General features: G+C 45.6%; 5 protein-coding genes across 12 annotated transcripts; 2 read left to right on the forward strand and 3 right to left on the reverse strand.

Moving 5' to 3' along the window:
• Positions 1-24,538: 24,538 nt before the first annotated feature.
• Positions 24,539-28,906, reverse strand: xrcc3 (X-ray repair complementing defective repair in Chinese hamster cells 3). Its single transcript, XM_012824699.3, has 7 exons — positions 28,729-28,906; positions 28,337-28,474; positions 28,029-28,241; positions 27,684-27,838; positions 27,138-27,350; positions 26,194-26,240; positions 24,539-25,875 (listed from the first exon to the last, which is right to left on the reverse strand). The coding sequence occupies exons 1-7, from the start codon at positions 28,781-28,783 to the stop codon at positions 25,569-25,571; spliced, it is 1,128 nt and encodes a 375-aa protein (XP_012680153.2). The 5' UTR covers positions 28,784-28,906; the 3' UTR covers positions 24,539-25,568.
• Positions 28,907-29,156: 250 nt separating this feature from the next.
• LOC122133542 (SUN domain-containing protein 2-like) lies at positions 29,157-33,119 on the forward strand. 4 transcript variants are annotated; one of them, XM_042709960.1, is made up of 13 exons: positions 29,157-29,236; positions 29,427-29,528; positions 29,626-30,039; positions 30,294-30,399; positions 30,574-30,635; positions 30,752-30,834; positions 30,969-31,061; positions 31,152-31,175; positions 31,419-31,565; positions 31,765-31,849; positions 31,962-32,050; positions 32,360-32,527; positions 32,681-33,119. In XM_042709960.1, the coding sequence occupies exons 3-13, from the start codon at positions 29,628-29,630 to the stop codon at positions 32,834-32,836; spliced, it is 1,425 nt and encodes a 474-aa protein (XP_042565894.1). In that variant the 5' UTR covers positions 29,157-29,236; positions 29,427-29,528; positions 29,626-29,627; the 3' UTR covers positions 32,837-33,119. The 4 variants fall into 4 exon arrangements, with proteins under 4 accessions (XP_042565894.1, XP_042565893.1, XP_042565892.1 ...); XM_042709959.1 differs by having other exon boundaries at positions 29,427-30,039; XM_042709958.1 differs by lacking the exon at positions 29,157-29,236 and having other exon boundaries at positions 29,247-29,528.
• On the reverse strand, positions 31,169-43,684 carry LOC105897785. Its single transcript, XM_012824757.3, has 20 exons — positions 43,438-43,684; positions 43,247-43,305; positions 43,044-43,133; positions 42,598-42,725; positions 42,235-42,378; positions 41,961-42,038; positions 41,379-41,549; positions 39,919-40,015; positions 39,420-39,643; positions 39,141-39,306; positions 38,822-39,030; positions 38,195-38,312; positions 37,891-38,096; positions 37,651-37,768; positions 37,375-37,544; positions 37,182-37,279; positions 36,978-37,099; positions 35,396-36,886; positions 34,786-34,828; positions 31,169-31,610 (listed from the first exon to the last, which is right to left on the reverse strand). Exons 1-19 carry the CDS (start codon positions 43,464-43,466, stop codon positions 34,824-34,826), a joined length of 3,723 nt encoding a protein of 1,240 aa, XP_012680211.2. The 5' UTR covers positions 43,467-43,684; the 3' UTR covers positions 31,169-31,610; positions 34,786-34,823.
• Positions 33,536-109,644, forward strand: brf1b (BRF1 RNA polymerase III transcription initiation factor subunit b). 2 transcript variants are annotated; one of them, XM_031582224.1, is made up of 19 exons: positions 33,536-33,725; positions 34,237-34,451; positions 44,841-44,921; positions 52,307-52,480; positions 54,842-54,873; positions 56,731-56,803; positions 64,018-64,167; positions 65,463-65,556; positions 65,758-65,884; positions 66,283-66,322; positions 66,590-66,682; positions 68,203-68,529; positions 83,809-83,870; positions 84,158-84,239; positions 87,380-87,432; positions 88,442-88,725; positions 104,069-104,120; positions 107,231-107,435; positions 107,944-109,644. In XM_031582224.1, the coding sequence occupies exons 2-19, from the start codon at positions 34,268-34,270 to the stop codon at positions 107,979-107,981; spliced, it is 2,151 nt and encodes a 716-aa protein (XP_031438084.1). In that variant the 5' UTR covers positions 33,536-33,725; positions 34,237-34,267; the 3' UTR covers positions 107,982-109,644. The 2 variants fall into 2 exon arrangements, with proteins under 2 accessions (XP_031438084.1, XP_031438085.1); XM_031582225.2 differs by having other exon boundaries at positions 33,537-33,670.
• btbd6b (BTB (POZ) domain containing 6b) lies at positions 58,065-62,132 on the reverse strand. Of its 4 annotated transcripts, none has more exons than XM_012824760.3 (5): positions 61,934-62,132; positions 60,184-60,478; positions 60,004-60,094; positions 59,786-59,904; positions 58,065-59,564 (listed from the first exon to the last, which is right to left on the reverse strand). In XM_012824760.3, exons 2-5 carry the CDS (start codon positions 60,387-60,389, stop codon positions 58,532-58,534), a joined length of 1,449 nt encoding a protein of 482 aa, XP_012680214.1. In that variant the 5' UTR covers positions 60,390-60,478; positions 61,934-62,132; the 3' UTR covers positions 58,065-58,531. The 4 variants fall into 4 exon arrangements, with proteins under 4 accessions (XP_012680214.1, XP_012680213.1, XP_031438086.1 ...); XM_012824759.3 differs by lacking the exon at positions 61,934-62,132 and adding an exon at positions 60,717-61,382; XM_031582226.2 differs by lacking the exon at positions 61,934-62,132 and adding an exon at positions 60,647-61,381.
• Positions 109,645-138,299: the final 28,655 nt, after the last annotated feature.

Genomic DNA, 138,299 nt, shown 5'->3' on the forward strand with positions numbered 1-138,299 from the left:
AGGGGGGTGTATGTGAGTGTGTGTGTGGAGGGGAGTGTGTGAGTGTGAGTGTGTGTTTGAGACAGCCCTCCCTTCCCCTCTGTCTCTGCAGTGAAAGCTGTTCCCCGTGTCCGTCTGTCTCTGTGGGCCTGCGGGACCTTCAGGAAGATGAGGAGGGAGACGGCAGCAAAATATTTTTCCTTCAAGGAGAGGAAGTGTTTCAGCAATAAGCAGCAATTGGCTGAGCAAGAGAGAGAGAGAGAGAGAGAGTACGCTTTTAGAGGGGGTGTTGAGGGGTGGGTAACTTAATGGACTTCCACTGTGAATGGGGTGGGTCAAGAAAGGACATACACACTCACACACATAGACACACACACTCACACACACACACACACACACACATGGTCATATTTACTTCAGTTTGCAACATACACTGAAGTGAACACACACAAAACACACACAACCCCTCAGACTTGGAGGTGTACTTTGGCCCACCCCGCTGGTCCCCCCCCCTCCCCCCTTCCCCTTACTCCTTTGTGTCCATCTGGCCCTTGTTTTTAAGGCCTGTGCGGTCTGACCCCACCCCACCCTGTGCCTCCACTTCCAAACAGACCCCATCCGCCCCCTCCAATCCGCCCGGCTGCCCCCACCCAGATCACCTTACCCCATGTCTTCAGCCACCGCCACTCTCACAGATACGATGTGTGTGTGTGTGTGTGTATGTGTGAGTGCGAGAGAGAGTTTTTGTGTGTGCTGATAGGAGCTTGCGTTGATGGCGAAACAGTACATTTGTGTCGTGTGTAATCTTATTTGGAACCCGGTGTGGTGTACAGTTTGCTTGAGTTCATGTGAATTCCCATGTATGTTTGGATGTGTGTGTGTGTGTGTGTGTGTGTGTTTGTGTATTTACGACCCTCTATGTGTGGTTGCAAACTGAGGCTTTTCATTGTGATCATATGTGAGTTAGTGTGTGTGTCTGTCAGTGAATAGTTGCGAGGTATCTGAAAATGATTATTTGTGTGTGAGATAGACTGTGTGTGTGTGTGTTTTGTCTGAAAGCTCTTTGCTGCTATCAGACACTGAGTGCCAGGACAGCGCATACAGACGTCAGCATCACTGATATCCCCCATTCCCAGCAGCTGGCTAAATGACTCCAGCTAAGCTGCTTCTGTGCCTGCTCAGATTCTACGTATGCATATCACTTTTTCATTCGCATTGTCTTTGCACGAAAAACTGCAAAGTCAACGCACACACACATACATTCAGACACGCGCATACACACACACACACACACACACGCACACACATACACACACCTACACACACTCACACACATCCACACTCACACATACACATTCACTCTCACACACATACTCATACACAGAAACACAGAGAGAGAGAGAGAGAGAGAGAGAAAGAAAGAGAGAGAGAGAGTCACAAAGTCACTAACTCCTCAATTCTAAGAAGGAGCGACTCAGGTCTGTCCTGTTACGTAACCACAGACTGACGGCAGTGGACAAGAAGAGCTCTCTGTGCAACAATAAGCTACATTTTACCCTGTTTGCCAGCAGCTCTCCAAAACAAGCTAAAGCACTCAGTCCAGCCCTGTGAGCCATGTGAACCAGTCCCAATTTGAGTTCCAGCTCCTCCATTACTTTGGGAACCAGCACTCCTTGGGAACCCTACACCAAAGAACCCTGGGCTGGTATTAGAGTCTCGGGACACAATATGCACTACAGAAATCTGTTGTGATTAGTCCGGGTGGTACCTGAGAGAGACTCTCGAAGCCAGTCTTCTCCTTAAGGGTCTCCAGGGAATCGGCCAATCAAATGAACCCTATTCGGTGTTTGACCGAGGCAGGAATGATGCCAAGGCGAGGGCTCATTATCAGTGTGTGAATTGCCTTGAGAAGGGAAGAGTTGAAAAGGTGAAGCTTGGGGAAAGATGGTGCTGAGAGCATTTGTCTTGAATTATTCATACACATCGTTTTTTTTTTTCAGTTCCTAACAGGTAAACTGTACAGTGGAGCATGTAATAAGCGCATTGTGTTACCTCCTGGTATGAAATGCGGCGTATACAAAAAGTTTGATTTGATTTGATAAGTTGAAATGTGTGTGTGTGCGTCTTGCACTCTCTCTCTTGCTCTCTCTGTCTCTCTCTCTCTATCTCTCTCTCTCTCTCGCTCTCTGTGTTTCTCCCACTCTACCTCTCTCACCCATTCGCTCTTGTTTTTCTTTCCCTCTCTCTCTTGCTCAATCTGTTTCTCTCCCCCCCCTGGGTTTGTAACTCTTAATCCTGATGAAATGTGTTGCTGTAGAAAATAAACCTCTGATCAGATTAGCGCTCCAGAGGGGTGGAGGGGAGGCTGTGTGGCCTGTGGCCTTGGCAGGAGTGGTGGTGGTGGTGGCGGAGCTCCTCCTGGGCTAAAGCCCTCTTACACAATCACCTCCCCTGGGAGTTTGGGTGGATGCCCGCTCGCCCGCCCGCCTGGACTTCTGTGGTATGGACACAAACCGCGAGTATTAACACGCACACACACAGACACACACACACACACTCATACACAGACAAAGAGTCGCACACATACACACACACACACACACACACAGACAAATAGTCGCACACACACAAAAACAAATCCTCAGTGATTTGTACAAAACTCCTGGGATGAGGTCTTCCCTCAGACCATTTTAATGAAAGTGTCTCACAAATTCATGGTGCACTTTAGCTAACCCGTCACATTCCTATGTGTTCCCTCCCATATTTCAAGGTGTGTGTGTGTGTGTGTGTGTGTGTGTGTGTGTGTGTGTGTGTGTGTGTGTGTGTGTGTGTGTGTGTGTGTGTGTGTGTGTGTGTGTGTGTGTGTGTGTGTGTGTGTGTGTGTGTGTTACTTGTTATGCAACCATTTGGTAATATACCGTAGGTAAATAGTTAATGGCACCCGGCCACACTTTACATCACCTAGGGCGCCATGTCATTGGTGACCTAAGTGCTTTGCTTGGACAGCCAGGAGAGGATTGCCGTCTGTGTCCCAACCGCAAATCTTCAGCAGCTCGACTCCTCACACCGTGCCACAGCTCCACTTAATGTGACCACACACATTCATGCACGCCAGGGGCTCGAATTAAATACAGTCCAGACAAAACATCTGTCCCTCGTCAGACAGATTCAGATCAGAGCATACACTCCATCAACACATACACATTTAGCAAGTGAAATCATTCTCCAGTCTCCAATTCTGTCCTCCCATCTGTCTGCCTGTCTGTCTATCTATAATCCAGCCATCCATCCATCCATCTTTCTATCTTTCTATCTATCTATCTATCTATCTATCTATCTATCATCCACCCCTCTCTCTGGCCTCTGTCTGTCTCTCTCAAACTCTCTCTTTTTTTGCTTCTCTCTCTCTCTCTTTTATCTCTCTGTTTGTCTCTCTCTGTCTGTCTCTCTCAAACACTCTTTCTTTGCTGTTCTCTGTCTTTCTCTCTCTGTCTGTCTCTCTCAAATTCTCTCTTTCTTTGCTGTTCTCTCTCTTTCTCTCTCTCTGTTTGTCTCTCTCCCTCCCACTCAGCCTCTTCAGGCCCTCCCTCCCTCCCTCATGCCCCCCGACCCTCTTCAGACACCCCTTCTCCACTCCAGACACAAAGGCCCATCTCTGTGGCCGCCTGTGAGCCTGTATGCCTGTATGCCTGTATGCCGGCTCCTCTCCACTTCACTCCTCTTTGCTGTGCTGTGCTTTGCTGTGCTGTGCAGTAGTTGGAGACAGAGAGAGAGAGAGAGAGAGAGAGAGAGAGAGAGAGAGAGAGAGAGAGAGAGAGAGAGGGAGAGAGAGAGAGAGGGGAAGAGAGATAGGAAGAGAGATAGGAAGAGAGAGAAAGCCTGAGAGGGAGAAGGAAAGAGAGAGAGACAGAGAAAGGAAGAGAGAGGAAGAGAGAGATAGAGAGAGGGAGATAAAGCCTGAGAGGGAAAAAAAGAAGAGAAAGAGAGAGAAATGAAGAGAGAGGTAGAGAGGAAGAGAGAGAGAGAGAGAGAGAGGGAGAGATAGCCTGAGAGGGGGTGGATTGTGGCCAGATGGAGCCTTGTGATGCTCCCTGACCATCAATGGCCTCACACACTGGATCAGAAACACGTCTGAAAGGGACTCCTCTGTGTGCCTCTGCAGATGTGGGCTATTTATGTGTGTGTTCATGTGAGCATGTGTGTGTGTGTCTCTGAGGGGGTACGTGTTTGTGTGTGTTCATGTGTGTGTTCGTAGGGGAATTTCTTCACATCACAAGACTACACCGTGATTACATTTGCTCGAGCTTTCGCTCACCTCCAACAACTCTCACAGTATTCACTTTAAAAAGATAGGGCAGTCCTTCTAGCAAATACTTTTAACATTTGGATTTACTATCCAATACGAATGTCAGTATTTCATGTGCATGAAAAAACCCATCAGAATCCACTACAGTTCCCATCCGGCACATCCAGGACAGCTATGTCTCAGCGCTTTCATTGAACAGCAAGGACCATTGACGTTGCATCACTGCCAGTAAAGTGGGGACGCTGTGTTGTCCTTGCACCCCTCGTCCCTGCCCAAAATGTCTTATTGATTTGTCCTATAATGGTCTACCAGTTGCTTATTATCTCTCTCTGTCATGGGACACAGCAGGCAGAGGAGGACACCCTCAGGCTGCAATCAGTCACACACACACACACACGCACACGCACACGCACACGCACACACACACACACACACACACGCACACGCACACGCACACGCACACGCACACGCACACGCACACACACACACACACACACACACAAACACACAAACACACACATCAGCACTAGCAGCAACTACCTGCGCCTGAGTGATTATAACACAGCCTCCTCACACAGAGACTCCAAACACAAAAACAGCCGGTGGCCATAATTCTCCATGTTGGGTTAGTATGGTGTTTGAATGTGGCATGAATGTGATGGAAAGTGTGAACAAAGACAAAGAGTTGTGCACTGACACCATGCAATGCTTTTAATTAATGTGTTGACTACCGGATACTGCAGCCGTTTTGTTATGCAAGCTAAATTTCTCTCTCTCTCTCTCTCTCTCTCTCTCTCTCTCTCTCTGTGTCTCTGTGTCTGTAGTGATTTTTCCTTGTCATAATTAGAAGTGTAGTTATGTCATTGAGGGAACTGCGTAGCATTCACATGCAGCCCGCGATGCCAGAGCACATTTCCCATTAAATGCTACTCATCTGTGTAACACGCAACCTCTCTCTCCATCTCTCTCTCTCTCTCTCTCTCTCTCTCTCTCTCTCTGTCTGTCCCTCTCTCATTCACACACATGCACAGTTACACACAAACTCACACACTCACATACTGAAATGACACAGTCACTTAACCCGAGGCTATTTCACTGACACGCATCATGGAAAAACATGCATTCTGTTACCATTTCTTAAAGCGCTTATTTGTCATGCCTAAACTCCCTGACTCTCCTTCTGGATGTTCACTATGACACAATATGGAAGAGCAATCGCACGGAAATACTATAGCCTAGCCACTAGGAAGAACAAGTCACCTTTTTGAGAAACCATCACTTTGGTATGTGTAGTGTCACCTCCAGGACTGTAGGGGGAGTAGGGGATATGACTACAGGGTCCACAGCATCATGTGGCTTTAGCAGGATGATGGTATCTTTCCCCACTGCTATCAGGGATCTGATTCAGGCTGGGAGGTTAGAGTTTCGAGCTGATTAAGAGCTTTAAATATTTCTGTTTCTGGTGGTAATGCAATGCGGGTGCTGGGTCACGTCTTTCAGGCCTTTCACCCAGAGGTCCGTCACACAGCCAGGTAGATCTTTAACTAAGCACAGCGTACGCATGGCATCTGCTGAGGCACTCACAGATACACACACAGGCACACACACACACACACACACAGACAAACAAAACACAAACAAAACATCACATATGTGCACACATAAACACATTTACAAATCAGCACAAACACATACAAAAAACTCCTCACACAGATTCACACACCCAAAATACACACACATGGACATGTTTGAATGCACACACACACACTCGCTTTCTCAACACACACACACACACACATTCTGCAATGTTATTGATTCTTTCTCATGCAGCTCACTATGTTCAGCTTGGACTTGCTCAGGCTCCATACCTCATCACCATGCTAGTGGGAAGCGCTCTAAAAACATGTGAAATGTGACTCTTTCCACTTTCCACTTGCGTGAAGATTACCTGCCAGCGGGAAAAAAAGGCCAATACTCTGCAACTGGCGGCTGATGGAACACAAGCTGCAGAGAAGTGATTGATTGATTCGAATCAAGAGGAGATCGATAGGTTTTAGGCCGAATGGGAGTGTACCAGGCAAAAATGCATCTCTTCGATCGAATCTCTCCCCCCTCTCTCTGCCTGAACATGGAAATGCATGATGTTTGTTCATAGACCTGTGTGTATTTGTATGTAGACCTGTGTGTGTTTGTGTGTAGACCTGTGTGTGTTTGTGTGTAGACCTGTGTGTGTTTGTGTGTAGACCTGCGTGGTGTTTGTGTGTAGACCTGTGTGGTGTTTGTGTGTAGACCTGTGTGTGTTTGTGTGTAGACCTGCGTGTGTTTGTATGTTGACCTGTGTGTGTTTGTGTGTAGACCTGTGTGTGTTTGTGTGTAGACCTGTGTGTGTTTGTGTCTAGACCTGTGTGTGTTTGTGTGTAGACCTGGGGGGTATTTGTCGTAGCTCGCTAAACGGTTTAGCGAGCAAATTTTCAGGCTAAGATAAAAAACGCCCCTCTTTTTGGTTCGTGGAAGCAACTTTTGATAAATCACCATAGTTACATATCGATTAGCACTAACCTGCTCCAGGGCAGGCTAACTTAAGTGTAGCTGGATAAGCTTGCCACACCCCCGGAAAAAGGAGGGATCCCATTGACCAAGGACTGATATTAGAGTTAGATTAGCGGAGGGAGAGAGTTCTTTGCGATCGCCTAGATCCATTATTCTTGTATGAGCGCTACCGATTCAGCCGACAAGGAATCATTAATTTACAAGACCTTCTTGCAAACACCACATTGACTGTCTTGCGCTTTTTTGCGAGTGGTACATTTCTGTAATGTCGGTGATGCGGAGAACAAAGCACTCATAATTATATGAGTGTTATTAGTACACCATAGCATATCATTATTGTAGAAAATGATTACGGTGGACTCATGATAAGAATAGAGAGAAATACAGACAATTTATTTTCACTGCTTCAATTTATTGCATTTGTTATTAATACATTTAGTCATTTAACAGACGCTTTTATTCAAAGCGACTTCCAAGGAAATGTAAAACTACATCGAGGAAGGAGGTGAGGGGATTTGAACTAGCAACCATGCAGATTCAAACCGGTAGAGGTAACCTCTGTACCAGCTGACACTTACCGTCAGGTATTCATACATAGATATCACCCTATAAACATCCCAACACACCTTGCTCTCACAGCGGTGGTGGTGTTGAATTTTGCCATGATTATGGTCTTGTATTCTTCATAAGCGTTCATGTTCATCTCCTACTCGCCAGCGGAGAAAAAAAGAGCCCTTTTCTTTGAGTTTAGAACCATTATACCGTTAGAAAATCATGGTTTTGGCGATCGACCTTTCCTGCCTTTTGAAGTAGGACGTGGACGCGCAAATGCCATGATAACTTTAGCCTGGTTGAAATTAACCACATGATTAGGATGCGGATCAGCCGTTAACGAACCGATATTTGCTGTTCTCAATCAGCTCGCTAATCTTAACGGGCTAAAAGGCCAATTGATTAATTTAGCTTCAATCCTACGACGAACGTACCCCTGTGTGTGTTTGTGTGTAGATCTGCGTGGTGTTTGTATGTAGACCTGTGTGTGTTTGTATGTAGACCTGTGTGTGTTTGTGTGTAGACCTGTGTGTGTTTGTGTGTAGACCTGTGTGTGTTTGTGTGTAGACCTGCATGGTGTTTGTGTGTAGACCTGTGTGGTGTTTGTGTGTAGAACTGCGTGTGTGTTTGTGTGTAGACCTGTGTGTGTTTGTGTGTAGACATGCGTGTGTTTGTGTGTAGACCTGCGTGTTATGTTTGCTGGAATAGAAGCACTGGGTTAAGTGGCGAGATGAGATCAAAGATCAACACCAACTGTAGCATCTTTCAATTACTTACACTCGCATTTGTTATTTGTTTATTTTTCTTTATTTCAATCTATCTATCTTGTATTTAATGCTTTTGTCACTTATTGTGACATTTGTAAGAAAAGACTCCAGCTGGGCTTGGCTGCTTAGTGCACACTTTTCTTCTTGGTGTAACCATAACACACGCACACACACACACACACACACACACACACACACACACACACACACACACACACAGGCACATTCATTTTATTCTGAGAACACTCTGGCTTCCCAGATGGCCTCTGCTTGGGGCGAATAACTGCAGAAACAGCGGAGGGTCACTGTAAGAGATCACTGTAAGAGCTCACTGTAAAAGCTCACTGTAAGATATCACTATAAGAGATCACTGTAAGAGATCACTGTAAGAGATCACTGTAAGATATCACTATAAGAGATCACTGTAAGAGCTCACTGTAAAAGCTCACTGTAAGATATCACTATAAGAGATCACTGTAAGAGATCACTGTAAGAGATCACTATAAGAAATCACTATTAGAAATCACTGTAAGAGATCACTGTAAGAAATCACTGTAAGAGATCACTCCGGACAGAGATGAGGAACCAGCCCAGACATAAATGCTACAGCACTCACAGTAGCAAGCAGCAGCTGCAGGCACAGAGGGAGCGTCCTCCAAGGTTATCCAGCCCAGTTCAATTACTGTAAAACCTAACCTTTTCCCAACCCCCCCTGCACCTCTTCACAGAGCCACACTGCAATCAATCACAGGCAGGGGGATGAAGAGTCACTGCGCTAGTGGTTGTGAAATAAAAACATCGTCACATGGGGCCATTCTCAGGGTTAGCTCGCCCCGGAGGAGAGGAGAGGCGAGCGTGAGAATGCCACCACTGGCCACTGGTATCGGCTGGTTGCGTAAGCCGGCAGGATTTGGTATTTAGATGGACAGGAGAGAGCGAGAGAGAGAGAGAGAGAGAGAGAGAGAGACGTGAGTGTTCGATGACGACATCAGACAGTTGAATCGTTCGATGAAAAAGGGGAGATGGAGATCCAGTGTTCAAAGAGGACGGATGAAGCAGGCGAAAATTCCACTTGATGATAATGATGATGATGATGATAATGATGACGACAGAAATCTACAGAATCTGAACAAATGCTCTGACTGCATCTGCTTCCTTTTCACTCATTCATTATCGCTGTCATTTCCTTTCTACTTTCATCTTTGTCTTTTTATGGCACATTTGTTGTAAATAACCGTTCCCCCTATTAAACTAAACAGAGGAAGAAGATGATGAAAGAATTTTTGCACAGTCACACGCTCCTCTTCACTCATTCATTAACTCTGTCATTCCTTTTTAACGCTAAGCTCTTGTGTGGTAAATAAACAGTTTCTCCCGCTAAAGAAAAAGATAGCAGTGATGAGAGTTAAGCAAATCGACAATTGCATATCTGATGAGATACCTTCCAGCAGTCCAAGGTTATTCTCAACGTACTGAAACTTGGTGGTATTACAAAGTGGGGAGATCACATGACAATGCAAGTGCGGACCGAATGACCTGTCCAGGTTCCTTGTGAAATATTCATGAGCCCTACATCATTAATGTTGCAAACCTCTATAAAGTATGTGCACCTTTCACAGGCTTTTTTGATACATTATGCAATGTTTGTTTAGTTGTCTCTAAGTAGTGTGTTTCTGCGAGCTCAGATCGACTGTTCACTTTTCTGTGCTATTGACCTCTCTGATTAGCAACACTGTGTGTGTGTGTTCATGTGTGTGTGTCGGTGGGGGCAGAGAGTGTTATCCCTGTTATTCTATGGCGCTGGAGGCAAAGTCATAGCAATGCGTTGGTCGAACTCGGCGGGAGTTAAGCCTTGTGAAAACCACGTGCCCACTCTATATGAAGAGCAGCACAGACACACACACTCATACACAAACAAAGAGTCACACACATCTTCACACACACAAAAACAAATCCCCAGTGATTTGGACAAAACTTTTGTTATGAGGTCTTCCCTCAGACCATTTTAATGAAAGTGTCTCACAAATGAATGGATAATGTGAAGTGCTGGAGTATGTCGGACTCTGAGATGGTTTGTGGACTAAATATAGGACGTGAACCATGGGGACGGCAGTTGGCAGTAACTCTGTGTGTGTGTGTGTGTGTGTGTGTGTGTGTGTGTGTGTGTGTGTGTGTGTGTGTGTGTATGTGTGTGCGTGCGTGCGTGTGTGTGTGCCACAACATCACTATCTGCTGCCATCTGTGTTCATGTTAACCCAGTAAACACTAAGATACAGGAATGCATTACACATTTACAGATGAGTGCATTTTATACATACTGCAGCACTTGCATGCGTGCAAGCACTCTGCAATACACCCTGCTTGTGGCTACAGAGCTCTGTTTTTCCTCTGAATAGATAATTGCCTGACAGGAAGCTGAATATCCTTCAGATCTTTTTTAGTGCTGTTGACTGGTGAATATTCCCTCCATAATGAATTTAAGACTTAAGAATTAAGAAATTACGCTCAGCGTTCCAATTTAGGGTGACATCGCCAACAAAATCCTTGTGATTCATCCTTAAACTTGCATTAACTTTCTTCAGTAAGTCAAGCAAAGGTTAAAGGGAATAAACCTCTAATCTAAGAGACTGGAGAGACCATTCGGCCAACATTTTGGTCTACCATCTAGCAGGTGTCACAGAGATATGTATTCTTAAGTCTGAAAGGCGCTTAACATGTCCTGTTTTGTGTGCAGGAAGCTGGAGTTGGATGTTGCTGAGCTGCTCTATTGGTATGCCTCTGTATGAGCTGATGGAGAGCTGTGTCTTGGTATGCCTCTGTGTTAGCTGATGGAGAGCCGTGTCCCTGGAGCCGGGAATGGAGATGGAGGAGGGCGGGGGTGGGGGGGGGAGGAGGAGAGGCTGACGGGGTTGTGCTGCTGCAGGCAGAGAATGCTGATGAGACTGGGGGAAGGGTGGTGCGTGTGTGTGAATGCCTGTGTGTGAATGTGTGTGTGTGTGTGTGTGTGTGTGTGTGTGTGTGTGTGTGTGTCTGCTAAGGTGGATGGGGGTTCTTGATAAGATACGCACAGGCAGTGATCACTAGTGGGGGCATCGCAACGATAAGACCCCCTCCCCTTCACACACACACACACACACAGACACACACATGCACACTCAAGGAAAGTTAATGGGGGAGGGGAATTTTTTTAACTAAGCCGGGTATTGAAACACTTGCTCATTCATGTATACACTATCTTGCTCACTCTCTTTCTCTCTCTCTCTCTCTCTCTCTCTCTCTCTCTCTCTCTCTCTCTTACACACACACCAACCGAACACATGATACATGCACAGCATCATGGCACATGACAGCTGGTGTTGGTGTCGTGTAATTGACATACAGAGCTAGTACTGGTTTCTAAGGGATGAAACTGAAATGCTGCTCTGTGCACACTCTGAGGTGAGACGGCCGTGGCCCCTGGGTGAACTGGCCAGAGTAGGGTGTGGGTTTAGAGAGGGATTAGTCATGTAGGAAAAGGGAAAAGGAATGGAAGGTCAATAAGAATATCAGAAATCAAATTTCCTTGGTGAAGTCATGGTCCTGTGTGTGTGTGTGTGCGTGTGTGTGTGTGAGGTGTGCAAGAATGTATGAATATGGGCTTACTGTAGGTTTCATATTTTTGTACCGCAATATGTCACAACTATCATGGTATCATGGATATATATATATATATATCCTCTCTATATATTATCTTCCTCTGCTGATTCCATTCATGGTGCATAGAAATACATTTAAACTTCTGCAGCAGCTGATCTCTTTGACCTCATGACCTTGACCGGCTTTTTAAGTATTTTGGTCTTGATGATACTGACTGTATAAAATAAAAAGCCTCCATTCCACAGTAAATGAAAATGCTAGATGTTTAAGAAGCTTAATGTCTTTTTAACCTATGCTGGTCTATTTATGGTTTCCAAAAAGCCCTGATTACAAACTCAGGGCTGTTTTACAGTCTCTGGCAGTGAAGGGATGTTGGCAGACTCGGCAAAATGAATCCATCTTCAGATATTTTAATGTACTGGAATAAATAAAGTCATACTTGACAGACAGAAATTGGCGCTCAAATATGCCACAACTGCACAGTCCTGAAGGAGCTGAAGAGGAGTGTCATTCTCTCACCCCACCCATCTAATCCTGACTGTATCACTGCTGTTACCAAAAACACAAATCTACCCCAGGAAGGAAGCACAGACTGTAGGTCTGACAAAGCTGTTTGCATCATAGCGATAGCATACCGATGTAGCATAACAACTTTCCCAACAGTGATTTTTTTTTATACGATGTCCCCATGAAAGAGTTAAAGGCTTGATGGTCAAATCATTTTGACATGACTGCATCGTTCCAGTCATCATATGTCATCAGTTCTGTTCTGCTGTGGCGTAAGGTTGGCCATGATTGTGGAGAGCGTGTGCGGTGACATCTAATGTATTGAAAAACATAGCACACACAGCCTCACTCCAAGGGCAATCTTGTCGTCAGTGTTTTGTGTACAACCAATCTCCGATGGCCATACTCTAGCATCTTGTTTGTACCTTCAGTCTCCGTGACCGGTTCCTTGAGATGTGCATGTGGGATTATGCGTGAGCCTGCAGTAGAGGTCAAACTGGTCATGTCACGTCAGTGTGTCCGGTGCCTGTGTGGAGAGATGACCTCTGAGGTGTGATCTATGGGGACAGTGTTAGGATGGGTCAGGCTTTAGCTAATTATTTAGCACGCATGCAGCTTCCAGGAGCTTTTGTCGCACCTAACTCATTATTAGATTTCCTTTGACTGTTTCTCATGCTCATGCACACACACACATACACACAAACACACACACACATACAAAGACTCTCATACATACACACACACACACACATACATGCACAAACTCTCATAAGCTCTCTCTTTCTTTCTCTCTGTCTCACACACACCGAAACGTGCACACACATTGAAGTGATCTCACTCATTGTGCCCCTGTACGGCTTCACTGGCTGTCTCCATGGAGACCTGTCCTCGCCACAATGCTTTTGGCTCATTAGCGATTCTTCCAAAAACATTTTGGAAACGCCGCCCTGTCTGGCTCAGCTCACTGATGACTCGCTGTGTTTGAGAAAGAGGGCAAGACAGACAGCGAAAGAAAGACAGAGACAGAGAGAGAGAGAGAGAGAGAGAGAGAGAGAAAGAAAGAGAGAAAGAAGAATAGAAAGTCTGATGGATTCAGATACCTGCATGTAGCTTTAACCTTGAGGAGGTCACAGTCAGCTGTGAATGCACACAGGATGCCCTGGTCCTTTACAGTTCCCCCACTGACTGAGACCTGTCAGTATCCCATCAGCACCACACACACAGACACACAAACACAGACACACACAGACACACACACACACACACACACACACACACATCAGCACCACACACACAGACACACAAACACAGACACACACACACACACACACACACAGACACACACACACACACACACACAGACAGAGGAGGATTGCGTCATGCCCCCTGTAGTCTCGCCCTCGCTGAACTTGCTTGAGGGAAGTAGGGTGGGGGCACTGGTGGTGGTGTGTGTGTGTGTGTGTGGGGGGGGGGGGGATGGGCACTTAGGGGAGAGAGTGATGCTGCTGGTGGCCCCAGGAGTCCTTTCACCATTGGCTGGACTCATCCATGAGGGAGGTGTCATGGAGTCTCCGCTTCCTCTGTGTTTGCGGTTGTTGCCGCGTCTGAGCTGAATGCCCCTACTGTGCCTGTGCTGTTGTCTGCTCATGGCCGCTTGGAATCCGAGACTGTACAATAACCCTTCAGTTCACAGCTTCAGGGAGGCCCTTACACCACCCCCCCCACCCCCTCCCTAACCCTACCCTGCCCTCCATGCACTTCCTCAGACCAACACAAATCCTCTCGGATGACAGGGTGTCAGGGCTGGTAGGGTGCATCTGAGGGGAGAGGGGTTTGCGGCACACACACGCCCCCCTTCCTCTTTTTGGGGGAAAGGAGGGGGAGAGGGTACTGTCTGAGATGGAAGCAGACGGCGGGGTGGGGAGAGGTGCCGAGAGGCTGAAAATCATGTCTGGGTGCATGTGTTATTTTTACTCCACTTTCCTTCTAGTGCCTCCTTATTTATCTGGCAGATGACAATACCTGAAGATGCATTTCCAAACAGCCTAGCTCTAATGTAGTCTCTCCTTTTTTAATCTGGCAGATGACATTACCGAAAGATAAGAAAAACAATCAGCCTTGTTTTAAGATGCAAAGTGATGCAGCAGGTGCTCTATCTAGACTCTGGTCGCTGTGGACATTCTATTCCGACGAACTGCTCTGTGCCGTTAGCAGATGAAGGGCAAACTCCCCTCTAGTGAGAGTTTTTTGTGAAGCAAAGATGAAATCAAAGGAACCATGTAAAAGAGTGGTGTGTGGGCAGTGGCTAGTCTAGAGGGAGAGGTGTGTGTTGTTGTCGTGGTTGTATGTGTGTGTGTGTGTGTGTGTGTGTGTGTGTGTCTCTCTCCCTCTTTGTCTTCCTTCCTCTTCTGCACTTACTGCACCCCCTCTGGCAAGGCCCCGCCACTGCGCCTTGATGCATCACCTCAGATGACATCATCAGCACCCCCCTCCCCAACCCCACCCTCCAATCCTCGGTCGTCCTTCGTTTCTTGTTATTTATTTAGGTTTTTTTGTCCTGTCATCTCTTTTCCATCAGAGAGCAGCCCCTAATCGCAGCTGGGGGCCCTTTCATAGACACACAGACACAAATACAACAGAGCAGAACCAAAAAAAGAAAATCAATTGATTGCGTCTCCCTATTTTTGCTCCTTGGCTATCGACTCCAGAGAGCGAGTCGGAGTGGAAACAAAAACCCTTGACCCTGGTGGCATATTGACATGATGCTAAAAGCATCCCTAGCTCAGTGTTCATGCGCACACACAAACCCAAATGCCAAGCCACGGCCGCAGACATCAACGTAACAAAGCATCGCTATGATCCAAGATGATTTTGTTTTTCTTTGTTTGCTTGCTTGTTTTATGGAAGAGGTAGGACAACATCAATTCTATTGTTATTTATTTGCCAGGAGTGTACCTCGCTTTTGATAAAAGTCTCTGCCAAATGCCTAAACATAAAGGACATTTTAGGGGGTTTACCTGATGCCCCAACATCCAGCAGCACCGCGGTTAAATCAACACAGAGAGCTGGCCGATGGCGAAGCCCAGGGCCAGTTGGAGCAGGACTAATCCCCATTGTCATAGTAACCAACCAGCTGCTGCCAGTTTAAGGAGACGAAAGGCTCTTTTGGTGATTTTGTTTTGTTTTTTAGCCCGTTTCACCGTTTCCATGCCCTCTGGTGGTGCACGAAAGACTGAAATACGTCTGAAGGCGTCTCAAGAAAAGGGCTCTGAGGGTTTAGATTTCTTATTCTTGACACCAGGAGATCTTCAGGAAGAGCCAAATTCTGTCTGAGCCGGGATGCACCTACCTGACCCTGAGGAAGTGAATGACGGGCCTAAAGAGAGGAGAGAGGCCAAAGGCAAAATGATTCTAGGCCTCCTCCTGTGTGTGATATGCAGATGAACATAGACCTGAATATTTCACCAGCACAGCCCAGCAATGTCACAACCTTGTGTTTTTGACAGACAGACAATTCATTTATAAAGGTAACCCTCTCCAGATACGCTTGTCAAAAATGTATGTACACTCATAAATATGCATTTGTAAATGTACAGTATATGTATATGTCGGCCCTCAGCCTCACTGATGCAGGGCTCTGTGTGAGTGTGTGTGAGTGAGTGTGTGAGTGAGTGTGAGTGTGAGTGTGTGAGTGAGTGAGTGTGTGAGTGAGTGTGTGTGTGTGAGTGAGTGTGTGAGTGTGTGTGAGGCTGGCCACTCGTACTGTGAAGCCCAGCGCCCTCGCCCACTCATCCTTTCATCCTTGCACTCCCCTACCCTCCGCCTCCCATCCTCAGCAACAAAGGAATCCATTTTCACCTCCTTCCTGTGGGCTGCCTCCTCTAGAGTTAGTCCTCTCTCCCTCCCTCTCTCTTTCTCTCTCTCTCACACTCTCTCTGTATTCTCTCTATTTCCCCATCTCTCTGCTGAAGTGAGACTTTATAGACCCCTTAAGAACCAAAAAAGCCAGTTGCCCTCTCTCTGCTCCTCTACCCTTTTCTCTCTTCCCTCCCTTTCCTGCCCCTCTCCTCTCTTCTCTTCTCTTCTCTTCTCTTCTCTGCCCCTCAGCTGAGTGATGGTGATGGAGGAGAGGACGAGAGGGGCATGCTAAGAGCTTGTCTGGCCTTTCTGCCTCCGCGGCGCTGTTAGCCGTCCCACACACACCTCCACACCGTCTCTCATCGGAGAAGCACCCAGTGAAGCACTCTCTCTTCCTCTTCCTCATCCTGCTCCACCGACACAGATGCAGACAGCCATAATTGAAAAAACTGCGGAAGGGATATTTTTAATCACCTGCCTTTAGCTGGCAGGCATTTTGATGCCAACATGAGTTGTGCAGTACATAGAGAGAGAGAAAGAGGGAGAGAGAGAGCGAGAGAGAGTTTCTTTGTCTGTGCATGGAGGAAGGGGCATTACATAACAGGCTTTTTTTCCTCTCAGCACAACAGTAAACAGCTGAACAGAGAAGTGTGTGTGTGTGTGTGTGTTAATGTGTATGTGTATGGCAAGGGGGTCGGTGGGGGGGAGGAAGGGGGCGGGGTTTGCAGTGCGATGGAGTGCGGTTCGCCGAGAGTGGGGGTGGGTGAAATAATCTGGGACAGCCGACCCATGTGATCGTTGTCATGGAGACAGAAAGAGAGAGAGAGAGAGAGAGAGAAGGAGCTCACAGCAAGCGTATATATGTGAAGGTATGTTTGCCCCTCTCGCCTCAGATGTCTTCATGAGTGGATGCGCTGGTTCCCCTTGGCAACAGCCTCCATCTGACATGCGATCAGAGGAGCCCACTCTGAGAGTCCACATGTGTCTCGTGCCTATAATAAGGACCTCTACAAGACCTCTGGCTGTCCTCTCAAACCCCCACATGCTAGTGTTGTGCTGTTCGACCTACATGTAGACTGCTAGGGAGCTTTTCTTCTAGGGGAATCAGACCCTGGTGGTGCCTGGATGTGGGTGGTGGGGGCAATAACAGGGATTGATCCTAAAACAACAGGCCCCTGGGCCTGGGAGTACCTTCAACACACTGTGGGGCTCATACTGTAAGTGTTTCTAATACACGGGAAATGGGGCCTCCTTAATGAGGCTGTACTGACATTAGATGACCTTGGCAGTGACAGCATATGGATCATTATTGGAATGTTTTCTAAGGATTCATTTTATGATTTTCCATTTTGACATACGATAAATAGGTGTAGAAAGTGTGGCCAATTTGCCTCCAGTCGAAAGGTCATTGGTTATAAAGGTCAGACACATATGCCATTAAGAATACATAACATACAGTGGGGAAAATAAGTATTTGAACCCCTACCGATTTCGCAAGTTTGGCCACTTGCAAAGAAATGTGTGATCTATAATTGTAATAGTAGGTGTATTTTAACAGTGAGAAACAGAATATCAACAAAAAAATCCAGAAAACTGCATTTTATAACATTTATGACTTAATTTGCATTTGATGCAGAAAATAAGTATTTGAACCCCTAGCAAAACATGACTTAGTACTTGGTGGAATAACCCTTGTTGTCAAGCACAGACGTCAGACTTTTCTTGTAGTTGGTCACCAGGTTTACACACATCTCAGGAGGGATTTTGGTCCACTCCTCTTTGCAGATCCTCTCCAAATCCTTAAGGTTGCGTTTTCAATGGGAGGGAATGAGGGAATGAGGTTCAAGCCCAATATTCCACATTACATGGCCCCATCCATAGTCCCCTCGATGCAGTGGAGTCGTCCTGTACCCTTGGCAGAGAAACAGCCCCAAAGCATAATGTTTCCACCTCCATGCTTGACGGTGGGGATGGTGTCATATTCAGCATTCTTCCCCCTCCAAACGCAGCAAGTCGAGTTGATGCGAAAGAGCTTGATTTTGGTCTCATCTGACCACATCCTGTCTCCCAATCCTCCTTAGAATCATTTAAGTGTTCATTGGCAAACTTCAGACGGCCCTGTACATGTGCTTCCTTGAGCAGGGGGACCTTGCGAGTTCTGCAGTACTTCAAACCATTACGGCGTAGTGTGTTGCCAATGGTTTTCTTGGTGACTGTGGTCCCAGCTGCCTTGAGATCATTCACAAGCTCCCCCTGTGTAGTTCTGGGGTTATTCTGCACCTTTCGGATGATCACCGATACCGCACGAGGGGATATCTTGCATGGAGCCCCAGACCTAGAGCGATGGACAGTTGTTTGGTGTTGCTTCCATTTACGAATAATCACACCAATAGTTGTCTGCTTCTCACCAAGCTGCTTGCCGATGGTTTTGTAACCCATTCCAGCCTTGTGCAGGTCTACAATCTTATCTCTGACGTCCTTGGTCAACTCTTTGGTCTTGCCCATGGTGGTGAGGTTGAAGGTGTGAAGTATGATTCTTTGGACAGGTTTCTTTTATACACGTCACCAGTTGAGATAAGGTGTACCTTGTTAGGCCTAATGAGGACTAATCTGTGTGCTTCTTAGGCACATAACTGGTTATTGGGAGCCAGAATTCTTGCTGTTTGCTTGGGGGTTCAAATACTTATTTTCTGCATCAAATACAAATAAAGTCATAAATGTTATAAAATGCAGTTTTCTGGATTTGTTTGTTGATATTCTATTTCTCACTGTTAAAATACACCTACCATTAAAATTATAGATCACACATTTCTTTGCAAGTGGCCAAACTTGCGAAATCGGCAGGGGTTCAAATACTTATTTTCCCCACTGTATATTAGCTTACTGTTATGCTCACTTACAGTTTTTCACAGTTGTTAACACACAAACAGCGAAAATTCGGCACAATTTGCACAACCTTCACGTCATGTACCAATCGCTCGACCCAATTTGGCACTACTTCACACTCCCTTATCTGCGTTAGACTCTGATTTTCCTTGTTTACACTCTGATGTCAATTACACATCACCTTGTTGTCAAAACACTACACACAATGTTCAGTTGTTGCACACACTTCTCAAGTAAAATCTCAAAGCATCAACCTACAACACACAAATAGTCAAATCTCTAAACATTCAGGTCGGTTGAGCAATTTGCAATGAATAAAAGTGGATAAAAGTGCCTTGAGCCTCTGTTTTGTTTGGTAAACAATGGAGAACTTTGAAGAGATCAACAACCAGAGAAGGAGAGGGGTAAGAGTGAGAGGAGGAGGAAGAGGAGGACAAGAAGGATGGGGACAAGGGGGAGGAGTAGGAGGACAAGGAGGAGGAGGACAAGGAGGAGGAAGAGGATGAGAAGGACAAGGAGAAGAAGGAAGAGGAGGAGGAGAAAGAAGAAGGAGAATGGTCATCTCTAATGAGATTTGGGCCGCTGTGGTAGACCATGTGCTCAACAATGGTTTGAGCATGAGGGAGGCTGGCCAGAGTGTCCAACCAAATCTCAGCCGCTTCACAGTTGCTGCCATCATTAGAAACTTCAGGAGGGAGAACCATGTACGAAATCTATTTGCCTTGTGTACTGTAATACTGCATATCAATAGAATACATTGTGCTCACAGTATTTGTATTTTGCAGGACTGAAAGTGAACCACACCGTGGAGGAAGAACACACACTTTCAACAGGAGACTGAAATTGTAAATATGGTTTGTGAGAACAACGCTATCACACGGTTTACAGTACTGTACAGTACTGTTCTCTGTGTGTACCGAAATAAAACTTTTTTTGCTGCATATTTGTGTGCTGTTTTATGTTTGACTATGAAAAAAGTAGGCCTACATTGAGACATTTTACAAAAGGAGAAATGGCTCATTATCCAGAGTCATTGTCATTCATATGATGTGTTCCATTACGATGATTGTGTTTTCAATTTTGCACTGCAGTGTGCTCTAAATGCTTGACAGTGTGCAGCAAATGCTTAGTTGTGTGTACTCAATGAATGTATGTGTGTGTCTTTTGAAAATATGGCTGTGTGTACCAAATGAAAACACGAGTTCCATTTTGTGAACAGTTAAGAGATTTGATGGCAAAGAGTCATCTTGCAAAGGGAGTGTCAGGTTTAGCATTTTGTGTGAGGTTTTCAGTTTTCTGTGTGCAGTTTTGAGAAAGCCGTTATTGTTTTGAAAAAACGTGTTAACAATTGTGAAAAACTGTAGGATGCAGTCATATTTGACACACACAGACACACACACACACACACACATATATATTCTATTTCTCTGAAATTCAGTTTTGTACTGGAAATGCTTTTGCAGTTTTTGCTCACGCAGACACGCACACACTCAAACTTAACTTCTGATTGAGTTAGATGACTCAGGACTCTGCAAAGCCCTGTAATGTATTTTGGGTCACAGCTTTGGGTCAATACTCCGATAATCCTCCGTGTGACTTGCACATTGATCCCCCCTGGCTGGTGCCGCTACCCACTGCTACCGCAGCAGCGAAAGCACCCTAACACAGGCTCCACAAATAGGGCTGGTCTTATCTCCCGTGAATGGCAATATAAGCTACAAAACTTGTTTTGTGGAAGATTACCATCCTGTGTGCTTTCATACCCTTATGTTACCCTAGCACATACAAACCGTGCACAGCCATGTGCTTACGGTCACGATTTTGTACATTAATCAAATCAAATCAAATCAAACTTTATTTGTACGGCGCATTTCATACAAGGAAGTAACACAATGCGCCTCACAGTAGGAAAGAAAAGGGGGGGGGGGGGGGGGGGGATTTACAAACACTTGTAAAAAAAATAAAAAAATAAAAAAAAACACACAGATTTTCAAGAGATAAATGAATAAAATAAAATAAACGTACTAACCGCACTGGCACCGTAAAGGACTACTCAGCACGGTCATCGTCAAACTAAGCTGCTGGGGGGGGGTTACAAACACTTGTAAAGAGACACAGATAAGTAAATAAATAAATAAATGTTACATTAATGTTAAATAAATACATTTTACAAGTTACAAAACACTTATAAAAAGACACAGATTTTGCCAGAGATAAATGAACAGGAAATTACGTACTAACCGCACTGGCACCATAAAGGACTGCTCAGCACAGTTATCGTCAAACTAAGAGACAGCTGCTGGGGGGGGGGGGGTACAAATACTTGAAAAGAGACAGAAATAAGTAAATAAATAAATGTTCCATAAATGTTAAATACATTTTACAGTGAGTGATAAGCGAGATCAAAGAGGTATGTCTTAAGTGCATGTTTAAAGGTTTCAACCGTTTCGGCCATTCTTAGGTATTCTGGCAGAGTGTTCCAAAGGTTGGGGGCATAGAAACTAAAAGCTGCTTCCCCATGTCTCTTTGTCCTGGCTTTTGGAACTGTTAGAAGTTCAGTGCCGGAGGACCTCAGGGATCTACTGGGTGTGTACCTTGAGAGCATGTCTGTTATATATTCAGGTGCATGACTATGGAGTGATTTATAGACTAGTAGGAGAACCTTGAAATCTATTCTAAAACTAACAGGTAGCCAGTGCAGTGATTTTAATACTGGTGTGATGTGCGCTCTCCGTCTTGTTTTAGTGAGGACTCGCGCTGCTGCATTCTGTATTGTTTGTAGTTGACTAATGGCTTTTTTTGGTAGACCAGACAAAAGCGAGTTACAGTAGTCTAGCCTGCTCGTGATAAACGCGTGCATCAGTCTTTCGGTGTCAGCCTGAGCGAGAAACGGTTGCACCTTAGCAATGTTTCTTAAGTGATAAAAAGATGTTTTAATTATATTTTTGATATGGGTTTCAAAATTGAGATCTGAGTCAAGTATGACGCCTAGGTTTCTGGCTTGGTGCTTGGTGTTAAGTGCTAGTGTTTTTAAGTGTGCAGTTAGTTTCTCTCTCTCGTTTTTTTCACCAATGACTAATACCTCTGTTTTATCTTGGTTTAGCTGGATAAAGTTTTGTGACATCCATACATTTATATCAGAAATGCAATTTACCAAACAATCAATAGAGCTGTAGTTGTTGGGTGTTACAGAAATATAGAGCTGGGTGTCATCTGCATAGCTATGATAGTCGATGTTGTGCCTCCTAATTACACTACCAAGGGGTAGCATGTATAGACTGAAAAGTAAGGGCCCTAAAATGGATCCTTGAGGGACCCCACAGGTCATACAAATGTTTTTTGAGCTGTGGTCTCCAAGGGCGACAAAGTATTCCCGGCCAGTTAGATAGGTCCTAAACCAGTTTAGGACCGGACCAGTGAGGCCAACCCAATTTTCAAGTCTATCAATAAGGATATTGTGATCAACAGTATCAAAGGCTGCGCTCAGATCCAGAAGGGACAAGACAGATAGTTTTTTGGAGTCAGCATTAATCCTGAGATCATTTACAACCTTGACTAATGCCGTTTCTGTGCTATGATTGGAGCGAAAACCAGATTGGAAGGTGTCAAATGCACAGTTAGCATCTAGGAAATTATTTAACTGTTTAAAGACAATTTTTTCCAGGATTTTGCTTAGAAAGGGAAGGTTAGAGATGGGTCTAAAATTGTTTAGAACTGAAGAGTCTAAATTGCTTTTCTTCAGGAGGGGTCTCACCAGGGCAGTTTTAAGTTCTGATGGGAAAATACCTGTAAGCAGGGAACAGTTTATAATGGCTAGAATGTCCTTAGACACAGAGTCAAAGATGGTCTTAAAAAATTTGGTGGGAAGGGGATCAAGAGGGCATGTAGACGGCTTCAGTTGTGACACTACTTTGCTCAGCATTTCTATATCAGCCAGTGCAAAAAAGCTCATACTGTTACAGCATGGTGGAAGGGGATCAGAAAACAAGACATTTGGAATTTCTTGAGCAATATTTTTCCTAATGTTCGTTATCTTATCTCTGAAGAATGCTGCAAATTCCTCACATTTGGAGGTGGAAAAGAGACTATCATCTACTTTAGGTGCAGGATTTATAAGGCTGTCTATTGTTGAAAAGAGGACCCTGGAATTGTTAGAATTTGTAGATATCAAATTAGAGAAATGATCCTTCCTAGCATTTCTTATTGCTTTATTAAAGACTGAAAGTTTATCCTTAAAGATATCAAGGTGGACCTGTAGCTTGGTCTTTCTCCATGTACGCTCAGACCTTCTGCAGGATCTCTTAAGTTTAATAATTTCCTCATTTCTCCATGGAGCTTTTTGTTTGGCTAAAACCTTTTTTTGTTTCAATGGTGCTACAGAGTCAAGTGCTGTCCTTAATTTTGTATTTAGAGTAGTTACTAGATCATTAACACATGATGGCCCCGTATCTGGGTTTTTTGCACTAGTTATGTTCATCATTACTTTGAAATTCTCAGCTGCTGCAGAGTTAAGATAGCGTTTCTTAATAAAACATTCAGCACTATTTCTAACTTTAGGTACCAGTGCTGTAAAGAAAATACAAAAGTGGTCAGAAAGAGCAAGGTCACAGATAGACGATATAACAGTTGTAAGACCCTTTGTAATAACTAGATCAAGGGTGTGGCCACGGTTGTGAGTGGGTTCAGTGATGTGTTGTGTAAAGTCCATGGAATTCAAGAGATTCATAAAATCCCGGGCCTTTGAGTCGTTCCCATTATCAACATGTATGTTAAAATCACCAGTGATAATAATCTTATCGTAGTTTGTGTGTATAATGGAGAGTAGTTCTGAAAAGTCTGTTAGAAAAGTGGGACATTGCTTGGGTGGCCTATACACAGTTACTGTCAGAACAGGAGGCTGGCACTTTAGAACTATGGCATGATATTCAAATGAGGCAAAATCATCGAAGGAGATGCTCCTGCAGCACATTAAATCTCCTTCCTCCTTCAAACACTCAGATAGAGATGATTAAAATCTTACACACGTACAGTAGAATGCATAGTCATTCACATGTGCAGAGTACGAGGCTAGCGTTTGGAAAAAAGAAAAAAATACCTTCTTTCAAGCGCTTACCCTGGCTTACCCCTGGTCCATGGTCTGACTAGTACTAGGGCCATGTCTGGTGTCTGTGTCCCCGGGGCCGAAATCCAACCCCCCCACCACCACCACCACCACCAATGTGAAGTTCAGAACCGGATGACTGGTGTGCCCCCCCTTAATATTAGCAGCTGCCAGAGCTGTCCTTTCCTTTTAACACTAAAGCAGAGCCAGTCAGATGGAAATAGCCTTGCAGTGTCTATAGTCTGTGGTCCTGATGGCAGCTCTGTGGGCTCATAACAGGTCATGCCATCCACTGCAGGGGGGTTGGAGTCTCTAGCGCCCTCTGCTGGTTCATTTGTAACGATCAAGATTGAGGTCAAATTTTACAATTAGTGCAAGTTGTTTTGAGATTTAAGACTTTAAATCTCAAAACAAGACATCTAAAGGTTACAAATAATGAAAGAATAAATACAACCAATCAGTTTTTTCTTATTCAACTTTCAGTATGAGCTGCACTGTGCACTCCATCCTACTGCTGGAATCCTAGAAATGGAACTATTAAAGTCAAGGGTGAAAGATTAGCATGTTTTCTATAGAGATGCCTCATCTCTGTGACACTTGGTTTTGGGGGGTTTTGCAAGAACCTTTTGTATTTTGTCATGAAGTAGCACTTAAAGAATTAACACTTAAAGACTTAAAGAAACACATTTTATTCAATGCACGAATGCTCCTAATATGGCACGCGGGAACAACTTGAATACTTTGACAATAAAATAACTACTTTAAACTACACTAGCCAATAAAAACAACTACCTTTCACAACTTTACAAATGGGTAAAATGAGAGGGCCACCATTATCTGCACCATTACTCTTAAAAATGGAAACTTCTCCCCATCTCAAAATGGGAACCTATTTCCCTGTCAGTGTTTCCACCAGCCTTTATAGATACAAGTGAGCTTACTCATCATAGGGACTTACGGTCCTTAAAGTGCAATTTGCATGAATTTCATTATGCCCTCTGTCTCTGAGGATGAGTTCAGGCGAGTACTCTGGCCTCATGGGGATTTGAATAGCCATAATTTATCAGCGACTACTTTCCAGCTGAGGAGAATTCCTTTGCTTCAAATCAGCTTTAATATTTATGCAATTAACAACACCTCTCCTCGACTCATCATATCTTCCAAGGAAACCGTATTGATTCTTCCTGTCTACACTGTTGCCAGTGACTGAGGGAACAGCTAACACAGCTATCTGCTATCTCAGAGCCTGGCTGGGGTCAAAGCTAACACAGCTATCTGCTATCTCAGAGCCTGGCTGGGGAGAAAGCTAACACAGCTATCTGCTATCTCAGAGCCTGGCTGGGGAGAAAGCTAACTTTACAGTAAGCTGAGTGCCTGGGACAGCAGAAGTTACGTTGGACCTCTTGGTTCTATAAAGGCCTGGTTTTCACGTGCCTCCTGCTCCCTCTGGTGCTGTCCCAGGTCCATGGGCGGTTCTCGCGGTTCCTGAAAGGGCCTGCTGTGGTGGCTCTCCAGAGTCCTCCATGGCAATACCCCTTATCCCCTCCAGCCAGACCCCACACAGGCAGCTCACCCGGGGCAGGTGGGGGGCAAAGACCACTTCCAGGCGGCGGGGGACGCAGCTCTGCTCGCCGGCCGTCACACACCCCCCCAGACGGCGCAGCATGAGCCGCACCATCACCTGATTGGCCCAGGCCAAGCCCAGAGCAGGAAGAACCCGGCTCTCCACCAGACTGAGGAAGAACATGAATAACATTACGCCAAAGTCATAGCTTATAGCTGTGTCATACTGAATATTAATGACAATATACTAATAGTAAGATAAGTAAACATTACAAGACACCAAACACCAGACATTATTGCCTTCCCTGATAGAGCAATCAAATAATGATATTAATATTACGGCTCATATTAATATTAATATTAATAATAATACAAAGTATTAGGCTGGGTTTCAGTAATGGGCTGAATTTGGCAGCTCTTGTTTTTGTTCCAAACATTAATTCTGAGTTCTAAGCAAGACTGTGAAGAACCAGAAGGAGGGTACTCACCCAAAATTACACCTTCCAGGATTTGGACCATCGACAACATCTGTGACCTACAAAATACGTGTAGACATGGCTAAATTCACCTTTTTATGTTCTGCACAGATCATCAGTCAAATGATACCTTCTATCTACAGCAAATACATGTAACATGTGATGGCGATTAATCGTGACTGAAGCTTTTAATAATGGATATTCAAATATAAAATCACAGAATTAATGTAGAATATACATAAAGGAAGTATAATTAAATTTAAATGATATCGTTCAATAGCATCTTTTTAATCTTGTATAAAGAGTCTTTCCTGTGAATTTTGTTGTGAGAACAACAAGAGGATAAACAGCAAAGACATATTTTTTTATAGCCTGTTTTGCTCATATTCACTAGGGGTGCCAATAATTGTGGAGGGCACTTCCCGTTCTTCCCGGCTGCAGTTGGCCTTATTAACAAGGCCCGGGACCCCCACCTGACCTGGACTCTTATCCCACCCCCACACACTAAGTCTGTGTTACATTAACACACATTACATTGCACATTGCTCATCCACATTGCACTCCTGTTTTGCTTTTTGCACTCTACTTTTTTATATTCATTGTTTATATATTTGTATCGTATATATTGTGTTTTTTTGGTTCTTATGTGTAGTACTTTTCTTATGTGTAGTACTTATTTGTGATTTTATGTTATGTGTAGTACTTATTGTGTTTCTATGTTTTTATGTTTTATGTTTACTGTATGCACCTTCACACCAGAAAAAATTCAATAAATCCCATTCTGATTCTGATTCTACATCAGAGCTCAAAACATGCATAATGTTACAAAGCTGTACTATTCTGTGTAAAATTTGTACTATGAACTATGTATGAACTGTTGAAATGTACTAACTATGGCACCACTCAGATTTATGCTGTCAGCATGTGTTCCTCTACTCTAAGTACTGTAACCATACCTGGTTGATGCAGAGAACAGGTGTGTGGTAGGTGTGGCTGAGGCGGTGGAGGGTACTGGAGAAAGCCAGCAGGTGGCGTGTTCTCTCCACCGTCTCGTCCGCCTGAAACTCGTTCCGGAACAGCCCGGCCACAGAGTCCACCACCACCAGACGCACCGATCCCCGAGACAGCAGCACCGGCACTCTCTGAGTGATACAGGTCTGCAGTGCACTCTGCATGAGTACAGCAACAGTGATATAGTATATAGTGAACTATTTACCGCCTTTAACTGCAAATATCACTGCATCTACACCTACAATGACTTTACTCTTCTGAAGGAATGATTATAAATTATATTCCTGTGTATATTCCTGGGTATTCCTGGGTTTTGTTACTTAGTTTCAGACAATTGGATGCAATGTTTACCTTTTCCATATCACCAAGTGTGTTGTCAAAAATAAATGTCAGCCCAACTGCATAATTCAAACTGAATCCTAACTATACAAGGGACTGTACAGTGTTGCAGAGTTGTTACAACTCTGTTGTATAGGATGAAAATTCCTCACCAGGTCTGCAGCGTGTTCTATGTAGATGTTGTCACTGAAGCGAATGCTGCGCACCAGAGCCTTTGGGAGGTCCTGTCTGAGGTGAGACTGCTGGACTATGAGCTGACGGAGCCGCTTGATAGGAAAGGAGTCCTCCGTGCAAATGAATACAGCTCCTAACCACACAGACATTAATTTATGTGAAGACCCACGCCCAACAAAAAAAAAAGGTATGCAAACGACAACACACACACTTACCCACCATACACATAATTTACACACACTCACATAAACACACACACTAGTTAAACGGATTCAAAAAGCGACAAAACCACTCGTCTTTTCATGCTTATTTGCACATCTCACCAGAGCCAAGCCCGCCATGCTCGACTGGATACTGAACGGAGAGGCTGAGCTGCAGTCCAAACTGAGTCTTTCCAGCGCCACTCTCCCCTGCCAACTCCGTTATGCCACACAGTGGGATGCCTCCGCGCAAGAGCGCATCCAGGACAGCACAGCCAAAAGAGAGTCTGTGCCCTGGTTCTAAAGAAGGGCATTCTCCACGCAGCAACTGTAGAGCTGCGTAAAATTAAAGATTTTTGGTCATAGTTATCATTTAAAGCCGTACAACTAAACAAGAATGAAAGTGAATCCACAAAAAAAATCACGGGTACCTGTGACAAGTGGGCGTTTGCAGTAAGCTTGAGCAACAGCAGTATGTAAGTGGTGCACATCAGTCTTTGACAGCTGCGTGAGTCTCTGTAGATCAGAACCCGAGAGGCTCAGAATCTCTTTTGCCGATTTGACATTAGCTGAAAGAATTACAGTGGCCAACAAATGTTTTTTTTTTTAAACTTGCTTGAGATATCAGTGTATAGCCTGGCTGAGATAAGACTGAGTCTGACACGACCATATCAGATATAAGTCGGTTACATTAATCAGACCAAAAACAACATTTTTACATAGGTTTATGGCTGACATAATTAGCTTTACATGATCATCATATTGTCGGTTGCTGGGATTGCAATACTGGCTAGTTAAAAAGCTAGCTAATACTAGGAGTTACCTCTCTTCACAGCTGCTATAATTCGTGGATTTAGGTCAAGCTGTTCCCAGTTCATGTTTTTTTGCAGATATCCATTACAATTGGTAGCTCGTAGTATGTTAAAGTAAGTGTGATTCGCTAAACGATAACTTCATCTCAGCTAGAGCAACAGTAAACATTTTTTTATTTTCCCGGTGAAATTCCGTTTCTTCTTCTTCTTCTTCTATTCAGAGCGGGCACCTACTGCCACCCCCTGGATTGGAGACCCTGAAAACAACCGGGCGTGAGTAAACTATTTCATTTTCATTGAGTGTTCTCTTCCACCTGTTAGCTTACACTTTTTTTATAAACACCGCAAAGACTTCAGTCCCAAAGATCTATCTCTGTGACATCATAAAAGGTTAGTAATAATAACGCGCGCATTGAAGATTCGATTTCTTTATTCTCAAAATAGTAGTCTGCTGGCTCTGCAAAGCCTCCTGCAATGAAGCCCTCGGTGCAACTAGCTTAATTCCTCAATTAGAGTACGGTATGATAAATTGACGATTTCATTGCATATCGAATTTTTTTAAATCTTTTTAGTTTAGTGATTAATGTAAATTACCTTTAACCCCTTGTTTTTTTTTTTACATTCAACGTCTTACCATTGGCTACCACCAGGAGTCATACTCGTGATGAATGGTCATAGTCGCTTTATTCAACTGATCTGTATTTTCTAGGAGCCAAGCTCCTTCTATCCCTTCAGAAATGCCACGTTGCAGAAAGAAGCCATCAGATCATGATGTCAGGTGTGGACATGACATAAGCCAAAGTCCTGTCAGGTAAGGGGAGAAAGAGAGAGAGTGCAATGTGGAGTGAAATATAAATATGAGCACGATTTCAGCAAAAAATCCCTGTCCTTTGCGTGTCATCCATCAGGAATGGTGCTGAGACTAGAAAGCATCAACAGCCACGGACACACACCTATCCATCTCTCACCTCAACTTATCTCCACCCTCCAACCTCTGACTTTGAGGAGCCAACAGCTGGCCCCTCGGGTACATAATCTTACCTCTAAAGAGGAAAGTCACTATAATGCAACATCCTCATTTCACCCCCCCCCCCCCAAACACATTTCCAAAGACCATCCTGTTAATGTACTGATCCTACTGTTTTGTCCAGGTTTGTCAGTATCCAGAAGACACAGTCACTGCTGTCCCCCTTCACACTGTTCTACCTCCTCCAGTTCCAGCAGCAGAAGTGACTATGCAGGCCCTGACTCAGACTGCTCCTCGTTTGATGGCAGTGGCTACCCTCCTTACAGAGACACCTGTTACACACCAGCTCCGAAAGGTAAGAAGCCATGAGGACAACATAGAGGAGAACAAAAATGTAGACTTATGACAGTACCTTGACTAGTTTGTTCTGACTCAGAAGAACAGAAAACATGAGAATTCTGAATGAAAGGAGCCATTGTTTGAGTTTAGAAAATCGCACACTTTAAGTAAGAAAAGATAGATGGATACTTTATCCAGAGGGAAATTTAATATGATTTGGCATTGTACGTCTATCTGAACATCTTGGCTCTGCTGGCTTTGTTTTCTTAGTTTATTGGCTGGTTGGAGTGCACAGGAGATTCATAGGCTTTGCTGTTGACCTCAGAAGATACCTGTGCTCCTTGTGGTTGCCACCGGACATGCTTCTATTCCGAGGGTGAGTCTGACAGCATGCATTTAAATCCAAGATGTTTTATTCAGTTATTTATGCAGTGGCAGAAAGATGTCTGGGCAGATTAGATGTGAGGTAGGCTATCCGAGTTGTGTATGTGTATGTGTATGTGTGATGTACATCAGACTTGTAAAACTCAATGTTCATGTTGGTGCCTAGGGACTATCAGCCCCTGAGAAGAAAGGCTTTGATGGTTGCTGGTCTAACACTTTTGGGATTAGGTAAGAAACACAATAATTGCACTGTATTTTTGCGTAAAAAAAAAAAGAGAACCTGGACATATGCATGTATGTTTGTATGTATGTATGCATGTCTGTCTACTGATTTGTATGTTCAGGTTTTTGGTTCGGGATCCCCCTCCTTTTTCGACAACTCTCATCTGGATCAGTAAATACTGGAAGTGGCACAAACCTGGCCAAGGTTAGATAAGCCAGAATGGAAATCACGATTCTGTTCGCTTTTGTGATCACATGTGTCATTACACCGTCCTGAAACTATTCTTTTTCACTCACTGGTGTTTCTACGCTGTATATCTTAACATGTGCCTTTTAAAGATCCAGGAACAATTGACGGATATCCAAAAGCAGCTTGCAGAGAAAGAGGCCAGGTGGAAAGAAACCCTACTGAAAGAAATCGGAAGTTTACAGGTGAAACTCTTTGAATATGCATCAGGATGATAAAGAGGGAGGAGTGACAGTAACATTGACTGACACTGTTGTTATTTATTCCCACTTTAGAGTGAAGAGAAAATTACATCAGGTGTAAGTCCCCTCTGAAAACACATCTTTATTTATTGAATACATATGTATGTGATAATGCCAGAAAGACAAACACTTGTGAAAGTGCAGCCCAAATCATATGACAACCACATTATTTTATGATAGCACGACAACAATATAGTACCATTACTGTTGTCATTACAACAGTGATGTCGTGTTTTTTCTTTTTACAGCAGTTGTGACAAACATCTCCTCTTGTACTCCACATCTTCTCACTTGTCACAGCTTAAGATGGAATTGTCCAACTGGCTGCAGGAGTACCTGTTTACAGGTTCTAGTTCTAGTGCAGAGGGTGTAGTTCTCTGGCCTGAACTGAAGGTGGTGCTGGAGAGTATGGAGAAGAGGCTGGTGCAGCAGCTAGCAACTTCTCAGGTGTCCTGGGACTAGCGTTCATTTTAAGAGTTATCAAAGGGATTGCTGAGGAGAGAAGATTAATTTGTATTTATGTAAACACATAAATAATACTAAAACCAGATTTTTATCACATGAGTAGGATGCAGTATTTGTATAGCTGAAAATGGATCCAAAAGGGATCAGTAGGTGACAACTGCACTTTTTGTGCCCAAATCAGGATGTCCGAAAGACCGTACAGGAAGCACTCAGTCGATACAACGCTGATGGAATTGGCATGACAGACTACGCGCTCAAATTTTCTGGTATTTTCTGAATGGACATTTATACATTTATTAATAACACGTTAATAATGTATTTTACTTTTTTCATGGAATAACATTCAGTATCCCTTTACTTGTGTATGTACTTGACAAGGAGGCAAAGTGATCACATCTCAGTACACTAAACCATACTGTCCACAGTCACTTCAACTCTGCTCAGAAGGACCTAGTGCTGTAATAGAGGTGATTTTTCTGTCATAGATGCCAACAGACAAATTTGTATCTATTGAAAGTAGGCTTAAAACGTAGGCTACCTAGCCAAGGATATACCACAAAAAAAATGTCAACAATCGTAGTCCATTTCATTGTATGCCGCAAAAATACTATTTCCTGAGGTGGCTGAAAATGAATGTAAACGAATAATTTGGGTTTACACCAGACTTACAATCAGTGCCTTTAGTTCTCCATTTTTTTAATTACTACTGAGTAATAACTAAGGACTGCATCACCACTTGGTGGTCCCGTCTCTGTTCTTACCCTTTGCCTACGAAGCCAGAGGTCTACCCAGGAAAGTGCTGGGCCTTCCGGGGAAGCTACGGCTCGGTCACCATCGCTCTATCCCAGTCAGTGAGAATCACACATGTGACTATGGAGCACCTACCCAAGAGTCTGTCTCCAACTGGTCAGATTGATAGCGCTCCACAAGACTTCGCCGTATATGTCAGTTTCTTGACCTCACCACTAACTAGTAAAACATTTTTTTTTATTAGAACTGAATGACAAAACTAACTTGTAGTTACAGTAAATATATAAAATAGCAACATTTTAGTGCAATTATCTTTTCAACAGTACTCTCCCACTCACTCACCCTAGGGAATTCATCACGTTGCCCAGAAACAAGAGGGGGTTTTTCTTGGAAAATTTGCCTACAGCCAAGATGGAGACCCTATCCAAACCTTTGAATTAAAGGCAAGATATCTGGTCTACAGCCAAACAATATTATGTCTATATTTGTTTACAGGCTGGTAACATGATGTGTTGACCTATTTCTTACCCTCAGGACCCTGTTAAGAATGTCTATCCTGTGGTGGAGCTGAGGATCCTGACCAACTGGGGTAACCCAGTGTACACATGTCTGTATCGATTCCGTGTGCATGGCCAGGCCAAGAATGCATAGGAGCATTGCACTCATACTACTTCAAGAAAAAGAGCGCATCTGAAAATATTACTTTAGTGACCAGCACAAATACCGTGGCAAGTGAATAAATAAAAAAAATACTGAAAGTAGAATTCTGTCTCTCACTCACAAATGTTTCTCCGATTAATATATTTATATTAATTATTGCACAGGCATATGCAGGCAACACTTCTGTACTTCTGTTCATTTATAAAACAGGGCTGAATATAGTATTAGGTCCACATTAGATTTCTAGTGGTCTTTAACTCCACCCCACTATCTACGCTCCATCCAGAAGGGAAAAGGCGCGCAGTCTAACGTCAAGAGCGCGGTCAGTAGGAAATGCATTCAGACAAAAGTATTTTCCAACTCAGGGGTGGTAGAACAGTTAGAAATCCAAACATTCATCTACAAAATTAGTAGAGCAGTATATGTGGCAAACCCGATATAAGTATTCGTACTTATATCCTTTTGTAGCGTTTTACTGTCGTCTATGAAAACAATGCGCTAAAATTCATGTCATATTTTCTTTACCCTCCCCTACGGAAGCCACCTTGATCCTAGTAGATCATCCCGGTGGTTCATGCCTATGAGTACCAAAACACTGGCTATCCTAATAGACAGACATGGATATATTATCACTTTGATTATTTTGTCCCTGGCAACTCAAGCATTTCTTTAAAGAGGTAGGGGTCACATTTAATTTCAGGCTGCGGAAGTTAAGCTTGCTACAAAACCGCTGTAAGTTTCTTCACTCATCCGATAAAGTTAGTTAGCTAGCTAGCGGAGTTAGCGAGACGTAGGTAGCCCGTCCTAGCTACTGAAAGGCTCATTAAAAGGGAACCTACTGACCCACCGCGTTTAATGTCACTAAGCGCAACTTACATTTAACTACGTTTTCCTTGCATGCACTAATGAGGCAAGCATAACAAGTTAGCATGCTTAGAATCTATATAAGAGGAGCTAGCTGGTAAGTTAACATGTCTTTGTATTAACAGTTAGAGCTAGCTAGCTAACCTCATGATATAACCGTTGATAATGCAATAGAAAAGAGAGTCAGATAAAGGGAACTTGTAAGTGATGCTGTTTTTACTTAAGTGACGTGATAATTCAGTAGTAAGTCATGCGTTTAAATTTGTATGAATGCATAACGCTAATTCTTTAATGTCACTGTTAGTAAGCACGCGAGTTAATTTATTGGTTATGAATGGATGGTGCCTAATTAGAGTGCCCATTCTTCCCCCATCTCTAGATTTATTTCGTAGCCTACTCCTACCGGCATCATGAGTTCACGGGTATGCAAGACTTGTGGATGCTCAGACATCGATGTTGACCAAGCCCGCGGCAGTGCTGTGTGCATGAGCTGCGGGTCTGTCCTGGAAGACAACATCATTGTGTCTGAGGTCCAGTTCGTGGAAAACAGCGGAGGGGGTTCGTCAGCTATCGGCCAGTTCGTCTCAGCTGATGGTGAGTCCAGCCTTATGCGGTGCCAACACTGAATGTCTATTGCTTTGTTGTGGTTTAGTTGAAAATAAGTCAGTATAACCTGCAACAGTGTGCTATTTAAACAGTCAATAGAATGCCGTAAAGTTTTGGGTGATGTGCACGATGTGGACTGTTGCACTTAAATGCATTGTTAATGAAGTCATTTTTTTTCTTAGCTTTATTGAAACTGAGAACTTTACTGTGAATTAGAAACATGTTTCAAGTTGAAATTGGTCCAAATCCCAGAGTACAGTTTGTGGTCAGGTAGTTTATCACCTTTGCTGTAGGTTTGAGTTAAAAAGCAGTCTCAACTCACCTACAGTGATTATCCAAATCAAGTGATCAGAAGTCCGATCAACCTGGTGTGAGAAAAGGCGCAGTACTTAATGTGGCAATCATGAAGTTATATTTCATAAAGATTAGACATAGACCAATAGAATTTAAAAGGAGAGTACGGTTTTAGGGGACCAGGTTAGGTGTTGTGATAATGCTCAGGCATTATAGTTAATAGTTCAAGTGTAACTTCACCCCCAGCTCTGAGCCCAACAAAATAAAATAATAATAATATAAAAAAGATAGATAACTGGGCAAGGGGCCGAGAAGGATTAGGTTCTAAACACCTGTGAAATATGAGTCTCGATCAGCAAATGAAAATGAGACCTACACCTCACGGGTGAGGTTTGAAAGAGGTGGGCCGCCCATTTCATGTTGTGGATATGAACCACAGATGACATGTTGAGCTAATTTCAACCCATGAAATGCATGCAACTTTTATAAAAAAAATGGGAATTTTGTCAATATTAACACTAGCATTAATGCGTCATCACAGTTCAGTCAGATCATTTAGTTTACCGCTCAAAAGACACTTCAGGATGGAGTTACACTTTAATTTCATGGTTCAAGCATTTCATGAAGGTCACTCTTACCTCTCTCAATGCCTTTATGCACACTAGGTCCCAATTGGCGTCTGGTGCTGCGAATGTCAGTTGAGCTTGGTGCTGGTTGTGATGGTCTAGGTTTGGCACGTGCACTCACACTCACAATCAAATCCTTTAAGCCGGTTTGAAGATATGATTGTGCGTCTGTTACTTGATTAGCTCCATAGTCAGGTGAAGGTTGGTAGTCTGTCGTCACAGGCTTTGTGTTGGGAGTTTGTTTATCATCATTGCTGTGTTGAGTCAAGTCACGATGCAAGTAAGCAGTGATGAACTCGCTGTGTTCTTGTGGGTCGTGAGCCGACTGTCCTTCAGGGTGATGCGTCAAGGATAGGTTTGAAATTTCCTGGACGTTTCCTTCATTGGGGTTGGAATTTTGAAGTGATGTGTCTTGGTGGGGAGGAGCAAAATGTGTGGGAACAAAATTCTGAAGCATGTTTCTGACTTTATGAGTCATACCATCTAGAAAATGACGCGAAGCCAATCGAAATGCTCCGACACTTCTTGGAGCATGTTGAACGGTGCTGTTGGTCTCTTCCAATTTAGGCCAACTATGACTCCGTAAGGAATCATGGTGGACTTCACCATCCTGGGCTTCTCCTAAGCTACTTTGTTGATGTCCATGAAGGATCTCGTCAACCCTTCTCACTGGAGGAGTAGATCCGTGCTGGCTTAGAGATTGAGCATTCAAATGTTGGCCAGTTGAAAGGTCACTGAGGCCGTCAATGTGAGACTCAAAGGAGCCATCAGATTTGGCAGTACTTGTCCATGAATGATTTTGAACAAGTTCCATCAAGCCGCTGCTTCTGTGTCCAAGGCTTGTAGTGTTTTTTGCCTCACTTGATGCCAGCGTTGCACTGCTACCACCACTGCTAGCGGCATAAACAGGCATAGGGCTAGAAGGGGTGAGGGAATCAAGGGTACTATAGTCAGGAGATGGATTGTCAACAAGGGCTTCATTAGGATGGGATTTCATATCATGGAAAATGTCATTTTCTTTGTCCTTGGGGATACTGACCAAATCTTTATACAAAACATTACCCAAACTGTTAGCATTCAGATCTTGGACAGAGTTATAGCTATGATAGATGGGAGTGCTCTTTTTCCAAGGAGCCCAATCCAAATTAGCACTGGCAGGTGATGGAACCTTGTTGGAAGGATGCTGCTTTGCAGGTAGCTGATAGGCATCAAGTAGGTCACTGTAGGTTTTGTCAGTTGAAAAGCCAGGGTTGGTTCCTTCTGCGTCCTCCTTTGGTAGCACATCTAGTTCACTGGACAGTGAGCCACGTTCAGAGTATCGGTCAGCACTCCGAAAGAGAGGCCATGTTGGCGTTAGAAGAGAATCCCTGGCTGGGTGAATACCGCCATAAGGGAGAGACTCTGTGCTAGTTATGTCATTTGTAGACTCTAAAACAGTATTGCCTGGACTTTCAGAATCAGCTGAAGTTTTGTCACCACAGCTAACTCCATTCACTGTCCCTTCTGCAGACAAAAAGGTAATGGTCAGTAATCAGTAGCAATCTCAGAGTAAAGCCAAATAATTTAGTGAATAAATAAAGCAGTTATTCCTTACCATTTACAGAAGGGTTCTTTTTAACATGAATTGAACCAAAGCCAGGTTCATCTGACAGAAATATCCCCTCCACAAATAAACTTTTTACAGAGGTTAGTGGATAGAAACACTGCACGGTCAGCCTGTAAGGAGAATGAGGTGTTATGATTCATCTAATGGACTAGTTTTCCAGATGCCATTGAATAAAAATGCTATAGTGATTACCTGAATTTAGAGTCCCTTGTAATGACTGGGTCGCTCTTTGGAATGTACTGTTTAGCAGATACAATCTCATTTTCATAGACAACATAAGAGTCTCCAACCTGAAGGACATTAGACAGACACAACAGAACATTTGTGAAAGCTCATCGGTCAGAACAGTTGTACATTGAAGGCAAATCGGTTCATAAAATAGTACCATGAATTTAGTTCCACATGTGTTTAAGCCGAAAGAGAACAGGATTCTGGTGTCATGAGCTTCTTGTGGTTTACAGTTTGTATCTGTTAATGTTATTCGTCTTGTTGGTACTGTGGGCCAGGTGGAGGTGGTTTTCGTGACGAGAGTCATGACTCCCTCCGTTGAACACACTGCAGGGACATCATAAGTGTTTCACCACCATTTTGAAGTACAGTTCAAATGGAGTGCATACAGCATTGCAGAGACATACATTTATGTGAATGTGTCAATACTTACCAATTAGCTCATCAGTTTGGAAAGTACAGTATTTTGTTGTGACGCTCTGAATATCCAACGTTTTTGTATCTCTTGCTATTACTTCAAAGATGCCAATAAACTGCTTCAGGGTAATCTTCTAGAAAGACGTGAACAAAGTACAACATCTTTAGGACAGGAACATGCAGTAATACTCAGTATGCTATACAACCAGCCCCCTCTTCCCCAGTATCACAAAGTCGACATAAATATTAATGTTACCTCATATGTGTAGCCACGGGTAAAAACGGGCACTTCTAGGATCATGCCCTGAGTGTCATTTCTCAGTATGTATCCACGTCGCCTTGCAAGCTCCGTTGTCAGTAGATCATGGCCTATGCCAACCTCCCAGAGGTAATCCGGGGTGGGCATGCTAATTTGAAAGATGATGCTGCTTTCTCTGCAGGTGGCAGTGATGTCAGGAGGAACTGAATGGTGTGATAAAGCAAGATAATAAACCAATTAATTCTGGGTGGATTCTGATAATTCCCCCATCATGCATTCTGAAAGCCTAAATAGTTCTTACAGGCATTGTGGAATTGTGCCACAACTGAGGCCAGGTGATAGAATGGTTCTTCTTGTGGTAGAACATATAGGGTGTAGTTGATGTTCAAAGAATATTGCAGCAGTCCAGCGCCTAAATACTGTTAGAGAGATTAGTACTGGCACATCAGACAAAGTGGTTGTATATCAAATTCACCTGATGCCCCATGTTATGTGGAACGAAAATCATCAGTTTACTGGAAAACTGTTGAGGAGGCTATTGAGGTTGTCAGGAGACCTTGGAGACACTGCCAACATACCAATAATGACAACTACAACGATATGAGCATTCACACTGACTGATTATAAGGAAATGTTTTAAAATCTGATGGATTCTGGTTGTCAGTGTTTTTATCGTTCACACAATCGCTCTGAAAGTGACGCCCAGCGATATCGTTCTACTTGTTATGGTCATAGTGTGTGGTGGACATGCTATTGTTATATGCTAGAGTGATATTTAAAACTATAGTATTTACAGTTATTGTTATCAGTATCTTTGGCTGTGTGGACAGGCCTTTAACCCCTGGTGAAAGCCATTAAAGATGACCACACAAATGCAATTTATGCAAACTTCGGTCCACATCCTAGATATTTTTACTTCGATACTTACGGCCTGATGCACTACAGGATCATCAAATGGGACCTCCAGAACATAGCCGTGGGTGCCATTCATATTGGAGAGGGTCATCACAGAGTAGCCACGCTGAAAAGCTTCAGGTATGGTCAGGAAGATGCCATTAAGCTTCAGGGACACCAGCTCAGCGTCCGAGGGGAAGTGTCCTAGCATGACAGTAAACTTGCGCTCATCAAGGACCGTCTCTGTTGGAAACAAGACAGAAAATATGGCTTTCAGACACCATGCAATAACTGATGTACCAGTAGTAGTGTGGTTTGTGACATTGTGCTGCCTTGGGTGTCAGGAGGCTTACCATCTGTGGTAAATGGGTTTCGGTAGATCAAGGGAGTCCGCAGCAGTCTCATCATCCTGTGCCTGGTGTGTTCAGTGGTATTGTTGGCATACACCCGCGAGAACATGTGCTCGTAGTACATGAAAATGGCATAGAGTTCGTGGTAGACATTATCCAGCACAAAGCTCTGTAAATGCAAACAAAGATGCCATTTCTCTGTTCATGAGGGCAAGCCCTTTAATTTCTATGCCATGCTTCAGTGTGCCCATTTTATGCCCGAGTGCACGGTAGAGCTCTGACCTTTCTGTACCCGCCTCGAGCTCCGAAAGGAACGCTGATGTTTATCATCAGCCCCGTGTCCTCCAAGCTGTGGTCCCAGGCTCTCCAGGCTGTCTCCTCCATGAGCTGACCGTCAATCCCCATGCTTATCTGGTTGCTCGCAAATGAGGAAGTGTCCGGCACCAGTGGAGTCAACACACGGGGAACGGCCCAGTGCAGCTTCTCCCTGTCAAAAGTGCCAGGGTCTGAAACGGGTGGAGCGATGGAAAAACAGATTACTGCAGTCACAAGTCAAAAGACATTTTCGATCACATTAAGTGGAGCGATGGCAAGACGAATGACAATCATCCAGAAGCCAAGGACATTTTAAATGGCATTACCCAGCTGTGCAACTATGTAATGATTAGTAAAAGTCTAAATCAAAGGTCACGTCGTTTTAATCACAGAATGATAATCTGTTGGCACATTCCATTGAGGACATCTATGCGTATGCAAATAACTCCAGATTAAGATGACTCACTGATCGTGCAGGCTGCTGACATGTCAAGCATCACAACCGCCCATTTCTGCCTGTAGTACACAGTGGCATTGATGACCTCTGTGGCAACTCCATTAACCTGACAAAGAAAGCTCAAGGCACTTGAATTGAGAAACATGATTGATTTCAAAACCCCAAAGGATTCCTTTATTATTAAGCCGAGTTTTAGTGTCCTTACAAGTATAAAGTCTTACATTTTGTTTAAAAATAGACCAAATCAAGATATTAGATACAAAACTTGGGAGTTGTTAACAATGGAACTCATCACTTAGGCCAGGGGTACTCAATAGGCGGACCCCGGTCCAGATCCGGACCCAGACGCAATCAAATGTGGACCGAAGCCAAAATCAAAATTTTTATTTAAATCATGATCCAAGCGAGTTTTCATTGTTGCGTGATTTCGTGCTATATATTTTTGTCCTATTCTATCTGGTTTCTATCTTCCGTGTCCAATCCAGAGGTCCAATCAGGAGCTGTAATAACAACATCACTATGACAACTCACTCACTCAATGTTGGCCGCAAGCTCTGTGGGTCACGCAGGTTGTGTGTGTCAATGGCAACAACGCGGGCAGATAGATTTGTGAACGGTATCTGTTTATCAGCGAACGTAAATTTTGGCGTGCTCTAAACCCGACAAAAAACTTTACGAATTTAAGAGAGTGGACTGACAAGTAGCCTATGCATTTGTGCTGCCTGTGGGGAGCACAACACCGATGTGTTTAATCTGCAACGAGACGGTTGCCCTTGTCAAAAGTGGTAACGTGAAACGTAACTATGAAACAAAGCATGCACACTTTGAACAAAATTACCCCCAGAACTCTGAGGTAAGGGCCAGAAAAATAAACCAACTGCAATCCTCATACCAAGCAACATGCAATGCAATAGTTAGATCAGCCACACAACAGCGTGCATGCATACCTCAACATACTGTTGTCAGTCTGCCTTATCAACCATGAATATGGTGCAAAACAAATACAGGAGCACACTCACTAATGAACACTTACATCAGTGCCTCCGCCTGGCCCTCACATCTTTAATGCCCAAGTTTAACGCACAAAAAGGTGTCACCTTTCACACAAATAAGGCCAGACCACATCACCTTTTGTGCATAGTTCAAACTTTTTTGTTGGAGTTATGTTTTTGGATTTTGACCGTCACTGTTCCGGACCCTGACCTGAATGGAAATTTGGCGAGTGGACCTTTTGGGTTTCTAATTGAGTACCCCTGACTTAGGCTATCACGTGTTCATAAATGTCACAGCTAGGCTGAACAGACTAGGCATGGACCACATAATTTTACACAGACCAAGTTTAATTTGACCAAGATGTTGGCTGCACCTTTACAATCATACCTTTGTGTCAACATCACCACATCTTAAATCAGGCCAATATCTGACTTAAAGTGTCCATGTAAACACATAATAGATGTAGTACTACTCACCAAAACGATCTCGGAATGAGGCTGTTTGTAGGTGGTGCGGAACACTACCCTGGTTGGGCTGGTGTCCAGCACATAGCCCTGGGTGTAGGCATCGTTGAAAGACATGGTCACCATGGTATGCTGATCCTTCATGAGCATCACTTGCCAGGTGTCACTGGCAGTCCAGCGAGCCTAAGTAGTTGGTAGTGAAGATAGCCACTCACTGCAGATCTCCACAAGGTTATAACTTAAGATGACAAATGCATATATCCATCAAGAAAGCTGGTCATTTCACTTAATACACATTTTTACATAAACTTTACAGTTTTACAACTTCACAATTATACATAGCCTTAAGAATTGGCCTTTTGTCAGTATGTGACAAAACAGACCTCAGTAAATCCTACAAGTCTCTATATACATGGTAGAAAGGTGAAACCAGTGCATCCTACAAGTCTCTTTATACATGGTAGAAAGGTGAAACCTTTGGTCTTACATTGTATGCATCCTTTTGCAAAATACAGCAGAAAAATCAAATTTTGCAAATGCTTACAGATATATGCCCTGATGACCCACGGACATCTTAAAACAAGGGGTTCTTACTGTACTTAAGGCAGCGTTCCAGGACTCCTTGGACATTCTCTCATTGGCTTTGCAGGATCCATGCTTTTCCACTGTGACCTGCAGCAGGAAAGTAGGGTGTCTTAGCGAGATCACAGTTACTAACACCTATCATTAATTATTCAGTTATACGAATTCATATAGTGGCAACAACAATTAAGATTCTCAACTTCAGGTGTAATTTGATTGGCTGTTAAGCTCAAATATCAACAACCTTCCGCCAGAATTTCCAACTGTATCTTTCAGTTAGTGGTACCTCCATATAGTTCTCCTCACAGAGGACCTCCCTGCTGGACCAGGCCAAGGGCAGTCTGCAGGTCTCATCCATCCAGTACCTCGTCTCTTTGTCCTCTTTGTCCGTTACAATGATATTGAACAGGAATCGAAACTCCTCATCGTTCTACAAGATGTGTTTTTAGTTCATCGGTCAGTAGTGCACAGCATGATTCAGATTGATTTCAGTCAGGCCTTGTGTCCTGGTAATATTTCGGTTCACAACGAGTATGCACTTAAGACATCAAGACATAGGCTACTGTATTGCTAGATGTGTGTGATTTAATCCATTTAAGTCTATATGAAGGTTTATCTAGCATATTATTCAAATCCATAGATATGATACCTGATTCTGCGTATAGCAGGAAAAATAAGAAGCTCTGAGGGTAAGACGGCCGTTCATGTTGACGTTGCTGATGGTATAGCCACACCTTGCCGCCTGGTCGTCATCCACTGGATGTACACCATACTTATCTGAAGATAAATGCAATTTGAGTAAACTAAGGCACATAAAATGGCTGGGTTGTTTGCAAAGTGTTCTGTTGGCCATAAATGGAAGTGGGGATGGCCCACTGTCAATCCTAATCTCATTACTTGCGCTTGCAACCTCAAAGCACATTTGAAGGCATCACATCAGTATAAGGGTGAGAAATTGGAGGGGGAAATGACTGGAAGCGGACGGGTAAACAACCCTCCCCTAACTTGTCCACCTTTCTACCACGTCTCGAAAGTGTTCCTCTAAAGTGCACTTTAGGAGTGCAAGTTCGAGTAATGGGATTAGGCATCACTCACCCACGGCTTGTAGTTTGGGTGCGGCACCAGCGAAAGCCTCGTCTATAGACAGCCACAGGTATCGATCCCGGCACTCTGTCTTAATGGCACCTGTGTGAAATAGAACTAGAGGTTGAGTTTTGCCGTCATAACCTGAATTCCACTAGTTTGAAGGACAGTTGCACAATGCTGACTTGCACATTGTGTGTGCTGGACAAATATACCTTTCGGAGCCAAGTCGATGGCGTTTGCTCCAAATGATTTTGAGCAAAGCAGTGAAAGTCTGTAGTGGTGAAATTGGTTGTTTGTCATTCACTTTGATTTACATCTAAAAGGGTCTGCATGTATCAAACACAAAAAAACACAAACATCCACAAGTTCAAAACTCAGTTCATAGGAGGTATTTTAAACTTACCCAATGTAAAAGCTAAGCCCCACTGCCATTGTCTAATTAAAGTTACAGTACCACAAGCTGGACAATCAGTAAAAGTCAGCTATAGCTAGCAGCACGAGAGAGCAATTTAGAGGTCAGTGTAGTTTTGACTTTCAGTCCAAACAGCCTCTGGAGCTTTCAGCAACACACCAATTGATCAAACAAGGACTTGGCAGGTGCAGGAAGGAGACAGGTGCCACTAATTAAGGGAGTGCATTTGAATAGGAGGACCTGCAATGCTCATTTCGAATTAAATATCTTCTGGCATCTTGATACTAATCCAAAGTCTGTCTGAACTGATGAATATTTTTGAGCAGCTCTGTGCAAAGTGTCTTAAACTGCAGAAAGGCTGTTTGGACTGGTGGCTGAGTAATTGTACTTTTGGGTGTATTACCACTAGATGGCGATGCTGTGTCACGTTCTTAATTCCTATCTGAATTTGTGCTTGTTTTAATTTTGAAGCTAATTTTGATTTATTGACCAAATTAGGCCAAAGTGCCCCATAATGTCCATCATCAGGCCCTATTAACTTATCAATCCCCAGTTGAATTTACCTAGATTGAGATCTTCAGATGGGAGTAATCAGTCACTTACCTGGTGCAGTACATGTAGCTTACTGATATCATTTTAATGTGGCAATGAGCCTTTAATGAAATGCATAATGAAAGGTAATTGTAAGGTGTTCTTACTCCGGATCATGTATTATGTAATGAGAAGAGCATGCAAGGGGTGTACGGTCGTGCTAGTTGTCCTCATTCCTGTGAAGTATTCTCACAGGACACAGCTCAGACCAGTGTGGTGTGTTTGCATCATGTGTTAGAAGCCACAGCCATTGAAGCTGGGAGTATTTTTGGAACGGTTTGGGATTTACACCCTGTGCACTGGAGGCCCCTCTCTAAATTCATCAGGTCTCCAACCCCCCACCCACACCCCAACCCTCACCCTCGCCCTACGGATGAAAGAGGCAGTAGCCCTACCCCCACCCCCACCCCGATCCCCAAATCAGTATTCCGGTCTTGAGCGTGCCAGAGACGGCCCCGGTTGGAATGCGGTGGGGCCGGGCCGAGTCGTTTCCCAGAGTCCTGCCTGATCAGAATAATGTAATTAAGGCCACAGCAGGGAGCACATGATCAGTCTCTTTTGTCTCTTCTGCACATTCCTCTTCTCCTTCTCTCCCTCCCTTTCTCTATCCCACTTTCCCCCTTTCTCTCCCTCTCTACCCTCTCCTACACCCTATCTCCCTCCCTCACTCCCACCCTCTCTCTCTCCCTCTCTACCTCCCTCTCTACCTCCCTCTCCTCCACCCTCCCTCTCTCTCCCTCTCCTCCACTCTCTCCCTTCTCTCTCTCTCTCTCCCCCTTTCTCTCCCCTCTGTCCCTCTGCAGGCCCAGCGAAGGCCCCTGTCCTTGGGAGCGGCTTCCATACCAGCCTGGGAAAGGAGTCCCGCGCTCAGACGCTGTCGAACGGTAAGTTTCAGCACACACACACAATCACAATCATAATCACAATCACATAGTCTCTCTCTTACGCACACACACACACACACACACACACACACACACACACACACACACACACACACACCACACACATACAGATAATCCCCCTCCCCCCCACACACACACATTGAAACACCCATACACACAGAGTTACACATACACTATACACTCACACAGACAGTAGGGCCAATGATTTTCTGTTTCAAAAAAATGCATTTTCCGTTTCACATTTGGTGAATTCTGTTTTTTTTCCGTTTCAGCTCATTTTGTTCACCCTGAGGTATATTGATGGCTTAAAATGAGTGAATAATATGTGCCCTTCTTAGATTGTTGTTTGCCAGCATTAACAGAACAGAAGACTAAACATTTTTTGTTTTAAATGCGATTGGGAAGACGAGCAAGTGAATGTGACTGAATGTGGATTTAGCGGACGTGTGTGGGTCAACCGTTAAAAAGGGGGCGTGGCCGGAGCAGAGTTCAGCGCAGACGTAACATTTTCTCAGTGGTTTTGTTCTTTAATTAATGTTTGTTCATTGCTGCAATCGTTGTTGTGTTTATTTGAAAGAAATATAGCCTTGCAGCCCAAAATACAGGGGAATTTGGGCGATTTGTATGCACAAAATGATGTTTCCGTTTCAAAGTTGCAATTCCATTTCAAAGTGTTCATTCCGCGAATTCCGTCTGTTTTCCGTTATCGCGGAAATCATTGGCCCTAAGACAGCAGTCATTAACACACACACACAAAAAAGAAGGCCTTGACTCCGTAACAGTCACAGCCAGGAGCCAGAATAAAGGATGGCGCGGGCGTGTGAACCAGGCTGACTGCCCCACTTGCACCCCTAACTGCCAACCCAGGCCAAATGTGGCAAGCCTCAACAGGCACCCTCCATCAAAGAGCTGCCCCACCTTCACCCGCCCCTTAATAGCTACGCCCGTATGTATGTGTAAAGCTCCGCCTTATTTATGTGTGAAGGCTTAGAAAGGGATCAGCACCCCTCTTAGTTTAAATTGCCATTGCGAGATTATCATTTATAATATGGGTGCACTGTGTGATTTATCACAAATAACACAGTAGCCAATCCTCATGGCAAATTCACTTTGGGAGGATTTTGTGTGTTAATATATTTATCATGTGGGGTGTGTAGACACATCAGTTTGTCTTTGCACAAACAGTCCTTTCCTCTATCTAGGAGTGTGTTGGATATGTTGGTTCAGTGTGTGTGTGTGTGTGTGTGTGTGTGTGTGTGTGTGTGTGTGTGTGTGTGTGTGTGTGTCTGTGTGTGTGTGTGTGTGCATTTACATTTAGTCATTTAGCAGACGCTTTTGTCCAAAGCGACGTACAAGGGAGAGAACAGTCAAGCTAAGAGCAATAAAAAGCATGGTGTAACAATAAATACTACTTTACATGAGAATTAGAAAACAACGACCTAGAAAAAAGGAAAAAGAAGGGCAGGAATGTAACTGCTGAAGTGCAAGTTAAGCGCTGGTCAGGTGCCAGTTAGGAAGGGAGGTGCTCTCTGAAGAGTTGGGTCTTCAAAAGCTTCTTGAAGGTAGAGAGGGACGCCCCTGCTCTGGTAGTACTAGGCAGTTCGTTCCACCAACGTGGAACTTCAAATGAGAATAGTCTGGATTGCCGTGCTTGCACAGACGGCAGTGCCAAACGACGCTCACTAGACGAGCGCAGCGTCCTGGGTGTAACATTTGCCCTTACAAGAGCATTTAGGTAGGTGGGAGCAGAACCAGCAAGCACTGTGTGTGTGTGTGTGTGTGTGTGTGTGTGTGTGTGTCAAGGTTATTATAGTTAACGAAAACTAACGAAAAAACGAAAACGAGGTGTGATTTTTCTTTTCGTTAACTGAAATAAAAATAAAAACGAGGCTTTATAAAAAAACGATAACTAACTGAAACTGTATTGTGTCTTTACAAAACTAACTAAAATAAAATAGAATTATAGAGAAAATGTCCTTAGTTTTCGTCTTTGTCAATGTATTTCATAGATGTCAATTGATTTCATACATAGCGTCTATCTTCCGCCGTACCACTTTTACTACACGCCCCTCACCTGGTATTATGGCGGCAAAAGTCGGGAGAAAGCGACAGAGTCCTATTTGGGATTACCTGGAACAGTAACGTGCGGTGAGGTTCGTGGCTGGTGAGGCACTGACTCTTTCAGAGTCAGATTTACAAATATATAAACCCAATACAGTATCTTAAATCACCATTCAATTGGCAGCTTGCACATTGACTACTGGTTGTTTTTCATATCAGCATTCTAACATAGGTAAGGTGGCTACATACAGTTGGCAGCTGCTAGCTTGTGATGAACTCGTGTTAATATGTGTGATTATGTACAACTTTAGCTGCAATTTAAGTTTAATTTCTCAAAATCAGCTCACCAAAGTGATCACAACCACTTGTTTGATGTTAAATGGCTTTACATAGACATTAAACAATCCTAAGAGAACGGGAAATTAACGGAGCAAGGGCTTTCTCTGATATCAATGTAATGTTAGCGAATGAGGGGTGAGATACCCCCCTGCTAATATTTAGTCTCCGCTGTACGTCCAAAACCAAATCTATTCTTGAGGTTCAAAATATTTTCAAAACATTTTGGCTTTGGATGTGAGAAGTCGATCGAGTTATCTTCTGTCCCGTCGTTTCAAGCATTCATTTTAGCTACGGCATTGGTCTCCCATTATTGATCAATTCACGTTTTGATTGAAAGTCCAGTTATGAGAAATGTTTTAGCTTAGCTATAGAATCTTCCATTTTCGTAGTCAATGTCAAATATAAGAAGAGTAACGGCAGAACAAGAATAAACCCGACCGGTGGGCTCTCGCATGCTCCCTTTATTGAAGCAGAGGTACTATTTGCCTCCTCTCCGTGCTTTTTCACTGCGGCTTTACGTCAGATCAGCAAAACTAAATAGGTTCTACGCATGCGCTCAACCTAGTTTGTGAGGGATTGCGCAATCTGAGATGAGGCACAGCTCGTCGCTGCCTCACCGTCTCGCTGTCTCCTGTCTGTTTTAACAGGACATGCGCAAATTCTGTTTTTATTACATATTATTTATTATAGCTTGTATCTTCTATTCATTTTGAGCATTTTGTTTTGACTGCCCCCCCCCCTTGGTTTCTTGCATTCCGCGGTAAAGACTAAAACTAATACTGAAACTAATAAAAACTAAACTCAAACTAAGCATTTTCAAAAAATAGAAACTAAACTAAACTAGCAAACCCGCTTTAAAAACTAATTAAAACTAAACTGAAATTGAAAACAAAAAGTCAAAACGAAATAAAAATAAAAACTAGTGAAAAACGCAAAACTATAATAACCTTGGTGTGTGTATGCCATCTGCTGCCAGTGTTGAGCCACAGCTGTCTGATGGAAAATCTGTGGGATTTATGCTGTCTGCTGATTGCTGTGAACAGGCACATCCCTGTGAGAAAACCGCTTGGGCTGGGAGGACTCACCACACCTGGACTATGTCAATGCACATACACACCTAGGGCTCTGTCTCACACACACACACACACACACACACACACACACTCACAAACTCATACCGGTGGGTGTACACAAGTCCTCTCTCTCTCACACACTCAGGCACACACACACACACACACACACACACACACACACACACTCACACTTTCACTCTGTCTCTGTCTCTCACTGTTGTAGATCCCAGCCCAGACCAGATACATCTCTCACTCCCAAACTCATCTACACAAACACTCTCTCTCTCTCACACAATAAGCTCCTAGTCCATACAAGATACACACACACACACACACACTCCCAAACTCATGCACAAGTCCTCTCTCTCTCACACACACATACTCGCTCACGTCCACCTTTGCAGCTCCCAGCCGAGCCCAAGCCAGCTGCGCACGTACACATCTCACACACATACACACACACACACACACACACACACACACACACACACACACACACAGTGCAATGCGTCATACTCTGAAAACCACGCCTACTTGAGAGGACAACAATGCGTGCAATTTATTTATTTATGGCCAAAATAGAACAAGATATAGAGGGAAGTTGGGGTCCAGTTGATGATTCAATTCATTTTTATATATATAGCGCCAAAACAATAGAATTGTCTCAAAGGTGCTTTACAGAACCCAGGGCCTGGATCCCCTTAGAGCAGGTACATAAGGGGGGGCCCATCTAACTAAAATGGGACAAGTCAGCTGTCAGAAAGCTAATGATAGCTTTGCTTAAACAAGCTACTATTGTTAACTAAAGGACTTGCAATAATAATTACGTTATGGCATAGCTTTTTGATTCATCCACACTCCGCTACAACTCAAGATGCATACTGTCAAAACGCTTTAGCTCAACTTACAGAAATATAGTAGCCTACAACTGACCTTTGGAGATTTGACTGTCGGGACTAAATGCCTTCTGCACACATAGGCAGACTGAGTGTCAGGATCCCATTCTTCCCACTGATGTCTCCCTCTTAAAGGCTCAGTTTTCCAGCTCATAAAAATGTAGCTGTGGATTCTTGAAGCTGTGGGTTGGTACTGCATCCCACCTCACAGCAGCATTTTCAGGCATTTAAAAAATGTTTTATGCTAGCAGACGAAAGTGACAGGGAGGCACCTTCACACAATACAAAGTCAATGGAGAGCGATAAATTGGTTTCCAATTCAAACGTAATTGTGCGCTGTCTCGATGCTGTCGCACTCACAGCAAAAAAAGAGATGTTTTTATTTGAGCTTGCCTTCACCACTGTTTGCATATGTCACGCTGGACAAATACGAATCTAAAGTGACCCACGCAACTCATTAGTTAAAGCAGCGATAGCAGCGTTGGGCCAGATACAGTTGCTGATATATTCTCATTTGATCACCAGCCGTTCCCTTATGAAATGCACTGAGCAAATCCTGAAATGATATCAGGAAAGCCGTATGACGTTAGCCTTTATGGTTTTGTCTGACAGAGGTGTGTGTGTTTGTACCTGTGTGTGCACGTGTGCCTGCGCGTGTGTGTGTGTGTATGTGTGTGTGTGTGTGTGTGTGTGTGTGTGTGCCTGTGTGTGTGTGTGTGCACGTGTGTGTGTGTGTGTGTGTGTGTGTGTGAACGTGTGTGTGTGTGTGTGTGTGAACGTGTGTGAACGTGTGTGTGTGTGTGTGTGTGTGTTTGTGTGTGTGCTTGTGCGTCCATGAGTACCTTGGCACTGTGCCTCTCCTCTGTATTGCTGCTGAGCTCTAGCCTCAGCTAAGAGAGGTGGTGTTTCACAGACAAGGTTACATAATCCCAGCCGACACACACACACACACACACACACACACTCACGCATGCATGAGGGTCAGCGTAGACCTGTCGGGTAATCCAGTGCTTTGCTCAGAGTGTGGCAGCACACAGGGATTAGTGTGGCCCAATGTGTGTATGTGTGTGTGCCTGTGTTAAGAGAATGAGCAGGCACACAGTGGCTCCAGAATAGAGGGATTACGCCCTTAATTGCTTTTTTTCCTCACTCTCCCTCTCTCTCATTTTCCCTCTCGTTCTCTAGTTTTCGGCCTGTTTATTTTTGGCATCGGCACACCAACGCGCCAACTCCCACAGACGCCTCTAATTCGCACCCTGGGGAGATGGTGCCAGCCCACACAGTCACTCCTACCTTGGCTTCCGCCTTCGGTTTAGTTTAGTTTAGTTTAGTTTAGTTTAGTTTAGTTTAGGTCGTCTGGTCTGGTCTGGTCTGGTCTGGTCTGCTGCGTACAGAGTAGGGGGGTGCTAGTCTGCAGTATAAGCCAGTTGATGATATTCTAGTGTAGGCTGTGATATACAGTATTTGAATAGCACTGATTATTAAATAACACACACATAATACATTGGGACTCTGTAATGTATGAGTTTGTCAAGTGTGTGTGTGCGTGTGCGCGTGCGCGTGTGTGTGTGTATGTGTGTGTGTGTGAGTGAGTGAATGAGAGTGAGAAGTTGCACAGAGCACTCGAGCAGAGCAGTATTCGGGGACTCAAGCAGGTACATCAATTCCCCAGTTTCTACATTAACATCGAGTACTCATTAATCACGAGATGCGAGATCTCGCGCACACTCAGTTTCCAGTAAGAGCCCTTGGTAGGATGGCCAAGGATGGCATGCCGCAGCAAAAATGGAGAAATCAATTGTTTGAAAGTTCTTTGATAAAATAGAAAATGGCAAATTTTCTTTCCCAGCTGTCGTGATGAAATAAATATGCAACTATTGTGAGTTACGGACTAATTTCTCAACGATGGCTCTAACGTTGTGTCTGTCATATACAGTAATAGACTAGGTTTCTACATGCGGCTAAACAAATGAATGTTTTTATAGAATAGAATAACTGCAAACAAATATGACTAATTTCATTTTTTAATCGGTTGGGCTTACCAATGATGACCAGGTTTCACCGAATTTACAGAAAAAAACAGACGCATTATGTAAACACAATAAACAAATAATACTTATTGAAGAAAAAAAAATACTTTGTTGACGGAACTATCCATTCTAGGCTACTGTAGAATGTTTGTAACTTACGTTAAAATATCGTCTGTATCATCCACACTTCACCATTGCGTAAAGTAGATGCTATGCTCTATGCTCTAACTCCATGCTTTACTGTATGTGCTGAGACCAGCCCCATCATAGCTGCAAAGGCTTTGAATTGATGCAAGACACCACCTGCACAAACTCCACCACCCCACTCTCTCTGCCTTCCCAAGTACTCAATTTGTAAAATTACACACTCATGCAACCCCTAGTGTGTGAGTGTGTGTGTGTGTGTGTGTGTGTGTGTGTGTGTGTGTGTGTGTGTGTGTGTGTGAGTGTAAGTGTAAGTGTGAGTGAGTGAGTGAGTGAGTGTGTGTGTGTGTGTGTGTGTGTGTGTGTGTGTGTGTGTGTGTGTGTGTGTGTGTGTGTGTGTGTGTGTGTGTGTGAGAGTGTCTGTCTGTGTGTGTGTGTGTGTTCAAGTGCAAGGGTTTGCAGATGGTCTCTCACTGGGGAGCAAAACAGCTGAGTCTGGCAGGCCAGAGAGCCTGGGACGCTGTTCCAGGACTGGATAAGAGCCTGTCTGCATGGGACGGGTTTCTCATGACATCACCGCTACTTGCTACTGGAAAACCAAACACCTGTGTGTGAAGTCATGCACACGTGTCTGAGTGTGTGCGTGTGTGTGTGTGTCTGTCTGCACGTGTATTTTGTGTGTGCGTGTTTGTTGTGTGTGTGTGGGTGAGTGTATGTCTAAGGATCTGTTTCGGTGTTTTTTCGGCGTGTGTCTGTGTCCCTAAGAGAGACTGTGTGTGTGCGGGTCTCGTGTTTACTTAATGGTGTGCGGTTGTCTCTAGGGAAACGGCAGATCCACAACCTAGGCAGCCAACTGCAGCTGAACCAACACTGCCTGGACACGGCCTTCAACTTCTTCAAGATGGTGGTCAGCAAGCACCTGACCCGCGGGCGCAAGATGACCCACGTCATCGCCGCCTGCCTTTACCTGGTCTGTCGCACAGAGGGCACGCCCCGTATCCTTGGCAATGTGTGATCCATCCGGGCACCCATAGGCAACTCCAGTGGGCAGTTACAGATATGGGAGAGGAAGGGAGAACTCATACCAAGAACACGTGCCTGTAGAATAAGTCCCCTGTGGATGAATACCATAAGTCACGAAGGATAAATATACCATAAGTCACTTTGGAGAAACATCTGCTAAACATCTGTTAAATAAATACATATAAATGTACTTGTATGTCAAATCTACATTCAGGAAAGGTTTTTTATCCCACTCTAACTGTTTCAGTCCCCAAATATTTGTCAGTATCCCAGACGCTCTCTAACACGTTCCATATTCAGCACATGGCCTAGTGACGAAAGAAATAGACTTTACATTATCTCAATGATCCAGTCTTCTCTAAACAACAAACTGCCAGATTAATTATATTGTGTTGGTAGCTGATCAATTTTAAGACAATAAATCACATTTAGGAAATGATCATAACAGCCAGCCCATAAATCTACATTTGAGGATTTGTATGAGCTGTCACATAGTGTGATTATCAGTGGCGTATGTGGGAGAGATGTTCTGCGTTCGCCACCTCTCGAAAAACCGAAATGGATAATCAGCAGAGAACTCATTACAGAAAAATGCTGCACAGGTGCACCATGGGACTCCAAGATGCCTCGACATGAATTTTACAGAAACTCAATACAGGCCTGAAATCTGAGTGCTGGAAGTGAAACAAATGGAATAAGCAGGTAGGTGTCAGAGAAGACGACTGGCTGACGAGGGAGGAGAAGATGCCATCAATCATCTGACGTGACACTAAACCACCACTCCTTCTCCCTTCTCGTCTCTCACTGGGTATTTTTTTATTTTTTTTTCATGGTGCCGTGTCGGTGAGGCCACGTCGCCGCCACGTTCAGGCCTCCACCGCACTGCAAACCCCGGCCACAGGGGAGTAGTTTGTCAGCGATAGTGTGAGCACACGCAGGAATGTTTTTTTTTTTTTTGACAGCGCTGAGGTGGGGGTCGCCCGGCATGTCGTGAAATAATAAACATCATCTGGATCGTCTCCGCGCCAGGCCGCACCGCGCCACCTCTCTGTCTCGCCTCCCCTGGCGGCTGTCACACTTACAGTACAGCTCCACGAGAACTAGAATCCGGTTTTGGCTCGATAGGAAGGCAGTTGGATATACTCAACATACAGCTTTTCCTTCACTTGTTTATGGGGGAAGTGATGGCAGACATGGCCATGTTCAGGTACTTAACATTCACCTGCTCATGCGGATTTTCTGCACTCCAGTTTTGGCTCAAACAAAAGGCATAACTATGTATACACCAGGTCTCTACACTAGTTAAGTGTTACCTCGGCTGCCTTACTGGAAAAGTGTACAATCAATGCAAAGTCATGGCAATGTATTGGACATGAGACTTGGACAGTGATATTCATCTGCTTTCACACACCTTTCACCAAGAGTGATTTATTGATCGATCAATACAACGGAACCCATTGACCAATAACGCATCATTCAGATAACGTAATGTCTAAATGAGTTATATATAATGTTATAATCTCTTCCAAGCCCACTAGCCCATATGGTGCTGTTAAGTGACATCCACAGGCTGGCAGGCTGGCAGACTGGCTGTGGCCGCCCTGCCGTGGGAGGATATTGTAGTCCACCTGTCCTCTGCTCTTCACCAGCAGCGGCAGCATTCAGTGAGCATGCCGCACAGGAAGCTGCGTGGCTGTTTGCCGAAGCCATGATTGATCCCCATCTTCCCCACACACACACACACACACACACACACACACACACACACACACACACACACACACACACACTCTCTCTCTCTCCTCCCCACACACACACACCTACACCCTCTCCTCCCCACTCACTCACACACTCACTCACACACACACACACACATACCCTCTGCGGTGGTGGCGACCGAAGTGCCTGGTGTTCCCGTACTCACTCCTGCAGATCCTCGGGGGTAATTAACTGAGACTGATTGCCCCGAGGCTGATTGTCAGTGTTATCTGCCGATAAACACGGGATCATCCTTTTTTCTTTCAGAGGCGCTAAGCTCTCCCTGTGTGCACAGCGTGCTTATAAGGGGCATTTATCGCCATGGAGACACGTGCGTCGGTCAGGTGTTTAGTGGTCAGGTGTGGTCAGGTGCGTAGAGACAGATGGTTGTGTGTGTGTGTGTGTGTGTGTCCTATTGAGGCCTTTGTGATGGGGCTCTGATGGGAATGCTATGCAAATAATTAAACCGTTCCTCACTGTAAAACAATCAGTTTTCTTATTCATTGTGTTTATTTGTTGTTGTTGTTGTTGTTGTTGTTGTTGCTTGTTTTGTTTGTTCCTTAACTGGCCCTCAGACATGCTCCTGGACCTAAGTGACCTCCTCCAGGTTGGTGTGCATATAACACTTTAATTAGTACGGCACCAGAGCTAATTTAGTGTGCCTCTTGACCCTTCCTCTGTGTCACCAGACACCATTCACAAAGCAGTAAACGCCTCCTTAGCAGAGGGTAATATGAGAATCAATACACAGCTTGTTAGAATGTGTAGTACAGGGAGGGGTTCAGATCACCCCAGACACTTAATACATTCCCTCTAGCACATTCTGCCATTTCGGAGGAAGTGTTAGACGTTGCATCGTGAATCAAGATGGTAGGAGAAACACAAGCTGCTCTTCCTGGATAGATTTTAGTGTCATACCACATTCTCTCCTAATTATTTTACGCCGAGATGACGGTGTTTTCAGTCATTCTGCTGTTTCTGGCTTTTGGCAGCAGCACCAAGCTTTACTTAAATGGGGCTTTTTTAGATTTTCCCATTACTGGGGATGTGAATACGAGTCGTTGGTTGAGTCGACACACATAACACACTGCCTATATGTTGATTTTAAAGTAACACTATGCAACAATTTGACACGTTTTGAGGTATGGTTTTATAGGCATCTAGTTTTGGTACCATCCTCAAATTCATTTTGATAGCATATGGTCATGTGAAGGACAGATAAACACCTGTGTCTTCCCCATTAGCCATTCAGGATATGCCCTATGTAGTTCTGTGTACCGGGCTTTCACACGCATTAAATTGCCAGCTATACCGCCAAAAGACACCAAGCTTCTATCAGTGTCAGCTGGGCTGTTGGTGGTGTTTGCAAGGTTTTTGCATACCTTTTAGGTAGTTAGCTTACTAGTTTTGGAATAGAACTCCGTATTGCTGCTTTAACTGCCAGTGTTGCCCATCTGAGGTAATCAACATGTGTGTTCCCATGACGGCATAGCTAATTGTAATGTGAATGAAGTAACTGGAGTAAAATGACATGCCATGCTTACTATTTGTCACCTTTCTGTTCATGTCAACCAAATTGTATTCTGTATACTGTAACAGTCCTTTAACCACAAAGTGTCACCTTTAAAGGCAGAGGAGGATACACCGTTCATATTCAGCCATGACATATATGCAGTCTACATGGGTGGGCTGATTTGATTAACTACAAATACACTTTTGTTAAAATACACATTTTGGCAGCACAATCCAGGAGAGAGAAGACAAATCATAAAAGTCAGTTTGAATGGCCTCCGTCTCTCTCTCTCCCTCCCTCTTGCTCTCCTCCTCTCCTGTGGAACATGGATGGTTCCAGAGGGAGGCATTTTAGGGAGACACAGCTGGTGCAGCCTTTATTTATAGTCCCCCAGCTGTCAGGGGTGAGGCCTGGCCTACTCAACCCCGTCTGGTATTAGTGGGGGTGGGTTAGGGGGTTGGCAGCCCAAGGTGTAGCCGAGATGAGAAAAATATGCCACGAATCCGAGCAAGTGCAACCACACCCCGCGGCCGACACCACTCCCCCCGTGCCTGTCACTTATAAGCACCCCCTCCGTCAAAGTGGATCCCTGGTGCTAAGGTCATGACCCCAGTTTTCCATTAGGGGGCCTAATTGCTGTCAAGTCAAGGAGACGGACAGGGAGGGGTCAAAGGTGACTCGGCAGGCTCTGAGGGACAGTGTTTTATGGAGAGTGACCTCCACTTGACTACTATTTTTAATGCTTTGCTTCAAAAATCAATAGTTCAGGGATAGTGGGTGGTGAATATATGAGATGTTTTCATGGCAGAAAATTAAGAACTCAAGGAGCTCCTTTTCCCTTGACACTTTGGCCAGAAGTTGTTCATTTTGAAAGTTTTAAAAGGTAGTTTGGCCAGCTGGTATTTTCTCCTTTCCTAACCCTGACCACCGTCTCTGTCCGCTATTATGTAGGTGAATGTGTACATCTTGGGGAAGACCTTCCTGTTGCTGGCTAGAGAGCTCTGCATCAACGCTCCTGCCGTTGGTAAGTCTCACCTCCATGTCATCCCATTCATTTTCCACTCCGCTGTAGTAACTGTAATTGGCTTTGCCTATCTTGACCTTGGTGCTGGAAAAGGTACGGCAAGTCACTCATGCAGTGTCATTTATCTCACTCAAACATGTCAAAGTCATGAAACGGCCTCGAGACCTGCAACAATGTAATCAGAGTTGTTTTTTTTTGCATAACGCAGTATTCCTATTCACCCCTGGTAACCTGAGTGTTTCTTAAAGTGTTATTTTAAAGCGTTTGTTTATATTTCTCTGGGCCTGAGACAAATCTATAGATTGTCTATAGATAACAGCTCAGGGGAGCTTCTTTATCTGTTGACCTAAATGCTGCATGCTTAACAGTACCCACTCATTTCAGCAATTTAGACCTCAATGTTTATAAACACAGAATGTATTGTAAGGTGCAGTCAGTGTCAGCCCACTCAGAAGACACTGCCTTATTTAAACTCTCCCTCATTGCATTTTCCCACAGAGAAAGTGAACATATCTGTTGCCTCAGTAGTACTATGCCACCCAGTAAATATTTTCGACATAAACACCATAGAGTGATATTTTCCCACATAGACATCATAGGGGGATATGATTGGGCACTTTTTTGTGATGGGTAATCCCTCTAAGGGGACAGATGAGGAGATTTCCTTTCCTTCTGCAGTGACTTTCTCCTCTCAGCTGCCTTCCTTGCAGGGGAAATCTGTCATTTCACAGGCTGCCAGGTGCTTTGTGTTGGCTAAGAAAGCAGACATCAGAAGGCAGCCGGCAACACTGCGGCATGTCTGATGCTGCTGCTACTGTATTCAAACAGTCATATCCAGTGACACTAGAGGCTGCTGTACCAGGAAGTCATTAAAATGTCATAATTAGTGAAAAACTCTTTCAGTGGAGTTCACAAATCATACCCCCCCCCCCCCCCATGTTGTCTAACTTCTGCCATACATCAAATCAAACCAACTTCTGCCTTACATCAAACCAACGTTATGAGGGAGGGTTGGTAGATAGGAATAGCTTTAACCAATGGCAAAACCAGTATAAAAAGGTTACGGCTATGTATCCTGTACATTTCGGTTACATCCAGTTAGACCATCATGAAGCATACTATATGGGTTGGAATACTGTGTTCATTACCATACAGTGTTGGCTGGTTTCACTGTTTATCTATGGCGGATGTGGTGCAGTCAGCAAAAGTACCAGTTGTTCTGTCAAACTATTTGTCAAGAAAGAACCATTTGCAAGATAAATCAGTTTGAGTCACAAAAAAAACTTTTATGATCTGCAGTTTGTGAAGCTGCGCACTAATACAAGACATTTCAATTGTCAATCAGCCTCAAGCTGTAAACAAGTCAGCCTCAACTTATGTACAAAACACAACACACTAGTGGTTGTTGTCCACTAGAAGTGCATTACATCTAATTCCTTGTTTGTATATATATTTATATATATATATAAAGTCTGCATGATGCAGCATCAATAATTAAGTCAAATATATACTTATTTTTTAAATAAATAAAACTGAAGCACACTCCTTCACTCAAAAATTGTCAAGACAGCAGTCTTTCAACAGACTAAACAACTTCCTGGAAATGGTCTTCCACTGCTACATTGTAAAAGAAGGCAGGAACCCTCACAGGTCCCACATTACGCAATATTTCAGGGCTGGAATGCACTTTTGAATGAATATCGGCCTGCCACTTCTCGCACCCCCTTCTCACGCATAGAAGATTAGTTCTGGAATCTGCCCCCCCTGCACACCTGTCCCATTGGTACTGTCCGAGGAGCACTGGAACTGGATAGTCACTTTCCCTAACTGCACCTCTGTCATGCCCTCCTGTCCAAAGTAGCTGAGCTCACTTCCGTCCAGCACGGCGCTCACCGTGTAGAAGGTGTCCTGTTCCACCTGGACCGGGTGCTCGAACCACACCGTGAAGGTGCTGCTGGACCCGTCCGACACGAACTTGGTCAGGTTCTGCGCCAGGACCATGCCCTGGCGCTTGAGTTCGATCTTGACGCTATACTCGGCCTTGCCTCCGCTCGAGCCGTACAGGCCCAGGCCGGCGATGAAGACGCGCTTGTCCACGGCAAACTGGATGCTGTCGCAGCGCCCGCGGTAGCGCCACTGATTGCTGCGGTACGCCGACGACTGGAAGCGGTGGCACCGTTGAGGGGCCAACCCTTTCCTCTGCACCAGCGGGAACTCCAGCTTGGGCTTGGTGGCCGCCGTGTACCACAGGAAGATGTCGTGCGTCTCCTCGAGCGTCAGCACGTCCGACTGCGCGGCGCCGTCGGCAAACTCCTCCAGTGTCATGGTGGGGATGCGCACCAGGTACAGGGCCTTGCCCAGCACCGCCCTCTTGTTGCGGGAGGTCGGGCCCAGCCCCTGGCGCTTGCACTCCGCCACCGCCCACTCCAGCACGGCCTGGAAGACCACGGCCTCGCGCGTGTTCAACGTCTCGCGCCGCAGGATGATCTCCAGCGTCGGCAGGTCGATCTCGCAGAAGCCCTCCGAAAGCAGGGACAGCTCAGCCTGGGCGTCGATGACCTCCCAGCATCGCTGCGTCAGCTCGGGCTCCTCGAAAAGGCGGCTCTGGGACAGCAGCACGCAGGCGTTCTTGGCCTCCAGGCTCGTCTCTAGGAAGGTGACGCAGGCCTTGGCCAGGGCAGGCACTATATACTTTTTGGCGGCGTACAGAGTGGCCAGCACGGTGTCCGCATCCAGTTCAATCTCATCACTGTACATGTACCTACAGAAGACATGCCAGTTACCACTTTTCCATACAGATATAAATGATGTATGTATAAAAGCAAGAATACGGTCACCTGAAGTGCTGATAACTGAACATACTCAAGCGTGTTTGTCTATCGTCATATTACAGTGATAGTATTTTTGGCTTGTTTACAAGAAGTACATCAATGGTGCTTGCAGTAGCCTAATATCTGGGCCAAGAAGAGATGAGTAACTTACTTTAACAGGATTAAAAAAGCAGCAGGCTCCACATCTGGGATATGGATTTCGGCTTCCCCCTCAGCCAGGTCGCCATAGAACATGGCACCGAAAACAGAGCTGCCCACCGCCAAAACATACTGAAATTACAAGAGGAAACGCATGGGGGTTAGCAAAGGTTTCTGTTTTCCGAAGCCAAAACGGGCGCATAGTCAGGAAAACGGACAGGATGCGCTCACCTTGTGCGCTGGAACTCGCTGTGATTCACCAAGAGGACCAACAATAAAATGAACATCTGCCATGAGTTCGTTGTTGAACATCAAAGCATTCCTGAAAATATCAACAGAATTAAAAATACAATTGGCATCTTTTGGAATCGGTTTAGTCAACGCAATTTCAGAAATAAAATCAATATTTACCTTTCTCGCAGTGTGGGGTGAGTTGACTGCCAGCGTGCTGTCTCGACGTTGTTGTTGGTGATATTCTGTTGAGCGGTGGTGGTGGTCGGTGTGGTTACCGTCTCGGTCACTTCAACTATAGTCTTCTTACTGGCAGCAGTCACTGCGGTGCCGTTACTGTTCGGGAGGTTGGTGTTTATGCTTGCAGGATACAGTTCTGCAGCCATCTTCTTCTTCAAGGACAAAGTCACGATCTCATAGCATACTGGCAGCTTTCCCGACTGTTTACCACTCTTTCTAGTCCTTTTTAGGGTCTCTGGAAGTAAAAGGAAAAACGTCAGAAACTTCATGATCCGGCCATACAGGCAATCTGGAGCTGCTGGCATCAGCAAATATATCCAAAAAGTTCGTCAAATAGATCGGCTTGCCGGGCTGATGTAGGATATTTCAACTTAATGTAAAATCCTCTCTTAAATATACATACGCATAAACTGCTCCTTCCCGCATTTGTGAGGATGTTAAGCTTTCAACCATACACCAACGCATCTACTAACCCCGGACAAATGCACAGAGCACCATTTATCCTTTTGAATTATTCCAAAACGATTAGTAGGCCTATGTCTCCGTTTTCAGAGCATCCTTTCTGGATACGAATCCGATTTTCTCCGAGGCTCCTCATCGCCAACCAAATGTAGCCTACCAGCGGAACATCCTTTTAATTCCCAGAGCGATGTCCTGATTACTGACTACAATTTCTCGTTCTGCGCTGTCGCAAATAACAATAATAAACTGAAGATATCCGTGCTTAAAATCACACTGCTGTCATCCTGTGTGTACGTGAACCATCCTCGTCCAACGGGTCCGATGTATTTCGTATCAATTTACTGATGCGTTGGTTTTGTATATAGCAAGCGGACGCCCTATTCTGTGTTGACTAATCAGATACACAGATGCCTTTCACGTCAGTTGCCCCGAGGCGCCTCCCACAGCCGAACTGCCTGCCCTCCCTCGCCATAATATTCCACTGGACTGATCCAGGCAGTGGTTTAACCCTTGCCGTATTGTTGACAATAAACGTTCACGTCACCACTTCCACGGAATCGGGTGGAAAGAAACTAGAAATAAGGTTAAATTCAAACGCGTTTCCACCAATAGCATCCTATTACCAGTGTTACATGTAGTATATTGCCGTGATAAATATCAGCATTAATGAACTGAGTGTACAGTTTGCAGAAACGCCATAGGATAGCTCACGAAGTTAGTTTTCGTAGGGGTTCAACCATTGTTTCAGACTTTAATTAAACCATTTATAACGATTGGTTTTGTAAACGCAAGTATTGTAGCCTACGACTTGACCCACCGTGTTGCAGTTTGTTTAATATCATCAATTTGCTAGATGCGTTAAGGTCTCGCCATTCGACAAGCGGACTCCGTTTTTAATTTTGTTCATCAGGGTAAACATCTGCAACGAAGTGCAAGCTTCGCGGCGACCGTTCAGATCCAAACGGCATTTTAACCTGTTCATGCACAGCGTTAACTGTATTCTGAAGCACGCACAGATGTATCGAAATATCTGAAGGCATCGTTGTCAATGCAAAATCGGTATGTTATAACCGATATAAAGTAGCAAGCATGCTGAATGGCTCCGCGGACGACTTCTTCACCGAAACCAGCATTAGCTAGAGACGAAGTAACATCACCCATCGCTCTGGAATCAACATAATTCAAAAGTGACGGCAAAGGCAAGACGGTATAGTGCTGAAATCTTTACCTTTTGACGCTGACGAAGGGCTAACTGAGTGTAAGAAACATTCAGGTTTGATTTCTGGACGCTCGATCGCAGCCAGGAGCCATGTTAAATCCGGAGACTGGTATGAGGGAGGGGGTTGGGCTTGCTGTGTCCTGTTACAAGACCGGTTTTCCGGCTTTCCAATAGAGGGCCCCGGCGTTACAAAATGGATCGTTTGGAAAGGTTTAGGGTCGGACGACTCGCATTAAGCGGATTATACATCACAGCATAAGATATTCGTGGCCAACTGTACCTCTCACCGGGTGAGGAGAACAGAAAGTTTAGTTCACCAGAGTTATTTATGTGACATATTGATGTGTCAGAGATTTGTTTCTGCAAAGTTTTAGGTTTAGATCTAGATCTTGTATTTGGAAAACCGATTATGTAATTATGTAAATAGGTCAGAATAGGCAACGCTGCAATAAGCCTCGGCATAACCCATTGAGAACAAAAATAGATACAAAAAAGAAACCGTTTGTCTGCACACCAGTTCAGTATAGTAGGCTATATCATCCGGATCTGGGATACACCGTGCATTAATCACCACATAACTAAACCTACCAGATACAGGCTACTGTTCAGTGGCCAGTCCTTCAAAGTAGGTCTCTCTCACAAGCATGAACTGAGGATCTGTGTCCTGACCAATATCACCCAGGGCTTAGGCGCAAACCTCATTTGAGAGACGAAACCCATCGGACGGGGCTGTCCTGCATTTATATACTCTTCTACCGTTGGAGAAATGATGCTTACTCCACCCACCCAAGACATGAAACAGAGAACCAGTGAAGCATTGAGAATAGACCCGGAGAAAGAGACTGCAGGTTTCTGTAGGCCACAGTCTTTATGAAGATCAGCAGTTTGTGATTTGCATATCAAAAGAATTTTAATACACTGTAGGGGTGGTTTAATTTAACAATATGTATTTGTTTTTGCTCAGGTAGACACGAATAAAAGACTACATCTCTTTCCGAGTTGTTCCATTTTGGTGCTCACGGTCCTCGTCAGTGCATCCAGTTACCAACAAGGACAAGTGGAAGAAAGGAATTTTTTTTAAATGTTTGCACTTATTTCTGAGAACAATGGAGCCCATTCATTCAGACAACGTCTCTGATAAATGTACAGTGTTGTTCAAAGAGGAATGTGTAATGTAGTCTGGAGATTGGTGTCGTTTCCTGAAACGCTAGTTCGTGTCTGTGTCGTGTGTCCTTACTGGGTTGGATCAGGGTGGCCTGTGTGATCTTGGCAGCATCTCGTTTGGCACTCGGCTGCCTGGGAAATTCACAGTGTGCCGTGATTGTTTGAACCCACTCCCTCTCCACCTCCTGACATTCATCAACTATTTAATCAAACTTTGACAGGCACACAGACACGCACACGCACACACACCCACTTACACACACCCACTCACACACATACAAATCAGATAACACCCATGGCTGGAGTGAATCAGAGTCTCAGAAATCAATTTCTATTTTGAGTGGTACTGCGCCGGAGCATCTTGGGGAATTGTCACATGTGGAAATTCAATTTCCTTAAATGAGACGGGCCCTTGCATTCTTTCTCACGGCATTCACGAAAACATGGGTCATGTGACGCTCAATGGCATTGAGTGAATTTGATCACTCTGTGTCAGCTTACCACCAAATGGCATGAAAAGAGTGTTTGGAGGATCCCAAGAGTTTTTCGCCCAAGGACTCAGAAGTAGGTGGCAGTGGCAGGGAGGGAGCGAGCGATTTTGGCCGCGGCACCCACGGCGCGGATCGGTCCAAGCCGCTCACAAGGCTCCCCACAGAGGAGCCCTGCTCCAGATTTCCTTCTTGGTGAAGTCAAAGACTTCAGTTCAGTGAAAGGACACAGTTCTGTACACACACCGAGAAGTGCTACGGCCTAGCGCCTGCACTTTTAATCTTTAACATCGTTCATTCCTCAGACACCTCACCTTAAACACCTCTGCTGAAAGTCCCCAAAGCCTCACAAAGAGACCTCAGATGCGGCTGAAGTATCACCTGTGTGTGTGTTCACATGTCGATCTCATATCCTTGTTTTTTTTTGTCCCCTTCCTGTAGACCCTTGTCTGTACATTCCCCGATTCGCACACATGCTGGAGTTTGGGGAGAAGACCCACGAGGTTTCCATGACGGCACTGCGGTTACTCCAGAGGATGAAGCGGGATTGGATGCACACAGGACGCAGACCGTCTGGGTTGTGTGGTGCAGGTGTGTTTCCCTGGTAACCTTCCCACCTCTCTTGTGTGTGCACAGCCAACTTACTAATCAGATGTACAGTAGATTAAATAACCAATAAAATGCCAGAGTTTCACAGTTTCCTAACACTATGATCACTTAAGCAAAATTAGCACATCCATAATGCATTATATGCCATGTACAGTCCGTTAGGATGTGCTTCATAGAGTCGGACAAAGACTGAGTAGTTGTAACTTACTGAAATGTAGTCATGTGGGAAATCTGTGCAACACCACATGAACCAAAGCCTTTCCACAGCCCATGTCTTTAAAATACACTGGCAATGTAACAAGTGAGATTGCTTACATTTTTATCCACTTCCGTAGATGCTTCTAGTGCTTTATGTAACATGAATGAGAGAAGGAGGATAGACTTTGTATAACCAGCACGTAATGAGACCATACTTCATCCCAGGTTGGTCTCCAGACCTGGCTGGCTCCTGTCTGAACTAGAACATTCAGGCCCCGGCGCCGTGCTGCGGTATGGTGCGCTGTGCCGCCAGCAAAGACGGCACGCTCGCTCTCCGAGCAGCAACGCTTCCTCTCAGCGTCTCCGAGCGAGCTCCCCCTTCTGCCTCACTTTCCCCTTTAATATCCACTGCTGCAATATCTGAATAATTAATAATTCATCATTAATCATTCACAGTATTCTGGGAGGGAGGGGGGGAGGGGGGGAGGTGGTAAGTTTAGATGTGGCCCGTCTGTGCAGAAGTTGATAGTTTCAACGGGGGTAAATAAGAAGCAGCAAACATCACCTTCTCCCTGCATCGCTTATCTTTATGTCCTGATGCGCTGTTGCGAATCTGTCTCGAAAGGTAGGTCAAGAACAAGGAGAACACGTTTTCCAGTCGCTCCACGGTCAAAAAGGAAAACAGCCCTCGGCCCGTTACGTAAGGCAGCAGACATTTTAGGAGCCTATTGATTGAAGCAGCGTTTGTGTTTGAGAATTGACTTATTTATTTATGTCAGCGGCTCTCTGAATTTAGCGGGGGTGGTGGAGACAGGGGAACAAGCACAACTTGTCAGGCAAGTTGAGGTGCGGAGGCTTGTGTTCATGCCTGGGCACACTACCACTGCCAACTCCAAGCATAACATAGCATAGCACATCACGAAGCATAACATAGCACAGACCAACACGAAGCATAACATAGCATAGCCCAACACGAAGCATAACATAGCATAGCCCAACACGGCAAAGGTGACCTGCAGGTACTCGAGAGTAATCAACAGGCAATTTTCCCTCTCTTTCTCTCTCTCTGTTACCCCCAGCCCTGCTGGTTGCCGCCCGCATGCACGAGTTCCGCCGCACGGTAAAAGAGGTCATCTCCGTGGTGAAGGTGTGCGAGGCCACGCTGAGGAAGAGGTGCGTGCTGGGGATGAGGGGTGCTTAGATACATGATGAAGTAGTTACAAAGAGACCATGGTTTTGTTCTACAGTGTGCTTAATATAACCGGTAGTTTAACCAATAGTTTAAAATCTAGCATGTAGCCTAAACCCCCCCCCCTTTAACACACACACATACGCTTGTACTGCATATAGTCCAACCTCTCATTTGACCTGCAGACTCACAGAGTTCGAGGACACCCCCACCAGCCAGCTGACCATTGACGAGTTTATGAGGGTGGACCTGGAGCAGGAGTGCGACCCCCCCTCCTTCATAGCCGGCCAGAGGAAAGTCCGAATACAGCAGGTCCCCTCACCTAAGCTTCGTCCATCCACCCGACTGACATTGAGCAGATTGTAGTATGAGCAGAGGGTTTCGTGGGGAGTGTTGACCTCGGTTAATCCCAAGAACCGTGCTTTGGAGAGATGAAAAGGGGAACGAATTGACAAAGCCACACAGACCAGCATAGTGAATGAATCTTAGAAATATTAGCATCTAGATGGAGCTTTGAAGAGTGAAGTTTAATGTCCTAAATGAAGTATGATCTCACTGGAGATAATCTACTCATGAGGTTTTGCAGGCATTGCTAAATCATGTATGCATAATTTGGAATGGTGTATGCATACTGTCTGCATAATTAGTTCTGTTATTGGATCATTCCTGCCTTAGTCATGGTCTCATATAACTCTCTCCTTCCACTGCAGCTCGAACAGGATCTGTCTCAGAAACTCGATGAATATCAAGGTCAGTATATTCCGCTGAATCTTAATGCTGACACACGTCTGCCTCTGTTAACCCCCTCCGGGTAGTCCAGTGTTTTTATTTAGCAACGGTCCCGGCTAGTCGGACAAATAGCCGATTGCCTGCGTTGACTTGTTCCCCTCTTGGCTCTCCTGGCTGAATGGAGCGGGTTTCCTCTGTTTTGTTGATGCCCGTGTGAGTCACGTTGTGTCGTGAGTGTGCATGTTTCGCCCCGGAGCTCAGCATAATGTCTTTCTAATGCCCACGCAGGGGAGATCACCTTGTACCGCGACGAGATCGAGACGGAACTGGAGAACAGCAGGCCCAAGCCTCGGGGGATGTACGCTGCATACGCCAAGGAAGGTACCTTATGGAAGTGTGCGTTTGTGTTTGTGTGTCTGTGCATGCTTTGAGCTTGTGTGTGTGTACGGTAGATGTCTTTGCTTATTGTTTAGAGTGTGTTTATATGTGTGTGTGTGTGTGTGTGTGTGTGTGTGTGTGTGTGTGTGTGTATGTACGGTAGATGTCTTTGCTTATAGTTTAGAGTGTGTCAATGTGTGTGTATGTATGTTTGCGTGTGTGTGTGTGTGTGTGTGTGTGTGTGTGTGTGTGTGTGTGTGTGTGTGTGTGTGTGTGTATTTATATATATATATATATATTTGTGTGTGTGTGTGTCTGTTTATTGTGTTTGCATATATATGTCTATTTCAGTTTGTTCGTGTCTGTAAGTGGGTGTATGGGTTGCTGTGTTTGCTTACTGTTTATGATGTATGAGTGTTTCTATGTTTTTGTGACCTAATGTTCTGACCACTCTCCATCGGAATAATATCGTGATACAAATATCGTGAACAAACGTGGCATTTTAAAAACCAGTCTGTCACATTATTACCACAGAACTTCCCTCCGTGCATTGAGCACTTTTTAACCAGTTCGCCCCGTCCGCCCACCCAACTCCTCTATGCGCCGTATGCTCAAGAGTCCCCCCTGCACATCACCATTAGCGCTCGATTGAATTAGTTAATCATATTGGAGACGAGATGGGCCAATTTACGACACCGTGGTAATCTGACTCCAATGCCTCGTTAAACACTCCAGTCACCGCACGCAGCCGTAATCATAATGTAATGAAAGGATCTTGTAACTATGGTAACGGCAGTTGTGGTGATAATTGCGTTGTTTATTCCGTTGGTGGTCCTACCCCCTTGGCTCCATTGGTTGGATGCGGGAGCCTTTTTTGTTTTAAATGCAGTTGTCAGAACAGGTTTGGATAGTCATGATTGTGTTTGTGGCTGGATAGTAGTATTAGCAGCTAACAACTGTGCCGCTTCGCTGAAATGAACACTTACACTTCTAATCATGATAGTAACACAAAGAATTACTATCACGTAAGGCTCCTTATTTACAATGGGCTTGCAAGTGCAAACTTGATATCGAGTGTGAAAAATGAACGTGGCCAAGACTACACAAGGCAATTTCTTTTTTTTATTGCCATTTTTTGTTTGCTTTTAAACATTTGTACAGGTTACCAGTCACAGGTCAAAAGCATGAACGTGGTATAACCAAGGCAATTTATTTTGATACAAATGATCCTCAGTACAGTTGCTGGAGGATTAGCCTTGGCATTTCTTTTGCAGGTGAGATCAAGTTTGCACATGTCTCTGCCAGCTCTCAACCTGAAGAAAAATCAGGGCCAAAGTCATTTTTATTTGTTGGTAGTGACATCACTTTGTACACGAGGTCTGTGTGTTGATACTGCCCATTGACACCCAGCTGTATCATGGCTCGTTACCAGCGTGTTCGGCTGTTTGCTTGCATTGTACCTTTTGCAGGGCCTGCCAGATGAATAAATGTAATAGAAATGTATCCGTATCTCTCTCAATAAGCCACTTCAAGAACGGAGCCAGAAAGCGACCGGCTCTCCCTGAACCTGGGCTTTATGGGAGGCGAGGAAGAAGAGGATGACGAAGAGCTGGAGGCGGCCGCTGAGCACCTGGGCCAGGAGATCATCAGCCAGGTGCTGCCGGAGCTGAAGGGGCGTCCAAGCGCGGGGCAGGAGGAGGAGGAGGAGGAGGAGAGGGGTAGGAGACGCTGGAGCAGCATCGACGGAGCCCCCAAGAGGATGCACATCCCCCTCATCTCTATCCTGGGGCCTCTGCCCTCGGCATCCAGCCTGGGCCTCAAGGAGTGCATCACCGACAACGGAGAGCACGGTGGGTGGTGGTTCATTCGTTCTCTTTTCTTTTTTTCTTTCTGTCTTTCTTTCTTTCTGTCGTCATTTGTCGACCGGAACGGAAAAACACTATACGTTTGCTTGGCTAATATCAGGACCTTTATTTTTTCGTTGAGTACCAGTGTCGATTGCCTGACTTTAAAACGATCTTTTTTTTTATTATTATGTGAAGTTATACGGCTTAATACCCAACTGACTTGTAAACCGACGATCGGTGGTAATCAGAAGTAATTCTGGTCTCCGATTTGTTAAAACCGGTCAGGTGACTGGTTTTAACCAATCAGAGACCAGTTAACACCAATTGTCTGCTTACCACCCATCCTCTACGACAGCTTGTTTGCAGTGGTTAGCTTCACCTGCAGCACAGCTCAGACATAAGCATTCACCACAACACTTAGCCGTGCGTCAGCCACGGAAGACGAAGTAATCAGACCTCGGGAGCCTCCATTACACCCTCTGTTCGATATGCTCAATCATTCCATGACTGCTGAATTAATTACTGGCAGATAAGTTTGTGCGCTCCGTATTAGGGTGAATGGTGTGTGAACCAGTAATTGGCATCAGGTGCCCCAGCTAGAGTAGTTGGAGGTGAAAATGGAGGTATACTGCTATTTGCTGTACTGATATTTGCTATATCGCGTATTCTATTTTTGTTCTGGTCGTGTATCATCTCTTACTTTGTATTTTTTTTAATTTTTTTTTTAATTTTTTATTTTTTTAAAGTAGGGCCTTGAAGGAGAGGTGTTTAGTAAAAAAGGGCTGTTTTCCCTTTTAGCATTCTTTGCAGTGGACATTTATACAGCTAGACTGTTGAAGAGAGAGCACATACATCACACACACACACGCACACACATACACACACACACACTTCTGCCTTCCGCCGTTGCCCCCCCAATTTGATAATTATTTCCTGGGGCTTAAGTGGTGTATATTTTATTTAGCCAACTGGATCAATTTGATACCCACATCCACAGCGTGAGGCCCTTGCCTTGCCGTGTGCTGAGGGGAAGATATTAGCCCCTGCTCACCGCCTCGCTGGCCAATCAATGCCCCAGACTTGTTTTCTGCGGCTCACACGGCGCGTATACATCCATCAGGAACTGCCGTTTCAGAACGGCTGGATCAGTCCATATTTATCGTTGGCAGAGCCTTCTAGAAGGCATTTAGTGTGGAGGGCTTTGGGGCTTGTGGAAGCTTCATAGCCCTTGTTTATCGTTTCCGAATTAAATCTTTACATTTGTGTGTAGACTTTAGTCAACACTGTGTGTGTGTGTGTGTGTGTGTGTGTGTGTGTGTGTGTGTGTGTGTGTGAACTGAGGAGAAGTTAAGATGTTTTAGCAGTGTGGAGAGAAAAGACCTTCACGCCAGAGATATTGCGCTTGAAATTAAGCCGTTCTGTTTGCCAAATTGTTGCCTCTTTTAGCATCTGCGCTAGCAGTAAGCACTGCAGGGTTTTGGCTCCCTCTCAGCCAGCATTCTTTTTGTCATGGGATTTGCCTCGGGAGGATTAAGTTTGGGGAACGTTGACAGAACATTTAATCTGGAGAAGCGGTGCTAACCCCTTCACCGCACAGCCCACAGCCAAGGCTGTTGGGGACGTGAAGGGGGTAGGGGGATGAGGGGGTTGTAAGTCCAGGGACATCCCCCTGACCCTTTAATCAGTCCTTTTGGTGATTTGAAAAGAGCATCAGCCTCTATTCTCTTACCCAGAGCGTGTGCTGTGCCGTAATGCCACGTGTTGTGCTTTATTTCACCGGACAAAGGATTTCAGGGTGGGGCGATCACTGTTATCCCCCTACATCCTAATGAATTGATTTAGCTTTGTGACATATGTCAAAACATCAAATATTGAACATATTAGAACAAATATGCATTTTAATTATTGCCATCACTTTATAATTTAATGAATTAATTAAATAATTGTGTGAAAAAAATATGAGAAACATTTCACCCAACATGAGTTTGCCATTACTTGGGTTGCTGATCAGCATTGCATGCGTGCATTACGTGCCGATGCACATGTTTTAATGTTTTTGGATGCTTTTTTTCTGAACAGTTGGCTTTTACTGCTGTCCCTCTGGGCGTATTTCCTCATAAATATTTTGCTTGAGAAAGCAGACATGAGGTAAAAGTAATGTATGGCCAATGATGTTCCAATATAATTAACCACAGCTTCTCCCCGATCGACTCGATTGATCTGTTCTCAGTTCGGTCCATAGGAATGGACACAAAGACGAGACCATAAGTGAACATTGATTGCTAGTAAGGGTTTTTTATTTATTTCATTAGATCAGTTGATTTCAGTCAGCTTGAAATGGACATATGGTGCACAGCATGGTCTTATGAAATGGGCCTATGGACCTGTGGTGCTGTCCTTTTGCAAGAATAGAATCCATTGGCCAATCAGTTAGTATCACTTTGAGCATTGTACCTCTACACAACATTAACAATACAAGGCTGGTGGCAAATCCAATTCTCCAGGTTACAGAACTCCACCAACCTTTCTGTCAATGCATTCAGTGATCAGCGTTCTCTTGATTCTGCCACATTAAGAGCAGACTGTCTCAGAGTTCCCCTCAGATCCATTTCATTACAAGAGCTCTCAGGCCACAGCAGCAGGCCTCCCTGTCTGGTGTCTCACAGCACCTGCTGGAGAGTTAACCCCTCGGACTTGCTCCCCGACCTCTGACCTTTCACCTGTGACCTAAACTTTTTCCTGGCACACCCCCCCACCCCCACCCCCAGGCCACCTCTCGCTCCCCGCCTCCGTCTCCGTCTGTGTCTGTCTGTGTGTGTCTCTCCTCTGCTCTGGCAGCGTCTGCACTTGTTTATCAGCGGCACACAAGCGCATTCTCCAGCTCCTGTGGTAATGAAGGAGAGAGTGTGTGTGTTTGTGTGTGCACGCTTGTGTGGTATTGAAGGAGAGTGTGTGTGTGTGTGTGTGTGTGTGTGTGTGTGTGTGTGTGTGTGTGTGTGTGTGTGTGTGTGTGTGTGTGTGTGTGCTTGTGTTTGTTTGTGTGTGCATGCTTGTGTGGTAATGAAGGAGAGTGTGTGTGTGTGTGCACGCTTGTCTGGTAATGAAAGAGTGTGTGTGTGTGTGTGTGCGTGTGTGTGTGTATGTGCGTGCGTGCACGCTTGTGTGGTAATGAAAAAGAGCGGGGGGAGGAGTTTGTTGGAAAGGCTGAGGGAGTTTTATGGCTCCTAAAAGGACAGAGAATGGTGAGTTGTGTGTGTGTGTATTTGTGCCTTGTGTGTGTGTGTTTGTCTTTGTGTCTGTGTGTGTGTCTATGTAGGGCTGTATTTGTATTTGTATTTGTTTGTGTGCATGTATGTGTTTGTTTTGCTGTGTGTGTAAGTGGGTAGGTCTATGTTTGTGTGTGTGTGTGTGTGTGTTGGAGGTTTTGGTGGTTGGAAGATGAAAGCAGTGGGGTGCTGTGCTGATATTATTGCATGTCATCATTGTCCTTGTGCCTGGGAAAGCTGATGACTGCGCAGTCGGGGGTTTGCCGTTAGAAAGCCTATTAGTGGCAAACTCACAGACACTCACAGACCCCCCCCCCCGGTCCTTTCCCATCTCCCCCCAGTGAGACAGACCTCCCTATTCACCCCACTGCAGAGCACAATCCGACAGGCTGCACTCCCCACTGCATGCTGAGGGTGGGTGGATATCTCTCTCTCTCTCTCTCTCTCTCTCTCTCTCTCTCTCTCTGTCCCTCTCTCTCTCTCTGTCCCTCTCTCTCTCTCTCGCTCTCTCTTTCTCTTTTTCACACACACACAAGCACACACACCCTCTCTGTTTCTCTCTGCATTACTATCTCTCTCTCTCACACACACACACACACACACACCATATATCTGTCTCTCTGGGCCTGTGTGTGTTTGTCTTACTGTGTATGTGTGTATAGAGTGCTTCTTTGTAAGTCGCTGGGCATCTGTTTGGGCTTGTGGCTATGTGCAGTGGACAAATATTTGTTATGTGTTTATATGAGAAAGTGGAAGGAGAGTCTGGATATTTGTGTGAGTGTCCCTCAGAGAGAGAGCGCGAGTGAGAGAGAGAGTGTGTGTGAGTGTGTCGTGTGAAAGCGAGGGAGAATGTGAGTGTGTGTGTGTGTGTATATACATAAGAGAGTGAGGGTGCAGGAATAGTCTTGATTGTGTCGATGGAAGTATGGCAGATGGTTGTATCAGTCTGACAGGCAGCCGTAGCTCTCTCTCTTTCGCCCCTTCTCGCTCTCTGTCCCTCTCCTTCACTGTCTCCCCCTCTCTCTTCCTCCCTCTCTCTCTCTCCCTCTCCTTCTCTGTCTCTCTCTCCCTCTCTCTCTCTCTCTCTCTCCCTCTCCTTCTCTGTCTCTCCCCCTTCTCTCTCTCTCCCTCTCCCTCTCCCTCTCTCTCCCTTTCAATCACTGTCCCTCCCTCTCTCTACCCCCCCTCTCTTTCCCTCTCCTTCTCTCTCTCTCCCTGCATCTCTCTCCCTCCCTCTCCCTCCTTCCCTCTCTCTCTCTCCCTCCCTCTCTCTCTCTCTCTCTCTCTCTCTCTCTCTGTCTCTCTCCCAGTCCAACGGCTCCATGGGCACTGTGGGAGTTTATTTCCAGTCCCTGTCTCTCCCCTCCCCTGTAGTGTGTCTGCTGCCTGCCGTATCTGCCCTGAATAGGGGCTCTCGGAGCGGAGGCCGTGGGAGATGCACGCATGCAACGACCTGCTTCTCACCCAAGGCCTATTTAAAGCCAGCCCACTTCCGAGGGGAGAGGCCAGATTTAGTCCCCTTGGAAAGAACGGAAGAAGAAAACGGAGAGAGGGAGGGAAAAAAAGCCTGAATCTGAATCTTCGTCGTAAGTAGTTCAGGCTTACGCAAGCCAAAAACATTTGTCGACTACGGCAACTCTGAAGAGCCGGTTTATAAATAACCGCCAGTCTCTAACTGCCAAAAAACTTTATTATGGGGACACACTTGTATAAAAAAATCTCACCAAACCATGCTACAGCTGTAGGCCCTAGGCATTGGATAGTTTTTATATTTCAGCGTCTGCTGACGCTTCTTTCTGCAGCGCCGATGTTGAACTTGCTGTGAATCTTGCCATTTCAAGCCAAGCAGCATCTAACGTGCGTGTAGCAGACGGCCAGCCTTCACTCGCGCTTGCACGAACGGCTCTCCTCCCGCAGAAACCCGACCTGCTCGACTGCTCGACTGCTTCTCTGCACAGATTTCTGGCCCGTGCCAGTGAGTCTGAGGGCGCTCGTATTTCTGCAAGACATAGAGACATCAAAACAGCAATTCAGACGGCAGACGCGGACTCCAGTCCGTGACAGTCGGCACTAAGCACGCTTTCTGTACACCGTTAACTTAATCACATGAAGTAGTCCTGCATACTACCTCTTGTCTCTCCTCCACTAACTCATGCAGGGGAGCTGGTCATTATCCTTGTGTGACCTCCAGCCCCGCTTTGTAAGAGATTGTAGCCGACTCTGCCGCAATCTATTCCATTTCCACAATGCTCACTACATTCTGGCACGAATGCATTAACTGAGACGAGTGATTTGGAAGTTCATACTTGGTAGGTGAGGTAAATAAGGACTAAACTCTTCATGTTGTGTGGTGGAATGGTCATATAACAGTGTCGGTCACAGAAGGAGAGTTGTTGCGTTTTTGTGCGGCGAGGGAAATGCTATCCCTGGTCTTGAGGAGTCCTGCATACTGGCGCTTCTCGTTCCTCTGCTAACACACGCGCAGCGCTGGTCGTTAGCCGTGCGTGGCCTGTAGCGCCGTTCATCAGGCCTCAAGGCCAAGGTGGTCGATACGCCCCACAGGGGTTCATTACAGGGGCTGCGTTCGGACCTCCAAGGCCGTGAGAGAGAAATGGTTCTGGGCCAGATCTGCTCCAGAATCTACAACTGTGGGAGAACTGACCTTTCGGCAGGAGTTTGATTGACAGGCAGTATGCTGAATCTGATCAATCGCAAGGCCACTATTATTAGCTCGCTATCGGCTCTGTTGCTATCCGCCATTTTGTCCCACAAGTAATTAGCATTACAGTATGTCTGTCAACTTTAAATTCTTTTTACCCTGCCTCAAGCCCGAAACTCATGAGGAGGGACGCGAGCGATGGATTAAACTGTGTGGAGGACCCATAGCCAGCCTAATCCATCACAAAAAAAACCTTCGACTGATCCAAGCTTGCAGCTTATCTGGCTAGTTATATAGCTGCTAACGTAGCCAACGTAATACTACTCACTAGTCACTTACCCACACAGTGATTTATTGGCATTATACACATACCAAGGTATTACCAACTAAAACTCTCTCTCTCTCCCTCTCTCTCCCCACAACACAACCTAGTCAGTAAGAGGCTTTGGCAGCAGACCACCTCCCCATATGAGCTCCCCTTGTGAGCCTCCTCTTTCCCATGAGGTGCTTTGTTCCTCCTGCCATGACAGTTGTGCTGTGCTGTGCTGTGTGATGCTGTGCTGTACTGTGCTGTGTGATGCTGTGCTGTACTGCGTGCAGACTCTGAGGGCAATAACGGCACGGGGACGACGGGAGGTTCTTAGACGCCCTGTGGCGGAGTTGGCGTCTTGCACTCTGATCTCGATAAATGTTTCACGTGTCCGTGTTTACCCAGCGGTAGGCCAGCAGGGGCACCTGTCCCACGTGAGATGCACTTTAAAACAAGCGCTTAGAACAGTCTAGAAACCTGCTTTTCTTCTTGTTTTATTTTGGGTTTAGTATCATTCTTTTACTTTCTCGTGTTCTGTGCTTTCGTTTCCTCTTTTCTCCCTTCTCTTCCCCTCTCATCTCCTCTTCCTCTCCTCTACTCTTCTGTCCTTTCTTATCTTTTACAGTCTTCTCCTCTCCGTTTTTTCCTATTTTGCTGAGGCCAGTAGAGTGTCACAGAGCCACATACTCTCACGCTCACCTCTTACTCAGTGTGTGTGTGTGTGTGCATGCGTGCATGTGTGGGTCACTTCCTCACTACCTGGTAAAAGGCTTGTGCAGCTGCCCGTGTGCGTTGGTGAAATGTGTGTGTGTGTGTGTGTGTGTGTGTGTGTGTGTGGCCGGGTGCGTGCGTGCGCGATGGCTTTTGGGGATTGGCTGAGACACGTCACGGGTGCCCTGCGGCTGGAGGCCGAGCTGGGATCGCTGGCTAGGGCTGACAGCCCGGCGGACCTCTGGAGGACGACACACACGCCTCACACACACGCCTCACCCGGGCCAGAGAGTAGCAACGGCATCATCCCCTCTCTCCTGCTGAACACAGAGCTTAACCACAGCAGACACACTCTCTCAACACACACAATCTATTTGGTGTTCAGAAAACCAAATACTTGTGCAGTGACAAAACGTGCTACAGACATAATTTGTCTGTAATAATTAAGTCATTTGCAGATTTGAAACGGTAGGGTTGCTGATCCCACTGTAGTCTTAAATGAATGCATGGCCAGAAGTAAAGTGAAAGTACTAATGTAAACTTTTCCTCTCGTTTTTTAGTTGAACGTTCGTAACAGTGTTTGTCACCCATTCAGAATTCTTGTATTTTTGTGTGGCAAGGGAAACGTTATCCCTGGGTTCTGGGCTCAGACAGAGAAAGTGTGTGTGGGTGTGTGTGTGTGTGTGTGTGTGTGTGTGTGTGTGTGTGTGTGTGTGTGTGTGTGTGTGTGTGTGTGTGTGTTTGTCCCATACATAAATAGGAGCCACAGCAGGCTGTCATTAACTAGTGCTTCTGCTCCTCCATTCTCTCTCTGTGGCGGTCTCTATCTCCTCTTTCTTTCTTTCTTTCTTTCTTTCTTTCTTTCTTTCTCACTCTCGCTCTCTCTCATTCTCTTCCTCTCACTCTCAGTCTCTATTCTCACTTTTCTCACAGTCTCTCAGACACACACACACACACACACACACACACACACACACACACACACACACACACACACACACACTTTCTCTCTCTGAGCCCAGACAGTAGGAGCAGGTGGTTGGGGTTGGGGAAGCAGTGTGAAGGTGATCGGGGCCATGTTGGCATGTCGTCTCTGCCGCCTCAGCAGCCCCAGACCCCCCCCACCCTCCTCACCTCCTGCTGGGCTGCCACTGAGGGCCGTGTGAAGGCTCAGGCTCAGGCTCTGCTCCCCCATCTGCACTCTTTCCCAAGAGCAACCCACCCCCCTCCCATCTACCCCCTTGCCCCTGGCCCTCGGGCCATACTGCCACACTCAATCCTCAGTCACAAGCACATGCCCCAGAGACGCAGAGTCTGGTCCACGTATGACTCAGATCTGGCAACCCAGCAAATCCACTTTTCCCCCTCTCTGTCTGGCCACACCCAAACCACCAAAAGATGTTTGTCTGGTCCAGATATGGCAACCCAGAAAATCTACTTTCCCCTTCTCACTCTGGCCACATCTAAACAACTACAATATGATTCTCTTCTTTGTGAAGGCTGTTTTTCATTATGCTGTTGTTGTTGTTGTTGTTTGAAATTGGTAGTAGCAGCACGTAGACATTCTGTCCTACATTTCTATGGTCCATCTGGTTTCAAAGGAAGAATGCTTCGTCTTCTTAGAGGTGCTTTGCCAGGGAGGTGTGTGTGTTTGTGTGTGTGTGAGTGGGTGTGTGTGAGGAGATAGCACATGGTGGCAGGAACAGGGGACTGGGGACGATGGTGGTGGTGGCTGTTCTGCCGCTACGTCACATCACGTCAGGCAGAAGTGTGACCTGCGACCACATGGCCTCCAGGGCCCCCCTCAGCCTCTCCTGGTTCTCTCAAGCAATCAACACAAACCTTTCACAGTCTCTGCAAATGCAACAGCAGAGATCCTACATGTAATCCACCATACAACAACATGCTTTCGTCAACCTATAGCCAAGGGAATATGAGACAGGGATAAAACATACAACACAAGTTCAGGATGTGTGCCATCAACTGAAACCTTAGCATTGTGCCTAACTCAAATAGAAAACAAAAATCTGGGGTCCCCCAAAACAGTGGACTATGCCCCATGTTAGGGGTAAGTTGATCCAGCTGACAGGATAAGTTGAGCAGTTTGAGAAAACTTAGAATTAGAACAATTTGAATATTAGAATACGGCTCTTCAGATTGCTGCTGAATGTTCCATTGATTTAAATGGGCTACCCCACCGTTCAGAGGTCCGATATTTCTTTATAATGACTGCTGCAAAAACGTATGACCTCTGCCGTTGGCAACAGATTGTGTGCTTCTAATTCACATCTTCCGTATAATTCTGCGAGTAGTCAGTTCATTTAACTTGACGGGAACTCATTGTAACTTGAAGTCATTCAGGATTGAATTTTCCAATACTGACCGGGGGACTAAACATTATCTCTTACATAATTAAATCCCCCATTCTGCTAATTTTATTGGTGTCCATGAATGAATATTACAATTCGCCAATTATTTGTTTTTCAATTTGAATGTAGACTCTCAACTACATGATTGGCATAGTAGCAAACCTTTTAGCCTATCAACATAACATAGCATAAACACCAACATGTCACATAATGTTCGGAATATCCATATAATCGCAAACTTTGCAGCCAATGACATGACATATATGTACGAAAAATGGCAAAACACGAGTGATGCTTCCATGTCATCCACATGGAAATAAACAAAAACTAGGACTACAAGCACGTGTCTGTTTTTCTTCTGTAATGACGTGGCATGACAGCTGTCAGGCTTCATCTAAATTATGAAATATAATGTCAGTTATTCATTGTAAGGGTGCAAGACTTATTTAAACACACCCCATATTTGGCCTAGCTTTAGGTAAACATGACTGAGCCACCAGTTTAACATGCCTCAAAGGCTCTGGGTCATTTTACCCCACAGTCACCATTTTGGGAAAAGTGCTTAGTCGAGCATCCATGACAAAAATTGCGCTGGTTGCCCAGCTCAGGGGGTGGGTCAACTTACCCACTGGCTCATCTTACCCGATCTTACTCCCCCCTGTGTGAACCCCCCCACCCGCAGAGCGATGTTAGGTTTCATTCATTCAGGCCCATACACAGTCTATATATATATATATATATTGCCTCGTTTGGCAGGCTTTTCATAATTCTACGTGACATAGCGTGACGTGACGTGCTGGCAAAGCAGAGCATCAGAGCAAGAGTTTCCTTCAGCTGGCATTCTCTTTCTTCCTCTCTCTCTCTCTCTCTCTCTCTCTCTCTCCCTCTCTCTCTCTCTCTCTCTCCCTCTCTCTCCATGGCAGGGCCCCCACGGAGCGGGGGGTCGTCTTATTTATTTGCATAATTATTTACATAATTTATTACATAATTGGGATTATGCTCAGTCAAGTGCACCGTCACATCTCAGAGCCACTGTGGCGTGAAATTTGCTGACTGTCGAGCGGGGAGGAGACAAAATACTAAAACAAGCCTTTGGCTCAAGCTTCTATTGACTCTCCATCGATAGGTCTGGTTTTACGGACCTCTCGAAGCGGCTGACGGGTCTTTTTCCATGGCAACAGCTAATGAAAGTACCTACTGGGTCAATTTCTATGGGAGAACCAGCAGCTAGTAGAAGCAGCAACTGGATCTTGTTCCATGGGAGGAGAAGGAGAAGGAGCAGGAGCTGGAAGCAGCTAACGGGTCTGTCTCTAGGGCAGGAGCAGCAGCTAGTGGAAGCAATTACTGGGTCTCTTATTGTATGGCAGGATCAGGCGCCAGAAGCAGCTACTGGGCCTGTGTCTGTGTCTGGAGGAGTAGCTAGTAGAAGCAGCTACTGGGCCTGTGTCTGTGTCTGGAGGAGTAGCTAGTAGAAGCAGCTGCTGGCAGGCCCACAGAGCAGTGTGTTCTCCACTCCCATGTTGGGCGATCCAGGGCTGTCCATGTGGAGGATGCTGGAGAGGAGAAGCGTCTGGGGTTGAAAATTACACGGCGCTGCGGGCAGCATAATCGCCGCTTACGTCTGGGGTTTTCGGTGGCAGTGCCCTGTCCGCTACCACACCCCTGCAGGGAACTTGTGTTGAGCAGGAGTGTGTGTGTTTGTGTGTGTGTGTGTGTGTGAGAGAGAGAGAGAGAGAAAGGGAGAGAGTTTGTGTGTGAGTAATTGTGTGTGTGTTTGTGTGTGTGTGTGTGTGTGTGTGTGTGTGTGTGTGTGTGTGTGTGTGTGTGTGTGTGTGTGTGTGTGTGTGTGTGTGTGTGTGTGTGTGTGTGTGTGTGTGTGTGTGTGTGTGTGTGTGAGAGAAAGGGAGAGAGTTTGTGTGTGAGTAAGTGTGTGTGTGTGTCTGTATTGTACCCCGCTTTAGGCCCACTGACAGGGCTCGGATGGCAGTTAACCTCAGCTTGACCCGCCCGTAACCCATCCCCCCCACCCCCACCCCCACCCCTTGTCTCCCACTCCCCCAACCTCTCTGCCCCTGCCCCCCCCCCCCCCCTCATGGCCTCCCAGAGCCAGCTGTGACATGAGCGCCAGTGGCGACAGCGACCCCAATCCGGTGCTCACCGCTGGAGACCGCCACTGATCTGCCCCAGCAGCGCAGGCAACCCAATAGCACTGGCTTATTTGCTTCTTCTCTCTGTTTTTTCTCTCTCACACACTCACTCCATCACTCTCTATCCTCTCTCCCTCTCTCGCTCTCTCTCACTCTAACTCACTCTCACTCTTCGTCTCTCTTTCTCTGTCTCTACTCTGCCAGCGTTTTCCTTCTCTCACTCTCCCCCCTCTCTGTCTTTCTTCACTCTTTCTCTCTCTCTCTCTCTCTCTCTCTCTCTCTCTCTCTCTCTCACTCTGCCAACTCTCACTCTTTCTCTAACTCTCCTACTCACTCTCTGTCTTACCTTGCCAGCACTCATTCTCTGTTTCTCTCTCTCCCTCTCTCTCTCACTAATTTTCTCATTCTCTCTTTCTCTTTCTCACACACGCTGCCAACACATCCCCTCTCTCCCTCTCGCTCTTTCTCTCTCTCTCTCTCTCTCTCTCTATCTCTCCCTCGTTCAGTCAAGCGTGGCCGTCGCTCTCAGGGACAAGTGTGATTTGCTCTGCTGGGTTTGATGTCTGACAGCCGCTGCACCAACGTTATGTGGGAGAGAGAGAGAGCGAGAGAGAAAGAGAGAGGGGCCTATCACACACGGCCCCGCCGGGCAGACCGCCATGTGGGGCTCCGGCTCCGGCTCTGGCTCCGATTGACCACCGGGGCCCGGAGCACAGGGACAGACTCGTGACCTCACAACTCCATGTCAAGGCTTCGGAGCTTGACAAGGACAAAAACAAAGTAATGGAACTCTCCGAGAATCCTGTCCACTACCACAAACCCCTGTGGGGGACTGGCGTTGAGCGACCGGTGTGTGTAAAAGTGAGTGTTTGAGAGAGTGTAGGTGTGTGTGTGAGAGTGTGAAATAAAACTCTCAGGAAAACGGCAGGAGTCATCAGAATGCTGTCTCGCACGTCAGTGTCGCTGTTGGAGCGACTGCTACCACCCTTTTGTACATTGACATCATATTAGGTAATTTATTCAGGTGACTCACAGCACAGCAACACGTACATTTTCATCAGTATATGGGCTCCATCAGGTCCATGACCATGTTGATGTCAGCACCTTGCTTTATCAGTGTAGCCACAGGAGCCCTTTTTATTATATAGACCTTGTTATAATACACTAACAGGTGCATATTAATACTCCATAGTTATATAATATTAGGTATTTTTATTATGATGGTTATAGTTAGGATAAGGGTTATGTCATTGGAATGGGCTATGTCATGAAAGTTACACACTGGTAATCAAGGAATTATACTGTGTTATGAAATTACACACTGGTTATAAATGAATTATACTGTGTTATGAAGTTACACACTGGTAATCAAGGAATTATACTGTGTTATGAAGTCAGGGTGCCAGCTGATTGGTGGGCGTGGGCGATGTGCTGTTTTTAAAAGTGAACAGGTGACAACCTGCGTGACCCACAGAGCTCGCGGCCAACATTGAGTGAGTGAGTTGTCATAGTGATGTTGATATTACAGCTCCTGATTGGACCTTTGGATTGGACATGGAAGATAGAAACCACATCGAGTAGGAAAAACATATATAGCACGAAATCACGCACCAATGAACTCGCTTGGCTCATGATTACATGTTGATTTTGGCTTTGGTCCAAATTTGATTGTCTGGGTCCGGATCCTTACCGGAGTCCGCCTATTGAGTACCCCCGCTTTAGGCCGATAGTTTTATTTATTGTGATAGAGTAGGCTGGCTTTTGTGTCCTCTTTATTAGTTTTTGCGTGTGTTTGCATAGCAGATGTGGCCTGGGGTTCTGACACAAGGGTGATGTACTATGAAGTGTGGAAGAGTGGTAGAGGTGGCAGTGAGACAGATGAAGGGAGGGAGGCCATGGTGTTATTGGCTGCCAGAGATTTAACTTGCCCTGCATCAGTGACTGCATTGACTGTATCGAACACGTGTGTGTGAGAAAGTGTGTGTGTGTGGGGGGGGGGCAGCAGCAGCAGCAGCAGGCGCGGTGGCTCGTCCCGGCGTCGATGTGAGAGGCAATGGATCACGGAGGGCAGATAACACTGATGTGTATGTATGATCCATGCCTGCGCCAGCGCTCCCTCCTCCTGTCTCCACTCATGCTCAATCCATCTCGCCCCGCCTGCATGTGCTTCACTGGTGGGGATGGTGAAGCGTGAGGCAGAAAACTCTTGAGATGGGCGACAGATTGTGACCCACTTTACCACCCCACACCCCCCCACCTCCCCCATGTTGGGTTGGGGTGGCTCTACAAAAAGTCTCTCGCGTCTTTTTTTTTTTTTCTCTCTCTTTCTTGATCTACCAGCGAGTACTGGTGTTGTGTTGTTCATTTTGAAGGCTTCTCTCTATTGCCGGTACATCTTTGAGGGAGCTGTCGCCACCTGTGTGTGTGTGTGTGTGTGTGTGTGTGTGTGTGTGTGTGTGTGTGTGTGTGTGTGTGTGTGTGTGTGTGTGTGTGTGTGTGACAGAGAAGGAAACCCACTGAGGTTTCTGTAGAGAAAGTTGTGTCAAATATTCACCACAGAGGCCGTTATTATTTATGCTAGATCTCTCTAGATCTGTGGTAGTACTTCCATGAGTTTTGCCTGAGTGAAACTTGCACTGAAACATGCATCGACACACCAAATGTACCCTGTAGGATCACATTCCTGGACCCAAAATCACGTGCATAGGGTTACCTGTTATGGGACTAAGATGACTGAGGCATTTTTTAAGCCCAATCAGTGTTTGCTTGTCTGCAGCTTTGTGGAAGAATACAGGAATAGTTCAATTTTGTCATGAATTTATCCAAGGATATTGCCAGTGTTGGCTGTGTAAACACCAAGAGGACATTTCATTTCTGTGCTTGCTATCAAATACATGAATGTGAATTTAAATACCACATGGTGCACTGTATTAACACATACACATCTCGTTTTGATGAAATGTAGTCTCAGTATATTGATTATGACATAACATGCGCTTTTTTCATACAGCCATTAAATGGCATTGCTTTAAGAGGTAGCAATCAAACAAGGGATTAATATATTTTATCATTAATATATTTAATGTTTTAAGTCATTGGAGTATAAGTTATTTCTCTGGAAAGGCACACCCACATATTTTGTAACCTGTTAAAGCATGAACTATCTTCACGACAAGCTGATTATGTGTGTGCATCAACGATCAAGCTCGAAGTACCGTGGGTCTCGACACGTTCACATCACAAGCTTGAGGCTAGAGAGCGTTGTGCAGCGGTTCACCCTGTTGCGTTTGAAGACGATTTGAGAACATCCTCAAAACACAACACCCGTTTCAGATCACAGCCAAGCCTATTACTGGCAATTACACAACAAAGAGCTCCCTGGGCCTGCATTATTGATATCGCTCTCGCACAAATTGCGTTGTCAGTTGTTGTCTTCAAACATTCGAGGCTCCAGTCAAGCGAGGAGATAATCTTTCATTTCATATTAAAAGGAAAAGGTTTGGCAAATAATCTACCCTCTGTCGGGAGGTAGACATTGGAGTCATGCCTTCGGCTATGTTGGTTTGTTTTTAGATGAAAAGGGAGTCAGGCTCACCCGAAAGCTCATCAGTCTGTCAGATCAAGATTGCAGTGTTTTCATTTTTGAAAAAGAAAACTAAATTAATGTCAGATTAGGACTTTCTTCACTGGTTACTTGCGTGGAGAATATGGAGCTTTCAGATTGAGAAAATCCATCTTTTGAGGGGGTGGCTGCTGCTGAGCATTGTGTCTCTCGCATGGAAATGTGTGTCACGTAAAAGTCGTATTTCTCTGTCTGCAGATGACAAGTCGGAGAGCGGAGAGCTCGACCTGGAGGGCATTGACGAGGATGAGATCGAGAAGGTGCGTTTTCCCTCTCACCGCCTGTACATATGCAGGCTTAAACCCAACATTATACACTCCTGTCCCTTCCTCTGCAAGGGATTAGTACCCAGCTCTGTGCTAAAGCTCTTAAGGTGACAAAAAGTTGAAGGAAAAAAAGCCTAATGACTTTGGCCGACTCGACGAAACTGAAACTGCATAATCTCCTCTCTTTTTCTTTTCTTTCTTTAAAACCTCACACATAGAGCATTAAAAGGTATCAATATGTGGTGGATGTCCCTCCTTATCCCCCTACCCGTTTCCTACAGTATATCCTAAATGAGAAGGAAGTGGAAGCTAAAACGGAGCTGTGGATGAAACAGAACGAGGACTACCTGCGGGAGCAGAAAGGTAAGAAAGAGAGTCGGAAGTCTGGCATTCTCATTAACTCCTCTCAGCCAAGCTTCGCCAGTCTTTTCTCACTGCTCAGCAGGTAGGCTCAGTGAGGCCAGAGGTCTCCTGCACTCAGTGTGTTTACATGATGGTATAATTCGAATCTTTGCTTAGTCGGACTATGCTTTCTTTCGAGGGTAGGTGCTATTATCCCAATATACATGGCAGTGAATAAATCGAATCATTGGCTGAAAGCATGTCATATCCGATACGATAGGTGGCGCTGTTTTTATTACAACTAGTGGTGATACAGCCCTTTCCGCTTGACCTCTTCACCACTACCAATAACAACAACAGTTGATTGAGCATGAATCGCGTCTGTTCATCGGTCCAGAAATGCGTGTTGCCTCTTGGGTTGTTTGTTTGTTTGTTTGTTTGTTTGTTTCTGCCAGGCCGATGTGTTTATAAGTTACATTATTCAAAGGTGAAAGATAAAAGGCGAGAGAAACGCACGCACATTCACACACGCGCGCAAATAATGGGTTACAGCCTAAACGCATTGCCCTTCTGCCAGTTGCATCAAATTGTTTTAGTACTTCTTCGCTGTCGATTTCCAAATCTGTGTGAATATTCATGAGAGCAAGTCCAGTCAGTCTTTTCGTAGATAGATACAAGACCTTCAGGACGCAATGAATGTTTGGCTAGAAATTCGCCGAACTTTCCAGGGCTTGATAAAGTTCACTGCGTAACTCATTTAGCTGTTTCCAGCTCTGTATCTGCATCGTCAACGCTGGGCATTAGTTGTCTGTACTCCGATTTTATAGTTTCCCCATTTTAATAAATATGCGTTCATGATATATTTTTCTTCTTCTCGCGTAGCAGAAGGTACGCACAGTGCGTACGGCTGCATGCGCCACTGGAACTCTGTGCAATTAATACAATACATAATAGGCTAATTGATACAATATCTCCTCGTTTGAGTGTGGTTGTTTGAGTGCAATGGGAGTGTATGATCGATGTTGTCTATAAAGGTATTTAGGTAAAGGTATTTACGGGAAAATATCTCGATCCACCTGTCACGTCTCTGTCTTTAGAGGGCAGCGCCAAATAACTGAACACAACTAAACTCACGCATATTTGATAGAATGAAGGACATATTAGTTGTGAATAGTATCACCGAGTTTGATAGGTATTGGTCAGGTAATAGCCGAGTGACAGCTGATTTGCTTTCTGATTTGACAGTACTAATTTGTGGGTTTTTTCAGCGCCAAATAACTGAACACAACTAAACTCACGCGTGCCTCGCGGCCACAATACCAAATTTCATCATATTTGATAGAATGAAGGACATATTAGTTGTGAATAGTATCACCGAGTTTGATAGGTATTGGTCAGGTAATAGCCGAGTGACAGCTGATTTGCTTTCTGATTTGACAGTACTAATTCGTGGTTTTTTTCAGCGCCAGATAACTGAACACAACTAAAGTCACGCGTGCCTCGCGGGCACAATACCAAATTTCATCATATTTGATAGAATGAAGGACATATTAGTTGTGAATAGTATCACCGAGTTTGATAGGTATTGGTCAGGTAATAGCCGAGTGACAGCTGATTTGCTTTCTGATTTAACAGTACTTATTCGTGGTTTTTTTCAGCGCCAGATAACTGAACACAACTAAAGTCACGCGTGCCTCGCGGGCACAATACCAAATTTCATCATATTTGATAAAATGAAGCACAAATTAGTTGTGAATAGTATCACCAAGTTTGACAGGTATTGGTCAGGGGAGACGGCCCAGTGTTCCGAAAGCCCGATATTCCGAAATCTCAATATTCCGAAAACTAGTCCCCCTGGCAAAATTTAGAAATATTTTAAGTGGCACAAAACACTCAAAGCATTTCGTTTGCACAGCAGAGCGGAGACGCTCACCGGGCTATCACGCATATAACTTTTCCTAGGCAATATTTGTTAACTTAGCCTACTCTGGTTTTGAATATGGGGTAGGCTACCACTCATGCGAAGGAAATCACCGGCAGATTGTCGCAGGACATTACGCAGATCTTGTCAAGCACTGACAAAGCATGCATGCGTTGGCAATCATACAAATATTTTTGTATCATCGCGATGCAAATGCATGTGTGTATAATAATATTCTGAATTCAAGTTAATGCTTGTGAAATAAAGGCATTTATATGTTTATGATTGTGTGATTCATTGGGATGTGCATGTGGGCAATAGTGGTTCACGTTGCTGTACTCACAATTTCGGAACAGCGGGCTGTCGGAAAAATGGGCTTTCGGAACATTGCCATGGAACCTTGGTCAGGTAATAGCCGAGTGACAGCTGATTTGACAGTACTGCTGTTGTTTTAAGCAAATAAAATGTGGAACGTCCTTATACGTGTTTAAGGAGGGGTTGTAAAGGTGCTCATATCTTCGGACCTCTTCTGTTATGTTTGTTCATAATCAACAAGAATAAGCTTGTGAGACAGTCTGCAGGATATTCATAAAAAACCGTGTCATTAGTATGAACAGTTGAGACAACTTATCCCTCTTTCGTCTTCCGGGTCACGACCTGGCAGGGAGAGAGGGAGCATGCGCAAAGACGCAAAGTCCAGTTCCTTATCCAATTCACCGTTACATGCCGCAATAGTCGAACTATCAACTGGATCGGATCGAGTTATCCAGGGGTGTTAGTCCGACTATGTGCGGTCCGACTACGATCCGACTAAGGTGCTTACATGAAACGGATAATGCGATTTCAGTCCGACTAAGGCAGTTATTCGAATCCATGTAACCACGGTCACTGATAGGAAGCGCTCTGTATAAGCATAAATTAGTTCCATTTTTTTCTTGTCTCTCACACGTTTTTTAACACTTTCCTGTAGTAGTTTTTTTCCCCTTGCTCTCACATAGTCATGGGCCTTTTCCTTTTTTTCTTTAATGTTCAAAGATAAAAGTTATTACATTAATTGACCATTAGCATTGATTGTATGATACCTTATAGAAGCCGTAGTAACCAAACTTATGGCCTCTCAGGAACTTCTGTTCCTGTCTGACAGCCAAATAATTCCTGTTTCACAAATTGCTTGATGTTTTACTCTCATCGTCCACCGTATGCATTTTGTGATGATTGTCTGAACTATTTGTTCTCTCAGAAAAAGAAGAGAGGATCGCAAAGGAGAAGGAACTGGGGATTTATAAAGAGAAGGTAAGATTGTGCGCGTGTGTTTGTGTGTGCGTGTGTTTGTCTTCGGGGTGGTTTAAGAACTATGCCCCCTCTCGTGCTGGGGCCACTGAAGAAGACATACAGCAGCTGTATCTGACGGAAGAGGGGTACTTTCCATTATAGACCGTACCACCTCTTGCCCCCCCCCCCTTTTCCTCCAGACTAACTTGCTGGCCGACATCTGTGCCACAGCTTTCAGCCAGAGACAATTAGCCGTCCGGCTGCAGACCCTCCTAATGAGGTGCCGAGAGCTTAATGCCAATAGCAGATTTGGTGAAATCTCATGTCCGCCGGCTTTGCTGTGGCGGGGCGATTTGCCCTGGATGTAAAACAAACACGATCGTATGGCGATTGCTGACAGTCTCATGGCCTCAATGGATTTAGCAGGGCCTTAAATAGGTTCAGACTTCCCTTTGATGACAGTATGGAGTCTAAGATCATTTTGGTCAAAGGCAAAAGGGAAAGACTGATGTATGGCTGATGTGTGGCTAACATGCATTGGTTTCTGTATATATTTAAAGTTGAGCACTCACCAAAATAAAGTTATTTTTCCAGCAACTAGTGGTTGTTGTTACCAATATTAAGTAATATTTAGGCATGTTGTACTTACCACAGTACTAATACATCGTTTCATTACCAAAGAGGACACCAAAGCGATAGTTTCGTGAGCAAAAAAGCATTTTCTAATTCCAAACAGGATACTTGGTACATAGTTTCACTCAAAAGGAGAAGGATTTCTTGAAATGAGAGCTTACGGTTGGCACGGCACAGTTCTTACAAGGTCCTGCCAAGTAGAGAATAAATAATGCATTTTAGAATCAATTGTCAGTTAAAATTTTATCAATGTCAAAACACCCATGGTCACCTAAATTAGGTCTACTAGTTTATTAGCATGCTGGAAGAAGGGTACGGCAACTTTCCACGACGGTAGCTGCGGGACGTTCAAATTTAGAGTTAGAGTCATTATTAAATCTATTTCTTGGAACTGCAGCCCAAGAAAACATCCAAGAAGCGCGAGCCGATCCAAGCAAACACGGCAGAGGAGGCCATCGAGAAGATGCTGGAGAGGAAGAAGATCTCCAGCAAGATCAACTACGACGTGCTGCGGGACCTCAACTGCAAAGGCAGTGGCAGTGGCAGTGGCAGCAGCCCTTCCCACGCCTCTGAGGACGCATCCACCACCAGCGCTGGGCACAAGAGGCTGACGCGACGCAAGAAGCAGCCCAGCAAGAGCAACCTCGGCCTGGCCAAGCCAGCCAGCCTCATGGGCAAAAGGTAGGCAGTTTTTACAGTACGTGATCGATTTCCAAATTGGGTTTTAAAACAGAGGACAGGAGACAGGAAGTGTCCTGGAGGGGGAAACGCTAGGCAGCTCTCAGGATGGATTTTGAAATGGGTTAAAAAATTAACAGGACGTTTGTCGGGGGTGGGGGGACTCCGGAAACTTGTCTTCCATTTGGTTTCATGTCAGAAAGAAGGTGCCTCGGTTGAAACCCTCGCTTTCTTTACAGGCTTCCCATCTTGCCAATCAATCATAGTTCTCACGACAACAGGGGGGCTTTCTCGGCGGGGGGTGATGTATGTCTGCTCAGTGAAAGACAAAGGGCAAAAAGAAAAAGGTTAAACCCATCGCCTCAGCAGGCCCACGTTCTGTCTGCGCCCTCTCCCTTTGGCTGACCTTCAGCATCGCTTCAAAAGATGCACGAATTTGTCATCCATTTTAGGCCCGAAACACTGTCTGTCTGCTGTCACTTGGCACCCTGCAGTGCATGCTGGGATTTGGCCCCCAACTCCAATTAATCGTCCGCCGGGGCGCCCAAGGTCCCCCGCGGGAAATTTAATGAACAAGAGATGCGATGTGGATTGGTGTCTCTCTCTCTTTCTACCTTCGCAAGCAGCTGCAGATGTCAAGTCTCGCGGCCCCTTTTATTATATATATATATACACATGTATATATATATATATATATATATATAATTATTTAATTTTTTCAACCAAAGCTGTTATGTTTCCCTTTAATGATAATTGCTAACGCTGCACTAAAGTTGCTGAACTGATAATGAGTCACACCAGGAAGGATCTGCGAAAGCTCTGGCGTAGTGGTTCATTCCACGAGCACTAATCTGGTGACCCTTTGCACCTCTTCAGTGCTCCTCAGCCAGTGCTCCATCTTGGGAAGCGAGCCATGAAATCAAAATGACGTCTCTGGGAGATCTCATTTGCCTTTGGCCCGGCTGAACCTTTACGAAGTCAAAATACGTCAAACTAGCTGACAGGCTAACTCTTGACTGATCCCAGAGTCATCTCAATTATAGCTTGAACTATTCCTACTTTGTGTTCATTATGATTAAATAACTGCACCAAGCTCATCATTTTACTGTGTGTGAGAGCGTCTGGAGGAGTATAGACTTGGCTTGCTCACTGCACTGGCTGGCCAGGTCCTGTTTAAAGACAGAAAACCATTGTGGGTGGAAGACACTGTGGAACAAATCGCACAATAAACTTCAATTTAGTTACAGTTCCATCAGAGTGACCGTTTCCCTCCTCTCCCTTTGTGTGGGACTATGGGAAAGCTGCTTAATATGCTGTCATGGGAGAAACGGCTGGACCTAGTCCCTCAGTCTTTGTGCCATTCAGGTTTAGTCATGGCCTGCTCCCACATCCACGGCACGGCACTGCACAAAGCACCAGCCCGAACCAGCCGTGCTTACTTCACGTCCCTAGACAAGCCCCCCAAAACACACTGATGACCACCACCTTTATCACAGCCATCCTGCCCGACAGTCTGCCCTCCACATTACCTCCTACTATACCACCAACCCAGCTGCTAGGCTCAGAGGTCCCCACTTTAACCCACCCCCACTGTCAAAGATGGAGGGAGGGATAATTGCTTGGCCATTTCTTTTTTTTCTCCTTTTTTTTCTTCTTCTTCTTGCTTTTTATGCACCCTCATTATCCACCACAAGTACTTCTGTTGTACGAGGTAAAGGTCCTCTGTCATGTACATTTGTGTGTGTGTGTGTGTGTGTGTGTGTGTGTGTGTGTGTGTGTGTGTGTGTGTGTGTGTGTGTGTGTGTGTGTGTGTGTGTGTGTGTGTGTGTGTGTGTGTTGAAATTGAAGGCAGTTGGTGGCAGTGTGTCATTGCCTTCACTGCAGGGCTCAGGAAGTGACGGGCTGACCCAATACTTTGCTTCCCAGCACACCACCATATGTGGGTCTCACAGGGTCCTTGTTTCAGATGGCTGCGCTGTGACATTGGGATTCATAATTCTGCAAAAATTACCTTAAAAGCGTTGGGCCTTTGTTCGCCAGCTTTGTTGGCTGGGCTACAAGAGAGGGGCAGGGATTCAATAGTGGCCAATGTCGCTTCAAGGTCACTGAGTCAGCATGTGTCTAATTCACCCACTGTGGGAAGAGGTTCCCAACACTTTTCCCTGCATGTTTTTTTTCCGCTTTTTATTTTATTTTTTTTTAGTCTGGATGCAGCTAGAAATAGCCCGTCTGCCCGGCTGTCCTGATGAGTTTTGCAGACCCCTCTCGTCCTTTGAAGAGGGTTGCCTCTCATTTCCACCAGGGCCTCTACGGTTTCCACCCTCCCGGGGGCCGACCCAACCGTCACTGTTTCCAAATGGCAATGATGTGAGCATCTCTCTCTACCGCGCTCGTCTCAAATATTAACCAGTCACACACACAGGAGAGGGGACGCTCCCTTTACCAAGCCCCTTTTTCAAAGTCCTCTGAACATGAGGATCCCACAAGCTGGTAGAGGGTGGTTGGGGGGGTATAAGTAAAAGGAGGGGCAGTGAATGGGGTGTGTGTGTGTGTGTGTGGGGGGGGGGGGGGGGGGGGGGTGGTTTGAAGCATGTGGAGTCAGATCACGCTGTAGTGGAATGCGATGCTTGCTTGGTGTCAGTTGGGGTCCCAAACCGTGAGTCGAGCCGAAACCCCCTTACCCCCCCCTTTCCCCTCGATCGCTCAGTGCAAAGAGGCAGATTGATTTTCCTGTTTTTCTTCTTTTTTTTTTCCTCTCCGCTCTCTCTCTCTCTGGCTCACCCAGCATCCTTGTCACATCGAGCCAGCACCAACTGTGGCTCTGATGAAAGCCATGTTGTGACAGATGATGTCCCCGAAAGGGACTGTGTCCTCCGAGTCTCGCCCGGAGGCAGGAAGGCAGAGACAGAAAGTGGAGGAGAGGGAGGTGGGGGGGGGGGGAGAGAGAGAGTGAAGTGGGGGATGGTGCAGTGGGGGCCATAGGGCTCAGAATCTTCCCCAGCAGCTTGAAGATCAGATAATTCTCCTCATGGTTGCCTTTGAGCCCTCCTCTACATATTAATGTTAATCTATAATTGTCCGTCTCTCTCCTTTGAAAATTAGAAAATAGTCACTCTTGACATTCAAACCTGCAAATACTTGATCTGTAGAGGAATAAAAATCTGTTCTCCTTGGTGAGTATATTTACTTACCCAGGCAGCCCAAACTTCACTGGTCTAATTTGATAGTCAGACCATCATGCGACCTCATCTCCTCAGGTTGCCTACGTTTGGTATTTGACCTCAGTCTAGCCTTTGTGCTTTGGCGTCGGGGACATTGGTGCGCTATTGTCTGAACCGGTGATCCATCAGTGGTCTTGGTGTCAGATAGTCTGGTCGCCGCGGCATTTCAGGAGCCACTTCCCGCCATCGGGAACAATGCGCCCAGTGGGGACTGACGAGACGAAGACTGTCATTGGTCATTAGGCTCAGTGGGGCAGCTGCCACCGTTGGGACGAACGCCGTCAATTTTTCATCTGCCACCTCTGAAATAATGATAGACTTTGGATGTTTATTACGAGTTTGCTGAATTTCAGTGTGGACTCCATTTCAGCCGTTTCCTCATAAAGCAGGTGTCTTTTTTCAAATGACAAAACAGTGTGATTGAGAGGAACTAGATTCCGCACTTTATTTGTATCTGTACACAACTGTTTCTGCCCATGTCAAGACTGCTGCAGTGCTGTCCTCTGGCCTGTTCTGTGCTATTTAAGTGTGGAGAGTCTGGCTTAGTTGGTGTGAGATGGGTCTCACGTTTCTCCTCTCTTCTCAGCCACCTAGGTGAGATCTTCACCTTGAGTGTAGCAGGCTATGGTGTGAGGTAATCACTCCTAGCTCATACCTGGTGTTGAGCTGTTGTTAGGTCCCAGGTGAAACCAGTGCCAACGTAGTTGAGGGAGCTTCTGTTGGTGTGACGCACAAAGCAAGTTCAGGAGAGGAAAGGACAACACACACTCTCATTTTTTCAGACGAGGAAAGGACAACACACACTCTCATTTTCAGACGAGGAGAGGACAACACACACTTTTCATTTTCAGACGAGGAGAGGACAACACACACTTTTCATTTTCAGTGCGAACACACAGACTCTCCATTTCAGCTGATTCCCCATTTAGTGGGTGTCTTGTTCCAAATGAAAGAACAATGACGTGGGCTAACAGTTGAGAGGTTGCTTGCGAAAAAGATTGTCTGTACAACAGTCCAGTAAAGCCCTCCCTTCTGTGCTTCTGAAGCAACGTTGTCGATTGGCTCGGACGACACACACTGATCCCTGGAGGACGACATGGGTGGACCGTCGGGGGGGCAAGAGATCACCAGTAGATGCGGAAGCAGTGTGACACGGTAGTCAGAACACGTTGTCAAAAACCCACTGTGGCGGTTGCCACCGGGGAGGAGAAAATTGGTACCTACCCGTGACAGCGGCATTATTTGATTTTTTTTTTCAAGCCAGGGCCACAGCAGAAGGCGGGCTCGACACCCACACTCGCGCCGTTGTGCTTGTCGTCAAAACAGTGTGAGGGGCGAGCAGCCGTCACGGAGTTCTCTTGAGGAGGCGGTCGCACCGCACACAAACTTGTCTGTGCCGTGTCAGGGTCGATAATATGTGTGTGGGCATGTTGGCTTCCACTGCGTTCACACAACATTGTGTGTGTTTTGGAAGGCTAAAGTGATTTGGTGTGTTCTGGCAGATGTGTGTGTCCTTAAATTGGTGAGAGATTTGCGTGTGTGTGTGTTTTTGCTCGTCTTTATCTCTTTAGCTCTGTCAGAGACTGTATTTGTCCGTGAAACTGTATTGTCCTGTGTGTTTCAGTGTCAGTGAGTGTCTGTCTCTGTCGGTATAGCTGTGTGTGTGTGTGTGTGTGTGTGTGTGTGTGCCTCCATGCCTGTGTAACTGTGAGTATGCAAGCAGTGCTGGGCCCCAGTCTAAGCCCACAGGCTGTAGTGGTTAAAGCAGGAGCACGGCCGCAGTGACATCAAGTGTGCAGAGGCATGAACCTGGCATAGTCACAACAGTGGGGAACAATCCCATCACCCCCACCCCCCAACCCCAACCCCCCAAGCTCCGTACCCCTCACCCATCACCCCTGCACCACCCCATCTCCTGCTGCTGAACCACCTCCAGGGTACTGAAGGATAATCATTCCTATCTTCAGTGCATTGACCCCCCCCCACCCCCCAACCCAGCACCCTGTGGGCTTCTCCCCAGTCTGTAGGAAGTGTGATAAGATGTGTTGTCACCACATGGTGCTGGTGGCTGCTGGTGTGTGTGAGTCTCTCTGTGTGTGTGTATATGTGTGTATCTGTCTGTCTTTATGTGTGGTAGAGGGGAAAATACCCCTACACACACACACACACACACACACACACACACACACACACACACACACATCCCCTCCTCCTCTTGCCCTGTTAAAGCATGGCCGCTCCAAGGGTCAAATTTCATCTGCGCTGCCTCTCTAAAATGTGGCCCCGAGCCTTTGAAGGGGTGGCCCGCGTGGAGCTGTAATGGTTTTGCCCTCCAGTGCACGAATCCCGAGGGCCGGGGAGGGAGGAGGTCAGACTCTTTACTCCTTCCTCCTCAGCAGCCTCAGTGGAGGAGCAGCCTGTCACCACGGCTCCAGCCAAGCTCTCGAATTCAGCGTTCAGAGTCCATCATTCCCAGACGTTCAGTAGTGTTTAGAAATATGTATGTGTGATTCGTCTCAGGGAAAAAAAATATTATAAGGTTATGACAACCACAATTGCTTTTGCCAAGAGAGCTTCCTTCCTCTTCCTTTTGGATTGGTTTGGAAATGTGGTGCTAATTGTTCCGATACGCATTAAGACTTATCCCAAGGTTGACCTCATGTGTGTAATGGATTACAGATTATAGATTATGATCTAGCTCTGCAGGAGTGCATCAGTGAAAGGAATCCTCTTCTAGACCACTCGGTTTTCTAGACTGGAATCCTCTTCTAGACGACTACGTTTTCTAGACTGACAGATCCTTGGACTTTTGTTATGGAGGGGTTGTTATTAAATTCACCTTGTCCAGGTGGTCTAGACAAGCGTCACCCCCAATCCCCTATTCTCCCTCTTTGTGTTGGATAGGGCCACTTAGTCTACCCAGACCAATGACTGGAAAACAGCGTACATTTAAGAGATGCGGAGATTTAACCAAATATGGTTTATTCTTGGTGGCCCTGGCCGATTTTCTGTTTACTACGCATGCTCTGGCTCCCAAAAGCACTTACTGCACAGAACCTGGCTCCGATTTTGCCAATATGGCCGACCAGTTTTGGCTTAATTTCTTCAGAATATACATGCATGACACCATGCTGCCCATCTTTCAGTCAATCATCCTACAGTCATCAACCCAGACAGCCCCATCTACCCCCACCTCCATATTTGAACCCACCACCTTCCCTCTAGGGTCCAACCCAGCTGGTTGCTCGTACCCCCCGACTGGTGGAGTGCCCCCTGTGCCCCGTCATATATATTTGCACAGACACACACACCCACAGCTGCCATTGGATATTGGCTTGGCTGAAAATATTACTTCCCCTTGTCAGATTTCATTGACATGCATTATTGACGGACAGACATATGGGCCTGGCTTCAGACCAAGAAATAAATAAATAACGAGAGGGGGAGAGAGAGAGAGAGAGAAATGGAAAGAGAGAGATGGAGTGAAAGAGAGAGAGGGAAATGGAAAGAGAGATTGAGAGAGAGACAGAAATGGATAAAGAGAGATGGAGTGAAAGAGAGAGAGGGAAATGGAAAGAGAGAGATTGAGAGAGAGAGAGATGGAGTGAAAGAGAGAGAGAAATGGATAGAGAGATTGAGTGAAAGAAAGAGAGACAGAAATGGAAAGAGAGAGATGGAGTGAGAGAGAGAGAGATGGAGAGAGATGGTCCTTCTGAATGAATAAAGCTGGGCCAATTTTGCGAGATCAAACACAGAGCCATTTAAACTGCGTTGCCTAGCTACAAAGCCCACCAGCACGCCGGTAATACTGCAAGCGTTTGATTTGAGATCTCCGCCCAGACAGGCGTCCGTTCCCGTCCTCGCCCCGCCAATGCCAGCCTGGTAGATTGGTGACTCGCGCCGTAATATGTACACTTTGGTTGGGAATGAATTGTATTGATGCACACAGGAAAGGGGACTATCCGTCAGGGAAATCAATGCCTGATCAAACAGGATATGGTTCTTCTCCAGGGGAATATGACATTGGGCAGAGAGATCTGATTTGCTGTAATAGCATCCCAGTTCTCAAGGGTATGGTTGGTGTGTGTGTGTGTGTGTGTGTGGGTGTTTCATCTTAGCTGTGCAGATGGAAGAGCATTCTATCTTGTGTTTGTGAGCAATAAAGTGAGGAAGTTGTAGGTCGTTCTTGCTGTTGCGTTCGGGGAATATATTATGTGTTCTTATCGTATGTGCATACATGTGTGCTAAAGATTGATTCATAACTTCTATATGTGAGAGAGAGTGTATATGTCTGTCTGTCTGTCTGTCTGTCTGTCTGTGTGCGTGTGCGTGTGCGTGTGTGTGTGTTTGTGTGCATACGAATGTGAGTGTGAGCTTGTTTCTGTATGTGTCTCCCCACTTTTTTTTCCTGTCTGAGAGGGACAGTACGGAGGAGACCCCAGGAGGTTGCAGGACATTATTGATGCAAGCAGAGAGAGGGGAGGGGATTGATTGTTAAAGTGGGCAAATTTGTCTTGCGTGTGTGAATTCGCTCCATTAGCGACCCCCATCATTTGCCATCTGTCCCCAGGCAGGGCGGATGGGGGGGTTCGCAGCTGGGGGGGGCAGGGCACTGGGCAGGGGGCAACGCCTCAAGGCCAGCCTGTGCCACAAGGGCACACCACATAACACCCCCCTAGCCCCACCCCACCCCACCCGATGCCCCCACCGGGCTCTCGGCTGTCTGTTGGTGTTAACAGGGGTAGGAGAAAAAAAAATGGGAAACAATTCAATTGTTGTTGCCTAACAGTTGGACCTCTTTCTGTAACTGTCTCTCCATCTGTAAGCTGTAAGGCTTCGATTCCTCTTTTTTTTTCCCCTCCTTTTTTTTTGCCTTGGGCAATTACATCTCCTGACCTGTGATACATCACTGCTTGTGTCGTGGTGAAATTGGCTCAAGCTGTTTTGCCGAGATGCAATATGGCTCCATCTCACTAATGCCTTAAGCTTCTCTTTTCATCTGTTAAATAGAGGAGGCAGGCTACGGGACAGATGCTAGCCTGTGTGTAGCTGGACGCTGGAGAGGGTGGACGTCTCTGATGGATGGGGAATAACAATTAACGTTCAGCTACCCTAACGCCCAGCCTTGTGCTTAACACAGGAAATTGCCCACGGTTTAGATTTGATTACCGTATTTCTTTTTGGAAGATTGATTAGCTGATCATTTTAATATGTTATAGAATGTCGAGAATGCTGTGTGATTGTGTTATATTGTAATGAAGGAAAGAAATTACACTCATACAGTTCTCTCCACACACACACACACACACACACACACACACACACACACACACACACACACACACACACACACACACACGCTCTCAAACTCACTTAGTGAGGCCTGCAGGTATAAAAGTGACAGACTGGGTGTCGCTCCGCCTCAACCTTTCCGACGTATGACTGGGCCACCCAGGGGCCTTCTGGGAAGAGTCTGAGGATTTGGTTAGTGCTGACCAGGCACTTCCAGGTTCATTGGGACACAGAGTTCAACCGCAGTGTTGATAAAAGTAACACCTGACAAAAGGTGAAGTTGCAGAGTCTGGCAGAACAACTCATCAAAAAATGGTCTCAAAGTTCCAAAATTGGTACATTTTCTTTTTGCACTGATGGTTTATGCAGACACAGCAGCAACCCCATTCCACACACACACACACTCACACACACACACACAAAAGACAATACTCTGAATTGTGAAGCAACTTGTATGGCTCCAATAGCACCTACGTCTCATTTCGCCATATCAGTGTAGCAGAGTAAACGCTATCTGGCCCATTGGCGCAGCGGGCGCGAGCAGTGGGCGCGATCTTCTGGCTGGGAGCTGAAGAGGAGAAGCGGAGACATTGGCTCATAAATGATGGCGTCATTAGATAGAGAGCAAGACGGAGACAGACAGTCGTGGGAGGTGTAACAGACAGTCAGCTTTGGCCAAAGCGAGTCTGCTTGGTCTGTCTGTCTGTCTGTCTGTGAGTGTGGGTGTGTGTGTCTGTCTCTGTGGCTGTGCATCTGTGTGTGTGTATGTGTCTGTCTGTCTTTGTCAACATCTGTGTGTATCTGTCTGTTTCTGTCTCTCTGTGGCTGTGAATTTGCGTACGCGCGTCTGTCTGTCTCTCTGTCTGTCTGTGTGTTTGTGTGTGTGTGTGTGTGTGTGTGTGTGTGTGTGTGTGTGTGTGTGTGTGTGTTTCTGGGAATCAGTAGGTGCAGTGGGATAATTTAATTTGAAAAGAGAAATGACAGTAATCAGAGATTGATTGGTTTGGCAGAGGCTCTCACTGCACAACAGGCTCCTCAGACAGTTTAATGCCTTGGCCCGTTCGGTCGCATCGCAATCGATAGCCCCACCCACCCCCACCCTCTCCAGACTTGGAGCGGCAGAAGGCCGCAATAAAAAAGAATTGAAAACAGAGTGCCCAGATCAGTGTTCGTGACCTGTGTGAAATGTGTCGTGATAGTTTTTTTTTCCCGCCTTTATTTATTTATTTATTTATTTATTTATTTATTTATTTATTTATTTGTGTTAGTTTGTTTATATCCTCGCTCGCTCACTTACTTTGTGAAGGTGCCTTGGTGAATTTGAAGAGGCTGAGGCTGGCGTCTTCTGCCTGAGACAAGCTTGTCAGAAGTTGGATCATGGGAGATTTATAGTGTTTTGTTATGTATTTCTTTCTTTTTTTAAGTTTTTCTTTATTTGTTTGTTGGTTGGTTTGTTTGTTTAACAGGCCTTCGCTTTGTGGATGAGGCTCAAGAGCATCTATGTTTGGCTCTCAATAAAGTTATAAGTTACAAGTCTTTATTTGTCAGATGCACAAAATGACACAGGGTCAGACTGGGCACTGAAATTCTTATGACAATACGCCGCCCAAACCTACCATACCATAACATCACATACTATAACATAACAAACCATGACGTACACTCTGCACAAGTACTATGAACATAATTTACACATAATAAACATATAAACATATAAACATATAATAACCTAAATAACCTTACTCAATATACAAGATAAATATACAATACGATGTGCTAAACATATACCAACCTATACATATAATACTAAATATGCATATAACAGCCTTTACATATAATTAGTGCTGTCAAACGATTAAAATATTTAATCGCGATTAATCGCATTTATGTCATAGTTAACTCAAAATTAATCGCGATTAATCGCAAATTTGTATCTATTCTAAATGTCCCTTCGTTTTTCCATCATTTTATTTTTATTTTAATGCCCTTATCAACATGGAAAAGTGGATTGGCTTGCTTTATGCAAATGTTTTATTTTATTGAAAACCAACATTGCCAAACAGGGCGATACAAAATAAAATTATAAAGTGCACATTTCAGGTAAACAAGGACTCAGCCTATAGTGCAGTTAAACCATGGCTTAATATTTTCTTTTTTTCAAGTTTGCTGGGAACATAGCAGTCAGGCCTCTTATTTCAGAAACAATGAACCGTAACAGTTAGGTTACCAATAAAAGGTAAGCCTACTACTTCTTTGCTTTCAGCCAGCTGCCTGTTGACATTTTCAGACAACAGTGAAGCTCGCTTCTTTTGCACAACACAACTTTTAAAAGTAAACTTTCCATTCAGAAGCTTTTTAATAATCCATTTCGCTGTATCGCGCTCACCATTCACTCAAACCGTAACGTTAGCCACTACACAGTTTGCGAGGCCAAAAGGAATGTTAATCTAAAAAAAAAAAAAAAAAATGTTTTTAAAAAACTTGCGTTAATCTCGCGATAAAAAAATTAACGGCGTTAAAATGGGTTTGCGTTAACACCGTTAATAACGCGTTAAACTGACAGCACTACATATAATACTAACATATATACATATAACATATAATACACATATAATAAACTATGCTAACCTATACTAATCTACATACAACCCAGTGAGGGAGTTACAGGTAATGCAATTTTCTGATAAGTATTACTGCTAGTGCAAACAGTGGTAGGAAGTGACAGTATATTTAGTGTAGTGCAAACAGTAATATGAAAGTGGCGAGTACAAAAGTGGCGGTGGAGTATCAGTGTCCATTTAGCAGCCTGATAGCCCTGGGGTAAAAGCTGTTCTCCAGTCTTTGTGTACGAGACCGGATGCTCCGGTATCGCCTTCCAGAAGGCAGTGGGGTAAAAAGTCTGAAGGCTGGGTGGTAGCAGTCCTTTAGGATCCTGCCAGCTTTCCTGAGGCATCGTGTGTGGTAGGTGTCCTGCAGGGCTGGGAGCTCCCTGCCGATGATGAACTCCGCAGTCCTGACCACACTACGAAGAGCCTTGCGGTCCTTGGCTGTGCAGCTCCCATACCACACTGCGATGCACCCAGTCAGGATGCTCTCTATTGTACACCTGTAGAAGTTGGTGAGGATGACTGGGTTCATGCCAAACTTCTTCAGTCTCCTCAGGAAGAAGAGGCGTTTCCGGGCCGCTTTGACAACCTTGTCCGTATGAGCAGACCAGTTGAGGTCATCGCTGATGTTCACCCCGAGTAATCTGAAGCAGCTGACCTTTTCCACTGCGGAACCGTTGATGTACAGGGGTGCATGCTCCTCCACCTGCCGTCTCCTGTAGTCCACAATCATCTCCTTTGTCTTGCTGATGTTGAGAGAGAGGTTATTATCCTGACACCATGTAGTCAGGTTAACAACCTCCTCTCTGTAGGCTGATTCATCATTTCCAGTGATGAGGCCCACAATGGTTGTGTCATCAGCAAACTTGACAATGAGGTTGGAGCTGTGCGTAGCTGCACAGTCATGTGTGAACAAGGAGAACAGGAGGGGGCTGAGCACACAGCCCTGGGGGGTGCCTGTATTGGTGACTACTGTGGATGAGGTGCGGTCACCGATTCTCACCACCTGTGGCCTCCCCGTTAGGAAGTCGTAGATCCATTTGCATAGGGGGGTGCTTAGTCCCAGGTCTACAAGCTTCGAGACGAGTCTGGAGGGGATGATGGTATTGAATGCTGAACTGTAGTCAATGAACAGCATCCTCACATATGTATTCCCTTTGTCCAGGTGGGATAGGGCGGTGTGCGTGGTCAGGGCTAACACTAACCAATGTGTCTGTGTTGCCTGTGTGTGTGTGTGTGTGTCTGTGTATGTTTGTGTTTCCTTCAGTGTGTTTAAGGGTATCTGTGTGTGTATGAATGAACGTCTCTGTGAGTGTGTTTGTGCGTGTGGTGTGTGGGTGGGTGGGTGCGCTCACACGCAAGGTGGATCACTAATGTCCTCTAATCCCCACTCTAAACTCTGAGGAGGAGAGTGAGGATACCCTGAGTACACTAAACTGTGCCGACGGCCATTTTCATTAATACGTCCACTGCTGTAAGTGCATTAGTCACAGCTCGGTGACACCTGACTCCCCCCCCCTCTCTCCCTCTCTCTCTCTCTTTCTCTTTCTCTCCCTCTCTCTCTCTCTCCCTCTCCCTCTCTCCCTCTCTCTCTCTCTCCATTGTACCTCATTTTTTGTTTTGCTTTTCTTCTCATTATTCTTTCTTTGTCTCCCTTCTTCCTCTCTCGCTCTCTCTTTTCTCCCTGGCTTCCTTTCTCATCCACTCACCCTTGTCTTCCTGGTCACTCACTCTCTTTTCTTTCCATTCTCTTCTCTGTGTGTGTGAGATCTTCTCCGGCTGAGAGTGTATTCTAGTGTTCTCCAGTGAAGTGTAGGGCATGCTGTAATCCCAGCGCTGACATAGTCTGCTGACGGAGCAGACCTCTGCCAAGGCCATGCTACTGCCCCCCCGGCCTCCGCTTCTTTTCTCTCCTCTCCTTTCTTCTCTTCTCTTCTCCTCTCTTCTGTTCTGTTTTCTTCTCTCCTCTCCTTTCTTCTCTTCTCCTCTCTTCTGTTCTGTTTTCTTCTCTCCTCTCTTCCCTTCTCCTCTTTTCTGTTCTCTTTGCTTCTCTTTTCCTCTTCTTTTCTTGTCTTCTCTTCACATCTCTCCTGTCCTCTTTTCTTGCTTTCTCTTCTCACCTCTCCTCCTTTTTTGTCTCCTCTCCTCTCTCCCCTTCACCCCCCCCCCCCCCCCCCCTTAGCAGATGGCTAACGCTGGCCGCCTCTACTAATGAGGCCCGACAAAGGTAGAAAAGAGGAAAGATCCCTCCACCACCATCACCTCTACTCTCCTCCTCCTCCTCCCCTTCCTCCTGCTCTCGCTAAGCAGATTAATTAGTGGCTCTTTCCCTTATCGGCGGGGAAAGCACTCTCGCCGAGTCCCCAGGGACCAGCGCGCCAGGGAGGCTCACTCCCACCGACGCCCGTCTCCCTCCATTTTCACTGTGTGTGTGTGTGTGTGTGTGTGTGTGTGTGTGTGTGTGTGTGTGGTGTGTGTGTGTGTGGTGTTGTGTGAGAGAGAGAGAGAGAGAGAGAAAGTGAGTGAGTCAGTGAGTGAATGAATGTGTGTGTGTGTTTGTTTTTTGGTGAGTGAGTGTGAGTGCATCTGAGTGTTTGTGTGGGGCTGTGTGTGTTTCTGTGAGTGTGTGCCTCTGTGTGATTGTGTGTGAGTGTGAATGTGGGGTTGTGTGTGTGCGCGACATCCTCTAAGTGTAATAAATGTGTTTAAATGTACATGGGTTACTGTTTTCCATGTGGTTTGTTCGCACCACCACAAAGTATTTCTGCTCGAGTAGCTTCATGTTTCGTTTTCTCTCTCCCACTCTCTCTCTTTCTCTCTCTCTCTCTCTCTCTCTCTCTTGCTCCTCTTGTCTTTTTCCCCCCCTCATGCCACCCTAGTCTCTGTTATGGCCTCTGTAATCTGTGGAAGAATAAAGGGGTCTTTATGAAGCTTTCATGCTTGTCAGAAGGGATTGTAAGTTGGTGTAACCCCTTTCTGCTGGCGCCCGTCCGAGGTCACCCTGAGTCACACACAGTCTTTAGGATGCAGCCACCGGCCTCAAAGACTTTTGTTAACATGACAGACCCAGGGATGCCTGCTCAGTACCCCAGTGTATCCACCACTGCACAGGATACCTGCACACAATTACACACACACACACACACACACACACACACAAACACACACACTACTGCACAGGATACGTGCACACAATTACACACACACACACACACTACTGCACAGGATACGTGTACACAATTACACACACACACACACACACACACACACACACACACACACACACACACACACACTACTGCACAGGATACATGCACACAATTACACACATACATACACACATATACACTCACTACACACAAGGGCACACAAATACACACACACACACACACACACACACACACACACACACACACTACTGCACAGGATACTGCACACAATTACACACAACACACACCACAACTGCACAGGATATACACAATACACACACACACACACACAACACACACACAACACACACAATCACTACACACACTCTTTGTAGACACATATATGCACACACACCACAACTGATCAAGGTCATTTTCACCATAAAGTTTCACAGAGCCTCTCCCACCGTTTCCCCTAAGACTAATTAACTTTTTTTGTGTTGCTACAAAGCTCTTTAAAAATTAGCCTTAAATAGTGGTGCTGTTTGATGTTAAAAGCCGATTGCTGCAGAATTTAAGCTAAGCATTTCATCAATGCCAGGGGACTTCCAACGCGGCCTCTGCCTCTGCCTATGCCTCTATCTCTGCCTCAGTCTCAGTCTCTGTGGGGGCACAGGCCCCTGAGCTGATGTGGGTTAAACGGGCTTAGAAATCAGCCAATGGGGGGGGGGGTCGGATTTGGAGGAAGAAATGAGTATGTCACAGTGGTTTTTCTAATGTGTTTTTGCACACGAAAAGATAGTTAATTTTAAACAATTTTAGTGAGAATCATACGTATGGTTTTCAAGAACTGATCGGTTGCTTGTGTTGTGTGCTCTCAATCACAAATGTTTTGTCATGTTAAGATTGTCGTCACAAGAGTGGCGTTACTTTGTCTGGCTTTCGTAAAGGTTGTTATGTCTGTTTTACTTCCACACGTCCGTGTTGAAGGGTTGTTTCTATTTTGTTTCTCTTGCTCCCTCTCAGATTGTTCTTTGTTTTCCTCTCTTCTCATCCTCTGCTTTTCTCTCTCCTGCAGGCTCAGACCCCTCATAGCTTCCTCGCCCCAAAAGAAGAGAACTGCTTCTGAGGTGAGTTCCTTTATCCTCTTACAACTCTTTGTTGAAGAGGTCATTTTCTTCAGCTTCTTCTTAAAATACATAATTTAATCTAGTCAAAGCTTTTATTTTATTTATTTATTTATTTATTTATTTTCAATGTAATTATGTCATATTGATTCCTGATGTTGTGTTACATGTGACATGGGTTTTTCATCTGCGTTTCCTGAAGGAAATACTAGTGTTTCCAGAGCAAAGAATTACAATAATAATAATAATAATAATAATAATAAATAAATCTAAAATAAAAAGGAGCATTCATGCCTCCCCTGTGTTGAGCATCTGACAAAGACCTGTACGGCCGAAATATAGCATGTTTGTCTGGAATAAAGTTAGTAGCGCGTAATACTGTGTTAAAACCCTTCCCTCCTCCAGCTTCATCTATCCACTACCCGTATAGTGTCTGTGCGTAGAACCACGTCACAGACAAACCAATGTCACATCCAGTGAAAACATTATAGAATAGTTTCGACACTGGGGAGAGAAAAATGACCACTGAAGTTGGAAAACACTGGGTTGGGGTTTTAAATTGCAATTACCACGAGGTACATGTAATTGACCCCTATTTAAATAAGGGGAGAGAGCGTGATTGAGAATGAGAGAGAGAACAAAAGACACTACAGAAAACAGAAGAGACTAGAATAAACAAATGCAAGAGAGCGAGAGGGCGAGGGTGAGATAGCCTCTCATATCTGGTTGGCAAGGGTCAACTGGGTCAACTGTGTTGTTGCTAGGCAACCCTCTCGGTCTGTCCTGTTTGCTGAAATGACGCTGGTCTCTCGTTGGCAGGCCTGACCTGAGCGCGCTCAGTCTTACGTAACGATGGCCTTATTCCCACACAGGATGCTGATAAGCCCCCCTTTTCAGCAGAGCTATCAGTGGTGTTCTCTTCTTCCCTTCAAAATCTCTCAAAACATCAGAGCATCTCTGTCAGAGCCGTGGGTCTCTGTAAGGGTAAATTGGGGCTAATAGGGGTGGGGTGGTGGGGGGGGGGGCAGTTGTTAATATGACCTCTGACCCTCATTTATCAGCTCTGTTGTCTGAGCTTCTCGAAGAGAAAAGTGTGTATGCTTGATTGAACATGACGCCAAACAGAGGGCACCTCCACAGTTTTCATTCCACCATTTAGTTATAGTGTCTATTCATATTATCCACACACACACACACACACACACACACACACACACACACACCGCTCTCATCGCACACCGCAGCGTGTAAACCTGGCAATTACTCTCCATTTATCTCGGTCAGAGTGTCGTCTGCAATGCCTACCATGTCTACTGCTGACTGCAGCGGGGGGGCTTCTCCCAGGAGGCCCTGCAGGAGAGATAAGGCCAGCGGGCCCTCCCCAGAGTGGGTAGGAAGGGGGGGGCGGGGGGGGGTCTCGCTGCGCTGCTCTTTCCAAGACCCCTGGGTGTCGGAAGCCTGCTGGTCGTCCCGCCGGGATAACCTGGAGATCACGTTCGTGGCAGACAGGCGCCTGGCGGAGGAGGGAGGAGGGCAAAAAAGACTGGGCTATAATTAGATATCATTTTTTAATTATTCTGTCTTTTTTGCTAGTCTTCAGTGTTTTTTTCCTCCAGTATGTGATAATTAATTAGGCCTCCGTCTCCTCCGGGCGCTGCTCTCCCCCACCCTGATGCCTGCTGGGATATGCAGTCCTGCTGCTCTCAGCCTGTTTTCATTTCCCTCTCTCTCTCCCTCCCTCCACTCTCTTTGCCTGTCTGTCTATCTGTTTTTCTCTGTCTGTCTATCACTCTCTCTTTCTCTTTCACTGTCTTCCTCTCCCTCTCTCCCTCTCTCTCTCTCTCTCTCTCTCTCTCCCTCTCCCTTTCTCTCATTAAAAGCCCTTTGTCCTCTCTGTAATCACCCAGGAAGCCAGTGGGGATATATTATTGTCTGAGAGAAAAATATATGAAATGGGGGAAATCAAGCACAATCATTGCCACCTCTGAATGCAGCTTCTATTCCTCTGCTCTTCTTCCAACCCTTATTATCTTTTTCCATTTCTCTCTCCATCTCTCGTTCTCTCTCAGCCTTTCACTGAAAGCCCTGAGAGTCTTAACCCTCTGTCTCTCTCTCTTTCCCTCTCTCTCTCTCCCCCTCCCTCTATCTCTCTCTCATTATCATAGAATTAGCTGAAAAGGAAAGGAATTTGCCAAGAAAAAAACTGAGTGACATGCGGAATGATGAATTGAGTGTAATGTTGAGCAATCAGAGGCATTTACGGCATCAAGCCGTGGAAATCAAATTTGGTTATTTGTGTTGGTGATTGACAGCCGTAGTTGCCGAGTATGCCAGCACTGCATCAAGGCTGGTGGAGGCTGATGGGCCAAAACATGGGGTTTCACAGCACACAGGATGAGATAGTGTTTTAGCACACACCAAGGCCAGATCTCTCTGACGAACTTGCTTTTCCATGCACCTAAAGAAAACAGGCATCCTCCGATCTTACCACAGATGGCGCCTTACTATGCCGTGCCGCTGGCTCTGCCTGAACCTGGCTGCCTTGAAAGACCAGAGAGTGCCTTGATCATCGTCAGTCTTATTCCTAATGACAAACTCGAGAATTTCAGGTTGTCTATGGCATGCCACAGGCCACACATGGAAACCATGTGTGCACTACCACGGCCTTATTTGTAATAATATCGCCTACAATTTTATTTATATAGCATTTTGAATATTAAGCACCATGCCCATACCCAACACTAACCCAACAAAGGTAACAGGACTACTAATAATAAGAGGAGAGAGTGACTAATAGCAAGGTAAAAACAATACAAACGCAGAGAGACCTTGGGCCCTAATTTCACTGACGGCAACTGGCAACGAGCGAAGTCCGCCGCACATGAACCAAAGTTAATTTAATAAGCTGGTAAAATCATTTAGCTAATTTAACACCATTAGCAAGATCTTAAGCGCAAACACGGGTGGGTCAGCGCAATGCTCCCCTACTCCACACGATAACTTTAGTGCATGCGAGACGGACTGTGCTCGTTGAAATGCAATCAATGAAATCAGGTCCCTTTATGTGTATGTACACGACAGTAATAAGTCCCCTCTTGAACTCCTGATTCCAGGCGGTCACCAGTCCCCTCCCGTCCCCCACCGCTGCCGCCACCACCTCACCGGAGGCACACGCTGCTGCTGCCGTGCCCTCGTCCCCGCCGGTGCTGGAGAACGTGCCGGTGGAGTACGACGAGGCGGCCGAGGAAGAGGACGATGAGGAGGAGGCAGAGGCCGAGGAGCCCTGCGTGAGCGCCATCCAGCTGATGGGAGGGAACGGTGAGTCCTGGGTGTCAGCACACACACCCCATGATGTCATAAATGTTGGGTTGGCACTGCAGTCTCAAGGTGCTGCATTATTATTATCGTTCTACAGAAAACCCACTGGGAATACACACAGAAATAATCAATTAAATTATGATCGGTGAGAAACAAACACAACCCACAGTCACGCTTTACTGCAGAGAAGTAGAAAAGAGGAGAACCGACTGTCAGGTACTTTGTTTGTATAAAACAGGGAAAGTTCACTTTTCCCAAGTTAACTTTTTTTCCCAGTTAACCTTGGGAACCTTTAGATATTTAGTTTGACGAGACATCATGCCATGATCATTAAATAAAGGGATAGAACATTCATGCTCTGATTACAGTGTTATTCATAGTAATTAGCATCATCAGGTTCCTCAGCGGTGTTTGATGGTGTGAACATGAGAGAACTTTCCTATTTGTGCTTTTCTGTATTAGATTTATTACTGACTCTCTCTCTCTCTCTCTCTCTCTCTGTTTTCAGAGTATGGATGCGATGCTGAAGAGGAGGAGGCCTTTTAGTCGCTGGTGTTTTTTTTTTATTTTTATTCTATTCTAATGATATAAGCTTCTTTAATCCTCTTGCTCTCCTTGTGCTCCATCTCTCAGTGTTTGGCTGAGACAGAGGACGATTTCCAGCACACTGCCTGAGTCTCTCTCTGGAGACGCGTACAAGTCCCCAGGGTAGTGGTGACGGGTTTTTGCCCTCTCCGTGATTGCACTACGACTCCTGGTTGGCTAGATGAGATTGGGTGTGCAAGTTGGTCTCTGCTTTGCAGCAAGTGGATTGAGAACAAATCTTTCGAAAAGTCTGCCGACAAAATGGGACCATTCTCAGATGAAGCGATGACCTTACAACCAGCTTGGAAATGAAATAACGATTTTCAATGAATTCAGGAATGACTATCTATGGAGGTAGATTTTGTATTCTACAGTTCAGGGAATGTTGCAACACACACACACACACACACAGTTTAGCTTAGCTTAACTTGGCAAAAGCTACCTAATGAAATTTGTTTCCACAGAGATGGCTTATCCACAAAACCTAGTCCATCACAACAGTGAGCAATGAGTCAAAGCATGTCTACCCGTGAAGCTAGATCAGTGTTTGACCTTTCAGGGAAGCTGCACAAGAGGTAAGAAGGTAAGCAACTGCAGTCAGATTTGTGGAGATGAGGGAAGTGGTTCTGGAGGCAGATAAGCAATAGTGAGAAAGAAGAAATAGTGGAAGAAGCAGATAGGCTAGCAGTGCTGTCAGATTTGTTTGAGGTTGTTTGTTGCTTAGCAACAGCATCCCAATGAAATTGGATCCATAGAGATACAGACAAGGCTCCGTCTAGAAAACCCAGTCCACCACAGTAAAGTCCCGGTCCACAGAACTCCACTGTAGTGTCCCCTGATACGTCCTGTCCTCATAGAAGACTTCCCTGCGTCTGCAGCTTCGTCTAATCAAGCACTGAACTCCGTCCACAATCAAAGTAAAAGGAAGCTGATCATAATCACGCAGTTTCCCACAATTACAGTCACCTAAAGGAACTACAAGAAGGAAACTCACCAAAAACCAATGTGACACTGTATACATGTATTTGGAAACCTTGCCAGATGATTGTTTGTGATTGTTCAACCATTACGAGGAAGAAAGCATTGATCCTGCAAAAGAGTGCAGGCACTTAAGGGTCAACGCATGCAGTGGATTCCTGTAATTTTTAACCACAGATTCAGGATTGTTGAAAACATGAGCTCAAGTCTTTTATCTCCTTTTCACTTTTTTTAAGCCTGTAAATATTTTGTAGAGTATCGTGTTGTATTAAAGAGTGTTTATCTGTGTATGCCAGTTGTAAATATCACTGAATGTAAATTAAGTTTTGTTTAAAAAAAGCATAGCTCTTTGTATTATGGTTAATTTCACCCATGCCACCAAAAAAGTAATATTTGTACCTTTTATTTATGAGTTTGTGTCACATTTTAGAATCATTGTTTCTATGTTTTCTACTGAATGTTTTAATGTTTTATAGTTATCTAATTGTGAAACCTATGGATGGTTCATGTCTGTCCAATGTAGCAACAAGATAAGCAGCTTTGTTTGTGAAGAGCGTTTAAGGAGCACCACTGGTCACCATCCTGAAAACGAGGCATTCCACATGTTTAAATAAACTTTCTTTTTCTAAATGTCTCTCCCTCCTGATCGCCTCTCTGCTCTCTTTATCTCCACCTATGTGCTTCTGTGGAGGCTGGTTGTGTATCCGTGGGTATAGCACATCCAGGAGGCCGTGTGTGTGTGTGTGTGTAGATATGTTCTCCATCTCTTGACCAGACGCAATATAGACGTACCACCTCTGGAAGCAATGCTGTGTGTGTGTGTGAGATGTTCTTCAATCAAAAATGGACATCATACCACCAAGTGTGTGTGTGTCTGTGTGTCTGTGTGCACGTGTGTGTCTCTGTGTGCTTTTCTGTCTGGAGTCAACCTAACATCCCATTTCTATGCAGTAGGTGACATCAATTCCAGATTGAAAAATGAAATAAATGAATTCCCCAGTCCTACACTCATTTTTCACAGTTCCTCCAGACACCGACATTATTCCCCTCGTTTGTCACAGTTCCTCCAGACACCGTTAATATTCCTCCACATTTCTAGCTGCTGGGACATGCTCGGCTTCTCAGCCTCTTGTTGCTCAGTTAGCCGCATTCGGGCCTTTAACCGTAAACAGCCCCTATCATCTCTCTCTTTCTCTCACTCTCTCTCAGTCGTCAGACACGCACCCCTGCAGAAGCCTCCAGACAGGCACCCTGAAGGTTCAGCTGCGTGAGAGAGAGGGAAAGAGACAGAGCGCTCGCTTGCTCACACTCATCTCCAAGCCTGCATGGATCTGCCTACCGCCCTCAGGTGTGTGTGTGTGTGTGTGTGTGTGTGTGTCCTGCTCAGGAGTAGCAGATGGTTGTCCCCCCCACCTCACACAGCAGGCTCCACGGATCTCCACGATGATGTCATTGTCAGCCTTTGTGTCACCAGATTGTTCTTCCCCATGAGTCACGGCCGTCCCCCCAAGACCTCAATCCATCAGGCGGAGCATCTATTCAATCTCAGTCAATTATTATAATGTGTTTTTAGGTCAAGGTCTGCATTCTGTCAGCTTGGCACGAGAGGCCCACAGCATTCATCCATCTATCTATCTGTCTATGCTTCTATCTATCTGCCTATCCTTCTATCTATCTATCAGTCTGTCTATCCAACTATCTATCCATCTGTTTATCTATCTATGTATTCATCCATCTATTCATCTATCTATCTATTTCTATGGTGCATCAACCTCAGAAACATCTCACAGGTGACAAATGGACCATGCAAGAAGATTCCTTGAGTGTATCTAAGCTCTTTGGTTTGATCTTTTTCTTTTTTTTTCACGTGAGAATTGAGAAACTCGGTCTCTATCTATCTATCCATTCATCCAGCTATCCATCCATCTATCTATCCATCACTTTCTAAAGTATTATTCTGGTGCATCAACCTCAAAAACATCTCCTTTCTCACAGGTGCCTGGTACTAATGTATCGTGCAAGAAGATTCCTTGAGTGTATCTGAACTCTTCGATTTCATTACATTTTTCTCCCAAAGAAGACCTAATTGGGTTTCAGCAGGAGGCAGCTCCGTCCAGAGTGTGCGATTATCATGTGGTTAAAAGCTGCTCCGAAGACATCTTCTGGAGATGGAGAGACGGACGGATTGAATTTGAAAGGCCGTTTTTGCTCCGTAATGGCACGATCATTCATTTATCTCTCCTCTCTCGCGTCACTTTCTTTTTCTTCCACCTCCCTCAGCCTCTAGGTGCTTTTCATTTTTTTTTGTGTTTCTCTCATGTCAAACCCCCCGCAGAAGAAGCAGTTTCTTGAGATGAGAGCAGTGAAGGAGAAAGAGAGAGAGAGAGAAAGGGAAGGAGGTAGAGAGAAAGAAAGTTGCATTTCTGGCGTTTGGCGGAAGGTAACGCGACACCCCATCAACCATCTTCTTTAGCTGCTTCTCCTCCTCTGCCACTCAGCCGCGATTAGATTTTCTTTTTTCTCCTCCTCCTCCTCCTCCTCTTGAACATACCGGCTCAAGAGTCTGAGATCAACTGTATCAGGTTAAGCCCTTCAAAGCAACACAGAGAAGGGAAAACCCTGTGCACTCTTCCAGTGTCACGTTTAAGCCTGGGCTGCTGAAAGACACTCTGTTTGGTGTCATTGGGTATTGAAATTGAAGTACTTACTCAATATACCTGACGTGTGTGTGTGCTCACGCACGGGTGTGTGAAGTTGAACCTTCAGAGCCCATCTGTCTCATTCCAACCTGACCTGAGCAGCTTCTTTTGAACAGTTATTATTCTTAGTGGAATAACTCACCTATCATCTTCATCACACAGATGCGTTGTCAGTAAAGTTCACTTAGACCGCTGTTGGTAAATCCCTTCAGTAAACCTGTCTAAAAGCCCAGAGTTCTTTTAAGGTCTTGAGAGAAAAATAAGTCATTTCATGTAACTGGAGAGTTCTAAAACGTCCTTATTTATGTTTGTTTTAGGCTGTATGTGTTTATGTGAGGCATCATGTCTAAGTGTGTGTGTGTTTGTTTATGTTTATGTCTGTGTCTCTGTGTTTATGTGTATCCGTCTAGGTGTGTTTGTGTGAGTGTCTGTGCAGATGCCTCTTCTGTATTTATGTTTATATGTGTTTGTGTGTAGTTGTCTTTCTGGATACCTTGGTATGTATATGTGTATTTTTGTGCACGCCTGTGTGTGTTTGTGTGTGTGTATGTGTGTGTCCTGGCCCTCCAAGACTGCCCTCAGCCATAGCCTGTGGGCAATCATCCCTCGTGTTGCCAGCAAGGAAAGGCATCGTGCCTCGGAGCTCGCAAGCCCATGGACTGGGTCTGAGAAGCCCAGGATGACCTTCAGACCCAGGGGCAGGTCACATGCAGGCCACGAGTGCCATGTGGAGGACACGTCTATTACCCAGAATGCTCCTGTGGACCTCCACTGAATCCTACATGTGTCTGTCCTAGGGTGACCAGGTGGCCCGCATTGCGTTGTACTGCACAGCATTTTGGCCATTTTGTCCCGCATCCCGCATACTGAGATAATGTCCCGCATTTCATTTTAATTGGTTAAATTGTTTTAATCTGGTTTTTCATTGTCAGAAATGAGAACAGATGGATGTATTCTTTCACTTGCCCAGCACATGAGCCGCTTTTGCCGTTGCAACATAGTCGCTACTCTTTATTAGCATCATAGTTGCTCCATCAAAAGCAGCAACCTGGCTCATGTAAATGCAACATTGTCAAGCTTTTCTAGAAGCCTTGCTTTCATCCATTGGCTGAGAAGAGAGCAGTGAAAGTGGTCATAGTATCTGTGGCTTTCTTACACCTCAAGTGACATTTTTTTTAAATTGCTTTAAATATATTAGTGTCAACAACAACAAGAGCTAGGTCTGAATATCTGAAAGTGAAACAGTAAGAACACATTAATAATGTATGTTGGAATATTATGAGATTATATAATGAGATGATATGATGTTTATTCATATGTCTTCTGTTTACAGCTGTACGGCAGTACAGTTATGGATTCTGAGTCTGCAAGAGGGGGGTGAGGAGATGAGTGTGCGTGTGTGTGTCTGTGTTATGAGCTTCTGTAAAATTGTGAGTAGAGGTGTCTGAATATTATGCTTGTGTGTATGCTTGTGTGAGTGTTTGTGCATGCACGTGTGTGTGTGTGTGTGTGTGTTTAGGCCACCCTCTTGCCCCTTGCTGAGTGAATGGGGTTGGTGATGAAGCACTGCCATCAGCAGCTTCTGCAGTGCAGCAATTATGTAACTGGCACTAAGCCTCTCAGGGGTCATCATCACACACAACATCTCTCTCTCTCACTCACTCTCTCACTCTCATTCTCTCTCTTACTCTCATTCACTCACTCTCATTATCTCTCTCTCACTCTCATTTTCTCACTCATTTTCTCTCTTACCTCTGTCATTCTCTCACACTAGTTTCCTCCCTTCCCTGTATCAATCTATCTCTCTCCTCTTGTATTCTCTCACTTTATTTTTCCCTTCTGTTATTCTCTCTAGCATTTTTTCCATCTTCCCTCTCTCGCTCTATTTCTCCTCTCTCATTTTCTTTCTATCTTCCCTCTCAATCTCTCTTTATATACTTTATACTTCTCTTTATATTTCTCTCTCTCTCTCTCTTTCCCTGTGTGTAAGTGATTGTGTGTGTGTGTGAGAGAGAGAGAGAAAGAGCAAGAGAGAGAGAGGGCAAGAGAGAGCAAGAGAGAGAGCCACACAAAGTGGAGGCAGAACAGGTTGTCAAACTGATTTCAGCTCTTGTGGTGTTGGATGAGAAAACCCTCTTACTGGATAAGGCTCCCCAGGGGGTGGTGTGTTTGTGTGTGTGTGTGTGTGTGTGTGTGTGTGTGTGTGTGTGTGTGTGTGTGTGTGTGTGTGTGTGTGTGTGTGTGTGTGTGTGTGTGTGTGTGTGTGTGTGTGTGTTGTATGTATATGTCTGCCCTAAATTGAATTTCCTTTTTCCATGTCATGTTTGTAGATTACATTTCCCAGTGCCCAATCACTTCCAGTTGTCTGTCAAAACATGCGTTGACCCTGTGTCGTTCTGCTCAAGTCCTGCAGTCATCTTCCTGGCCAACACACACACACACACACACACACGCACATATACACACACCGCCATCATCTATACGCCCAGTAAAGCCATCTCATAATGCATGGCTGCTTGGATGGCTGTCTCTCTGCTCTGCTCTGCTCTGCTGTGCTTTGCTGTGCTGGTCTTGTGTGCATACATATGTGTAAGCTGAGGCGTGGTACTCACCCTGCCTCTTTCAAAACACTGTGCCACCTCTCCGCTCACTGTCAGATCCACCCATCATATCATGCAGCCCGCACTGTCTCCACCTCACACACCACAACCATCAAACATGTTGTACTCTGTGTGTGTGTGTGTGTGTGTGTGTGTGTGTGTGTGTGTGTGTGTGTGTGTGTGTGTGTGTGTGTGTGTGTGTGTGTGTGTGTGTGTGTGTGTGTGTGTGTGTGTGTATCTATGTATGTGTGTGTAACTGTGTCTATATATGGGTGTGTATGTGTGTGTGTCTACAAAAATAAAGGGAGGCCACTGACACGCCTTTTGAAATGGACGCCTTGTCCGCCCGCTCGGGAGCCGTTTAGAATAACCAGGCTGTTGAGGTCGGTGAACCAAGGCGTCTGGGGTGCCATCGCCAGTGATCTGTGGGAATGCCAGGCCTCTTTCAATGCCAATCCGACAGAGAGAGAGGGAGAAAGAGAGAGAGAGAAAGTGGCACACCCTCCTCCCACTTTCTGTGTGTGTGTGTGCTTGTTTTTTTTAGTGTGCCATCTGCCACTCCAGGCGTTTCTCGCTTCACCTGCAAATGGCAGTCAAGGCACAGGAGAGACTCAAAATGAGGTGCGTACTAAAACACTCAGGAAGGGAGAGCGAAAGATGAGAAATGGAGAGAAAGAGAGAAAAAAACAGAGGTGCTAATTTGGCTCTCTTCAAGCATTGTGATCAGGAGTGTGCCACGCAGATGGCTTCATCTGGCTCTCATACACCAAGCAGCAGAATGTGCCCTGACATAGACATCGGTGTTAATTACGGTTTGTTCAACAGAGGATTGATTCCTCTGGTCTGCGTTTGCTCTTCACAGTGATCTTAACCACCACAGACGTGGACGTGTCAGCAGTGGGAGTGTCTGTTTTGAGCACAGAAAGAGAAAGAGAACAGTGATGCTAATTCTGTTCCTTCGGATGACAGTCAGGAGGCTACCACGCAAACGACCTCAGCTATCTAATCTGAACCAACAGTAAGTGCCCCTAAATGAGGCCTTGTGTAGGCAGGTTGATTATGGTTTGTTTTAACACAGGGTTGGTGTGTTATGCTTTTCATCGCCCCTCTGAGTTGTTATCTTGAGCACCATAGGCATGGACGAGTGGGAGTGTGGTCTGTGTGTGTGTGTGTTTGAATGAGATCCAGTCTGAGAGCAATAGGAGATGCGGAGAACTGAAAAAAAGCTTCGTAGACCAACCCTGTGTTCTGAGCCGTCTCTCCTCTGCTAACTGGACGGTGATTCACATGTACTCATCTGGCAGACACCTTCATCCAAAGAGACTTAGAGTGCAGATAGGCTTGTTTCAGTAGCCTTTGTGGGCTCCCTGGGAATCGAACCCATGATCGTTTGTGTTCTTAGCACTTTGCTCTTCCAGTTGAGGCACAGGGACACCACAAGTGATGCTGGAGAACCACCCAGCGGCGGTCGATCTGTCACTCGGTGATGCGTCGCTCCGAAAGAAAAACAGCTCACCGGCCTTCCTTCCTCCTTCTTCCATCTGCCACACAGGAGTGGAGGGCAGGGGAGAGGACGTCCAGTCCAGTGGGCATCCAGTGTTATCTTGGAGGACCACAGGCAGGAGAACAAACAGCCAGGTCGCAACCTGAGCCTGCATCCTGTGTGGTTTCCTCCCGATAGAATCCCCCAGAGAGGATTGGAGGTGAACCCCCTCCGCAGAAGAGGGGGGGGGGGGGCACGTCACAGGTCAGGTCACAGACCCGTATTGCCTCTCTCTGATAAAGCCAGCAAGCAAGGCATTTCTCATTTCATCTGTTTGGGATTCTTGAGTCTTCACAATAAGGTCGGCAACAAGGCACTTCTCCTGAACCTGGTTAAGCTGCCCAAGTCTTCAGTACGCTCACTGAGGAGAAGAGCATCGTAGAACGTGACTTGAACACAAGGACACAGCGGTCTATATTTTGAACACAGTGATTGTCAGTAGGGGAAAAATGCCTAGTATTAAATACACAGAAATGAGGTGATGGGTATGCAGCATCTGCCTTCATCAGCAGACAGGTGTCATCTACCTCCATGGCATAATAGATCTACCGTGAAAATTGGCTGACTGCCTTCTCTCCAGCCCACATCTCTCTCTCTCCATCTCCCTTTATCTTTCTCTCCCTCTCTCTCTCTCTCTCTCTCTCATTACGCTCACCCTGTCATAGGCTCACAGGGAAAAGAAGGCTAGTGTGTAAGAAGCTGAAAGAGAGAGGGAAGGGGGGAAATAACTCAAGCGCCCGTATGACAAACGTCTCTCTCACAGACAAGGACACGTGTTGTCAGAGGTGATGGAGGAGGACGGAAACACTTGGATGATGACAGACAGCTCTTCAACTCTTGTCAACCCGCACACACACGCACACACACATACACCCTGCAACAGAGCCCCTCACCACCACCACCTGAGAGGAAACTCAGTGTCGGAGCTGCAGTGGAGTGCTTCAAACGGGGGGGGGGGGGGGGGGGGGGGGTAGATTGTGAATGAGGGATTTGTTGTCAGTGCATTCAGCCCTCATGGATTGGATTCAACGTTCAACATGGCTTCGCTCTCAATCGGGCGTTTCTGTGTGTGCTTTTGGGTAACATCAATCAGCTCCATCATAGGAGGAGTGTGTGACAGTTAGCATGGGAGTGTCCTGTGAAAGGAATGTGTGTGTGTGTGTGTGTGTGTGAGAAAGTGTAATGGTAGTTGCTCACAGACAGCTATGCAGACATACACACACAAACACAGGGTTTAATGAAGGCCTCCCAGCCCTGTCATGAAGCACCTGACACACCATCCCTTTGTGACATAATTGGGGAGTCAATTCTAACGTGTTGAGGCTTGTGATTCTCTTCACAATAGGGCTTGATTTCAGTATGAGTGGAGGGCAGAGGCCATGGAAAACTGCTCCTGCTCCGGCTCAGCCTCCGTGTCTGTATCGAGCTCCACCTCCACAGAGGCTGGTTGCAGCGGGCACGCGGGTCCTCTCAGAGCAGGGCTGCCGATAAATCAATGCAGGGTGTCACCAAGGTGGCGGCCATCACCGCCTCGCTCCGTAATGCTGCCTGACGTACCGTGAGTCGCTCCCTCTCTCCAGCTCGCTCTCTCTCTCTCTCCTAGTTCTCTCCATCTCTCTCTCTCTCTTTATCTCTCCCTTTCTCTCTCTCTCTCTCCATCTCTCTCTCTCTCTATAACTATCTCTCCTTCTCCCTTCTTCGTCGTTCGTTCCCTCCCCCTAACGGTGCCTAAACGCTGTAATTTAAAATTCCAGAGCCCTGCAGCACACATGGACACGCCCGAGCATAATTAATAGGCGCTCAGCTGCACCAGGCAGCCCGGGTGCTAATCAGGATTAAGGGCTGGTTTTCAGGGTGATCTGTCACCATGACCATCACATGTCCCGCATAGCATATAGCTTCCATAGAGCTACCACGCACGCACACACACACACACACACATATATGTATATGGACAAGAAATAGATGTTTGCATTTTTGTAGATTTCATTTAGTTCATTTCATGTAGAGAAGCTGAAAAAAACACCTGGGTCTGATTCTTAGGGGGGTATATAGTGATAGGAAAGTAATGTACACACACACACACACACTGTGTTGCCCACCAGTTATGTACACACACACTGTTCCCCAGTAATGTTCACACACACACACTGTGTTCTCCACCAGTAATGTTCACACACACACACTGTGTTCCCCACCAGTAATGTACACACACACAAACTGTGTTCTCCACCAGTAATGTACACACACACACACTGTGTTCTCCACCAGTAATGTACACACACACACACTGTGTTCTCCACCAGTAATGTTCACACACACAAACTGTGTTCTCCACCAGTAATGTACACACACACACACTGTGTTCTCCACCAGTAATGTACACACACACACACACTGTGTTCCCCAGTAATGTTCACACACACACACACACACTGTGTTCCCCACCAGTGATGTACACAAGAGTTGATCAAAGTGTTTACATGTATAAATGGAAATGGACACATACACATATTCATACACACTTGCACATACCCATTAAAATGGCCTTTTATATATTCCTCTCTGCACTGTTGATGAAAATGGATGTGATGTATGTACTCACACGCACAAACACACACACAAACACAGGCCACGTGTCCATAGAGAAGTGGATACAATGAGCCATGAAATGAACACTTGCTCACAAACCCACGCACACACATGCAGTGACACACACACACACAAAGAAAGCGGCTGAAACACTGAATGATGGCAGTGAGCGTGGACCATAAGGGGGCCGTTTTTAGCCGTCAGCAGACCTCTTAGTCGTGATTACACATGATTAATACCTGTCCCCGACCACAGCTATTCATTATGCCCCACTCAGTCCCCACAGAGCCTGAACACCCAAGGGGGTTGGGATGGGGGGGGGGGCCTCAGAGGCAACATGAAAAATACTCCCCGCCCCACCCCACACACACACATACCATTTTTTGGAGGGTTTATAATAGATGGATGTGTACACCATCATAACCCCCCAACCAAAAAACTGCATTCGTCACAAATAGTCCACTCTGAAGTGAAGTGTGGGGGGCAGGCGGGTGTGGGGGGTTAGGGGAATTGTGTGATGGCTATTGCGTTGTCCTGGGCAACGGCAGATGAGTTTGCCGCTAGCTCCCTTAATGAAAAAAGGCCACATAGTGAGTGGGTGTGATGGTGCTGTTTGGCCGAGGCAATGGACTGTTACGTTGGGCCTCATTACTCTTAACTGACAACAAGGGCAAAGTGGATATCTTCTGAGCGCCTACCCCCTACCGAGTAAAACTGCTGTGAGAGGAGAACACTGTCATCTTGGAGCTTCTGCTGTGTCAGTCTGTGCCTCACCATGGTCGTGACTCCATAACCAGAGCAGAAGGCTTGCAGTGGGGCTTTCAAAGAAGGGTGACTGAATGAAAAAAAGAATTTGACTTGGCAGAACTGTTAGTGTGCGTGTGTGTTTATGTTTATGTTTGTGGCTCCTTAGAGACTCCTAACTACTTTGTGGAGAGGGCTTGCTCGTCATTACGCAACACATCACGCTTGCAACCTAAAGCTCTCTTCAACGCATCACACCAACGCATGACGGCAGGGACGTCACTTTCAAATGTCAACGTGTCCGCCGATCAATAGACGCACGCAGATGACAACCCACACATGCATTAACATTCAGTTACAGAAGTTCAAATGCACATAGGTACACACATACACACACGCACACATACACACAGAACCAACTTAATGCAAAGCAGATCCACATGCATTTCCTGTCCAGGTGGGTGGAGAGCATCTAGGGGGTAGTGTGTTTCTCTAGGTCCTATGATTAGATTTGCCTACTCGAATGCTAGCCTTCAGTATGGTTATCAAAGTTGTGTGTTCACATTGGCAACATGTGTTGCGAAACACAGGAACCAAAGTCATATTTATGAACTGTGTTCCTGTAGTATAACATTTAAAATTCCTCAATGCATTGAAATGCTGTTTTTATGAACTAGCAGTGTATTCTTTTCCATGTAGCACGTAGTTTCCAAAATCCCATGGAGGTCTGGTATGGAAGGAGAGCAAGGTGAACAAGACAAATCTTCCAGTTAGTGTCCCAACGGCACATACATTCTTTCTATCTCTCCTTTCTCTCTTTCTCACTCTTTCCATATGTAAAGTATAGAAAAGGATGGTAAAGTTTCTTTCCTCATCTCGATCCACATATATCTATTTCATTCTCTCTCTCTCTTTTTTTCTTTTTATCTCTCTTTCTTTTCAAATGTATGTCTCTCTTTCTTTTTCCTCTCCATCTCCGTAAGTCTCTTTCTCTCTATCTCTCTCTCTCTGTCCTCCCTCAGCTGTTCCACTCCCCTGCTCTCCTGCCCCTGGTGATGGGGCCTGTGGGGGTGGTTGAAGGTCTGTTGGGTAGATTGGGGGCAGGAGGGAGGGGGGGGCGATGGGAGCTGCCAAGGCCAGAGGACACCATCAGACTGTGGCTCCCAGGGCGAGACTCCGCCATTAATCAGCTCGTCACCTTGGCCAGAGGAGAGCCACTCCTCTGGGCTCTGAAGACCAGTGCTCGTGCTGAGATAGCTATGTGCTGTGTGTGCGCAGGTCTGTCTCTAACGGGGCTGTTTAAAAAGAGCCCTGACTATTTTCAGCTATAGGTGTCGGCATATATAGGGCATCTAAAAGGTTATCTGAGAAGAAACTGATAAGATACAAGTATTAGTGTTAACCTGGGACAACAGTCTTCGGGTCCAACTCATTTGGCTGTGAGCATGGCTGCACTTTGCATGCATCTGCTTTCAGTTTAAAAGTGAATGAGTGAACATGTTTGATGAAGCTTCTCGTGGTTTTCTTTTATTCCTCTTCTGATGCTGTGGTCTGCTGAGACTGAGTTTCTTGTTTGATTCACTTCTCATCCAGTTCAAATTGTTTGCAGAGGAATATAAATAAGAATCAGTTTCAATCAGACAATAATGGAGTTTTTATTTACATATGTGAAGGCATATGCGTGTAATTATCTCAATTAAAGTGGCCTTGCTTAAAGAAGGCAGGCAAAAACAATGTTAACATATTCATTCTCCCTGGGAGCTGAAATATTCAAGCAGAATGAATGGAAATTGCAAAATAAAAGGAGCAAAAACAACATTCCTCACCGAGCGAGCGGTGTAGGAGGTCCAGATAGTTGTTATTCACTCTCATGCTCAGACGAAAACGACAGTGGTCCCTTGTGTCCCTGCTGGCCTCCCATAGGGCCGGCTGGCAGTTTGTGTAATTGAATTCATTAATGGATTAAGGGGCCCCTCTGCAGAGACCCCTTCATCGACACCCCCCCCCCCCCCCAAAATCCCCCCCTTCCCAACGGGGCCTCAGTCATATACTGCTCGCTTTTGTTACCAGATTCGAGGTTGCGAGACTTCAGGGGGTAACCTGGCCTACCTGCACTGGTTGCTGGTAGTTACCCCGGAGGTAACCCCTAGTGACACCATGGCAACCACATGCACGTGGCCCAGGATAACTGGTGGGGGTCAGAGGTGAGCGACCTTCTGACCCTGCTGGTGTGTTGTCGACATGGAGCCTAATAATAAAAGTCAGATCCTCCTCTTTATGAAGTGCAGGTGGAGCAGTGCTAGCAGGGGGGAGGCACTAACCAAAGCCGGATGGAGTTTAAGTTAGTCACAGTGGGATTGTATAGACTGGGATAAACTGGGATGACACAGACACCAGAGAATGTCTAGAAATGCAGGAGGATGTCTGGAGAAGAGGTTCCCCTTGTGAGGTCTCCTTGGAGACGCTGCAGGATTCTATTAACCTCCTTTCATCCAAAAAAAAATCAGGGATGAGAGAAGAGACTGTGATTCAGTACAGGTTTTAAATTCAGTACCGGTTTTACATTTAAATAGGTAGTGATGAAGCTGCGAGCTGAAGGAATATTTATTACACAGATATACAGTACATCCCACACGCATTTGTTACCTGAGGCTAACATGGTAAACAACCGAAGCTAGCACATAGCTTCAGGTTAGCATTATGCTAAATACTCCCTCAGCGTGCTTTCCCTTTGTTGTCGGTGGTGATGTTTCATTAAGGTGATGAAGGGGGGACAAGGAAGTAAATGAAATAAGTCCTGATACAAAGAGTTACATGGGGTCACATCAACCCTCTGTGCCCAAGGCTACTCATCCTGCTTGAGAGAATAGACATACAACCATGTGGCTTCCTTTGTGAACTTGATGCCTGGATTGCAAATGTAAATTAGAGGCGAGAATTCTTCTTCCCCTGAGGCAAAGTGAGGATATTACGTGAACAACACTTTTTCCCCATTTTCAGCTCCCCTTCCAGTCACCTGATTTTAGTCTATTAGTATTAATGAGCTAATCAATATTTATGCCTCACCAATGTTTTATTCATTGTAATGTACCCTGATGCTATAGGTGTGTGTATGAAAGGATGAATATTATTCATATCATGATCATGAAGGCCTGGTTGGGGGAAACTACTCTGTTTGAAGACATGTCCAGCAATAATGGCCAATCCGTTTGCCACAAACCAAAAAAAAGAGAGTGTAGTTATGTGGTTTGTGTCCGCCTTCTTTTCTTTGTGTCTTCTTTTCAAAGTTTTCCTTTTGCTGTGTTGGTGCGGTGACAGTGATTAGTAGTAACACGCGTAAGAGTTAATGACTCTATTCCCTGTCTCCGCTCGACTCTCGCAGGCCCTGTTTGTAGCGCTCAAACGTGCCCACGATTGTGACAGATGAGCTGCTGCAGCTTGGGCGGCAGTTCTGCCTTTTTTTAATACATTTTTTTAAGCTTTCATTTTTTGGTCTACTTAATTTTTTCCTTTGTTATTTTACAACAAATTTTTACAAGTGTTTTTTTTTTGTGGTCTGTTTTCTTTTTCACTGTGCCGACATTTCAACATCTCAAGTATGGTGTGGGAGGTATGCAGGCACGCAGGGCTTTGGTCTGGTCTTTTGCATAGACAGAGAAACCTAATATTTCCCTGGAGCTCCTACTAATGTACCTGTGAAAAGCCTCAAGCTTGGATTTGATGTGTCTGAAATGGGCGAGGGGAAACCCCCCTTTCTCCCAGCCTTTGGTTGTCTTTGTGGTGCCCAGGGTAACGGGGCCCTTTGCAGTTCCTGTGAATTCGGATAGTAATTATTCCCTCAAGGACGTCAAGGCCGGGCCTGTTGAAGTCGAACCGTCGTCTAGGTCGACCCGGGCTAGACGAACTCTGAGCGTTTCTCCTGTAGCTCTGTGAGGTAACGTTGTAAATCCAGCGCACAGCTGTTGTAATGAGGGATTTGGAGAGTCAGGCTTTTTATGTCAGTCCCTCCACCTGCACCGTGATCCCCCCCCCCCCCCCCCCCCCCCCCGCAATACCCCTCCACTCCTTTGGAGGCTTCATAGTTTGGAGGTAATTAAGTGAAATGAAAGCTTGTGTTTAAGGTATTATTATGGCACGAGGAGAGGTGGTAGGGGATTTCCACAGGTAACAGGAGATGGGAGAGCACACAATTAGACATGGTGCTTCTATCCCTGACAGTTCACCAGGGACTCACACCTGCACGGTTTTCTTTCTCTCTGTCTCTGTCTTGGCTTGGCTTCAAAGCCTTGCTTTTGTCTCTTTTTATGGGATACCGATACTCTGGTCTGCCTGACAGTGTCATAAATTATCATTTATAAAAGTAAAACTGTAACACTAAGGTTTTTTTTTTCTCCACAGGCTTGTTTTTTTCCACCGTGCTTCTGGGTTTTGGAAGCATATGAAGTAATATGTCCACATTTTTTCAAGGTTTAATTTTCACAAGATGGCATGGCAGCACCTTTGAAGTGAAGCCAGATTATTGCGGTCGGTTGTTTGAATGTCTTGTATGTCAAAGTGATATCTACCCTGGGACCAGATTCCAGGGCATTATGCACATACTGGATTCCCATTGGTCAGCTCTGCGACCTCATCACATATGGGCCAGCCAATGGCTGTGCTCCTGATACTCTCTCAAGGGCATAGAGAAGACCTGGACCATCTGGTGGGCTTGCTTAGAGAGTGGAATGAGAAGGACAGATAGATGGTCAGAGAAGGTGAGAGACGGAGAGAAGAAATGAATTCCCAACTTTCTCCCTAAGATTCAAAAGCCTCCTCTTCCAGTGCGTTAATTGTGCTGCCAGGAAACGCAACACATTATCTCAGCCACCATCTGTCCCGCTTTCGCCCCTCACTCACTCACACACACTCACACTCACACTCACACACACACACATAATCACATATTCACAATCACACTCTCTCTCATATACACATACACATTCTCTCTATCTCTCTCACTCTCTCTCTCTCTCTCACACACACACACACTCACATACACACATGATCACATATGCACAATCACACTCTCTCATACACACATACACATTCTCTATCTCTCTCACTCTCTCTCTCTCACACACACACACACAAAGACACACACATACATCACGAGATGAGAGCAAACGTTCACGCCACGGAGCGAGTGAGTGGCCAGCCTCTCCGCGGTGAGTCAGAGCCCTCCGTAGCAAGCAGTGTGGCCATATGCGTAATTTGACTGGAATATAAATCCATGGCGGGTCAGAGAGGTCTTCGCCACATGACTGACACCCCCCCCCCAGACAGCCAGCCACCCAACCGGGGCCTCATTATCCCATGTATCCAGGGATTAAAGTATTCCGGCACCGTGCCGGATTTCTGGCGTGCGGTGTTTGGCTGCGAAAAAAATTCTTATATAAAAAAAATAAAAAAAAACACGTCTCGATATCATCACCATCACTTTCGAGTTTATGAGTTTGTCTGCCAATGAAATGAAAGGAGCACAACTCTCCCGCTCTCAAAATAACATTATTAGCCAATCAGAAGTAGATTGGGGCGGGTCTTGGAGAAATGTGCTTCAAACACCGACTTTTCTCTATCGCTCTGCCTAGCGTAGATGCCCGAGTAGAGAGACACCACACCAAAGGAGAGTAGGATGGAAAGTAAGTTCATGAAAATAAATGGCGCTGGGCATGGATAGAAGAGATGGGAAGGGAAGGACAGTAAGCCTTTTGGTAGCTGGTGTAAGAAGTTAAGAGAAGCAGGTGCTTGCTTCTGCACTTTGTGCTCAAGAAAGCTAATATAGCCTATGCAACTAGCTAGCTCTCCAACACACAACGCCTTTACCGGGAGCAACATCCACAGCTGATGTACCGGCATCAATAACTGACCGTGTGTGTGATGTGTGTTTGACTAAACTGTCAATATCCAATTAGCATGCCGCTATTTTAACACACACGGCATAACACCAGAGTTTAAAAGACGTATTTCGGAAAAGCTAAAAAAAAAACGGCATGTTTTCCTTAAATGTCGACGAAGCCACCAACAAGTACATGGACAAAGTCCTGTTTTGTATTTATTTCCCAACATTAAAGTTACCAGTTCTTGTAACATTTTAATGTTTTGTTTGTTATTTATTTTATTGATATATTTTCTATTAATTTCCTAGTATTTAATTTACGATTATTTCTTTTGAACAAAGTAATTATGGAAATGTTGCAATATAAAACTACATTATTATCTACAGTTCACTGTTGCACTTTAACAGTTTAAAAAGTAAATCGCTGTCCTTTTTCATATATCTTCAATTAAATGGTTGCAAATCAAATCTTCTTCCACTGACATACCCTTATAACATGTCACCTTGTAATTGTAAGTCATCTTGTAACCTTTCAAGGACAAAGCTTAGCAGCAAAACTTGATATCAAAAGAAATCGTAAATGCCACATGTGTTAGTACCATATTGTAGTGAGGTGGAGGACTATCCTTTCTTGGGATTGCAGTTTCAAAAGTCTCACCATAATCTGCAATCATTCATTTCTAAATGTTTGTTTGTTTGTTTGGTTTTTTTCCCCTGCGAATGTGTCCATGCCACGGGAAGACACCCCCCCCCCCCCCCCCCCCCCCCCCCCTCCCACACACAAAAGAAAGTTCAGGCTCAGGATTTGTTTTTGCTTTAAACCCTGTGTATCAGTTCATAGGGGAGCACATGGACTGTGGCTAAGTGATATCACAGTGCTACTGCATTAGATGATCTGCCAGGGTCACGCTTCTCACCCCCACCCCACACTCCCGCTCCCCACCTCGGATGCAAATATGAACATATATGGATATTGCGGGTAATGTGTAATCTCATGAGTGTGTTTGTGTTAGTTAGCGGCTAATTGGAGTTAGCGTGGAGGGGCGGGGGCACCAGATGGACTGGCTGTGATGTGATATGAGGACGAGTGATGGGCTTGGTGCTGCCAGGGCATGTGCTGCAGGCAGAGGGGAATGGGGATATGGGAGAGAGAGAGAGTGTGTGTGTGTGTGAGAGAGATAGAGTGTGTGTGTGTGTGTGTGAGAGAGAGAGTGTGTGTGTGTGTGAGAGAGAGAGTGAGTGAGTGTGTGTGTGTGAGAGAGAGTGAGTGTGTGTGTGAGAGAGAGTGTGTGAGAGAGTGAGTGTGTGTGTGAGAGAGGGAGAGTGTGAGAGAGAGTGAGTGTGTGTGTGTGAGAGAGAGAGAGGAAGGGGGAGGAGACCCACGAGAAGAAGGGGAGGATGTGGAAGTGGTGGACAGGATACACTTGTGCGATGCTGGCTGTGGGCCGAGCATAATAACAGGGCTTTATTATGTATTATTATTATGCATTATTTATTATGTCTCCTCTACCTCACTTATTCTCTAGTACTTACTCCTACCAGCAAAAAGAAATCACTTCTGGCTAGACCCTTTGTACCTACACCTTACACAACGACAATAAAGAATATCTCAAGATTGGATGTAGAAGGCACCCTAATGGCCACTTTGGATCAATTATCTTTTGGTAGTTGAAATTAGGAAACCATTTGTGAAATACTTGCAGTAACTCTGGACAGCGTTGGGCTCTGAACCCCACCTGGACAGCATCTGTTTCAGGGCCACTACTGCAGATATACGGGTGTCTGGTCTGAAGGCACATTTTCAGGCGTAGTTGCTTAAGCCCACGAGTGTCTTTGCGAGAGAGCTAGAGCGAGCTTAAGCTCGTGCCCCTCTCGTCCTTCTGCGTGTTTTCCACAAGCTAGCGCCTCGGCCACAATCCACATAAGGCTCTTCATTATGATTCTGTGCGTCGCTAATGAAGACATCTGTCTGTTTTTGTCGGGGAGCAGCATGGCACGCGAAAACACACTCTCACACACACTTCCACACATGCTCTCTCTCTCTCTCTCTCAAACACTAACACACACACACGCTCTCAAACTAACACACGCACGCACACACACATACACTCTGTCGCACTCTCACATGCTGCCTTCTGTTGCTGCAGCCGATGCCAGCCAAGCCTGCAATATGGGGCATCTTTTGGGGAAGCGGGAGCCCCTCCAGACAAGGAAACCGTCTGCCGCGGCCCATGCCAGCAGCAGCATCCTGAGGCCCCGTGACTCCCTCCGACCACCACCCCACCCCGAGAGCTGACCATGCTTTTATTATGGAGGGGGGGGGGGGGGGGGGGTGGTTGTGCTCGCACCAGGCCAGGAAGAGCTGACACGATGACATGCCTGTCATCAACCCCATCCCCTGGTGTCCCATTAGTCAGTCTCCAGAGGTGCCGACAGCTTCCTGTCCAGTCCTTGACCGCGTGCCGCTCAACATTTACTCAGCTTGTGACACCCCCCCCCCAAAAAAACATCCCAACACCACCCACCTATGACTATACTGCTCTGTTTGTTTTCCTCTAAGGATTCTCGGCTGTTTAATTGAAGTGTTTCCCCCTTAATTCTGTTTTATTCTGTCTCTCTCTCTCTCTCTCTCTTTACTGCTCTGCCATCCTTTTTCTCCCCTTTTTCTCTATCTCTGTCTTTCCCTCGATTTATTTTTAACTTCTCCTACTCAGCAGAATACCCTCTGTGCCAGAGATGCAGAGGTATGATGCTGTAAAAGAGGATGTTTTCCCTTTTTAAACAGGCGGAAGAAAGAGAGGCCGCACTAGTCCCAGTTAGGCGGCGTGCAGATAATGTAGAGATCACTGTTTCTTTGTGTTTGCTGCCTCAGATAAAAGACGTCTCATGCCCTCTGAAAAATTCAGATCAAAAGAATTCCTCCCCCCTGCATTCACATTCACACACACACACACATACATACATACATACACACACACACACACACACACACATATTGCTGTTTCGCTGTGTCTGAAGCTACTTTATATTCCCATAAACAGGCTATGTTCTACTCAGTCGGACTCTGAAAGGGTCATAAATCAACCTACCTGCCCTGTCAAAACAACAAGTCTAAAAATGTGTTACTGAGCAAGAAAGGGCACGTTCCATCCTGGCTATCACTAGCATTTTGCCACTGCAGGGCCCACTTGGCGTGTGCCCACTCCAGACAATGGCACAGCTGGCATCAGACTGGGGCTGGCGTACTCTGCACTTAGTGGCGCGGTCACCTTAGTCGTCCACTGCGGTGCCTGTCGGATTATTTTTTTATTTTTTTATTTTTTTTAAAGTGTTGCTGTGTCCCACAGCGATGGCCTCTGTGTGCTTGGAATGTGTTCCACAGTGTGTCTGGGAGTGGAAAGGTGAGTGGCAGGTTTACAAGCACCCTTTGTGGAGAGTGGATTTTAGCAGGAGGAGGAGAAAAAAAAGTGTTTTCTTCTTCTGGTATTGTTTTTGAAAGGGCTTTGGAACACTTCCTCACGCACCGCTGAACAGATGGAGGTGGAGTGTGTGTGGGGAGGTGGGGGGTGTTGGGGGTGTGGCTGGAGGGAGGAGAGGTGGATTGCTGTAAAGAAAAATGGATTTTAAAGAGAAAAAAACTGAGGGATGATTTGGGGGTGGGGGGGTTTGGGAAGTAGCCAGTTTATCGCTCCTTTGAAGGACGTCCCTACAACTGGCATGCTGCCCTGTTGCAGTCCCACAACAAAGGCAAAGGGCTAATGGTAGGGGACAGGAGAGAGAGGGAGAGGGAGAGAGAGAGGGAGAGGAAGTGCATGGGCTCCCACTCAGTCAGCAGGTGACGGGAAAGTCAAGCCTCTACCGTCATCATCTTGTCCTAGCTCCACATGGGAATAGGCTGGCCAACTCAACAGAGTGGAAGGTATTCATCGATTTATGTGTGTTTGAGTGCATGTGTGTGTGTGTGTGTGTGTGTGTGTGTGTGTGTGTGTGTGTGTGTGTGTGTGTGTGTGTGTGTGTGTGTGTGTGTGTGTGTGTGTGTGTGTGTGTGAGATTGCCTCCATTTGACCCACCTCATCTGTTCAGTGGACTATGTTACTCTCATTGTTATTCCAGTCATTTCTTAGGGGCGGAAATGTTCCTTTTGCAACCCCCATCCCCACTCCCACTCCACACACACACACACACACCCCCAGAGAAACACAACCTTTTCCAGTGGTGTTGCCATCGCTACAGGCATGTCTACCACCTACCCTCAGAGCCAGCTCCCTGTGCGGTTGCACTCAATGGGAAACACGGCGCTCAAGCGCTGCCTGGGTAATGGATGTTGCCACGCTGTAAGTGAATGCATACACCCTCAGTGGTCTGGGCCCCGCTGGGTGCTCTTTAAACCGGGCCCGGACAGGACCTCTCTCTCATCTCTCCGCTTGTCACACACCACTACTGGCATGGTTGCGGAGGTGTGGTTGCCAGACGGTTCTGGCACGGCGCGCACCGTCTCACAGCCTCGCTCTCACGCTGGTGACAGGCATTGGGGTCTGTGCCACCATATGTGGATTTTTTTTTGTTTTCCTTACCCACAATGCACCTCCAATACTGACACTCCTGATTTGGCAGGTGCTGCTGGTGGTTTTGGTGGGCACGTGCCAGAAGCTTCTCCGGCAAGCCATGCATGAGGCATTCCTCAAAGGTCAAAGGTGGGCTCCCTGTTCTCTGCTGTGGAAGGAGGACAGTGGACTGGGGCAGTAATGAGGGCTCCTGTAGAGGAAGTAGGAAAGTGGAAAAAAAAGATGCAAAAAAAACAAGGTAATGCTTCTGGTTCTGGGGATACACACACACACACACACACTTGATGGTCATTTCTATGCACAGTGATTTGGTTTGAATCATAAAAGTGTGTGGGGGGCGAACCACGGTGATAGAATAGACAAGCTTGACCGTTCTAGCCAGGATCCCTTTGAGTCCTGATTGACAGTGTGCTACTTGTGTTCTAACAGTATCTCTTTCAACTCAGGTCAACTCAGATGATTTTGGAAATATTTTACTAATCCCAGAGTATTTGCAATATTGTAAACTTTCTCTTTCTAAAGTTACTGACTATATGACTATACGCTGATCCTGGTTGAAGTAAATAGTCAGATTTGCATGTTTGTCCTTTTTATATTATTCATTTAGTGGATAATATATCCAAAGTGAACTATGATATAGATCTGTACCAGTCACTGTGCCATCGCTCCCAGGGAATTAAACCCATGACCTTAGGGTAGTTAGCGCCTCACTCAACCTGTTGAGCCACACAAACACTACAGGGGAACACAAACAGGATTTGCCCTCGGTATTTCAGATTTATGTGGCTTATGCACTTACATTGCTACATGCTGTTGGGGGGTTTATTCCAGCGGTTGTTTCAGAGATTACAAGTCACCCTGAGCCAATCCTGATTATTCCCTGCATCGCCCCTGCGCCCCCACCACACACACACACACACACAAAAACACAAAATCACACACACACAGATATATATACAGTATATACACATACACAAACACCCCTGTTGGCACTACTGACCCTTGGGAAATTTGCTTTTGAAAGGGCATCATCCAGAATCAATATGCCCAGCATCGACACAGTCCCCCCACAGACACATAAACCTGAGCAGTTACCTTCCAGCCAGTCTGGGAGGACCAGATGAGAACATAATTCAGTTTATGGAAAACACAAAGCACATCTTGTCTCTGAGTGCCTTTCAATACTTCAATGCTAGTATTGGAGAGAGTGATGTGTGTGTGTGTGTGTGTGTGTGTGTTTGAGAAGATCCACACAATGCACCCACATACACGCCCACTCTGGGGAAGGTACAAATATTGGCCATCGGAAGTGTGTGTTGGCACGCGCGCGTGTGTGTGTGGGTTTGAGGACATCCACACTGCGCACCCACAAACACACTCACCGTGGGATTGCTGGTAATGATACCCTATACCGCATGGCATGGCGTTGGCGTGGGCTCTCTGAATCATTCCCTGACTCAGACTGTGCCCACGGCTATTAAACCTGGCAGACAAAAGGCCACTGACATCCTCACCATGCCACCCCTAGTGTGTCCTCTGCAGGCCTCTGCCAGGGGTTATTATTGTGGCCAAGGCACAGTGGGCAGACAAGGCTGGAGGAGTAAGATGGGGGACACCACGGCATGCATCGCAACGCGACTCCATCCTGACGGAGAGGGGGAATGAAAGGAGAGGCTCCGAGAGCCAGGAAGTCTCCCACTGAGCACTGCCCCATTTCCACATAAACGACAGGAAGTCAGAGATATCAGAGAGCCGGCAAACAGGAGGGGGGAGGGCGGCCATTTTGCATGTTCGACGAACAGGATAATTGAATCACCCCCAACCGTTCTAAATCAACAACCTCATCGCACATACAGACAGTCATTCATTTTAACAGTGCACGTATGGACCAATGATGATATATTGTCCATCTCAAACCATGACAGACAGATTCATTATAACCGGCTGATTTGATTAGGTGCATCCTCTCAGACGTATGTTATACGGAGGGAAGATAAACTAGTGAGGAGAGAGGGATGGATCCGGTCGTGCCATTGTTGTGGTCGTCAGTCGGGGAGAGCGGGTGGGCGGGCAGGCGCAGTAGAGGAAATGTGAGATGCGGTGGTCAGATTGTGGCTCGGGTTTCTCACTGGGCTCCCGGAACCAGAGAGGAGCCTGATGGGTTCCTGTCAGACCATGGATGGAGTCGGATATCCATCTCTCTCTCTCCTTCGCCCGTTTTCTTCCTGTGTCTGTCTGTCTTTCCTTTCTTTATCTCTCTGTTATTCTGTTCTCTCTATTTTCTGTCTGTCTCTGATTTCCTCTCTTTCTAATCTATGTCTCTGTTTCCCTCTTTATGCCTTTCTGTCTCTTTTCTATTTCTCTCTCTTTCTCACTTTTCATCTCTCTCTTTATCTAGCTCTCTTTTCTCTCTGTTTCCCGCTCTTTCTCTTTCTATCTCTTCCATTGATTTCTCTTTTCCTCTGTTTATCTTCCTCTCTCTCCCTCTCCCTCTCTCTTCCTGTCTTCCTCTCTCTCTCTTCCTCTCTCTCTCTCTCTCTCTTCCTGTCTTCCTCTCTCTCCCTGTCTTCCTCTCTCTCCCTCTCTCTCTCTCCCCCCTTTCCTCCTCCTCCTCCTCCTCTTTTCATGTCTTCTCCACAGGAGGTGTGTGTGTGCGTGCCCTGCTGGTGTGGTGCTGATGGATCTCCCCCTGTGCCATCTGGAGGGCAGGGAGGAGCAGGGGAGGGTAGATGGCCGGAGGGGGGGTTGGGGGGTCCCCCCCAGGGCCGCCCCTGTCACTCTCATCACGTCACTCCTCACCATGACAGGAGACAGAGATGGACACATACACACACACACACACACACACACACACACACACATACACACACACACACACACACTCACATACAAACACATACACACACACACACTCACATACAAACACACATGATTACACACACACACACACACACACTCACTCACATACAAACACACATACACACACACACACACACACTCACATACAAACATAGAGACACACACAAACAAGTTGAAAGGGGTCACTGGAGGCATAGTTGTCTTGGGAACTTGTCTTTGTATGATGGGCTAGAAAAAAAGGGCAGAAAAAAATGTGCTCAAATTCTCCAACACTAAGTATATCTCTTCTGATAAAATTACAGGATGTGGGATGAAATAATTGAAGTGTTTGAAAAACTGTCTCTGACACCAATTTGTTCAGCAGTGCCATTTGCCTACATACAGACAGGCTGGAAGGATACGGCAACAAAGGTTGTGCTTCTTGAAATTCTGTTTGGGCCAACAAATGTTTTTAAAAGTTGAGTTTGTAGCGGTGCATGAAAGTATATGCTGTGCATGGCATATGTTAGTGTGTCTCTCCCCAGATGTGTGTGAAATGTAGGTGGGCAGAGGACTGTGTTGTGATCAGCTGGGGTGGGGGGTGACTGAGGGCTGTGTGTGTGGGTGTGTGCGTATGCGTGCGTGTGTGTAGAAGCAGTAGAGCTGAAAATAAGTTTTTCTTTTTTTGGCCCCTCAGCCTCCTCCATTCGCTCCAACGAACCCTGACATGGGCTATGACACACACACACACACACAGACACACACACACACACATACACACCACTTGCACACACACCTGTGTGGAATGTACAGTCATCAAATCACAAATCAAATCTCTGTCTCTTTCTCACTCTGTCTCACAGACACACACACACACACACACAAACTCTCTGTGTCCCTTACACACATACACACATGACTTTACACATACACACGTGTATGTACACACACACACGCACAAACACAAACTCTCGCTCCCACTCACGTGTATATACACATACACACAAACTTTGACTCATGTACGTTCTGTATGTGCATTATCATAAGAGATGTCAATCTTCTCCATGGTCAACCTGGACTTGTTTGTGAAGTTCTTAACAGATTTGTTTTGTTTGTTCTGAATCTTGTTTTGTTTGGTCTGAATCTAGGCGTCTGTCTCAGTCTAAGAAAAGAAAAAAAAGAACTAAACACTCACTAACCAGACGGTTAGTGATTCAAACAGACGGTTTATAAATCAAACAGATGACAGGAGAACAACATGGAAAACATTGAAATTTGTCAATTAGCTGACACGTTTCCTCAGTCACGAGTCGCTATGGAACTACGCTAACTCTCTGAATGACGGACAGAAGCTCATGTTAACGTAGATAGATGTTGACAATAATGAGCAATATTCTTACAAATCTATTTAACTCCTGAACAAACCAGAATGATTACACACTATTTGTAGAGCTTTGGAATGTGACTTTAATCTTTATGAGGGAAGGCAAACATGCTACAGCTAAATTTGATTTTATGGAAATGTTGTGTGTAGCCACCGATTCAGTTAGAAGATGATCACGCAGATGAATAGAGTGACTAATCATATGATCCAAAGGGATTTATAGTCTCATCATAAGTCGGTTGGTGTGTGTGTGTGTGTCGCCTGTAACTGGCGGCTAGGCTGTATGTACAGCCCATATGTGTGTGTGTTTGTGCAAAGAGCTGCCAAGTTGTTTTGTCACAAAATGGCACTTGGCCTCCCTCCCTACCTCCTCGATCAATACATGAATATTTCATTCGCCCAGTGAAGTAAGAGCCATCAATTATTTAGAAGCTTTCTCCCGCGTGATGTCTCTTTCCAACACCACCACTGCCCCCCCCCGCCAGAAAGCCTGCCGTTTGCTTGTGTGTTTACCGTCTTCAGTAACCTCCCTTAAAAAAGCCTGGAGCCAATTTACGATGCTATTATCTAACTGCCCATGCCGACTATCTATATCCATGTATGTTTGTCTCTGGGTTTATTTGTACAGCTGGAATAACACAAACAGTAGACAATGTTTCTGAATTATTTCTTATTTTTAGGACGTAAAAAATCACACAGTTGACTTGAATGCTCCCCCCTGGGCACAAATCAATTGAACTGTCAGTCTGCCGTTCTGCCGTCATCGACTGTGCCGTCCTCAGCGTTCCCATGGTGCTCTTCAGCTAAAAATAACTCCAAATATTTACCTCTGTGGTTAAGCTCACAGGCGGTATTCCATTTCGGTGAAAGGAAGACAGGGAAAAAAAAGAGAAAGAAAACCAGGTCAATTACTTAGGATGGTCAACGGAGACATAAGGAATGCTAACCAGGATCAATAGCAGGGGGCATAGGCTAACCAACCAAAGCCACACAACCAGGCCAGCAATCATTCTGAGCCGATAGAAAAAGAGTGTAATTACTGACCAGAGAGTTTGTGTGTGTGTGTGTGTGTGTGTGTGTATGTGTGTGTGGTATGTGTGTGTGTGTGTGGAGGGGGGGCTCGGAGAGGAGAGTAAGGCACATTTGTCATGTAACGAGCGGCGCGTGGGTGGAGGTTGGAGGCCTTGACTGTGGCTGGGGTCACATGACACACGACCCCATGACTGTTATTAATGATGCGGAGTGAAGTACTACTGATTGACTCCTCGAGCCACCCAGCAGTTGATTAGTGTGTGGGCCTGTCACAGTGGGATTGTGTGTGTGTGTGTGTGTGTGTGTGTTTGTGTAAGTGAGTGAGTGAAAGAGAGAGAGAGAGTGTGTGTGTTTGTGTGTGTTCGTGTGAGTGAGTGAGTAAAAGAGAGAGCGAGAGTGTGTGTGTGCGTGCGTGTGCGTGTGTGAGAGTGAGTAAGTGAAAGAGAGAGAGAGAGAGAGGGTGTGTAGGTGTTCCTATTATATAAGTGTGACAATGTGGAGGGTTGAATGTGTGTGTGTGTGTGTGTGTGTGTGTGTGTGTGTGTGTGTGTGTGTGTGTGTGTGTGTGTGTGTGTGTGTGTGTGTGTGTGTGTGTGTGTGTGTGTGTGTGTGTGTGTGTGTGGAGGGGGGCTTGGAGTGAAGTCATATGTGTCCATAAACATAAATGTGTGCTCTCTCATCCTTTTTCTTACGTCAGTGGAGTGTGTGTGTGTGTGTGGTTGGGTGTGGGGTGGGGGGGGACGGGCATCTCATGAATAAATGATGACATCACTGCAGGATGCACTGCACTGCATGATTTAGGATGAAGTCAACCTATAGGTCCACACATTAAACGCTCTTTGTTGGGTCAGTTGATAATGGCTTGTTGTGACATGGGCATATACCCAGAGGAACATGCTCTCTGCTCAGTCGTTACATGGCGTGATGGGTTAGACCGGCAACCTCTCGGCAAGTTCACTTGTGTGATGTAAAGTCATGAGAAGATCGACACTTTATGCCCATCCATTGTAATTCTGTCCATTGCTCGACCGTTTCCGTAATAATGGATGACTGAGTTGAAATTTGAATTTGCCTTCCTGGAAGTCCTAGATGATCTCATTCTTCAGACCCTTCTTTGAGATTGGAGGCCTTTAAGGCATCTTTTCAAACCAATTAGGTTTATGCAATCAGATTCCCCGTATTTACTGCCATGTACTGGACATTGTAGTTGCTCTCCAGAAGAAGAAATGAGCAACTGAATCAAGTGCATTTCAAAGAGGCATAGACTAGACCTATGTTTGGAATGTCCATTGAGCCACTATATAGTTCACTATATAATAAAATCAGCCATTTTAATGTGCTGTTTGAATTCTCAACTGTGCATTTTATTCACTCAATAGTGCACCATGAAATTCCCTTGTGCGCCACAAATTGTAGTGTACAAACGATGTGCACTACAACAGAGCCTGTTATTCTCCAGTATACCACAATTCATTGCAAGGTGAATGAGCTGAAGGAAGAAGACCAGACATTTCTTAGTTTACATGTTAGTCACCGGTTGGATATGTTGGATCCCTGTTCTAAAATTTAAAAATGTGTAGAATAGTGTCCACATCAATTGGTTTTGGTTTTATTTGACTTTTTATTATACGTTTTAATTTGTGTACAGAAAAGGAAATCAAGAAAACAACCTGAATGAGTGATGAAATGAAAGCCACAATAAACTTTTGAAAAACAGGGAAAATATTGACTGCAGTTTAGCTAAATATCATATTTGTTGCATTGTAACGGGATATTATTCATTTTACCGAAGGTAAGCAGTTCTGTTGCCATGGTAGCATTACTAGTTATCGATATGGAGTGTTTTGGAATGTAGTGTCTGAAATCTCCCTGTTGTTTTAACCTCTGACCCCTACATAGTGAAATCAGACGATCGTTCTACATAGTAGGTGAGTGAGTGAGGGGACAACTGGAGAATCCGAAATCCAGATAAAGATGAAGCCAAACGAAGCGCTTACGCCATGAGAGGTTCATCTCTTTGTGAGACTGACTCTTACTTCATTCCTCTCTTTTCATCTCCTGTCATCTCTTCTCCTTTCTTTTGTTGTCCTCTTCTCTCTTTTTCTCTCATTCCTCCCTTCTCTCTGATCTGTTTTTGTTTTGCGCCCCTCTCCACTCTCCTCTCGTCTCCCCTTTTCTTCATTCCTCACTTCTTCAGTCATTTCCTGTCTTTTTCTATTCTATCCTCTCCTCGCCTCTTCTCCTTCCCTCTTTCCTCCTCCACTCTCAGTCTCTTTGTTTCTCCTCCTCCTCTGCTTTCTCTCTCTCTCTCTCCCTCTCTCTTTCTCTCTCTCTCTCTCTCTCTCTCCCTCTCTCTCTCCCCCCTGATGGGCACAGAGCTTTGAAGGTCTCCAACCACCTCTCCGCCCTGTGTGCCCAACGCCTGCATTTCCATTTAAATTTCACACCTCTGCATGTGTGAGCCCAGAGACAGAGAGAGAGAGAAGGAGAGAGTGAAAGAAAAAAGGAGGGAGAGAAATGGATTGGTGGAGGTGGTATGTGAGTGCGTGCGTGTGTGTTTGTGTGTGTCCATATCCATGCTCCTGGCCAAATAGACCTGGTGCTTGTGTGTGTGTGAACGAGTATGACTATGATCGATTTTGTGTTATGTGTGTGTGTGTGTGTGTGTGTGTGTGTGTGTGTGAGTATGAGCGTGTGAGTGCTTGTCGGTGAATGATTGTGTTCATGTGTAAGTGTGTGTGTGTGTGTGTGTGTGTGGTGCTTATAAGGATCGTTCAGTGAGCCAAACCTTAATTGCTCATGAGGAGTTAGGGAGGGGTCATTATGGCTCCTTTGCCACACCAGCTGCCTGGTGGTGACGCACGCACACACACACGCACGCATGCACGCGCACACACACACACACACACACACACACACACACACACACACACCCTCGCCTCCCGTGCTCGTTTTTAATTCAGCAGAAGTTGGAAACAACTGCAGGCCATTGATTTGCAATTAGACTTATTTGTGGACCGCTTGCTCTTTTCTTGGGTCCTTGAATCTAGGAGGAGGGGTGTGTGAGTGTGTGTGTGTGTGTGTGTGTCTGTGTCTGTGTCTGGGTGGGTGGGGCTGGTACTGATTGACACAAGGAGAGAGGAAATTGGAAATCTCTCACGCCCGTGGCTCGTGTAGACCCCCCCCCCCCCCCCTCCCACACACACACACACACACACACACACACACACACTGAAAACGTGCCGCCCGTCGATTTCTAGCATAGAGACTTCATTAATAATGTCTATATCTCCAAGGCATTTACACCCCCCCCCCACACACACACACACACACTTCAGACAACGACAGGCTCATCTCGCTGAAAGACGAGTGGTGATTTGGTGAAGTCTCTTCTTGTCTGTGAACACAAACCCAGTTGCCATGTAATTG

Source organism: Clupea harengus, chromosome 15 (assembly GCF_900700415.2).
Source record: "Clupea harengus chromosome 15, Ch_v2.0.2, whole genome shotgun sequence".
Taxonomy (NCBI): Eukaryota; Metazoa; Chordata; class Actinopteri; order Clupeiformes; family Clupeidae; genus Clupea; species Clupea harengus.

What these genes read in the sequence shown, in the direction of transcription:
- LOC105897785 (XM_012824757.3), bottom strand. Translation starts at nt 43,466, where the DNA reads ATGGCAGTGGGGCTTAGCTTTTACATTGG. An exon ending in ACCCAAACTACAAGCCGTGG is followed by an intron (nt 42,726 to 43,043) that starts GTGAGTGATGCC and finishes ATTTATCTTCAG; the next exon opens with ATAAGTATGGTGTACATCCA. An exon ending in CTCGAGGCGGGTACAGAAAG is followed by an intron (nt 39,307 to 39,419) that starts GTCAGAGCTCTA and finishes TTGCATTTACAG; the next exon opens with AGCTTTGTGCTGGATAATGT.
- brf1b (XM_031582224.1), top strand. Translation starts at nt 34,268, where the DNA reads ATGAGTTCACGGGTATGCAAGACTTGTGGATGCTCAGACATCGATGTT. An exon ending in GTCTGGGTTGTGTGGTGCAG is followed by an intron (nt 64,168 to 65,462) that starts GTGTGTTTCCCT and finishes TGTTACCCCCAG; the next exon opens with CCCTGCTGGTTGCCGCCCGC. An exon ending in TGGGGATTTATAAAGAGAAG is followed by an intron (nt 87,433 to 88,441) that starts GTAAGATTGTGC and finishes TTGGAACTGCAG; the next exon opens with CCCAAGAAAACATCCAAGAA.
- btbd6b (XM_012824758.3), bottom strand. Translation starts at nt 60,548, where the DNA reads ATGCCAGCAGCTCCAGATTGCCTGTATGGCCGGATCATGAAGTTTCTG. An exon ending in CACCCCACACTGCGAGAAAG is followed by an intron (nt 60,095 to 60,183) that starts GTAAATATTGAT and finishes TGATATTTTCAG; the next exon opens with GAATGCTTTGATGTTCAACA. An exon ending in AGCGAGTTCCAGCGCACAAG is followed by an intron (nt 59,905 to 60,003) that starts GTGAGCGCATCC and finishes TTGTAATTTCAG; the next exon opens with TATGTTTTGGCGGTGGGCAG.
- LOC122133542 (XM_042709959.1), top strand. Translation starts at nt 29,628, where the DNA reads ATGGTGCTGAGACTAGAAAGCATCAACAGCCACGGACACACACCTATC. An exon ending in GACATGCTTCTATTCCGAGG is followed by an intron (nt 30,400 to 30,573) that starts GTGAGTCTGACA and finishes GTTGGTGCCTAG; the next exon opens with GGACTATCAGCCCCTGAGAA. An exon ending in AAGAAATCGGAAGTTTACAG is followed by an intron (nt 31,062 to 31,151) that starts GTGAAACTCTTT and finishes TTCCCACTTTAG; the next exon opens with AGTGAAGAGAAAATTACATC.
- xrcc3 (XM_012824699.3), bottom strand. Translation starts at nt 28,783, where the DNA reads ATGAACTGGGAACAGCTTGACCTAAATCCACGAATTATAGCAGCTGTG. An exon ending in CAAACGCCCACTTGTCACAG is followed by an intron (nt 28,242 to 28,336) that starts GTACCCGTGATT and finishes AATTTTACGCAG; the next exon opens with CTCTACAGTTGCTGCGTGGA. An exon ending in GCATGGCGGGCTTGGCTCTG is followed by an intron (nt 27,839 to 28,028) that starts GTGAGATGTGCA and finishes CTGTGTGGTTAG; the next exon opens with GAGCTGTATTCATTTGCACG.